Genomic DNA, 122,922 nt, shown 5'->3' on the forward strand with positions numbered 1-122,922 from the left:
CGGTGAGGAGAGGATGACAGTGGGTCACGAACACTGGTGCAGATTTTTACAACTGCAGCATGCAGGCTCTTCTTCATCACTGGAGAAAATGCAGATCTAATGGTGATGACTGAATAACTATGCTTTGTAGCTGAGAATTTGCTCTATTAAACAGTGTTATTGTATTCTTAGTATCAGAGCAGACTGGCTTATTCTGGTGGCTTGTAGCTGGGAGCTCTTGGGCCATCAGACAGGACAGCGGACTAGAACTCATGTCCATTGAGGCATCTGGACTTACTTGGTCTAGAAAAGAAGGCACCATGGGCAAGTACTAGTGGTCTGCCAGTACCTAAAAGGATTTTATTAAGAAGACAGAGACTAACACTTAGCAACACTGAATTGAATGTGGGAGCATGATTGATAAATGGCTTAAATAGAAACAAGAGATGGAGACTGGACTTGAGAAGAAGCCAGTTTTCTTCAGAGCCTCCAGAATAAGCCGAAGTCTGTTCTCCTAAGCTACAAGCTGTGTACTTCTCAAACCTTTTCAATCTCCCCAGGATCTTGAGGTTTGCTATTTCATGCTCTCTATAAGAAATACCGCCACAGAATTTCACACCCCAGCCTCGCTTGTAAAGAGCACCAGAACCTGATGTGCTTCACTTCTGCTTGGCCTATCCAGCACCTGTATCAACAAGTTGCCCCCATGTCTATCAGAATCCCCTGCAACTGCTCCCATCTTCCAGCACGCTGCCCTTTCAGGCAGACGTTGAGATAGAATTCCCCCCTAAGAAGCAGCTTTGTCTTCTGGAGACTTCCTTGAGGTGCCCGAATATGAATTCATCAACTTCCTCTCAACTGTTTCCCCTGCTTGCACTAATATTTCCCCCACTGTTCAACAGAGATTTTTGCTCTTACCTCTGAGAGCATTAATTCTGTTGCAGTCCAACGGACTCATACCACGTTCAATATTACCATAGACATTGCTTTTCACCAGCACATCTTCGGTGAACAGATGACGAATCAGGTAGCGAGCTGACAGCTCTGGCCGAGACTTCCCCTTTGCTACATAAAGGACTGAGACAGGCAGCTGCACATTGCGCCACGGACTTCCAAGGAGTTCTGGAAAGGGTGCAGGGAGAGAAGTATTTTACCTGCCCAATATTTACTGTCCTGTAAAGCGGCTGTGTCATACTAAAACTAGAACAGAAAAAAATTCTCCCCTGAAACTACTGTACCGGATTGGAAAGACCACAGCAAGACAGTAACATCACAGCTAATTCTGAAATATAACAGACTGTAGACAGATGTCCAAGCAGGCAAAAAATGTGCCAGTTTTACAGTAGTGTAGCAGCACTCGTGATACAATTTCAGCAGTGCTAGCGATGTAGTCTGCATTATTAATGACTGCTTTCTAAATTGTTTTCCTCTCGTGTGAAAAGAAGATGCTATTTCAATTACAGAAATAAATTTCCACTGTTACAATGGTGCTCAGATCCTCTAAGTGGAAACTGGAAACAGTGAATATTTTTGCAGCAATTTGAACTGACTTTGCTGCAAGCATTGATATCATACATAAAAATATTATTGGTATATATATATACACATGTAAAATGTAACTATATATATAAAGCAGGTATATATATTAAAAATTGTAGAGATATAATTCGGTAGTTTGTGGGGTCAAACTCACCTAACAAATCTTGGGTGCAGGTACAGATCTGCTAGAGCCCCACAACAAATCTAATCAAATAAATTATGTCCAAAGGCAATGAACCTCAGCTCATTTTTTCTTGAACTTCTCTACAGGTATCATACGCTACACATGGATATTCTTTTCCATCTGATGTGTATTATCCTTATTGTTTAAAAAAAAAAAGGATAAAGGTTTCCCTAAGACTTTTATCGTCCTAAATTTTGGTTTTACAGAATGTGTTTTTCTTCTGAAATTACAAAATCATTTTACATATATTCTGAGCTAGCTCACTATATGAGAGGAAACACAAACTTAGTACTTAATAAATTATCGCTTTCAGACAGCAGTCCCAGTTTCCTCAATCATTCCTCATAATAAGACTTACACTCCAGGTCCTTCATTAACTTCATAGCCCTTCTTTGGACATGCTTCAGGGTCTCCATGTCTTTCTTGTAGTGATAAGCCCAAAAACTACTGACAACCTCAAAAGTAAGCTAGGTGTTATTAGAGAGTCATAGAATAGCTTGTGTTGGAAGGACATTTAAGATCATGTAGTTCCAACCCCCCTGCATAGGCAGGGATGAGGTTACTCAAAACCCCATCTAGCCTGGCCTAGAATGTTTCCAGGGAGGTGGCATTCACAGTCTCACTGTGCAACCTCTTCCAATGTCTCACCAGTGTTTCTCCAATATTATACTATCTAAAATCATAATAAGTTTCCACAGGTAAAAGGCTCATAGGCAGTCACTGAAATACTGATTTTTACATCAATGGGAAATATATTTAGAACAACACTGTCTGTAAAGTTAAATTCCTAAGTGGGATTGAATCTGAACAAGAATGTCAAAGACAACAAGAAGAGCTTCTAGATGCGCACATGTGACAAAAGGAAGACTAGGGAAAATGTGAATCCACTGCCAAATGAGACAGAAGAACTTGTTACACGGGGAAGGGAAAAGATGGAAACACAATCTTTGATCAATCATGGCAACCAGGAGAAGTGCCAAATGACTGGAGGAAAATAAATATCACTCCTATCTTCAGGAGGGGCAGGAAGAAGGACCCAGGGAACTACAGGCCAACCAGCCACACATCAGACCCTGGGAAAGGTGATGGAGCAGCTAATCCTGGAAGCCATTTCCAGGCACACAAAGAACAAGAAAATAACCAGGACATATCACCATGTTTTCACCATGCTTGGGCAACTAGACAAAATTCTGCCATGAAATGACCAGCCTAATGGTTGAGGGGAGATTATTGGCTGCTTGGTCTTTAGTAAGGCCTTTGACACTGTTCCTCATAAGGTTGTCCTAAACAAGTTGCTGTTGGATGGGCAGATTGAAAATCAGCTAAACAATCAGGCCTAGAGGTAGTTATCTGTAGTTCAAAGTCTAATTGGAGACCAGTAAGTTTCAGTGTACTCCCGAACATTGATAGCAGGTCCATCCTGCTTAACATCCTCATTAACAGTGTGGATGATGGAGCAGAATGTATCTACAATAAGTTTGGAGGAATGGCTGATACACCAAAGGGTCATGCTGCCACCCAGAGGGACATGGAAAGACTGCAAAAATATGCTGACATTAACATCAAGTTCAACAGGGAGAAGCACAACATCCTGTAACGGGAGGAACAACTACAGGTACCAGTATAGTACAAGTTGAAAGCCACATAGCTGGAAAGCAGCTTTGTGGATAAACACTAAGAGGTCCAGGTGGACACCAAGTAGAAGCAAAAGCATGGCTGTTTTGTTGCAGAGAAGGTGAAGGGTATCTTGGGCTGCATTAGTAGGAGTGATACCAGCAGGCTGAGGCCACACCTGGAGTACTGGACCATGAAAATGGTTAAGGAACTGGAGCATTTCTCCAGTGAGGAGAGGTCAAGGGAGATAGCATTCTTCTGTCTGAAGAAGAGGCAGCTCAGGATGATTTTATCAGTGCATATAAATATTTGAAGGATGACTGCGAAGAGAGTTGAGACGGGCTTTTTTTCACTGGTGCCTAGAGTAAGGACAAGAGGAAATGGGTACAAACTGGAACACAAGAGGTTCATTTTGAAATCAGGAAATATTTATTTATTGGACAGATGGCAGAGCATTAGCACTAGGATGTCCAGAGGGGTTCTGCAGTCCCCATCCCCATAGTGTTCTAATGTTTTCCAGTCAGTTTTATCTGGGTGGTCCTACTTGAGCAGGGAGAATGGACCAGATGACCTCCAGAGGTCCCTTCCAACCTCAACCATTACGTGATTCTAGGAAGAGGATGAGTGTGGGAGCATACATAACTGGCATATTGATAAATCAACTCAGCCAGACCTTTCCGAACATGGCAATGAAATCAATTGTATCCATGTTTTTAATTATCACAGAATAAAATGTGGACCTTTGGTTAACACATTTTCCTTAGATGATAAAAATTTACGTTGCCTTACTTAAGCAACTAGGTGCAAACTTTTAATAAGTATGAGGTCTCTGAAAGTAATACTTCCTATTTTATTATGTTCACCCAGGATGCCAGAGGAGAATGTTGGTGATATGACAGTAGAAGTTAAACCTTCTCATCAATATTCCGTTACACTTTGCTGCCATGTGACACATAGCAGCAGAGGGGCATTCAGACAAAATGTGCTTTATCACAGTGTTTTTGTGCTCTTTGTAGCTGTTGTTGTTTCCACAAATGGAAATAAACGGTAGGCATTAATTATGGAGCAACCTATGCATTGCTGTAAAGTCCTAAATTCTGAGACAAAAAGCCAGGTAAACTTAAGCAAAGTCCATCATTAATTCTGCAGCAGAATGACACGTATTAAAGCTCACTCATCCGTGTTTCCAGGTGTCACAGTTAGATCTAAACAGTCTAGATCTAATCTATATCCGTGACAGGAAGGTAGCAGATCCATGGGCCCAAACCCAGGAAAAGGTTGGGGATGGGGAAAGACAGGCCTAGATGAAAGAAAAACAGTGACAATGATCAGAGGAAAAAAAATTTAGCTTACTAATGATAGTAGTGAAATATAACTCAATTGAGATTGAAGCCAATAAATCAAATAAATGAGAGAGAGAGAGAGAGAGTTTTCTGATACCAGGTCCTATGCTGACCTGCTGCTGTATTGACAGCCGGGGAGTAGAAAAGAGAGTGATCCCATGACCTCTCTGCTCTTTTATCTTTTCCCTCCCCCTGGAAGACAGAAAATAACAAAATGAAGTCTTCTGGGAGTGTCATGTCTTTTCCTGGGAGCTGTAGTTCATTCTTCTCTTCAGAAAACAGAGCTGCCACATTAACTCTTCAACTCCCACCGTGGCATGATGCTATGAATGTGAAATACTGATGCAAAAAATCATAAAATCATGACATTCTATTCCTTATTCCACATCACTACATCATGCTTAATATATACAAAGAAACAAACAACGTAAATATATATGTACACACATGAAATTACTGACTGCACTCCCACAACTTCAAATTCCCTTCTGGTACACATTGAACATCCTCATTTTTCTGCATTACCTACCAAGTGGACCAAGATCCTTGAGCAAAAACAGTTCCATGGAGACGTTTGCCCCAGTCCAAGGCTGGGAAAACCAAAACTGCTTTTCCCATTGTGTTCCTTACGTGTACTACAGGGACTTCATCTCCCTCTGCCGTATGTAGTGAGCTGGACTGGGGAGGACCATCTCGATTGATAGATGCATGAGTGTTAACCAACCAGCTGGCTTCTCCCAGATGTCTATTCCAATGCCTAAATGTTCCACAACCCCTTTTTTAACAGTCCACTGTATCACTCGATTTTACCAGAAGCTGGTGCATGACATGGAATATAAGAAACCCACTCAACACCATGATCTTTGGCCCAGGTGTTTACAAGAGAATTTTTGAGATGAGTCCCATTGTATGACTCAATTCTTTCCGGACTGCCATGTCAAAGTGGGACTTGTTTCTTGAGACCTAATATGGTGTTTTTTCAAGTGACCCAGTGGTTGCCTCCATCGTGGTAAGCACATATCACTTTGCCATGAACCTATGGTGCTAAGTGTAATCAACCTGCCCCATATTTTGCCATCACCCTTCCCCCCCAGAGAGTTCTCATCCTCTTAGCTTGGTTAACTGCAGCACAAGCTTCACAGTCATGAATAACTTGTGAAACAGTGTCCACAGTTGAGTTCACCCCTCGGTCTCTAGCCCACATATATGTTGCATCTCTTCCTTTAAGGCCCAAAGTCTCATGGCCCCACCGAGCTAGAAATAATTCACCCTTGTACTGCAAGTCCAAATCTTTTTGACTTACTTCAATTCTGGCAGCTTGATCTATCTGCTGGTTATTTCGCTGTTCCTCAGTAGCCCTACTCTTAGGCATATGAGCATCTACATGACGCACCTTTACAACCATATTCTTTATTTGAGCAGCAGTGTCTTCCCACAGTTCAGCAGCCCAAATAGGTTTACTTTGCCAGTTGTTTTGTTCCTACTGCTGTAATCACCTCTCCCATAGGCATTTGGTACCATCCATGATCCAGTATAAAGCATTGGCCACCTCTCCCATTCGGCAATATCTAAGGCCAGTTGGAAAACCTTTACTTCTGCAAATTGGCCTGATACACTTTTTCCTTCAATGCCTCTGCAACTTGTAGTGCTCCATACAACAGCTTTCCATCTTTGATGCTTCCCCATAGCATGACATGATCCATCAGTGAACAGGGTATAGTTCTTTGTGCTTTCTAGTAGTTCACTGTATGGTGGGGCCTCTTTAGCACATCATACCTCTTCTTCCAGTGATGCTTCAAACTTCTTACCATCAGGCATGTCCATAATTACCTCCAGGATTCATGGATGACAGAGGTTTCCCATCTGAGATCATTGTGTAATTAATGAAGTCCACTCTTTGGACTCCATGTATGCTCAATTCCAGAATCCAAGGGTTTGGCCTGGGGTTGGTCCTGAGATCCTTTGCCACATACTTCAGGTGGGACCTCTCTCTCCAGCTGCAGTGTGGTTGTTTTTGGTGGTTCTGTAGATGGCCCCTCACCTGGGTCTTCCTCCACACAGACTTTTATACCGATTTAAATAAACCTATGGGGAAAAAAAATCCAGACATTTATTTCTCTGTTTCTAACTGTGCACACAGATACTGCAGAAATGTCACTTTGCAAACTGAAAGAAGTGGTTTCATGTTTGAAAGGCATTGCATGAACTCCTTTTACATGAGGATCAATAGTGCCACCACCTGGACAATGCTGATGTTTCTTTTTTACTGGACAGATGCAGATCCCATCCATTATACACTATGGTTTTTGTGTCTCTTCTCCCCCAAACTTTATAACTTTATAGTAAGGAAGCCCACTATTTAACATTATACGCTCAAACTCTAAAATTTAAGAAATTAATTTCTGTATGTTGAAACAAACAAACCTGCCTCAAGATAAAAATATACCTAATTGGTCTTTGATCAGAACTGACCATGAGAATCAACCCCTACTCACCATGATGATCCAACTCTATTATCTTAAACTGCACAAATACATTTTTACTTCAAAATACGAGCATCTACGTGAAAAATCAGAAGTCGCTTTCCTGTGTAGACAAGTTTCTATACAAAGTACAGCATCCAGCACAAGGTTTTACCCTTGCTAGGAGATACAGCACAAATATCATAATCAAACAAACACAAAAAATGGAAGGACAAAAGTTGTTTCCAGTAACACTGAAGGGGCTGCTCTCTGGCTACACCTACCACATTCTGTCCCACTGGAGAAGGGGCAAGTTGCTTTCTTTTATTACACAAAGACACAAAATCCATTTTTTCAGGGATGTGGCCATTTCCTCTCTGTGTACTTGTAGAATGGTTCATTTGTGATTCCACTTGTTCAGCCAGGACCAATAAGCCTTCACTTCCTAGAAAAGAGGAGAAGAAGCAAAGAACATCAGTGGCTTTTTCCCTTTGAAACATGCATTCTATTATGAAATCATGCATAGTCACTTCAACAACAACAAACAAAAAAAACCTAACCATCACTTTCAACTGCTTGCTTATTTGAAATGTTTAATCCTCAGCTATTCCTTCCCCACACTTACAGGGTCTCCCCTCCCTATTTCTGCCACTGCCTCAGTCTTCATGGGTGGAGAAGGACTTGGGGGGTACTGGTGGACAAGAAGCTGGACATGAGCCAGCAGTGTGTGTCTGCAGCTCAGGAGGCCAACTCTTTTCTGGGCTGCATTAAAAAAGAGGTGGCCAGCAGGGGAGGGAGGTGATTTTGCCCCTCTGCTCAGCTCTTGTGAGGCCCCATCTGGAGTACTGCGTCCAGACCAGGGCCCCTAGCACAAGAAGGATGTGGAGTTCCTGGAGTGGGTCCAGTGGAGGGCACTAAGTTAATCAGAGGGCTGGAGCACCTCTCCTATGAGGAAAGGTTGAGGGAACTGGGCTTATTTAGCTTGAAGAATAGAAAGCTCTGGGGAGACCTCATTGCAGCCTTCCAGTACTTGAACAGAGCATATCAACAGGAAGGGGGACACCTGTTTATGAGGGTTGATAGGACAAGAGGGAATGGTTTTAAACTAAGACAGGGGAGGTTTAGGTTAGCTGTTAGGAGGAAGTTTTACACTCAGAGGGTGGCAACGCACTGGAACAGGTTGCCCAAGGAGGCTGTGGATGCCCCATCCCTGGAGGCATTCAGCACCAGGCTGGATGTGGCTCTGGGCAGCCTGGTCTGGTGGTTGGCGACCCTGCACATAGCAGGGGGTTGAAACTGGATGATCACTGTGGTCCTTTTTAACCCAGGCCATTCTGTGATTCTATGATTCTATAAAGCACAGTGTGTAACTGAATTCCTCAGTACTGAAAAACGGCATTTAATTCATCAGCACTTGCTGAATGTTGATGGATACCAACCTGTGGATGTGCGCACAGTCAGGCGGTGAGTGGTGCATTTCGGCTGTGGTGACAGCAGCAGTGGTCACCTCTGCAGGTGCAGATTGTTACGAGCACAGTATGCTGGCTCTTGCTCGTTGCTGGTGAAAATGCATGTGATGGTAGTGACTATGTTGAAAAATACTGTTTTGTAGCTGAAAATTTGCTCAATCAAATGGTGTTATTGTGGTTTTGTATCTGTTGTAGTTTCTATGGAAATAAATAGGAGGCATTACTTCTGGAGTGATCTCTATCATGCAGCTAATAGCTTTTCTGTGAGAAAACGTAAGACTTACATATGTATAAGAGAACTGTTTGTAGAGAACTATTTATTTCCTCATAAGCATTCTGAGAGAACCTGAAGGATTAGTCAACACTTCCTTTGTTTCTTTTTAATCTTAGTAGGATTTAAAAGCTTTTCTCTCTTTGACATTTTGTCAGTGGTGAGATATAAATCTCACAGTGACAGGAGAGTGACAGGTCAGGACCATCTCACGGGTCCTACACCCAGGAAAGATGGGCAAGGAAAGAAAGGAGGAAAAAAACCCAGCAGCAATGTTCCGAGAATGAAAAAAAAACACCTTACTTTACTAATTACAGTAGTGAAATACATGTTAATTGGGATTGAAGCTAATAGATCTATTAAATGAGAGTTTCAATACCAATTCTCCGATGCTGTGTTGACTGCCAAGGAGCCAAAAGGAGATCTCCCGTGACCTCCCTGCTCTTTCACCTTTTCCCTCCCTTCAGAAGACAGAAAATAACAGAAATGAAGTCTTCAGTAGTGCTGGGTCTTTTCCTGGCCCCTGGAAGCTACGGTTTATTTTCTTCTGAAAATGGAGCTGCCACATTAATGCTTCAACTCCCACCATGACATGATGCTATGAATGTGGAGTACCGACACAAAAACTATAAAACCATGACACACTGATAGCAAGGAAGAAGACAAGTATCTACAAGCTCCATCTTGAATCACATCAGTGCGGTACATCCAGTTTCTTATGCAACTGATTCTTCATCAGAACATCAGACTTCACTGCTGCTGCTTTTCAGTTGTCATGGTTTTACAATTTTTGCATCAGTGTTCCACATTCATAGCATCATGGAATTATTAATTAATTAGTTAATGCAGCAGCTCTATTTTCAGAAGAGAAGAATGAACTACAACTGCCAAAAGACATGACACTCCCAGAAGATTTTGTTTTATTATTTCTGTCTTCCAGGGGGAAGAAAAAAAAAGATAAAAAGGCTGTGAGGTTACGCGATCTCTGTTTGCTCTCTGGCTGTTATATCAGCATAAGGTATTAGAAACTCTGTCCCCCCTCTCATTTATTTGATTTATTAGCTTCAATTTCAATTAACTTGTATTTCGCTACTATAGTTAGTAAACTGAGGTGTTGTTTGTTTTTTTTTTGTCCCTCAGCTTATTGCTGCTGGTTATTTCCCTTTTCCCTTTCTCGCCCCTCGGGGTGTGGACTAGTGTGGTCCAGTTGCCCTCCTGTCACATGATTACATCTCATGTTGACATTTTTTGGTGCGATGCCCAGGAAACTGAACTGAAGTTTTTAACCAACTGCTAATGACAGAGAGATTAATTAGAGAGCCGTAGCACTTTGTTAGAGAGCTGTAACCTTCACAGAGGGATTAGAAAGATTTGTTGTAGTAGGTCTCGCTGGGCATTTCACCAACTCTGGACACTGCAGAGTTTTTGTTGTTGTTGGCACTGTGTCAACCAGCACAGAGGCAGAGATGGTATACTCCGTTTTTAGAAGGTGATCTAAGATTATCCATAAAATTGTCTATCAGACCATCTTCCTGAGAACTTACCTTTTTTTTTTTTTTTTTTTTTTCATCCAAGCAGCAATTATGTGCTACAGAGGTAAAGGTATATTCAAGCATTTATGGAGTATGCTTAGGTGGTACTTGAACGTTAATAATTCAATAGAACGTGTGATGCCTGAGCTGTCTGGGCCTTCTGCAAATTCATGGTATATCCAAAAATTGATGGTTGCCTTGATTGTGTTTCTTAGAATCACGGGCATTGGTATTAGTTCTTTTGTTCATAGAATCTGGAGAAAGTCTTCCCCATTCCTAGAGCCAGAAAGTGCCAAGTGGTACCAGGGACCCCTGGTGTCATGAAATTTCACTCTTGAACACCAGTGGAGCCTCGAGAATCTAAGCAAGTATTTAAGTCTGGGATGTTGTGGCTTTAGGTAGATCTTAGGAGGCATGAATTACTTGGGACTTGGTTTGTGCTTACCAAGCTTTATATAACACTAAGCTGAGATGCAAGCCAAAAGGGAAGTGTCTGAGTTGAGCTAAAGAGCACCAAAACTGCACAACCTGATCAAACGCAGGTGGCACCAGTATCTCTGTCAGCTCCCCTTGTGGAAGGACAGAAATGGAAATGAGTGTCATTGCAGTTAGAATGGAAAGTCGAAGAAGCAGTGGAGGACACAGAGGAACACCCAGGTGAGAGGCTCTCCACGAAACCACCAGTGTTGAGAAAGAGAACAGAAAAATCCAAAAGACAAGGAGGGGAGAGCGAGGAGGAGGTCACTGTTACCACTGTTCATCAACCTCTGACAATTACTGAAATACAAGCTTCAGGAAAGGAGTCTGCATGGTGCTTGCATGGGTGCTTTGTCACCTGGTTACTTCAGTGCTGGGACACTGGGGCCAATAGCCAGTTTCTAGATGGTAACAAAGCTCGCCAACTAGGAAGCATTGCTGAAGACTCAGCTGCTGACAGAGGCATTAGTAGATGTCTGGATGGAGTTAACCGCCCTCTGGGAACAAGTGTTATTAACTGTAAAGAAAGAGCATCCCTTCAAAGATGATCTGGAGTCTGAGATGAAAAAATGGACTACTATTGAAAAGATTATTCAGTATTTGGGGGAAATAGCTGTGTTGTAGATGTTATATGACCCCATGAACGTTCCTAACAATCCACATCAAGACTGGGATCCTGAAAGACTTAGGAGCATGTCAAGTATATGGTGGAAACTCACAAGAACAGCACCAGAAAAGTACACTGGTACACTAGCAGCAATGTTGGAAAGATATAAGGAAAAACAAAGACCCCTAGCATTTGATCATTACACCTCAGAACTTTGAACAAAGTTACCTCTGTCTCACTTACATTTCAGCCATCTCAAAAGTAACAGAAAGACTAGATAAAATGAATAAGGACTGTGAACTGAAAGAACTGTTTCAGCTAATTAATAGTGATGAACTGGTGGAGGTATCAGAATCACCTGATAAAGATCAGGATGATCAAAACCATCTACTGAAGGAGCTGACCAAACTGATTAAAGGTAATGAACCCTGCTCCCCACCTGTGTCATCATCATCTCAGCTATTAAAGGCAGACATCTTTCTGCTCAAGGTAAACCTGTTTGGGCAGCTGAACTGTGGAAAGACATTGCTGCCCAAATAAAAAATATGGTTATAAAGGTGCATCATATAGATGCTTATGTGTCCAAGAGTCGGGCTACTGAAGAACCACAAAATAACCAAGAGGTAGATAGAATGCCAAAATTGAGATGACTCAAATAGACTTAGACTGGCAACACAAGGGTAAACTACTTCTAGCTCAGTGGGCCCATGAGACCTCGGGCCATCAAGGAAGAGATGCAACATATACGTGGGCTAGAGATTTAGGGGTGGACTTAACTATGGATGCTATTGCACAGGTTAATCATGACTATGAAATTTGTGCCACAATTAAACAAGTCAAGAGGATGAAACCTCTCTGGGGGGAAGGGTAATAGCAAAAATATAAATATGAGGAAGCATGGCAGGTTGATTATATCACCTTGCAGTGATGATAAGCATTACGTATTTATCAAGGTGGAAGCAACAACTGGGTGCCTTGAAACATATTCTGTACTCCGTGCTACCACCCAAAACACTGTGTATTTGATCTCAAGAACAAGTGAGATGGTGACATGGCACTCCAGAAAGAATTGAGTCAGATTATTTCAAAAATTCTCTTGAAAATACTTGGGCCAAAGATCATGGCATCGAGTGCATGTATCACATCCCCTATCATGCAACAGCTTCTGGTAAAACTGAATGATGCAATGGGTTGTAAAAGCCATGTTGAAAACAATGGGTGGTGGAACATTTAAGCACTATAAGAAGCATTTGGCAGAAACCACCTGGTTGGCCAATACTTAAGGATTTATCAATGGAGATAGTCCTACCCAACCCAGCTCCTTACAAACAGTAGAGGGAGATATGGTCCCTGTAGTACGCGTAGTGCCACATTTATGCAGTGCTTGAAAACCTTCTTCTTGAAAAAAAGCCTCTATTCATACTTTTCTAAGGGACAAGTTGTGGCTGCTGAAGTGAACACCTTTAGGAGATTGTTTCCATAGATGCTCTGGGGGCCCCACAAGGCTTTACTGTTCCCTGTGAACTTACGTCTGCTCTGTCCCTGTTCCTGTCCCTGCCTTGTCCCACAGGCTTCCCTCACCCACTGGTCATACTCCCCAGCTGTGCCTGGCCCCATCTCCTGCATGGGCTTCAGACCCATTTCACAGCACTGTTGCTGCCGTTGGACTCCAGACCCAACTCCACACCTTGCCTCATACCTGCATTGACACCCAAGAGCAGAGGATGACCTGGTCCAGAGAGGCTATCAGTCTCTGCCATACCTATTGGAAAGATCTTTGTTTTCAAAACAAACAAAAAAGGACAGAAGATGAATTATTGGTGTTTCAGGTGAACAGATTACCCTCCTCCTCTGTTTTAGTCCTTAAAAAGGGAGCAATACAGAAACGGATGTGAATAAGGCCACTGTGTGTATAAGGCCTACTCTACTAAAAATGCACCAGTTTAAAGGAATTTCTTAACAATTTGATTCAAGTCTTTTTTTTTTTTTTTTTTGTGGCAATCTTTTTCAGATACCTGTAGTTACAGCTTTGTTGAAGTTAAGTCCAAAACGCCTTTCTTTGGTTTACTGAATCAGTTAAGGCAGTCTAAATTTTGTAGTCACCTCACCTCAGCCAGATCTCCTCAAAGCTCTGGTTCCCAAAAGCAGATCACAAGAATCTTGCCAGATGCAACTGCACCTGAACTGCAGGTCCACCACACAAGAAATACTCAGCACACAAATACTTAGGCAAGGAGCTACATGCTAGTTTTATTCATAAAATACTTTTCCTAAGTGCAAAATACTTTATTTTATAAAAGTTAGCAAAAAGTGATACATTTCTAACAGAACCAAGAAAACTATTTCTACTTTTATTCAATTATTCTTCTCAATATGGAAGCTAGAGGTATGCACCACACCTACAGATTTCAGTGCCAGTCAGGTCATTCAATAAATACATCACTCTACTGTTCCAATCTATGAGTGACAGTGAAAAGGTTTCATATAGTTAATGAAAAAATATAAGCATTTTTGGCTTTTTTTCCACCTCAGTTTTGGAACTATTAAGATCTATACACAAAATAAAGTTCTTTGCATTTGCAAATAACAATATATAGAACAGTAACAGATGAATGTCAGAAGTAACCCAGAAGAATAAATGTTCTTGTGTTACCATCCAACACCAGTACATTGTCTTTATTTGAAAAAATACATATATATCAACTTAGCCTATTTCTTAAATCCTACAGAAGATGTCAGCAAGGAGCTTGTTAGGGAAACTTAGTAATTTTCTATTTGATAAGGCCACTGCATATTCTAACTTACAATAAGAAAACTGATTATATGCTGTGTATAATAAACTGCCTTTTTGTTACGAATAGAAGTCAAAGCATGCACCAGTATCCTTGCCAACTTTTTCCTATAGTTATAAACAGAAAGAAACAAAAAAGCACAGCACCAAACCATGGAACCTTTGCCTCGAAGGGGATGGATTTAGTTAAATCTTTTTCTGTCATATATGCAGCCTTAAGCCAAAGTTGCTTCAACCTTTAGAAGTGAATCTGGTTCCTTGTGCCAGCTTTATGAGGAGCTATTTTCTATGAACAAGTTGAATGCTTGAGGCTAAGCTCAGAGATAATACAACTGGAAAGGCAAACACATGTACCAGTTAGCCAGTACTGGAAAGGAAAGCAACAGGAATTATATAGGATTTCTGAGACAAAGTTTTGGTAGCAGCGTGACTGCAGGTGTGACTTTTGTGAAAGGACAGGAGATGCCTCATGTCTGACATGGCCAGTTCCAATCATCTCCAAAAGGGAACCATCAGTGGCCAGTGCTAAGTCTGTGATAACATATTTAAGAAAGAGTGAGGAATCTTGTGTTGCTGCCATGAGAAAGGAGTTAGAAAATGTGAGAAGCAGCCCTGCAGACACCAATGTCAGTGCAGGAGGATGGCAGGTGCTCCAGGTGTGGAGCATAAGTTCCCTGTAATCCCTGGAGAGGCCCATGGTGGAGCAGCTGGATATGGACTGATGGAGGCTACAGCCTACGGGGGGCCCACTCTGGAGCAGTCCATGAAGGACAGCATACCTAAGCAAGGGACCCTAAGTTGAAGCAGGAGCAGAGAGTGACCATTAAGGAGAGGAAGAGACAAAGTGTTAGGGACTGATCAGAGCCCCCATTTCTCTGTGCCACTCAAGGAGAGGTGGGAGAATCAAGACTTAGGTTAAACCTACGAAAAGGGGATAAGAGGGAAGGAGAAATATGGTTTTGGTTTTGTCTTGATTTGTCACTATTCTACTCTTGTTTTTAATCAGCAATAAATAATGCATCTTCACCAATCAAGTCTCCTTGTCTACGATGGTTATTGTTGAATGATCTCCACATCTGTATCTTGACTATTCATTTTATTTTCTCTCCCAGTCCTGTTAAGTATGGGGAGTGAAACAGCAGCTTGGAGATTACCTGGCAGCCATCTTAGGTTAAACTACCACATATGAAATTTAATATATATGAAGCCATTTATTTCTATATGTTTTTTTCAGGTTCCCATATCCTAATAATTTTAAAAAAGAGATTTTATTTTTTCAGTCCACTAATAAATCTCAGCACTCTGTGGAAGAGCAAGCAATGGCAGGAATAATCATTGCACATCTTTCACTATTTAAGTTAACAACAACAGGACAAAAAGCCTTCAGAACAGCAGTGTAGCCAGACAGCAAAGCAAACTGTGTAGCCCTGTGGACCAGCAGCCACAGATCTGAATATTAAAAGCTATGACTGTGAGCTTGATAAAGTGTACCACAGACGTTGGTCATCTCTGACTGCATATGAACAGTATGCAGCACATGTCCTTACAGTGTTAACTAGAGGTCCAAGCACTAGAAGATAATGGAAATTATTCTTTCTTAAATCTGAACCAGGACCCAAATCCTCTAAATGTCTAGATGAAAGTTACAGTGAATTTGCAACTTCTGGACATCAGACTGATTAGACATATGCCACTGTGCAGCTGACTATGCCACCAAAGAAGTACTGTCATCAGTTTTCATCATGATGAAACATAAACCTTGGGCTGTTTGTTCTGGATATTTTTTTCTTGCTCCTGTAGCACTAAATCAGAATTAAGCTAATTAACCTCCTCACACACAGTGAAATAGTTTCATTGACTTTTAATCGTCCTTCATGGAGGTCCTTTTTTTCCTCTCTGCATTTCTACCTGCTTCTGCTACCTTGATCATAGGTATATTCTTAGAATGCCTCAGGTTGGAGGACACCTTAAAGGATTCCAGCTGTAGCCTTTTTGTGGTCATGTCTGAGACTGCGGATTGTACTGTTTATGGCAGCCACACACGCCTTCCAATCATATCCAGTTTCCTTCAGATCAAAGGATGGGTAATTCTCTTGAAGAAAGTCTAAAAATAAACATATCAGAGTAAATTATCAATTATTTATGCAAGTTACATCCTCGTGTTGGACGTAATCCAACCAAAACAAGAGCATCCAAAACAGAACAGCTTAGGTCCAGTATGAGCACTGAACAGCAGAATTAGAGAGCAAATATTTTTCCTCTCTGTTTGAGATACTTGACAGTGACAAAAAAGGTCTAAGCATTAAAACAAAATATGCAAAGAAAACAAGGAGCCATTTACATGGGCTTGATCCCTTAGAAATGTTGATGTTCTTTTGCTAAAGCAGAAAGTCTCAGCCTCCATTTCAGAATGCTTTTGGCAAGACTACACCCTCCTTCAGAGGATCTCTGACAATTAAAGAATTTACAGGAATCCTCTTGTTTCTGGTAGACAGTACCAGAGCTGACTTTGCTCCATTCTTTAGAAACATGGGGATGAAGGTAGATCATGAGGGTCTTTTCCAACCTAAAGTCACTAAACCAAAAGACAGTAATTTAACACAACAACTGTAGAGAAACAACAGTGACAGAAATGCAGCAAGAATTTCTTCCTTACCTATCTTGTTACAGTACAGTAAACAAATACTTGACTGAGGTAGCAAAGGAGTAAATAAGGTAAGACTGCAGCATCTTTCTGCTTTTCAACATGTAAAATGATTTAAGATCAGATTATTTATTTATTTATTTTTGATTTCTGATAAGAAATTTTCTTCTTCATGAACCATGCTGTGAGTCTATACTGAACTAGAGAAGAATGTCTTGCAGAACACAAAAAACACCTGCTACAACTCCAGCCAGAACACACCCACTCTGATTCTGGAATAGGATTTGCAAACACAATAAATAATGCTAATTTCCTGAAGACATCATGGATTCATATGAGCTGAAGAAATGGGAGAACTGTCTATATTGCTACAATGAAGTACACTGGCCGTTCCAAAAGTAATACCTCTATCAAACAGTCTTTGTATGCTATTTGTATCTGTACTAGTTTCTGTGGGAATAAATAGGAGGCATTGCTTTCAGAGAAACATATGTAATTTGTTAGGCTACGAGGGATCCTGGGAGGCTTCTACTTTAATTACTTTACCAAAGCAGGGTCAGCTCTGTGGTCAGATCAGGTTGCTCTGGATTTTGCACACTAAGGTGTGGAAAAGGGACAGAGAAGTCAACCTGCTCCACTGCTTGACTGCCCTCAGGAAGAACTCTGGCTTCTTCTCAAGTCCAGTCTCCATCTCTCATTTCTATTTAAGCCACTTATCAATCATGCTCCCACATTCAATTCAGTGTTGCTAAGTGTTAGTCTCTGTCTTCTTAATAAAATACTTCTAGGAACTGGCAGTCCACTAGTACATGCCTGTGGTGTCTTCTCTCTTAGACCAAATAAGTCCAGGTATCTCAATGGACATGAGTTCCAGTCCACCGTCCTGTCTGATGGCCCAAGAGCTCCCAGCTACAAGCCACCAGAAAAATGCAGATCTAATGGTGATGACTGAATAACTGTGCTTTGTAGCTGAGAATTTGCTCTATTAAACAGTGTTATTGTATTCTATGTATCAGAGCAGACTGGCTTATTCTGCTGGCTTGTAGCTGGGAGCTCTTGGGCCATCAGAGAGGACAGCGGACTAGAACTCATGTCCATTGAGGCATCTGGACTTACTTGGTCTAGAAAAGAAGGCACCATGGGCAAGTACTAGTGGTCTGCCAGTACCTAAAAGGATTTTATTAAGAAGACAGACTAACACTTAGCAACACTGAATTGAATGTGGGAGCATGATTGATAAATGGCTTAAATAGAAATGAGAGACGGAGACTGGACTTGAGAAGAAGCCAGAGTTCTTCAGAGCCTCCAGAATAAGCCAAAGTCTGTTCTCCTAAGCTACAAGCTGTGTACTTCTCAAACCTTTTCAATCTCCCCAGGATCTTGAGGTTTGCTATTTCATACTCTCCATAAGAAATACCGCCACAGAATTTCACACCCCAGCCTCGCTTGTAAAGAGCACCAGAACCTGATGTGCTTCACTTCTGCTTGGCCTATCCAGCACCTGTATCAACAAGTTGCCCCCATGTCTATCAGAATCCCCTACAACTGCTCCCATCTTCCAGCACGCTGCCCTTTCAGGCAGACGTTGAGATAGAATTCCCCCCTAAGAAGCAGCTTTGTCTTCTGGAGACTTCCTTGAGGTGCCCGAATATGAATTCATCAACTTCCTCTCAACTGTTTCCCCTGCTTGCACTAATATTTCCCCCACTGTTATTGAGATTTTTGCTCTTACCTCTGAGAGCATTAATTCTGTTGCAGTCCAACGGACTCATACCACGTTCAATATTACCATAGACATTGCTTTTCACCAGCACATCTTCGGTGAACAGATGACGAATCAGGTAGCGAGCTGACAGCTCTGGCCGAGACTTCCCCTTTGCTACATAAAGGACTGAGACAGGCAGCTGCACATTGCGCCACGGACTTCCAAGGAGTTCTGGAAAGGGTGCAGGGAGAGAAGTATTTTACCTGCCCAATATTTACTGTCCTGCAAAGCGGCTGTGTCATACTAAAACTAGAACAGAAAAAAATTCTCCCCTGAAACTACTGTACCGGATTGGAAAGACCACAGCAAGACAGTAACATCACAGCTAATTCTGAAATATAACAGACTGTAGACAGATGTCCAAGCAGGCAAAAAATGTGCCAGTTTTACAGTAGTGTAACAGCACTCGTGATACAATTTCAGCAGTGCTAGCGATGTAGTCTGCATTATTAATGACTGCTTTCTAAATTGTTTTCCTCTCGTGTGAAAAGAAGATGCTATTTCAATTACAGAAATAAATTTCTACTATTACAATGGTGCTCAGATCCTCTAAGTGGAAACTGGAAACAGTGAATATTTTTGCCATACTATATACAAACCAAGAGAACGCCTTAAAAGGGAGAGTTTTGTTGTACAATAAAGATACCTGCTCAACTATTTCACCTACAGTAGCATTTTCTGCTTTTTACTGACTACTAAAAAGATAACACACATAAATTCACAGGATGCAAATTCCTCCATTTACCCATAGGTTCCAGGGACTGCAGTTTCTTCACTGAAGGTGTATGGAAAGATTCTGGGAACTTATTCCATCCTGAATTTTGCAGACTGTCACTTGTAGAATTGGTCATCTTCTGAGAGTTTTGAGAACTCCCTTTACTGTCTTCACTGCAATTTAAATCTACACCAAGAGATGTATCTGGACTGTAAGCCAATTTATCTTTCTCATTAGCTATCTCCTGAAAGACATTAGATGAGGTTAACACATGTACAGCAAAAAGCCTACCAGTCTTCTAATCAGTGTTTTGCATTTAGAATAGATCAGATTCCACATATATACAGTATGTTAGTCCTGAACTTTGCCATCAAATGCACAAGTGAAACAGGAAAAAAAATATTCATAGATCTGCACAAAGCTTTTTAGAAGAAGAAGTGAATGGAGTTACGGGTGTTTTGGGAGTGATGTTTCAGTCAATATAAAGTTGAAATGTATGACTGGATATACTTCATGGCAAGCCAGTGAAAACAGCATTGTCAGTTACATGCTCAAGCTCACAATTAAAACTGATGCTACTCCTGGGCAATGTTTATAGTACTTTCCTTTTAGTACCCTATGTCCTACACATCTCTTGTTGACTGAAGTCTGGATATGGAGCAGGAAGGCCATGTGAGGAATATGCTTCCAGTACTCCCCATATGGAGCTACTGCTGCCATCAGCAGAGACATGCTGAACAGTGCAAAAGACAGAACCCAAGGAATTTCCATTTAGAGCACTCATCTGATGAGACAAATAATTAATTTTACAAGGAAACACATACTTAGTACTTAATAAATTATCACCTTCAGACAACTTACTTGGTTTATTTTTGTTTCAGAGTGCAAACAGCGGATCATAGCATTGATATGTGTGATACAAGTTTTCCAGTCTTTTCCATATTCACTCAAATCATAGTTCGGAAAGTTAGCTGCAAGAAATTCTGCATATAAAACATACAAAATTTGTTAAGATTCATGACAAAAAAACATGACAAGTATTTAAAAGTCTACTTGTTCAGAAAGAAGAGAAGGCTTAGGACTGCTTGATGTTTACTCTTCTCCATTTAGGAGCTTTGTATTTCTACCTTTTATTAAGAGAGATGGGAAGGGGAAGATCAATTTCGTAGTGCTGCTTAGCTTCAAAACAGAAGAGGAACATTGATATCTCTCTGATGTGTTTCAATAATGCTTTTACTATTAAGTAATTTGTGGTAGAAGTGGGAAAAAGATGCAATTTATTGTACAAACTTTTTTTAAAAAAAGACTGACTAATGCTGATGCTGCAACTACATAACATGGTCTATGCAACTTGCCAGATTTAAGTAGGAAACGAAGAAATGCATGGGTTCACACATATGTGCTATAGGAAATTGGGGAAATGGCTTGCCAACATTTAAAAAAAAATAAAATTAAAAGTCCTCCCACCTTCACGACTTCTCAAACAAACAAGAAAAGTGAAATTAAGAGCAGGAAAGGAATGTATGAGAATAATGAGGTAATTTTTGTCTTAAGTACACCATGACTACAAACAAATCAACCAACCAAACAAACCCACCCACAAAATCAATGTCACACAGGCAAAATAAGTAGCAACAAAAAATTTAAGAACACTTGGCATAACTCATGAATATGAAGTAAATGAACCTAGAAAAAAGCAGAACTGTTTTATCTGTACTGAAAAAAAAAAAATCAACATTGAGAATCACAAGGCAGGATTTCCATAAAACCAAAAGACACAGCAGAGTTCAGCACATTCACAACAGTATTCAGCAGTTGAGAAGTTGCTGGACAACAGTTACGACTATCCTAGAGAAAAGAACACATTCTTTTACTGTTAAGTAATTTGTAGTAGAAGTAGGAAAAAGTGAAAAACTCTAAGTACCAAGTAGAACATAAATCTGTGCATTTTGAAAGGTATCATACCTCTTATTGCAGTCATTTTATTAGGATCCAGTGAACACCACCCTTGTGTACTCATTCCTATCACGCTACACAGCAAAGCTTCCTTGGGGAACAAGACACGAACTAAGTAGCGTGCTGCATACTTTGGTTTAGTCTTTTGACGAGCTTTCATCAAATAGTTTCCAAGAACTTTCACATTTCTCACTGGGTCACCAACATATTCTTTTGTAAAACAAAACCAAAGAAATTATTTTTAAAAAGTAAATATATACGTATCACAGAACCACTAAGGTTGGAAAAAACCTCTGATCGGCTGGTCCAGCCATCCACCTCCCACCAATATTGTCCACTAAACCACATCCCTGAGTATACTTGTACCCATGTATCCTTTCCTCAAACACCTCCAGGGATGGTGACTCCACCACCTTCCTGAGCAGCAGGTTCCAATGCCTCACCACTGTTTCTGAGAAGAAATTCTTCCTAATACCTCACCTGAATCTCCTGTGATACAACTTGAGGCCATTTCCTCTCATCCCATCACTGTTTACTTGGGAGACACCTCACCACAATCCCCTTTCAGGCACTTGTAGAGAGCAATAAGGTCTCCCTTGAGCCTCCTATAAGCTCTCCCCTGAGCCTCCTCTATATATATATATGCACTTAAAAATATCTTTAAAAATATATTGCTTATAATAATGCAATAGTGTAAAGAACTCATCATTTTCTGTGGAATACATTGTTTTGAAAGAAATCAAACACTGAAGAAAAAAACAGATTTTCCACAAATAAAAAAACGTTCTCTAAGAAGAGAACTGGTTTTTCCTTCACACAAATCAGGTATGTTGCTTTCTTTGCAGGCATATGCCTCAACTGTACAGGCAGTCTCTTTTGTGTTGTCTGAAACATGCATAGTATGGATGTATTACTCATAATACACGCAGGTCAAAGATAGTTTACTTCAAGAATACTAAGAGAGAATAAAAGGACTTAATCTTATAAATAACACAAAGGCTTGTCTTAGTCTATGTAACAGCATATACACTGCACAGAGGTTTTTAATTGATCCCCAGCATATTAAACATTCCTAAGACACTCAAGAATTCTAAACCCTATTCTATTATAAAAGCGCTTGAAGAGCAGCTTGTTTTACTCCTTTACTTTTTCTTAAATAATGATAAACAGATTTCTTGAGGAAGCAATTTTTTAGCCCATGAGCCTGCATATTTATTACAAAGCAACTCACCAAAGCTTGGATGGATGGAGACTGATGAAGGTGGCACTTCTTTACTAATGTTTACATTCCCAGACGCACTTCTGTAGTTCACCACCACTGCTTCATCTCCCAAACCTGTTTCAGATGGCGCTGGCATCACTGATGATGCTGCTGAAGATGATGCAATATTGACAGTACTTTCAACAGTAGCTGAAAGATTTGGTTGTGGAAGAAGGTCAGGGATGCTGTCAGCTGCTGTAAACTCTGAATGCAAGGAACGTGTAGAAACGATGGTGGGGAGTGGAGGGCTCTGCCTAAGAACAGGCTGCTGTGATTCAAGTTCAACAGTGTGTTGAACGCTATTTGTTGTGGAATTCACCTGAACACAGCTATTTTGTAAAGCAGCCCTTATGACTGGGTTATGCCTTCCTCGGCCTGGTGAAGAGAGATGAAGACTTGAAGTCCTTTCCACAGATTTTTGTACTCTTATTTTTCCCTGGGGCAAATGACTGGAACTTCTGTATGCAACTGGTTTCTGTAAATTTGATTCAGAAAACAATAAAAAGGTTAAATTAGATACATCTGGTCTTTCACAGACCAAGAAGAATACAGTTTAATAATTATGCTATTGGCAATAGTCTGTCACTGAATCACAAAATGGATGAGGCTGGAAGGGACATCTGTGTCCATCTGGTCCAACGTGCTCAAACAGGGACAGCCAGAGCAGGTTGTCCAGGAACACGTCCAGACATCTTTTGAAGATCTCCAAGGAGGAGACCCTACAGCCTTTCTGGGCAGGCTGAGTCAGCATCCACACACAGTAGAGAATCCCTCTGGTATTTTGATTCGTGCTCATTGCCTCTTGTCCTGTCACTGTGCACCACTGAAAAGAGCTTGGCTCCATCACCTTTGCATCCTGCTTTCAGGAGTTTATACACATAGATGAGTGTCTTCTCTTGTCCAGGGTGAAGATCCCCAGCTCTCTCAGCCTCTCCTCATAGGAGAGGTGTCTGCTCCCTTCATCATTTTTATGGCACAGTGTTGGACTTTTCCTAGCATGTCCACATACGTGTTGTATTGGGGGAGCCCCAAACTGGTCACAGTAGTCCAGTACTCTTCACTAAAATAATTCATCTTTGTCATGAAACCAACACTCATCTCTCTTCTATTCTCATTTTTAAGTCAGACACTAAACATTTATCTTGTCAGTCATCTTCTGTCTCTTCATCATTTGTTTGTTAGCTGAAGGCATTCAATATCCAGACCCTGTTTACAGTGGTAGACTCCATAGTAAAGACAGAGATGGGTTGAACTTTCTGTTACCTGCAGTCCTTCCACTATGGAAAACATGCACCCTAAGACATTCATTCTATTTCAAAAATCAGTCAATCAGTAGGAGTTAAGAAATACAGATGTGTTGGGCTTTTTTTTACTGTTAGATCAGAGGTCTGAACATATTCTGCCCTTGCAACTTTTAAAAATCTATCACCTGAATAAAGACTTTGCTGAAAGTTTGTCCATTTCTCCAACTAATAAATCATAGTATCTTTACCACGAAACTCCTGAGTTATATCCTTAAGACATGGCAGATGTAACATTATACAGCTATAAAAAAATGAAAGCATTCATGATGGTTTTAAAGAGCAAATGCATGACAGCTTGTTGTGGCTGGAAACAACAGTTTATTCCATGAAACTCCCTGTTTGGATGACTGCACAGTACAAGCTTGGACAACAACACTTTCCCAAATAAAATGTAATACTTTATTAATTACAAACGTGCACAAGACCGGCTTCACTTTTATTCACCCTTGGTGCAAATAACCTTACAGATCTCTTGTCATTTTTGACACCAGCATCACTCTGTCACATTAAAAGCTTTGCAACAATGTTGACAAAAAAAGATTCCTAGAGAATTCTGATGTTCTTCAAAAATTACCTTTTTCTCCCTTCAAAGAGTATGTGTACTTAGTCATAAGTACTAATACTCTGTCTCTTAAGTTACCAGAGGATTAACCATGTAAGAACAAAGTGAATAATGCACCCAGTAGTGTGTCTTCTTAAAAATTTTGAAGAAAGGCATTTTATTACAAAAATATACTTCTGTATTATGTAGTGGAGATGACAACACACTGTTGAGACCAAAAGTCAATTAGCTAATACGACCAACCTGTCTGGATTCTGTGAGGCATAAGCTCTCCTCTAATTCCAGAAACCAACAAGGCAGTAACTATTTGGTAAAGCAGGAACATCAATATACACAAGTATAAGATAATCTAGAGAATTCCTTCCTGTTCTTTACAATACAACAGAATTTTAAAGTGCCTGTGGCGTTATCCTGAGTTTGAAGGACACTGGCAGTTCTGTGACCAGTGGTCAGTAACAACACAGAAGATTATTAATGACATAGAATAAGAAATCTAAGTCAAATTAATTGAAATGGAATCCACACCTACTAGTTTGCTACTGATTTTCTTCTTAGTGACAGAAGAGAATTTTTTTTTTTTATATAAGCATCAGAAGAAACGAGAGAATTAAAGGCAAATCTGAGTTTCTCAGTTCTGTAATACTCACAGGTTTGAGTAACAGTGGCCTAGCACAAGTATGCTGCATTTCTGAGACCTTTCGATGAAGCAGGTCAAGTTTTTTATCCAGTTTCTGAATGGATTCGTACATGGCCTGATAACAAAAGGAGAGGTGAAAACAGGATAGCTTCTCAAGAACCCAACTCACATCTGAAGAAATCAAGAGAGTTCCATTAAGGCAAAATTCTCTCCCTGTAATGGGGCAAGATTAGCAAACAATAAATACCCTCTGTAAGTAAATTAAAGAGCAATTTGAGCACAAAATGTAAATAGCAATGGTAAACATCATAGTAAAAAGAGTTTTCGGAGAAGCCCACTCCAGCTATGGTAACATGGTTGGCACTTACAGGTTGTTCTTCCTGCTTCTGTCATATGTTTTATTTTATCTAACATTCCATGGAATCAATACCTCACCACTCTTTCAGAGAAGAAACTGTTCCTCATGTCCAACCTGAACCCCCACAGGTGCAACCAGAGGCCATTCCCTCTTGTCCTAGCACTGTTACCTGGGAGAGGAGGCCAACTCCACCTCATCACAACCTCCTTTCAGGAGCTGTAGAGAATGACAAGGTCTGCCTTGAGCCTCCTCATCTCCAGACTGAAAAGTTCCTTTAGCCATTCCCCATAATAAGTCTCATGTTCCAGACCCTTCACCATCTTCACTGCCCTTCTTTGGACATGCTCCAGGGCTTCAATGTCTTTCTTGTAGTGAGAAGCCCAAAAAAAACTACAGACAATCTCAAAAGTAAGCTAGGTGTCATGACACACTATTTAAATTCATAATAAATTTGTAAGTACACAGTTCACAGGCGGTCACAGTTCACAGGCAGTCACAGAAATACTGATTCTTACATCAGTAATGGAAAATACACTTAGAACAATACTGTCTGTAAAGTTAAATTCCTAAATGGAATTAAATCTGGACAAGAATGTCAAAGACAACAAGAAGGGCTTGTAGAAGCACACATATGACAGAAGGAAGACTAGGGAAAATGTGAGTCCACTGCTAAATGAAACAGAAGAACTTGTTACATGGGGAGGGGAAAAGATGGAAGCACTGGATGCCTTCTTTGCCTCAGCCTTTAGTAAACCCCAGTTCCAGAGACCGGAAAAAGATGATGGAAATAAGACATCTTCTTGGTGGAAGAGGATCAGTTCAGGGAACACTTAAGCAAACTGGACATTTGTAAGTTCATAGACCCTGATGGGATGTACCTTTGAGTGCAAAGAAAGCTCATGGATGTCACTGCAAGATCACTCTTGAGAACGCTGACAATCATGGCAACAATAAGAAGTGCCCAATGACTGGAGGAAAGTAAACATCACTACACACACCAGTCCCTGGGAAGGTAAAGGAGTAGCTAATCCTGGAAAACATTTCCAGGCACACAAAGGACAAGAAGATAACCAGGACTAATCAGTCACCACTGTTTCACCATGCTTGGCCAAGTTCTGCAATGAAATGACCAGCCTGATGGGTGAGGGGAGATTACTGGCTGCCTGGTACTCAGTAAGGCTTCTGTTCCTCCTAAGTTCATCATAAACAAGCTCTTGCATGGGCATTGAGGCAGAGTGGAAATCAACTGAACAGTCAGATCTAGAGGTAGAGTGACCTGTGGTTCAAAGTCAAATTGGAGACCACAAAGGTCAACAGCAGATTCAGAGCGTTGTTAATTATGTATATACCTAAGGAAGTTTACTGGACATTGATACTTAGTTCCAAGTCATTCCTAATTATCCTCTCTAAAGCGTGGCCTGTCATGTGAATCTCTTTCACTCTATGGAGTACTTTGACTTGAGTCAGGGAAGTGCTCACCTGAACAAGGGATGGCCTTAATTTTCAGTACAGTGATATTTAAATTTATCAGCTACTGCTTCAGTAGTTAACATAAAAAAAACTTGCCAAAACAAAACTACCAAGATTCTGGGACATTACTGGCAAGCCTGGTACCTACAAAAGCTGGGCATGGGCAAAAGTCAGATCTTTCTCATTACTCTAAAGCTCCTCACAATAAATCATTTTGTATTAAAGCTTAAGATTTGAAAAACATTCATGCCAGTTGTATGAAGAGCTCAGAGTACAAAGAAACACACTGTTGTCTCATTGAAAATACCATAGTTAAGTGAAAGCTTAACAATCTCAGTGGACAGCTAGAAAGTCTGAAGTCTCAGGTTACCAAATAGGTTTCAAGTCTTCCTTAAATGTAAGGAAGCAGGGAAGGAAAAAGGGAATGAAAAGGGAAATTTGAAAGGAGAAAAGGAGAAAAGAAGAGAAGAGAACGAGAAAAGAGAAGATGAGCTTAAAAATTGTATTATTTATTATAAATAAATAAATATATATATATATAAAAATAGTACCTTTTTTTTTTTTAAACCAAGTCTTTATTTCAATAGCTGCTGTCTCTTCTCCATACCAGTTACAGAATCACAGTCACCAAATGTCAGGGATTGGAAGAAACCTCAAAAGCTCATGTAATCTAATCCCCCTGCTGGGAACACCTAGATTAGGTCACACACGAATGTGTCCAGGCAGGTTCTGAATGTCTCCAGAGAGGGAGACCCCACAACCTCTCTGGGCAGCCCGTTCCACTGTTCTGTTACCACCACCATGAAGTTTTTCTTCTAGCATTCATGTGGAACCTCTCATGTTCCAGCTTGTACCCATTGCCCTTATCCTGTCACTGGATGTCACTGAGAAAAGCCTGGCTCCATCCTCCTGACAGACATCACAGAATCACAGAATCACAGAATTGTAGGGGTTGGAAGGGACCTCCAGAGATCATCGAGTCCAACCCCCCTGCCAAAGCAGGTTCCCTACACCAGGTAGCACAGGTAGGCATCCAGGCAGGTCTTGAACGTCTCCAGAGAAGGAGACTCCACCACCTCCCTGGGCAGCCTGTTCCAGTGCTCCGTCACCCTCACTGTAAAGAAGTTCTTGCGCATGTTTGTGCGGAACTTCCTATGCTCCAGTTTCTGGCCGTTTCCCCTTGTCCTGTCTCCACTCACCACTGAAAAGAGTCTGGCCTTGCCATTCTGCCCCCCACACCTTAGATATTTATAGACCTGGATCAGGTCCCCTCTCAGTCTCCTTTTCTCAAGGCTGAACAGACCCAGTTCACTCAGCCTTTCCTCATAGGGGAGATGCTCCAGGCCCTTCACCATCTTCGTGGCCCTCTGCTGGACTCTTTCCAAGAGATCCCTGTCTTTTTTGTACTGGGGAGCCCAGAACTGGACGCAGTACTCCAGATGAGGTCTTACCAGGGCAGAGTAGAGGGGGAGGATCACCTCCTTTGACCTGCTGGCCACGCTCTTTTTAATGCACCCCAGTAAGCCATTGGCCTTTTTGGCCACAAGGGCACACTGCTGGCTCATGGCCAACCTGTCGTCCACCAGGACACCCAGGTCACTTTCCGCAGAGCTCCCCTCCAGCAGGTCATCCCCCAACCTGTACTGGTGCATGGAATTATTCCTCCCCAGATGCAAGACTCTACACTTGCTTTTGTTAAACCTCATCCGGTTTCTTTCTGCCCAGCTCTCCAGCCTATCCAGGTCTTGCTGAATGGCAGCACAGCCTTCAGGCGTGTCAGCCAATCCTCCCAACTTTGTATCATCGGCAAACTTGCTGAGGGTGGCCACTATCCCCTCATCAAGGTCATTGATGAAGATGTTGAACAAGACCGGACCTAGCACAGACCCCTGAGGAACACCGCTAGTTACAGGCCTCCAACCGGACTCTGCACCACCAACAACGACCCTCTGTGCTCTGCCAGTCAGCCAGTTCTCAACCCAACATCCTTTACATATTTATAAGCGTTCATTAGGTCACCTCTCAGTCTCCTCCAAGCCAAAGCTTCCTCAGACTTTCCTCGTAAGGGAGATGCTCTGGTCCCTTCATCATCTTTGTGGCTCTGTGCTGGACTCTCTCAAGCAGTTCCCTGTCCTTCTTGAACAGAGGGGCCCAGAACTGGACACAATACTCCAGATGCGGTCTCACCAGGGCAGAGTAGAGAAGCAGGATAACCTCTTTTGACCTCCTAACCATGCCCCTTCTAGTATGTCCCAGGGTGCCATTGGCCTTCTTGGCCACAAGGGCAGAGTGCTGGCTCATGGTCACCCTGCTGTCCCCCAGGACCCACAGGTCCCTTTCCCCTACGCTGCTCTCCAACAGGTCAGTCCCTAACCTATACTGGTATGTGGGGTCGTTCTTGCCCAGATACAAGTCCCTACGCTTGCCCTTGTTGTATTTCATTCAAGTTCTCCCCACCCAACTCTCCGCCTGTCCAGGTGTCGCTGGGTGGCAGCACAGCCTTCAGGCATGTCAGCCACTCCTCCCAGTTCTGTGGCATCAGCAAGCCTGCTCACAGTGCGCTTTACTGCCTCATCCAAGACACTGATGAGTATGTTGAATAGTACGGGTCCCAGTACTGACCCTTGAGGGACTCCACAAGATACAGGCCTCCAACTTGACTCACTCTGTTCCACTGACCACAACTCTCTGGCTTGTTTCCTTCAGCTGGTTCAAGTCCACGTCACTACTCAGTTGTCAAGACCACGCTTCCTCAGTTTAGCATTTAGTATTTATCATGAGTATTGTAGTGCCTTATTAGCTCACTCTGCGTGTATATCTGTGATAAATACAGGAGCACTTTGGTCTTACATGGTCTTTCGTGGACTCCTTATTTTACCGTAGAGTTTCTGAGTTCTGTTAGGCCTGGGCTTTGGCCTTGCAAGTAGCAACAAGCCTGGCTGAAGCTGCCCTGCTGGCGCCCAGCCACCTCCATCCTGGCTTCAGGATGCGTCTCTTAGCTCCACGTTCCATCTTGCCAGGCTCTCACTGAATGCACACTTTGCTTTGTTTTATTTTCTGCCCCTGCCGACAGGCACGGCTTAGGCAAAACACTTGAGTATTTTGTCTTGAAGTATTTACTTCCTCAGAAGCCTCCAGCCTGGCACCCAGTCAGATTCCCAAAATAAGCCAGTAAGGACTTAAGTAAACTGCTTGCAGGTGTTGCCCAGCTGCTTCATTGTGAAGAGCCCTTGAACTTTGCACAGGCCCTTCAAGCCAGAAAAGGATGGCCAGGACCTGCCCTGCTGCCTACTCATCCTGATGGGCTGCTCCTGCCCCCAGGCTGGGATGGGGCTGCCCAGCCCTCCTCCTCCAGCTGCCTGCTGCTGCCTTTTTTCCACTCACAGTTGGCACTCTGAGATCATCTTTAACACTGCTGTTTATGAGATACTTGGCCATCTCCCCCACCGCAGACAATGGAAGAGGAAAATGAAGCAATTGGCAGCAGCCAGCCAAATGGCTCCCTCCAGAAGTTGTCTGAAGCAGAGGAAGGGGGCCCACGGAGAGACCTGGGGAGTCCTGTCCCCATCCAGATCAAGGGGCCTGGCAAGAAGGCAGTTTCATCCCCTGACTGAGCAAAAGCCAGATAACCAGGTTAGAACCTGGTTATAGATAACCAGGTTATCTCCACCATGTGTAGATGATGGAGAGAGAGTTTAACACCAGGTTTCTGCTGTCTGTAATATGCATACATCTGGACACAGACCTATGCTCCACCAGCAATGTGCTGGTAGCCCTACTTACCCCCAGGCTTTGCTCCCACAAGCCAACCCTGTCCCCCACTACCACTAACAGCAGAGCAATTTAAATCCAGGCCACAGGCAGAGCTGTCAGCTGCTGCAGCTGGGCTGGAAATCTGCTCCTGCTGGTGTTCGCCATAGGGAATTAGGCCCAGGGAACAGCACTGGGAGGTCAGTCTCCAAATCCAGTGTTTAAAGGGAGCTTTTTTTACACTCATTTTCACACATGCCTATTTGTGTGCCTTCATGCCATTGCAGAGCTCACCTGGCTGCATTTCCACATGCAAATAATTGATATACGTGTTTTCTGTGCTTGTGTATGCACGTGCATACATACACACTGATGGGAGGAGAGGCGTTGCATTAAGCTGACTGCATCTATGTTTGAAGCAGATTTGATAATGACCCTAAATATGGACACAAGTGTTTCTTCTGCTGCTAACTGACCTAATGGATTTCATATTTGTAACTAGGCAGTGGTTAGTATTGTGAGTTTCTTTCTGTTTGCTGCAATAGAAAAACAGGAAATACTGGGATACTGGATATAAGGAAAAGATCTTTAACAGTGAGGGTGGGAAGGCACTGGAACAGGTTGCCCAGAGATGTGGTCCCTGGAGACTTTCAAGGTGAGGCTGGATCAGGCCCTGGGCAACCTGATGTAGCTGTGGTGCCCCTGTTCATTGAAGGGGACTTGGACTAGATGGCCTTTAAAGGTCTCTTCCAACTCTAAGGATTCTGTGATTCTATAACAAATACCATATTTGCACATGGAAACTGCCATGAAATAGTCCCCCAGGCAATTGCCAGTAGTGGGTTACTAATAGACTGGAGCAGTTGCACTCTAATTTATGATGGCACATTCTGGGGCAGTAATCCATAGTGACTATACACACAACTTGTGTGCATACACAACAAAGTGCTATATATGCATATTAATTTATTTTAATAGCAACAGTATTCTGGATCCTCAATCAAAAAGCATAGTGTTTGTTGTCAGAAATGAAAGCATGTATTTGCAGAAGGGGAGAAAAAGACCCAGAACAATAACTGAGACAACAGATTAGTGCTTTAGGGGAACACATCTGTCATCTCCAGGTATGCATCTTGCTGCTGTACAGACCTCTTCCTATTCAAAAGTGCATCCCTGCAGTGTGCGTTCATGCTCCACTTTATCTATTTGTCCGTTTGTGCCCTCCTCCCCTCTTTCCTCTTGCTGTTCCTTTTCCCCCTCACTTCCTTCCCCCTGTGATGCCACCCAGCCGCTCCGCTACACTTAGCACATGAGAAATCTGGGAGCGGATGCCTCAGCTCTTCAATGAGATCAACAGGCACAGTGGGGAAAATGGCCACTGAAAAATAATAAAAAATGGGCATTTTACAGCCCTTGAACTGGGACTATTCTGGAGCACTAAATGGTCTTAATAAGTAAATAAAATGCAAGCTATTTATTAGAGAAGTCAGAATGGCACCTTTGTATCTGTTTCTGTCTCATGAGGAAAAAGATATAATTAGGTAGATTTTTTTTTAATTAAAAACCCACTTAATTTGGAATCACTCCAGCCTGCTGAATAAGTGTGTATCTAAGTGAACTTATAAATACATTTTCTGTACCAGATAGAAAAAAACCTTGGAGGGAGCCTCCCTGGTTCATTGTATGGGCGCACATTGGGACAGCTTTAAAAACATTTTAGTGCAGTTGATGGACCATGACCTCTTAGTATCAGTCAAATGCAGATTTATTTTCTAGGAGATATGCTATTTGAAGTTTGTTTGAGCCAAGTTAGAGAAGTCTGCCATAGAATTTTTTCAGGATCAGTCCAAGGTACTCTCCAGCTCATGCCAAGCGACACAGGAAAATAACCACTATTGTATGCTCTGTGGCTTCATTGTCTAGTCTTAAGATGGAGGAAAAAGGCAAGGCATGCCAACTGCTTGCCAGTGTGATGGAAAAACTGAGTTTATACAGCTCAAGAGCAACTAAATAAGTATGCTGTAGTCACAAACTATGATGAGATGGACAAGGAGCTTGATGTCACTGACAGCTGCCCAAGTGTCAGCCTACAGGGGACTTAACAGGTCTTCTGCTACCTTTCCATGCAATCAGACCTCAGAAGGACACAATCATTCTAGGCACTTTCTATTATCCTCATTTCTCTCAGGAAAGCTGTCAGCAGCCAGTGTTGGTTGTTTTTGTTTTTTTTTTGTTGCTGTTTTTTTTTAATAGCACTCAAAGCACAGTAATTTGTTCATATTGTAGAGCATTTTATTAATGTTGCAGCAGTGGTAGCGATCCAGGTATTTGGAATGGTGCAATAGAAATACAAATTTGAAAGAGAGAAGGACATTGTGGAATCAGGAGATAAACTCTTGCCCAGTTACCAATGTACTAATTTTGGAGGGGAAAAATGTGCCTTCAGTTTAAGTCAAGGGACATTTCGGGGACAGAGAGGTGGAAATCACTTTCTAGTGAATTGTTTCATTTGCAAAGGGCACTATCACCTGGTCTTAAGTCCCCATTCCAGCTTGGTTTCCTGCTCCTGCATCTGCTTCATTACCCCTTTTCCTCATTGAAGAGATGGGTATTTTGTGCTCTGCTGAACTGGTAAAGGACAAGACACGACTCATCACGACTGAGCAGATTTTGCCTCTTCTTCTCATTGCTCAGCTTTGCTGTGAAGGAGTGTTATACCAAGAGCTGTTGACATTAAATCTGAACACTTTTTGCTGACCATTGCACAGTGCATGGGTGACTGAAGCAAACTCGTAACCACGGATTTCAAGAGTAAGCTTTAGGGAAACCCCTCCTTTGATCAAGAAAGGTGACTGCACATTCTGCATCCAATTCAAGCATGTTGAAGGAGATTTACCAAGATAGCACTGAGGAGCCACATTTTCAAGTGTATAGCACCTATGGATCAAATGAGATTTTTCTCCTAGATCTCAGCTCCCAGGGGTGCATCTGAGCAAATAACACAAATGCTTTCAGTAGCGCAGGCAATCCCTCTTTCGTGATTTAACCTTCCATTTTAACAACACATATTTATTGTCCAAAAAACACCAAAGAGGGAAGACTGCCTGAACAGCCTTGACTCATGGCTGGAAAAATGTGCAAAAGGCTTAGAAACTAACAAACAAGGGGGAAAAAGGAACCTCCCACCTCTGCTTTGAACAAGGTGGCAGCATCATGAACAAGACACCATCCAGGAAGAAGGAGCTCTCCAGGAGCTGTGCATGGACATCCTGGGATCACTGGACGTCTCTGTGAGAGGGATGTGTTTCACTAAATGTCAGGGATTGGAAGGGAACTTGAAAGATCATCCAGTCCAATCCCCCTGCCTTAGCAGGAACACCTAGATTAGGTCACACACGAATGTGTCCTGGTGGGTTCTGAATGTCTCCAGAGAGGGAGACCCCACAACCTCTCTGGGCAGCCCGTTCTGCTGTTCTGTTACATTCACCATAAAGAAGATTTTTCTCTATTATTAATGTATTCATTTTTGATCAGATGCGGTGGAGTCTCCTTAACATCTCTGACATGTGCCCCCAGTAGACAGCAGAGCTCTCTGGAGAGGATGTCGGGGCAGCAGATGGGGGCCTCAGTGCCTCCCGGCATGGAGTCCCCAGTCACTAAGACAACGCCGGGCAACGGTGCCCAGCAGCTGCTCCCTGGCAGGGGCTCTCCATCACCTGCTGAGGTGATTCCCTGCATCAGCATGGAACAGGAACCCCAGAGCCGATTGCATCACACAAGCGCACTGTGTTTGAGGGCCTGCAGGGTTGCCCTGGGGACCTGTCTGGCCCCCAGCCCGGGGCGTGTCATTCATTCTCTGTGAGGTGACACTGCAGTGTGGTGTCACAGTGGCTGCGTCATCCACCCTTGTGGAGCGGTGGGAGCGGTGGCTCAGTCCGCTTGTGGGACCCGCAGGAAGTGGAACCAGAGAGAGCTTTGTGTCTATCTGGAGGCATCCTGCTATCATGGAGAGGCTGAGAGCCCTTCGAGGTGAGTCCCTCCACCTCTCTGGACACCACGACGCTGCCCGAGCACACGTGTGCCTCCAGTGTCTGTTTAGGACGTGCCAGCAGCGCTGTCCTTGCTCTGCCGAGTGCAGCTGCTCACCGTGGTTTCCCCAGCACCCCAGCAAGGGGAAAGCTCCCTCCCCTGTCCCCGCCAACCACACGCAGCCTTGCGCTGTGGAGCTGGAGGAGCGTTCCTCCCACAGCTGGCCGGGTGCTCGGCCCTGGCTCCAAGCAACACCTGCAGCAGCTGCTCTGCTCTTTCCTTCCAGGTCTCTTTGCTTGTGTGGGCTGCGTGCCCAGGCGTACGCGTCGCAGGGAGAGAAGCAGGGTGTCAAGCCCTGTCCCTACCTGCGCCGCGACCTTACTGCTTCAGCGCCTGCAAGATCAGGAGGTGAGTTGGGGACATCCAACCAGCAACCCTTGCCCTCCTGGCCCAGGGCCACGGTGCCGTGGGTGCCAGGCCCGGCAGCACATCCACAGAGCGATGGGTGGCAGCGGGCAAAACGAGCGTGACTGATCCTTGTCCCCAGGGCGACCGAGCGCAGGCGTACTGTGAGCTGGAGAGCGCCCTGTGCCAAGACAGCAGCCGCCCGCCGTGCGGAGTGGTGAACCGGCTGCTGGCAGAGGTGTCCCGGGACCTGACGGCAGCCCAGGTGAGGGCTCACTCCCAAAGGCAAAGGGAACCAACCGCCTGCCCACGCTGGTGTTCTGCTGGTGGATGGTGGGGGCTTAGCTCTTCCAAGGGCCTCAGGCAGTCTCCTGGGCCGCGTGTCACCAGTGTCTCTCTTCCAGGGCGTGACCAGCAATGTCAAGACAGCTGCCAGCAATGTCCTGGTGGCTCTGGCTCGGACGCACTTCACCTTGGTGATGGCTGAGCTCCAGAGCCACCTGAAGGCCGCGGGGGACATGTCCAAGGAGTTTGTGCTCAACACCCTGAGCAAACTCTTCAGCACCTATGGTAGAGTACCCTCAACCTCCTGACATCTATAACAACCGGGAAAGGGGTCTCTGCCCTCTGAGTGTGATCTGCACTGAGCTGGGGGCTGCAGGGCTGCTGTCCACCTACCTTGCTGCCGGGGCTCTGACTGTGGCCCTCTCCTTCCTTTCTGCAGCTCCACAGTGCATCCCCTTTGTGTGGCTGATGCTGGCAGGCCTGCGCAGTGTGGTGGGCCAGGTGAAGAGTGGCCAGATCCTGCGCATCGCTTGTGCTGGTGAGTGCCGGCCCCAGAGCAGCCCTGCTGCAGACTCTCACAGACTCCGTTTTCTCACTCTCTTAAAAAAAATAATAATAATAATTTATTTTTTTAATTATTTTGTTTTTTCAGTTTTGAAACAGTGGCTGGATGGAGTCAAGACTTACTTGTCCTCAGGAATGCAATGCCCCTGGCCTGCCATGGAGAAAGAGCAGATCTGTGAAAACCTTCACGAGCTGCTCTTCTCTGTGGTGTGGAACTGGCAAGACTGCCAGGAGGAACAGGTGAGCACTGCTGCATTCCCAGCCCAGGATGGCAGCAGGGGCACCCATGTCGGCAGCTCTGTCTGTGCCCAGTGGGCTGAGAGCTGAGGGGTGATGAGAGGGAGTGGGCTGGCTCTGCAAAGGGCCCTGAAGTGGCTCTGTGCCAGGGAGCAGCTGCATGTCACAGCACTGTGGCAGGAAGAGCTGGGGATGAGGGTATGGGGAAAAGCTGCCTGCCCTCCAGAGCGAGCCCATCTCCTGCTGGGCGTGGGGGTGTGGGGAAGGGGAAGGGAAAGGGGAAGGGGAAAGCCCTCTGTGTAGGAAGGGCAGACCTTCAGTCTTTGATACCGGGCCTCTGCCATCCTCTCCAGGACAAACAGGCCGTCCTTGGGGCTGTGGCTGCCATGTTGGAGGTTCTCCTGCAAGAGGAGCGGCACCAAGAGCAGGTCTGGGAGCAGCTCCTCTGGCTCGTTCACCCGTGTCAGGAGATCCAAGACATTTGCAGGGTGGCCAAGGTGAGTTGTTGTGCAGGGCTCAGGGTAGACGTGGGGCCCGTGCAAATGCCACGAGGGGCCAGGGAGGAGGTGGGGAGCCCTTGGAGAAAGAAGGAATGGGTGTTCAAGGGAGCTCTGAGGCTTCCTGAGCTCTTCAGTCAGAGAAGGAACAACCCAGACAGGAGCCAGGAGGGAACCAAGAATCACTGGGGCTCATCTCTTGGGGATGGGAAGTTTCACCACCACTGTGGGGCTCTGAGTGCCTGAGGAGCTCTATGCTAACAACTGGGGGGACCACATCCAGTTGCATCTGATGGGGGAGAAGTGGGCTGCTGGGTGGGAAATGCCTGCAAATGATGCCCAAACACGGCTCGATTGAGAGCAGAGAGACTCCCTTGGTGCCGCTGGGAGGTGGGGGATAAACAAGAACGCCTGTGCAGGAGCTTCTCCCTGCAGAGAAACAATTGGGAAACAGTTTCTCCACTCCCAAGTGGCTAGATGTGGCTTCATCCCTTTCTTCCTCTCCTGCTCTCTTGCAGAGCCTCACTATCTTCCTGGAGGCCTTAGGGGGCATTGAGTCTGTAATCCCAGGGGACAAGTTTCTGGACGTCACCAGTGCCGTGTTTTACCAGGTAAGGGGAGCCTATCCTTGCGCCCACAGCAGTTTCCCTCTTGGCTAAGTCTCAGGAGGACTGCAAAGCTCTGACCCCTGAATAAGGCGGCTCAGCCTTAGCTCCTGCATGCTCAAGGCAGGTCCAGAGCCATGCATGTACTCTCGGGGATGCTGTGGGGAGGGCTGGGTTTTGTCTGCCTGCCCTCTTCCCGAGAGTGCCCAGGGAGACGAGAGCGGGCAGCACAGTGTCTTTTCCGTCCTCAGTGCTGATGTGATTGTATCAAATGGACCTTGTTCCCACAGCTCTATGACGACAGCAAGCAGCACAGCGAGGCTGGTCGTGCACAGCTGACCCACTGCATCATGCTGCAGGGTAAGGAGAGGAGCTTTGGCCATGCTTGGCGCTGCCCTGGCCAAAACCTCTCTCACAAACTTCAGGAATGGGCGTGAGGTTCTTGCTAACATAGCGTGGGATTTCCTCCCTGCAGCCCGGATCTGCCCAGAGGAAACCATCCTGTTTCTGCAGTCGCAGCTGGGCGATGACTGGGAGCCTGGATGCGTGGCAGCCCTGGGTCTGCTGGGTGCTCTGGCTCGCTCTGATGGTCAGTACCACGGGTTGATCAGTACCACGCCTTGGGACTGCCAGGGCTCCCTTCTGCCATCTGTGTTGTGGCTCCGCTCATGCTTCTGTGCATCTCTTGCAGAGCCCGTGATGACGGAGATGCTGCCCCAGGTCGTCGAGGCTGTGCAGCGTCTGTGCAGCGACCCCAGCATCCGGGTGAGCTGGTTGGGGAAAAGAAAGCGCTGTCGGGGTGGTGATGCTGCTGCCAGCACGGGCAGGGCTGGGGTGACTAGAGAGGTGCTGGGGCATTGGTCACACGGTCATGATGGCTCCTGTGGGGAGAGCAGGCAGAGTGGAGCAGGCAGGTCCCTGTGCTGTGCATGGAAAGCGCACAGCCTGGTGTTAAGGCCAGGCCCTCATCTCAGTAGCTAAAGCCTCTCCAGTGCTCTTGCTGTCTCTGCTCATGCCCAAAGGGCTGCCCCGATGAGCAGGTGGCTTCCCTTTGCCTTCTGACCAGGAAAATCACACCCATAATTGACCCCTTGCAGGTGAGGACGGCTATTCTGTATTTCATCAAGGATCTGCTCAGTTCGAACACCCGGAGCTGCTCAGCCTGGGATGTGGTGGGGCACATCTTCAGGGAGTTCAGCCGCGCCACAGGAAGAAGGGTAAGGGCAGTGGGCAGCATCTTCCTTTGGAAGACCCGTGCTGCTCAGAGGCTGCTATACAGAAGCACCGCTGAGGCCACACCTGAGCCTCCTGAGAGGCTCCTGAGAACTGAGCATAACCAGTGTTTCAACACCACTGTTGTGCAGGCAGCCGGAGACCTTTCTGCCCGGGAAGCCCAGGAAGAAGGAGCTCTCCAGGAGCTGTGCATGGACATCCTGGGATCACTGGACGTCTCTGTGAGAGGGATGTCCAAAGTAAGTCACGCTCTGCCCTGCTGCTGCTCCCTGCCTTTCCCTCACGTGTTCCTCGTCCCATTCCAGGACCCCAGGTCTCTCCTCCAATGTGCTCTGAAGCACACAGGACTCAGGGAAATTCACAGAGTCCTCTTCATCTCTGAGCAGAGGCAGGAATGCTGACCTGCTCAACTGCCTCGTTCCCTACAGCTCCTGTGGCCGCGGCTGCTGTTGTTTGTGGTGCCAGCGCAGTACACAGGCATGCTGATCCCAGTCTCCCGCTGTGTCTGTGCCCTGGCTGAGAGAGAGGAGCTGACAGGACGGCCGATAGAACATCTGGATCCCCATTTTGTCAGCTCCATGTTTCAAGGTAGGAGCAAAAACTCCCTCAGTGAGCTCTGCTGACCTGTGGTAGCACCCAGAAGGGACAGCGGAGGTGTGCGTGGCTGGGCACACAGTGTCTTGGAGTCTTACTCAGCACTTTTTTTCTCTTTGCAGGCCCACTGCTGACGCCCCAGACACTGCTGGCACGACTGCTGGTGAGTAGATGCTCCAGAGGCCGGTGCCACAAGCACCCAGGAGGAAGCAGCATGGCCATGGGCAAAGCTGTTGGCTGCTCCCTGCCTGCCAGAGCAGAGCCGAGCTGCTTCCATCCTGGGGGAAAGCCGTTGCTCTTGCTGCAGAAGTGACCCTGCTTTGTGTTGCTCTCACTCAGGTGGTGGCAGGCAGCCCTGTTGCAGGCAGCAAACTCCAAGCTGCTGCCTTACTGCTGATGAAAAACCTCCACAGCAGGTTCCACAGGGCTGTGGGGGCCATGTGGGCTACTGAGATCCCCCTGCTGCTGCAGTGTCTTGAAGGTAAAGCACTGGAGGGGAAGAAGAGGCAGAGGCAGGGAAGGGAAGGGGGGGAGTGAAAATGCAGCTCTGTAGCATGGCAGAGGGGAAGCACTGCCTGCAGGCCAGTTCTTGCTCTGCTGCTGTTCCCATTCCTGGGAGTCAGCACTGAGGCCCAGGGACCTATCCCACCAGAGATCTGCCCGTTCCAGGACGTGGATGGGCCCTTCATGTCCCCTCAGACAGCAGCCTTGGAGCACTTAGTTCCGTGTTCCTGTGGAGGCAGTGTTTGTGGGGAGGGACAGGTCATTGTGGAGGGGGTGCAGGTCCCAGCTTGGTAGTGTCAAGTGCCCAGGCCAAGCCAGGTTTGCAGCAGCTCTTCTTCTGTGCCTTGATCCTAAGTAAGGGTCTTTGTCTTCCTATTGCTGTGCAGGGAAAGATGAGAGCTTCCCGGACACTGCCGAGTTTGAGCGCCGTCTGCTAAAGGTACAGCATTGCCGGGAGGTGCGGTGCAGAGAAGTGCTTGCCTGCCCCAAGTAGCCCCGCTCCCACGTGAGCCACTGTGGGGCAGGAACAGCCTCTCAAGCGCTGCTGCGGAGCGGCCGCACGCCTTTGTGGCGCTGCCTCTTCTGCTCTGTCCCAAGCCCAGAGGGGTCTTAGGAGAAGAGGGTGGGTGGCTTTAATGGAGGGAACACTGGGGGAGCTGGGAGAGGGACTGTTCTTCCAGGCACCTCTCCCCAGAGGGCTGCAGCAACTTGGGAGCGAGGGAAGAGGCAAAGGGCAAGGGAACATTGTCTTCTCCTGTTCTCCAACAGTTCCTGAAGGCGTCGCTGGACACAATAGAGGAGAAGGCATGGATCGAGGCCCTGAGCTGTGAGCTGAGCCAGCGGCTGAGCAGCTCTGCCAGCAGCTCTGCAGAAAAGGTGAGTTCCCCCCGGCTCTACCCAGCGGTGCAGCTGCAGGTGTCCAGCTGGGGCTGGGGCTGCGGCTGGTGCTCTGCCCACGCGGGTGCAGATGCTGCTTCCCCAGTCTATGCCCCCCAGAGGGCCTTTCCCTGCAATCTGCCCGGGGATGGCTAAAGCTCGGCCCCGCAGCTGCTCTCAGCAACCGCCAGGGAGCTTGGCTCCTTCCCACCTGGCCCTCCACCAGCAGGTTAAGCTGCTGCCACATCTCAGCTTCTTCCCCTGCAGTCATTCCTGTACAAGGCTCTGGGCACGGTGCTGGGATCCTGTCAGGGAGTCCTCCACGTGCAGGAGAAGCTGCTACAGCACCTGGAGGAGGCAAATGCAGAGGAGCCACGTGAGGCCCAGGTGAGCTGTCCTCTCCTCCAGCTCCTGTGAGCATCCCTGCTCTGGCCCTGGGGCAGAGGCCTTCTCCTGGCCCTGCTCCGGGCCTTTCAACCTCTGCACTGCTGCCATTTTGCTCAGGAGCAGACCTGCAGATTCAGGCCTGTGCCAACGGCCCCTTGTTCTTTTGTGCAGGGAATCATCTCTCTTCTCAGCCATGCTGCTGAGAACAACTTCCACACAGTCCTGGCCACGCTCACCATGTTTGCGTCCAGGCTGTGCAAAGGCCGCAATGCCAGGATTTCCAGGCGCAAGAAGGTAAAGCGTTACGGGTTTCCATCTTGGCATTCTTCTGCCTTATTTTCCCTGCAGCTCCTGCCTTGGGAGTCCAGGTGCATCGCGGGGCACTGGGGGCCGTTAGCGAGTGTCTCAAGGCATTTCTTCCCACACAGATGGAGCTGGACAGCACGAGAGCTCATGCCACACGCAGCGCTCTCATGCTCGCCCACGGCAGCGTGGCACTGCGTGCCTCCAAGGAACAGCTGCTCGCCCACCTGGAGGGAGACATCGTGGGCAACGTCCTGATGCTCTACAGCTGCAGCTGCCGGGTGAGAGCTCAAAGCGTGCCAGGGTGTCAGAGCGCCCCTCTGCAGCCTCTCCACATGGGGGGATGCTGAGATGGGCCTTTCCTTTCCAAAGGTCCCTCGGGGAACTGTTTGTGCCCAGATAAAGATCCAAGCCCTTCCCTTAGCGTTGTCCCCACGTGTGTCCCTTGCAGCCCTTGTCCCTTCCCGCAGTTCAAAGAATGTTCTTCTCTCTTGCTCCTCAGGACTTGCAGAACAACCTCGCGCTGGTGCAGAGCATCACCGACTGCAGCTCTGCCTACCAAGCTGTGGGTGATTCTGCAAGCTTTAACCCCTCCTTGAAGAGCAAGCTGCTGGAGATCCTGATGGTGAGTGCCTGGAGACGGGGCTGTCTGCAGAGGAGTTCTGGGCTGCGCCACAAGGCTCGCTTCCCTGGAGGCATGCAGGTGTCCAGCAGTTACACGTCTCCAGCTGGTGGGGACCTTGGGTGCTGGCAGGCAGTGGCTGGGCAGCGGGCTGGGTGCACCAGCTGCTGCATCCTGCAGTGCTTCCACAGGAAAGTGATGGGGCTGGTGTGTGGCAGTTGTGCCTGTCTGGGGGCCGGGTGGAACAGCTCTTGTGTGCCCCTTGCCCACTTTGACACTGTCTCTCTGGGACTTGCAGGACCTGATGAAGAAGTATTACTCGGGCATGCCTGTCTCCCCAGTGCCTCTCAAGGTGGTTCTGGCCCTGGAGCAGTTGAGGTAAGGGCTGAGGTAGCAAGTCAGGATGGTGATCCCCATTTTGGGTAGCTCCTGAGGGCCTGGAGGGGCCAGGGGGGGAGGAACCACATCTACAGCAGGAGAGACGGCTGGTCTGTTGTGCCCAGCAAAGCTGAGGTTCTGGGCAGGGAGAAAGGCCCTGGTGCTCCTGTGCCCTGGCAGGGAAGAGAGGGAGAGCTGGGGTCTCCTTCCCTCCAGAGCAGGAGGTGGTTCACTGCTGCCGGGGAGGAGGTGGGCGCTGCTGGAACTGAAGGCAGTGCTCAGCAGCATGAGCTGGGTGGGGGTATTGGCTTTGTAGCTGTCAATTAGGAGAAACTCAGATGTTGTCTGAACCAGTCTGGAGAGGTAAATACCCTTTCTGATTTCTCTTCCTGTTTTCCTCCTCTCAGCAAGCTGAAGCCCTCTTCTGAAAGCAAGGACCTGCGTGAGATGTTGGTCCTGTGCTGCAAGAACATCGTGACACACCCTTCAGCAGAGATGATGCTGAAGATCAGGAAGTCACAGCAAGCAGCACAGTACCTGCAGGTAACCTGCCGTAACTTTCCCGGCCACCTCTCGGTCAGAACCCTACCTCAGCACACACAACCTCTGCTCTGGCAGCAGCCGTGATGCTACACGTCACTCCCCTCTTCTGCTTTCAGCTTCAGCAAACATCACTGAGAGCTCTGGGCCGGCTCATGGTGGTCCTGCTGGAGACAGAGCCCAGCGGTGGCTTCTTCCAGAACATAGTCCATGTGAGTATTCGTGGGGCAAGGGAGAAAGCATGGTGCCTGTCAATAGCGGGGGCAGAGATCTGGGGACTGAGAGGAGGATCAGAGGGGGAGAAATCTCCTGCTGACGTGCCAGCTCACTGCGAGCTGAAATGGGCAGAGAAATGGGCCCTGCAGGGGGAAAGCAGGAGCCAGCCCCTGGAGGCCACAGCCGAGGAAAAGCTCCTGGGTTAGGAGGCAGGCGTGTCTGCAGAGAGCGGGGCGGCAGTGCCGGTGGTCAGTGAGGCAGGAGGCCACATGGAGCAACAGGGCAGGCCTTAAGGGAAAGTGCTGGGAAAGGGGGGACAGGGAGAGGGGTGGCAGGAAGGGAAAGCAAAGACATCCTCAGTGAGACAGATGCTCTACTCCAGGTCCTGCAGAAATCCATGGTATCGAGCAACGTGTGGGAGCGCAAGAGGGCCCTGCAGACCTGCTCCCAGCTGCTGGCTGTTTGTGAAGAGCTTCAAGTGAGTAAAGAGCCCCACCGCGTGCTCCCTGCTCCCTCCCCAGTGCCCCAGAGCTTGAAGGCGAGCTCTGCCCAGCTGTGCATGCTGTGTCATGGCGTGGGGAAGGCACAGATGGGAGAAGCTGGAGAGAGCTGGGGCCGTCTACAGCTTTGTTCCTGCCTCTCACCCCTGCAGAGAAGAGATGCCTGTGAGCACTTTGGCTCCTTGGTGGGATTGCTGGCGCCTCTGACTTGTGACCCCATGCCCGCATCCCGCCAGCTGGCTGTCACCTGTCTGAGCTCCCTTCTGCGAATCCAAGGTGAGTGGAGCAGGCACGCTCCAGCCCTCTGCCCTCCTCTGTAGCACTACCAGAGCCCCACGGGCTGGGCCCTGTTTACAGGAGGGAGAGGCACCGTGCACAGCTCTCTTCTTGTCCCCACCCTGTCCTCTGTCTTTCCCCCGTGGAATGCAGTTTCATTTCCAGAAGCATGACTTCCCTTTTCTCCCTGTGCTCTTTCCAGCCAAAGCGACCAACACAGACATCGAGACGGGTGACATCAGGAGCCTGTGCGAGGGGCTGCATGCCTGCAGCATCGCCTCTCAGCTTCAGACCACATCCAAAATGGCCATGGTATGTGGACCCAAGAAGGGGTGGTGTGATCTCTGTGTGTAGGCTTCTGCACGACCCTGTGCTGCTCCCAGCCTCTGACACTGTTTCCAAAATGAGCTGTTACCCTGAGTGCTCTTTTCCCAGTGCAAGTAGCAGGAGGCTCTGAGCTACGTCTGGCCTTCAGGCACCCAGTGCAAGGAGCTGACTCCATGATGTGCGTTTGTGTGTGTGTGTGTGCACTTGCATGCATGTGACTGTGGCTGCTGGGAGGTAGGCTTTGCATGTAAGCAAACACCATGGGTGCAGAAGTTGAGAGAAGGCTCAACCGCCTTCCGTATAAACAGCAGGGTACAGACAGCTGCAGCAGAGCAGTGATGAGATCTCTCCCGCTTCTCATTTCTCTGCAGATCGTGTGCAGGAACTTCCCCTTAGAACGCACCGTTGACTTCATGACTGCCATCAAGGAGACGATCCGGAAAGCCAACGGAGTGCGTGTGCGTGCTGCTGGGAAGTGGATGACCACCTTCCTGCAGATGCACGGGAAGGACATCAGTTGGAACGTAAGAGACTTTCCTTCACGTGTCTTGGACTTTTGCTGGCTGTTGCACTATGACTTGTGCCGTTTGCCCCTTGTGCTCAGGGCATGGAGACCAGGGTAGCTGGCATGAAATTCAGGCTTAGGACTTGGCAGCATGTCAAGGGAGCAGGCACTGCTCATGCGCTGAATGTCCGTGGTTGGGCCCTGCAGAGTGCAGGATGCAGCAAGTCATTCTTTCTCCCCTTCTTCTCTCAGGTGCCTCCGATCCTCTACATCCTGCGCAGCATCACATCGTTTGCGCAGCAGAGCACGTTCCTGCCCTTCCTGTGCCAGGCGGTGGTCATCCTCACCCGCTGTCACACTGAGGCCGTGATGAGCAACTTCTCCCGGCCGCTTGGGCCAACGGACAGGTACTGGCACTCCCGCCTTTGCTGTTGCTGCAGAGGGATGTAGGGAGGAGGCAGCTTTTCTTTTTTGTGAATAGTCTCAAGTTGCGACTCTACTTTTTCTAGTGAGACATGGAGGAGAATAAGAGAATTTTGTCTTCAGCGATGGAGCCAATAGCAAAAAGAAGAAAGGATAAGAAAGGAAGGGAGGAGAGGAAAGGAGCAGGGAAGGAAAAAGGGAATGAAAAGGGAAATTTGAAAGGAGAAAAGGAGAAAAGAAGAGAAGAGAACGAGAAAAGAGAAGATGAGCTTAAAAATTGTATTATTTATTATAAATAAATAAATATATATATATATAAAAATAGTACCTTTTTTTTTTTTAAACCAAGTCTTTATTTCAATAGCTGCTGTCTCTTCTCCATACCAGTTACAGAATCACAGTCACCAAATGTCAGGGATTGGAAGAAACCTCAAAAGCTCATGTAATCTAATCCCCCTGCTGGGAACACCTAGATTAGGTCACACACGAATGTGTCCAGGCAGGTTCTGAATGTCTCCAGAGAGGGAGACCCCACAACCTCTCTGGGCAGCCCGTTCCACTGTTCTGTTACCACCACCATGAAGTTTTTCTTCTAGCATTCATGTGGAACCTCTCATGTTCCAGCTTGTACCCATTGCCCTTATCCTGTCACTGGATGTCACTGAGAAAAGCCTGGCTCCATCCTCCTGACAGACATCACAGAATCACAGAATCACAGAATTGTAGGGGTTGGAAGGGACCTCCAGAGATCATCGAGTCCAACCCCCCTGCCAAAGCAGGTTCCCTACAGCAGGTCGCACAGGTAGGCATCCAGGCAGGTCTTGAACGTCTCCAGAGAAGGAGACTCCACCACCTCCCTGGGCAGCCTGTTCCAGTGCTCCGTCACCCTCACTGTAAAGAAGTTCTTGCGCATGTTTGTGCGGAACTTCCTATGCTCCAGTTTCTGGCCGTTTCCCCTTGTCCTGTCTCCACTCACCACTGAAAAGAGTCTGGCCTTGCCATTCTGCCCCCCACACCTTAGATATTTATAGACCTGGATCAGGTCCCCTCTCAGTCTCCTTTTCTCAAGGCTGAACAGACCCAGTTCACTCAGCCTTTCCTCATAGGGGAGATGCTCCAGGCCCTTCACCATCTTCGTGGCCCTCTGCTGGACTCTTTCCAAGAGATCCCTGTCTTTTTTGTACTGGGGAGCCCAGAACTGGACGCAGTACTCCAGATGAGGTCTTACCAGGGCAGAGTAGAGGGGGAGGATCACCTCCTTTGACCTGCTGGCCACGCTCTTTTTAATGCACCCCAGTAAGCCATTGGCCTTTTTGGCCACAAGGGCACACTGCTGGCTCATGGCCAACCTGTCGTCCACCAGGACACCCAGGTCACTTTCCGCAGAGCTCCCCTCCAGCAGGTCATCCCCCAACCTGTACTGGTGCATGGAATTATTCCTCCCCAGATGCAAGACTCTACACTTGCTTTTGTTAAACCTCATCCGGTTTCTTTCTGCCCAGCTCTCCAGCCTATCCAGGTCTTGCTGAATGGCAGCACAGCCTTCAGGCGTGTCAGCCAATCCTCCCAACTTTGTATCATCGGCAAACTTGCTGAGGGTGGCCACTATCCCCTCATCAAGGTCATTGATGAAGATGTTGAACAAGACCGGACCTAGCACAGACCCCTGAGGAACACCGCTAGTTACAGGCCTCCAACCGGACTCTGCACCACCAACAACGACCCTCTGTGCTCTGCCAGTCAGCCAGTTCTCAACCCAACATCCTTTACATATTTATAAGCGTTCATTAGGTCACCTCTCAGTCTCCTCCAAGCCAAAGCTTCCTCAGACTTTCCTCGTAAGGGAGATGCTCTGGTCCCTTCATCATCTTTGTGGCTCTGTGCTGGACTCTCTCAAGCAGTTCCCTGTCCTTCTTGAACAGAGGGGCCCAGAACTGGACACAATACTCCAGATGCGGTCTCACCAGGGCAGAGTAGAGAAGCAGGATAACCTCTTTTGACCTCCTAACCATGCCCCTTCTAGTATGTCCCAGGGTGCCATTGGCCTTCTTGGCCACAAGGGCAGAGTGCTGGCTCATGGTCACCCTGCTGTCCCCCAGGACCCACAGGTCCCTTTCCCCTACGCTGCTCTCCAACAGGTCAGTCCCTAACCTATACTGGTATGTGGGGTCGTTCTTGCCCAGATACAAGTCCCTACGCTTGCCCTTGTTGTATTTCATTCAAGTTCTCCCCACCCAACTCTCCGCCTGTCCAGGTGTCGCTGGGTGGCAGCACAGCCTTCAGGCATGTCAGCCACTCCTCCCAGTTCTGTGGCATCAGCAAGCCTGCTCACAGTGCGCTTTACTGCCTCATCCAAGACACTGATGAGTATGTTGAATAGTACGGGTCCCAGTACTGACCCTTGAGGGACTCCACAAGATACAGGCCTCCAACTTGACTCACTCTGTTCCACTGACCACAACTCTCTGGCTTGTTTCCTTCAGCTGGTTCAAGTCCACGTCACTACTCAGTTGTCAAGACCACGCTTCCTCAGTTTAGCATTTAGTATTTATCATGAGTATTGTAGTGCCTTATTAGCTCACTCTGCGTGTATATCTGTGATAAATACAGGAGCACTTTGGTCTTACATGGTCTTTCGTGGACTCCTTATTTTACCGTAGAGTTTCTGAGTTCTGTTAGGCCTGGGCTTTGGCCTTGCAAGTAGCAACAAGCCTGGCTGAAGCTGCCCTGCTGGCGCCCAGCCACCTCCATCCTGGCTTCAGGATGCGTCTCTTAGCTCCACGTTCCATCTTGCCAGGCTCTCACTGAATGCACACTTTGCTTTGTTTTATTTTCTGCCCCTGCCGACAGGCACGGCTTAGGCAAAACACTTGAGTATTTTGTCTTGAAGTATTTACTTCCTCAGAAGCCTCCAGCCTGGCACCCAGTCAGATTCCCAAAATAAGCCAGTAAGGACTTAAGTAAACTGCTTGCAGGTGTTGCCCAGCTGCTTCATTGTGAAGAGCCCTTGAACTTTGCACAGGCCCTTCAAGCCAGAAAAGGATGGCCAGGACCTGCCCTGCTGCCTACTCATCCTGATGGGCTGCTCCTGCCCCCAGGCTGGGATGGGGCTGCCCAGCCCTCCTCCTCCAGCTGCCTGCTGCTGCCTTTTTTCCACTCACAGTTGGCACTCTGAGATCATCTTTAACACTGCTGTTTATGAGATACTTGGCCATCTCCCCCACCGCAGACAATGGAAGAGGAAAATGAAGCAATTGGCAGCAGCCAGCCAAATGGCTCCCTCCAGAAGTTGTCTGAAGCAGAGGAAGGGGGCCCACGGAGAGACCTGGGGAGTCCTGTCCCCATCCAGATCAAGGGGCCTGGCAAGAAGGCAGTTTCATCCCCTGACTGAGCAAAAGCCAGATAACCAGGTTAGAACCTGGTTATAGATAACCAGGTTATCTCCACCATGTGTAGATGATGGAGAGAGAGTTTAACACCAGGTTTCTGCTGTCTGTAATATGCATACATCTGGACACAGACCTATGCTCCACCAGCAATGTGCTGGTAGCCCTACTTACCCCCAGGCTTTGCTCCCACAAGCCAACCCTGTCCCCCACTACCACTAACAGCAGAGCAATTTAAATCCAGGCCACAGGCAGAGCTGTCAGCTGCTGCAGCTGGGCTGGAAATCTGCTCCTGCTGGTGTTCGCCATAGGGAATTAGGCCCAGGGAACAGCACTGGGAGGTCAGTCTCCAAATCCAGTGTTTAAAGGGAGCTTTTTTTACACTCATTTTCACACATGCCTATTTGTGTGCCTTCATGCCATTGCAGAGCTCACCTGGCTGCATTTCCACATGCAAATAATTGATATACGTGTTTTCTGTGCTTGTGTATGCACGTGCATACATACACACTGATGGGAGGAGAGGCGTTGCATTAAGCTGACTGCATCTATGTTTGAAGCAGATTTGATAATGACCCTAAATATGGACACAAGTGTTTCTTCTGCTGCTAACTGACCTAATGGATTTCATATTTGTAACTAGGCAGTGGTTAGTATTGTGAGTTTCTTTCTGTTTGCTGCAATAGAAAAACAGGAAATACTGGGATACTGGATATAAGGAAAAGATCTTTAACAGTGAGGGTGGGAAGGCACTGGAACAGGTTGCCCAGAGATGTGGTCCCTGGAGACTTTCAAGGTGAGGCTGGATCAGGCCCTGGGCAACCTGATGTAGCTGTGGTGCCCCTGTTCATTGAAGGGGACTTGGACTAGATGGCCTTTAAAGGTCTCTTCCAACTCTAAGGATTCTGTGATTCTATAACAAATACCATATTTGCACATGGAAACTGCCATGAAATAGTCCCCCAGGCAATTGCCAGTAGTGGGTTACTAATAGACTGGAGCAGTTGCACTCTAATTTATGATGGCACATTCTGGGGCAGTAATCCATAGTGACTATACACACAACTTGTGTGCATACACAACAAAGTGCTATATATGCATATTAATTTATTTTAATAGCAACAGTATTCTGGATCCTCAATCAAAAAGCATAGTGTTTGTTGTCAGAAATGAAAGCATGTATTTGCAGAAGGGGAGAAAAAGACCCAGAACAATAACTGAGACAACAGATTAGTGCTTTAGGGGAACACATCTGTCATCTCCAGGTATGCATCTTGCTGCTGTACAGACCTCTTCCTATTCAAAAGTGCATCCCTGCAGTGTGCGTTCATGCTCCACTTTATCTATTTGTCCGTTTGTGCCCTCCTCCCCTCTTTCCTCTTGCTGTTCCTTTTCCCCCTCACTTCCTTCCCCCTGTGATGCCACCCAGCCGCTCCGCTACACTTAGCACATGAGAAATCTGGGAGCGGATGCCTCAGCTCTTCAATGAGATCAACAGGCACAGTGGGGAAAATGGCCACTGAAAAATAATAAAAAATGGGCATTTTACAGCCCTTGAACTGGGACTATTCTGGAGCACTAAATGGTCTTAATAAGTAAATAAAATGCAAGCTATTTATTAGAGAAGTCAGAATGGCACCTTTGTATCTGTTTCTGTCTCATGAGGAAAAAGATATAATTAGGTAGATTTTTTTTTAATTAAAAACCCACTTAATTTGGAATCACTCCAGCCTGCTGAATAAGTGTGTATCTAAGTGAACTTATAAATACATTTTCTGTACCAGATAGAAAAAAACCTTGGAGGGAGCCTCCCTGGTTCATTGTATGGGCGCACATTGGGACAGCTTTAAAAACATTTTAGTGCAGTTGATGGACCATGACCTCTTAGTATCAGTCAAATGCAGATTTATTTTCTAGGAGATATGCTATTTGAAGTTTGTTTGAGCCAAGTTAGAGAAGTCTGCCATAGAATTTTTTCAGGATCAGTCCAAGGTACTCTCCAGCTCATGCCAAGCGACACAGGAAAATAACCACTATTGTATGCTCTGTGGCTTCATTGTCTAGTCTTAAGATGGAGGAAAAAGGCAAGGCATGCCAACTGCTTGCCAGTGTGATGGAAAAACTGAGTTTATACAGCTCAAGAGCAACTAAATAAGTATGCTGTAGTCACAAACTATGATGAGATGGACAAGGAGCTTGATGTCACTGACAGCTGCCCAAGTGTCAGCCTACAGGGGACTTAACAGGTCTTCTGCTACCTTTCCATGCAATCAGACCTCAGAAGGACACAATCATTCTAGGCACTTTCTATTATCCTCATTTCTCTCAGGAAAGCTGTCAGCAGCCAGTGTTGGTTGTTTTTGTTTTTTTTTTGTTGCTGTTTTTTTTTTAATAGCACTCAAAGCACAGTAATTTGTTCATATTGTAGAGCATTTTATTAATGTTGCAGCAGTGGTAGCGATCCAGGTATTTGGAATGGTGCAATAGAAATACAAATTTGAAAGAGAGAAGGACATTGTGGAATCAGGAGATAAACTCTTGCCCAGTTACCAATGTACTAATTTTGGAGGGGAAAAATGTGCCTTCAGTTTAAGTCAAGGGACATTTCGGGGACAGAGAGGTGGAAATCACTTTCTAGTGAATTGTTTCATTTGCAAAGGGCACTATCACCTGGTCTTAAGTCCCCATTCCAGCTTGGTTTCCTGCTCCTGCATCTGCTTCATTACCCCTTTTCCTCATTGAAGAGATGGGTATTTTGTGCTCTGCTGAACTGGTAAAGGACAAGACACGACTCATCACGACTGAGCAGATTTTGCCTCTTCTTCTCATTGCTCAGCTTTGCTGTGAAGGAGTGTTATACCAAGAGCTGTTGACATTAAATCTGAACACTTTTTGCTGACCATTGCACAGTGCATGGGTGACTGAAGCAAACTCGTAACCACGGATTTCAAGAGTAAGCTTTAGGGAAACCCCTCCTTTGATCAAGAAAGGTGACTGCACATTCTGCATCCAATTCAAGCATGTTGAAGGAGATTTACCAAGATAGCACTGAGGAGCCACATTTTCAAGTGTATAGCACCTATGGATCAAATGAGATTTTTCTCCTAGATCTCAGCTCCCAGGGGTGCATCTGAGCAAATAACACAAATGCTTTCAGTAGCGCAGGCAATCCCTCTTTCGTGATTTAACCTTCCATTTTAACAACACATATTTATTGTCCAAAAAACACCAAAGAGGGAAGACTGCCTGAACAGCCTTGACTCATGGCTGGAAAAATGTGCAAAAGGCTTAGAAACTAACAAACAAGGGGGAAAAAGGAACCTCCCACCTCTGCTTTGAACAAGGTGGCAGCATCATGAACAAGACACCATCCAGGAAGAAGGAGCTCTCCAGGAGCTGTGCATGGACATCCTGGGATCACTGGACGTCTCTGTGAGAGGGATGTGTTTCACTAAATGTCAGGGATTGGAAGGGAACTTGAAAGATCATCCAGTCCAATCCCCCTGCCTTAGCAGGAACACCTAGATTAGGTCACACACGAATGTGTCCTGGTGGGTTCTGAATGTCTCCAGAGAGGGAGACCCCACAACCTCTCTGGGCAGCCCGTTCTGCTGTTCTGTTACATTCACCATAAAGAAGATTTTTCTCTATTATTAATGTATTCATTTTTGATCAGATGCGGTGGAGTCTCCTTAACATCTCTGACATGTGCCCCCAGTAGACAGCAGAGCTCTCTGGAGAGGATGTCGGGGCAGCAGATGGGGGCCTCAGTGCCTCCCGGCATGGAGTCCCCAGTCACTAAGACAACGCCGGGCAACGGTGCCCAGCAGCTGCTCCCTGGCAGGGGCTCTCCATCACCTGCTGAGGTGATTCCCTGCATCAGCATGGAACAGGAACCCCAGAGCCGATTGCATCACACAAGCGCACTGTGTTTGAGGGCCTGCAGGGTTGCCCTGGGGACCTGTCTGGCCCCCAGCCCGGGGCGTGTCATTCATTCTCTGTGAGGTGACACTGCAGTGTGGTGTCACAGTGGCTGCGTCATCCACCCTTGTGGAGCGGTGGGAGCGGTGGCTCAGTCCGCTTGTGGGACCCGCAGGAAGTGGAACCAGAGAGAGCTTTGTGTCTATCTGGAGGCATCCTGCTATCATGGAGAGGCTGAGAGCCCTTCGAGGTGAGTCCCTCCACCTCTCTGGACACCACGACGCTGCCCGAGCACACGTGTGCCTCCAGTGTCTGTTTAGGACGTGCCAGCAGCGCTGTCCTTGCTCTGCCGAGTGCAGCTGCTCACCGTGGTTTCCCCAGCACCCCAGCAAGGGGAAAGCTCCCTCCCCTGTCCCCGCCAACCACACGCAGCCTTGCGCTGTGGAGCTGGAGGAGCGTTCCTCCCACAGCTGGCCGGGTGCTCGGCCCTGGCTCCAAGCAACACCTGCAGCAGCTGCTCTGCTCTTTCCTTCCAGGTCTCTTTGCTTGTGTGGGCTGCGTGCCCAGGCGTACGCGTCGCAGGGAGAGAAGCAGGGTGTCAAGCCCTGTCCCTACCTGCGCCGCGACCTTACTGCTTCAGCGCCTGCAAGATCAGGAGGTGAGTTGGGGACATCCAACCAGCAACCCTTGCCCTCCTGGCCCAGGGCCACGGTGCCGTGGGTGCCAGGCCCGGCAGCACATCCACAGAGCGATGGGTGGCAGCGGGCAAAACGAGCGTGACTGATCCTTGTCCCCAGGGCGACCGAGCGCAGGCGTACTGTGAGCTGGAGAGCGCCCTGTGCCAAGACAGCAGCCGCCCGCCGTGCGGAGTGGTGAACCGGCTGCTGGCAGAGGTGTCCCGGGACCTGACGGCAGCCCAGGTGAGGGCTCACTCCCAAAGGCAAAGGGAACCAACCGCCTGCCCACGCTGGTGTTCTGCTGGTGGATGGTGGGGGCTTAGCTCTTCCAAGGGCCTCAGGCAGTCTCCTGGGCCGCGTGTCACCAGTGTCTCTCTTCCAGGGCGTGACCAGCAATGTCAAGACAGCTGCCAGCAATGTCCTGGTGGCTCTGGCTCGGACGCACTTCACCTTGGTGATGGCTGAGCTCCAGAGCCACCTGAAGGCCGCGGGGGACATGTCCAAGGAGTTTGTGCTCAACACCCTGAGCAAACTCTTCAGCACCTATGGTAGAGTACCCTCAACCTCCTGACATCTATAACAACCGGGAAAGGGGTCTCTGCCCTCTGAGTGTGATCTGCACTGAGCTGGGGGCTGCAGGGCTGCTGTCCACCTACCTTGCTGCCGGGGCTCTGACTGTGGCCCTCTCCTTCCTCTTTGCAGCTCCACAGTGCATCCCCTTTGTGTGGCTGATGCTGGCAGGCCTGCGCAGTGTGGTGGGCCAGGTGAAGAGTGGCCAGATCCTGCGCATCGCTTGTGCTGGTGAGTGCCGGCCCCAGAGCAGCCCTGCTGCAGACTCTCACAGACTCCGTTTTCTCACTCTCTTAAAAAAAATAATAATAATAATTTATTTTTTTAATTATTTTGTTTTTTCAGTTTTGAAACAGTGGCTGGATGGAGTCAAGACTTACTTGTCCTCAGGAATGCAATGCCCCTGGCCTGCCATGGAGAAAGAGCAGATCTGTGAAAACCTTCACGAGCTGCTCTTCTCTGTGGTGTGGAACTGGCAAGACTGCCAGGAGGAACAGGTGAGCACTGCTGCATTCCCAGCCCAGGATGGCAGCAGGGGCACCCATGTCGGCAGCTCTGTCTGTGCCCAGTGGGCTGAGAGCTGAGGGGTGATGAGAGGGAGTGGGCTGGCTCTGCAAAGGGCCCTGAAGTGGCTCTGTGCCAGGGAGCAGCTGCATGTCACAGCACTGTGGCAGGAAGAGCTGGGGATGAGGGTATGGGGAAAAGCTGCCTGCCCTCCAGAGCGAGCCCATCTCCTGCTGGGCGTGGGGGTGTGGGGAAGGGGAAGGGAAAGGGGAAGGGGAAAGCCCTCTGTGTAGGAAGGGCAGACCTTCAGTCTTTGATACCGGGCCTCTGCCATCCTCTCCAGGACAAACAGGCCGTCCTTGGGGCTGTGGCTGCCATGTTGGAGGTTCTCCTGCAAGAGGAGCGGCACCAAGAGCAGGTCTGGGAGCAGCTCCTCTGGCTCGTTCACCCGTGTCAGGAGATCCAAGACATTTGCAGGGTGGCCAAGGTGAGTTGTTGTGCAGGGCTCAGGGTAGACGTGGGGCCCGTGCAAATGCCACGAGGGGCCAGGGAGGAGGTGGGGAGCCCTTGGAGAAAGAAGGAATGGGTGTTCAAGGGAGCTCTGAGGCTTCCTGAGCTCTTCAGTCAGAGAAGGAACAACCCAGACAGGAGCCAGGAGGGAACCAAGAATCACTGGGGCTCATCTCTTGGGGATGGGAAGTTTCACCACCACTGTGGGGCTCTGAGTGCCTGAGGAGCTCTATGCTAACAACTGGGGGGACCACATCCAGTTGCATCTGATGGGGGAGAAGTGGGCTGCTGGGTGGGAAATGCCTGCAAATGATGCCCAAACACGGCTCGATTGAGAGCAGAGAGACTCCCTTGGTGCCGCTGGGAGGTGGGGGATAAACAAGAACGCCTGTGCAGGAGCTTCTCCCTGCAGAGAAACAATTGGGAAACAGTTTCTCCACTCCCAAGTGGCTAGATGTGGCTTCATCCCTTTCTTCCTCTCCTGCTCTCTTGCAGAGCCTCACTATCTTCCTGGAGGCCTTAGGGGGCATTGAGTCTGTAATCCCAGGGGACAAGTTTCTGGACGTCACCAGTGCCGTGTTTTACCAGGTAAGGGGAGCCTATCCTTGCGCCCACAGCAGTTTCCCTCTTGGCTAAGTCTCAGGAGGACTGCAAAGCTCTGACCCCTGAATAAGGCGGCTCAGCCTTAGCTCCTGCATGCTCAAGGCAGGTCCAGAGCCATGCATGTACTCTCGGGGATGCTGTGGGGAGGGCTGGGTTTTGTCTGCCTGCCCTCTTCCCGAGAGTGCCCAGGGAGACGAGAGCGGGCAGCACAGTGTCTTTTCCGTCCTCAGTGCTGATGTGATTGTATCAAATGGACCTTGTTCCCACAGCTCTATGACGACAGCAAGCAGCACAGCGAGGCTGGTCGTGCACAGCTGACCCACTGCATCATGCTGCAGGGTAAGGAGAGGAGCTTTGGCCATGCTTGGCGCTGCCCTGGCCAAAACCTCTCTCACAAACTTCAGGAATGGGCGTGAGGTTCTTGCTAACATAGCGTGGGATTTCCTCCCTGCAGCCCGGATCTGCCCAGAGGAAACCATCCTGTTTCTGCAGTCGCAGCTGGGCGATGACTGGGAGCCTGGATGCGTGGCAGCCCTGGGTCTGCTGGGTGCTCTGGCTCGCTCTGATGGTCAGTACCACGGGTTGATCAGTACCACGCCTTGGGACTGCCAGGGCTCCCTTCTGCCATCTGTGTTGTGGCTCCGCTCATGCTTCTGTGCATCTCTTGCAGAGCCCGTGATGACGGAGATGCTGCCCCAGGTCGTCGAGGCTGTGCAGCGTCTGTGCAGCGACCCCAGCATCCGGGTGAGCTGGTTGGGGAAAAGAAAGCGCTGTCGGGGTGGTGATGCTGCTGCCAGCACGGGCAGGGCTGGGGTGACTAGAGAGGTGCTGGGGCATTGGTCACACGGTCATGATGGCTCCTGTGGGGAGAGCAGGCAGAGTGGAGCAGGCAGGTCCCTGTGCTGTGCATGGAAAGCGCACAGCCTGGTGTTAAGGCCAGGCCCTCATCTCAGTAGCTAAAGCCTCTCCAGTGCTCTTGCTGTCTCTGCTCATGCCCAAAGGGCTGCCCCGATGAGCAGGTGGCTTCCCTTTGCCTTCTGACCAGGAAAATCACACCCATAATTGACCCCTTGCAGGTGAGGACGGCTATTCTGTATTTCATCAAGGATCTGCTCAGTTCGAACACCCGGAGCTGCTCAGCCTGGGATGTGGTGGGGCACATCTTCAGGGAGTTCAGCCGCGCCACAGGAAGAAGGGTAAGGGCAGTGGGCAGCATCTTCCTTTGGAAGACCCGTGCTGCTCAGAGGCTGCTATACAGAAGCACCGCTGAGGCCACACCTGAGCCTCCTGAGAGGCTCCTGAGAACTGAGCATAACCAGTGTTTCAACACCACTGTTGTGCAGGCAGCCGGAGACCTTTCTGCCCGGGAAGCCCAGGAAGAAGGAGCTCTCCAGGAGCTGTGCATGGACATCCTGGGATCACTGGACGTCTCTGTGAGAGGGATGTCCAAAGTAAGTCACGCTCTGCCCTGCTGCTGCTCCCTGCCTTTCCCTCACGTGTTCCTCGTCCCATTCCAGGACCCCAGGTCTCTCCTCCAATGTGCTCTGAAGCACACAGGACTCAGGGAAATTCACAGAGTCCTCTTCATCTCTGAGCAGAGGCAGGAATGCTGACCTGCTCAACTGCCTCGTTCCCTACAGCTCCTGTGGCCGCGGCTGCTGTTGTTTGTGGTGCCAGCGCAGTACACAGGCATGCTGATCCCAGTCTCCCGCTGTGTCTGTGCCCTGGCTGAGAGAGAGGAGCTGACAGGACGGCCGATAGAACATCTGGATCCCCATTTTGTCAGCTCCATGTTTCAAGGTAGGAGCAAAAACTCCCTCAGTGAGCTCTGCTGACCTGTGGTAGCACCCAGAAGGGACAGCGGAGGTGTGCGTGGCTGGGCACACAGTGTCTTGGAGTCTTACTCAGCACTTTTTTTCTCTTTGCAGGCCCACTGCTGACGCCCCAGACACTGCTGGCACGACTGCTGGTGAGTAGATGCTCCAGAGGCCGGTGCCACAAGCACCCAGGAGGAAGCAGCATGGCCATGGGCAAAGCTGTTGGCTGCTCCTTGCCTGCCAGAGCAGAGCTGAGCTGCTTCCATCCTGGGGGAAAGCCGTTGCTCTTGCTGCAGAAGTGACCCTGCTTTGTGTTGCTCTCACTCAGGTGGTGGCAGGCAGCCCTGTTGCAGGCAGCAAACTCCAAGCTGCTGCCTTACTGCTGATGAAAAACCTCCACAGCAGGTTCCACAGGGCTGTGGGGGCCATGTGGGCTACTGAGATCCCCCTGCTGCTGCAGTGTCTTGAAGGTAAAGCACTGGAGGGGAAGAAGAGGCAGAGGCAGGGAAGGGAAGGGGGGGAGTGAAAATGCAGCTCTGTAGCATGGCAGAGGGGAAGCACTGCCTGCAGGCCAGTTCTTGCTCTGCTGCTGTTCCCATTCCTGGGAGTCAGCACTGAGGCCCAGGGACCTATCCCACCAGAGATCTGCCCGTTCCAGGACGTGGATGGGCCCTTCATGTCCCCTCAGACAGCAGCCTTGGAGCACTTAGTTCCGTGTTCCTGTGGAGGCAGTGTTTGTGGGGAGGGACAGGTCATTGTGGAGGGGGTGCAGGTCCCAGCTTGGTAGTGTCAAGTGCCCAGGCCAAGCCAGGTTTGCAGCAGCTCTTCTTCTGTGCCTTGATCCTAAGTAAGGGTCTTTGTCTTCCTATTGCTGTGCAGGGAAAGATGAGAGCTTCCCGGACACTGCCGAGTTTGAGCGCCGTCTGCTAAAGGTACAGCATTGCCGGGAGGCGCGGTGCAGAGAAGTGCTTGCCTGCCCCAAGTAGCCCCGCTCCCACGTGAGCCACTGTGGGGCAGGAACAGCCTCTCAAGCGCTGCTGCGGAGCGGCCGCACGCCTTTGTGGCGCTGCCTCTTCTGCTCTGTCCCAAGCCCAGAGGGGTCTTAGGAGAAGAGGGTGGGTGGCTTTAATGGAGGGAACACTGGGGGAGCTGGGAGAGGGACTGTTCTTCCAGGCACCTCTCCCCAGAGGGCTGCAGCAACTTGGGAGCGAGGGAAGAGGCAAAGGGCAAGGGAACATTGTCTTCTCCTGTTCTCCAACAGTTCCTGAAGGCGTCGCTGGACACAATAGAGGAGAAGGCATGGATCGAGGCCCTGAGCTGTGAGCTGAGCCAGCGGCTGAGCAGCTCTGCCAGCAGCTCTGCAGAAAAGGTGAGTTCCCCCCGGCTCTACCCAGCGGTGCAGCTGCAGGTGTCCAGCTGGGGCTGGGGCTGCGGCTGGTGCTCTGCCCACGCGGGTGCAGATGCTGCTTCCCCAGTCTATGCCCCCCAGAGGGCCTTTCCCTGCAATCTGCCCGGGGATGGCTAAAGCTCGGCCCCGCAGCTGCTCTCAGCAACCGCCAGGGAGCTTGGCTCCTTCCCACCTGGCCCTCCACCAGCAGGTTAAGCTGCTGCCACATCTCAGCTTCTTCCCCTGCAGTCATTCCTGTACAAGGCTCTGGGCACGGTGCTGGGATCCTGTCAGGGAGTCCTCCACGTGCAGGAGAAGCTGCTACAGCACCTGGAGGAGGCAAATGCAGAGGAGCCACGTGAGGCCCAGGTGAGCTGTCCTCTCCTCCAGCTCCTGTGAGCATCCCTGCTCTGGCCCTGGGGCAGAGGCCTTCTCCTGGCCCTGCTCCGGGCCTTTCAACCTCTGCACTGCTGCCATTTTGCTCAGGAGCAGACCTGCAGATTCAGGCCTGTGCCAACGGCCCCTTGTTCTTTTGTGCAGGGAATCATCTCTCTTCTCAGCCATGCTGCTGAGAACAACTTCCACACAGTCCTGGCCACGCTCACCATGTTTGCGTCCAGGCTGTGCAAAGGCCGCAATGCCAGGATTTCCAGGCGCAAGAAGGTAAAGCGTTACGGGTTTCCATCTTGGCATTCTTCTGCCTTATTTTCCCTGCAGCTCCTGCCTTGGGAGTCCAGGTGCATCGCGGGGCACTGGGGGCCGTTAGCGAGTGTCTCAAGGCATTTCTTCCCACACAGATGGAGCTGGACAGCACGAGAGCTCATGCCACACGCAGCGCTCTCATGCTTGCCCACGGCAGCGTGGCACTGCGTGCCTCCAAGGAACAGCTGCTCGCCCACCTGGAGGGAGACATCGTGGGCAACGTCCTGATGCTCTACAGCTGCAGCTGCCGGGTGAGAGCTCAAAGCGTGCCAGGGTGTCAGAGCGCCCCTCTGCAGCCTCTCCACATGGGGGGATGCTGAGATGGGCCTTTCCTTTCCAAAGGTCCCTCGGGGAACTGTTTGTGCCCAGATAAAGATCCAAGCCCTTCCCTTAGCGTTGTCCCCACGTGTGTCCCTTGCAGCCCTTGTCCCTTCCCGCAGTTCAAAGAATGTTCTTCTCTCTTGCTCCTCAGGACTTGCAGAACAACCTCGCGCTGGTGCAGAGCATCACCGACTGCAGCTCTGCCTACCAAGCTGTGGGTGATTCTGCAAGCTTTAACCCCTCCTTGAAGAGCAAGCTGCTGGAGATCCTGATGGTGAGTGCCTGGAGACGGGGCTGTCTGCAGAGGAGTTCTGGGCTGCGCCACAAGGCTCGCTTCCCTGGAGGCATGCAGGTGTCCAGCAGTTACACGTCTCCAGCTGGTGGGGACCTTGGGTGCTGGCAGGCAGTGGCTGGGCAGCGGGCTGGGTGCACCAGCTGCTGCATCCTGCAGTGCTTCCACAGGAAAGTGATGGGGCTGGTGTGTGGCAGTTGTGCCTGTCTGGGGGCCGGGTGGAACAGCTCTTGTGTGCCCCTTGCCCACTTTGACACTGTCTCTCTGGGACTTGCAGGACCTGATGAAGAAGTATTACTCGGGCATGCCTGTCTCCCCAGTGCCTCTCAAGGTGGTTCTGGCCCTGGAGCAGTTGAGGTAAGGGCTGAGGTAGCAAGTCAGGATGGTGATCCCCATTTTGGGTAGCTCCTGAGGGCCTGGAGGGGCCAGGGGGGGAGGAACCACATCTACAGCAGGAGAGACGGCTGGTCTGTTGTGCCCAGCAAAGCTGAGGTTCTGGGCAGGGAGAAAGGCCCTGGTGCTCCTGTGCCCTGGCAGGGAAGAGAGGGAGAGCTGGGGTCTCCTTCCCTCCAGAGCAGGAGGTGGTTCACTGCTGCCGGGGAGGAGGTGGGCGCTGCTGGAACTGAAGGCAGTGCTCAGCAGCATGAGCTGGGTGGGGGTATTGGCTTTGTAGCTGTCAATTAGGAGAAACTCAGATGTTGTCTGAACCAGTCTGGAGAGGTAAATACCCTTTCTGATTTCTCTTCCTGTTTTCCTCCTCTCAGCAAGCTGAAGCCCTCTTCTGAAAGCAAGGACCTGCGTGAGATGTTGGTCCTGTGCTGCAAGAACATCGTGACACACCCTTCAGCAGAGATGATGCTGAAGATCAGGAAGTCACAGCAAGCAGCACAGTACCTGCAGGTAACCTGCCGTAACTTTCCCGGCCACCTCTCGGTCAGAACCCTACCTCAGCACACACAACCTCTGCTCTGGCAGCAGCCGTGATGCTACACGTCACTCCCCTCTTCTGCTTTCAGCTTCAGCAAACATCACTGAGAGCTCTGGGCCGGCTCATGGTGGTCCTGCTGGAGACAGAGCCCAGCGGTGGCTTCTTCCAGAACATAGTCCATGTGAGTATTCGTGGGGCAAGGGAGAAAGCATGGTGCCTGTCAATAGCGGGGGCAGAGATCTGGGGACTGAGAGGAGGATCAGAGGGGGAGAAATCTCCTGCTGACGTGCCAGCTCACTGCGAGCTGAAATGGGCAGAGAAATGGGCCCTGCAGGGGGAAAGCAGGAGCCAGCCCCTGGAGGCCACAGCCGAGGAAAAGCTCCTGGGTTAGGAGGCAGGCGTGTCTGCAGAGAGCGGGGCGGCAGTGCCGGTGGTCAGTGAGGCAGGAGGCCACATGGAGCAACAGGGCAGGCCTTAAGGGAAAGTGCTGGGAAAGGGGGGACAGGGAGAGGGGTGGCAGGAAGGGAAAGCAAAGACATCCTCAGTGAGACAGATGCTCTACTCCAGGTCCTGCAGAAATCCATGGTATCGAGCAACGTGTGGGAGCGCAAGAGGGCCCTGCAGACCTGCTCCCAGCTGCTGGCTGTTTGTGAAGAGCTTCAAGTGAGTAAAGAGCCCCACCGCGTGCTCCCTGCTCCCTCCCCAGTGCCCCAGAGCTTGAAGGCGAGCTCTGCCCAGCTGTGCATGCTGTGTCATGGCGTGGGGAAGGCACAGATGGGAGAAGCTGGAGAGAGCTGGGGCCGTCTACAGCTTTGTTCCTGCCTCTCACCCCTGCAGAGAAGAGATGCCTGTGAGCACTTTGGCTCCTTGGTGGGATTGCTGGCGCCTCTGACTTGTGACCCCATGCCCGCATCCCGCCAGCTGGCTGTCACCTGTCTGAGCTCCCTTCTGCGAATCCAAGGTGAGTGGAGCAGGCACGCTCCAGCCCTCTGCCCTCCTCTGTAGCACTACCAGAGCCCCACGGGCTGGGCCCTGTTTACAGGAGGGAGAGGCACCGTGCACAGCTCTCTTCTTGTCCCCACCCTGTCCTCTGTCTTTCCCCCGTGGAATGCAGTTTCATTTCCAGAAGCATGACTTCCCTTTTCTCCCTGTGCTCTTTCCAGCCAAAGCGACCAACACAGACATCGAGACGGGTGACATCAGGAGCCTGTGCGAGGGGCTGCATGCCTGCAGCATCGCCTCTCAGCTTCAGACCACATCCAAAATGGCCATGGTATGTGGACCCAAGAAGGGGTGGTGTGATCTCTGTGTGTAGGCTTCTGCACGACCCTGTGCTGCTCCCAGCCTCTGACACTGTTTCCAAAATGAGCTGTTACCCTGAGTGCTCTTTTCCCAGTGCAAGTAGCAGGAGGCTCTGAGCTACGTCTGGCCTTCAGGCACCCAGTGCAAGGAGCTGACTCCATGATGTGCGTTTGTGTGTGTGTGTGTGCACTTGCATGCATGTGACTGTGGCTGCTGGGAGGTAGGCTTTGCATGTAAGCAAACACCATGGGTGCAGAAGTTGAGAGAAGGCTCAACCGCCTTCCGTATAAACAGCAGGGTACAGACAGCTGCAGCAGAGCAGTGATGAGATCTCTCCCGCTTCTCATTTCTCTGCAGATCGTGTGCAGGAACTTCCCCTTAGAACGCACCGTTGACTTCATGACTGCCATCAAGGAGACGATCCGGAAAGCCAACGGAGTGCGTGTGCGTGCTGCTGGGAAGTGGATGACCACCTTCCTGCAGATGCACGGGAAGGACATCAGTTGGAACGTAAGAGACTTTCCTTCACGTGTCTTGGACTTTTGCTGGCTGTTGCACTATGACTTGTGCCGTTTGCCCCTTGTGCTCAGGGCATGGAGACCAGGGTAGCTGGCATGAAATTCAGGCTTAGGACTTGGCAGCATGTCAAGGGAGCAGGCACTGCTCATGCGCTGAATGTCCGTGGTTGGGCCCTGCAGAGTGCAGGATGCAGCAAGTCATTCTTTCTCCCCTTCTTCTCTCAGGTGCCTCCGATCCTCTACATCCTGCGCAGCATCACATCGTTTGCGCAGCAGAGCACGTTCCTGCCCTTCCTGTGCCAGGCGGTGGTCATCCTCACCCGCTGTCACACTGAGGCCGTGATGAGCAACTTCTCCCGGCCGCTTGGGCCAACGGACAGGTACTGGCACTCCCGCCTTTGCTGTTGCTGCAGAGGGATGTAGGGAGGAGGCAGCTTTTCTTTTTTGTGAATAGTCTCAAGTTGCGACTCTACTTTTTCTAGTGAGACATGGAGGAGAATAAGAGAATTTTGTCTTCAGCGATGGAGCCAATAGCAAAAAGAAGAAAGGATAAGAAAGGAAGGGAGGAGAGGAAAGGAGCAGGGAAGGAAAAAGGGAATGAAAAGGGAAATTTGAAAGGAGAAAAGGAGAAAAGAAGAGAAGAGAACGAGAAAAGAGAAGATGAGCTTAAAAATTGTATTATTTATTATAAATAAATAAATATATATATATATAAAAATAGTACCTTTTTTTTTTTTAAACCAAGTCTTTATTTCAATAGCTGCTGTCTCTTCTCCATACCAGTTACAGAATCACAGTCACCAAATGTCAGGGATTGGAAGAAACCTCAAAAGCTCATGTAATCTAATCCCCCTGCTGGGAACACCTAGATTAGGTCACACACGAATGTGTCCAGGCAGGTTCTGAATGTCTCCAGAGAGGGAGACCCCACAACCTCTCTGGGCAGCCCGTTCCACTGTTCTGTTACCACCACCATGAAGTTTTTCTTCTAGCATTCATGTGGAACCTCTCATGTTCCAGCTTGTACCCATTGCCCTTATCCTGTCACTGGATGTCACTGAGAAAAGCCTGGCTCCATCCTCCTGACAGACATCACAGAATCACAGAATCACAGAATTGTAGGGGTTGGAAGGGACCTCCAGAGATCATCGAGTCCAACCCCCCTGCCAAAGCAGGTTCCCTACACCAGGTAGCACAGGTAGGCATCCAGGCAGGTCTTGAACGTCTCCAGAGAAGGAGACTCCACCACCTCCCTGGGCAGCCTGTTCCAGTGCTCCGTCACCCTCACTGTAAAGAAGTTCTTGCGCATGTTTGTGCGGAACTTCCTATGCTCCAGTTTCTGGCCGTTTCCCCTTGTCCTGTCTCCACTCACCACTGAAAAGAGTCTGGCCTTGCCATTCTGCCCCCCACACCTTAGATATTTATAGACCTGGATCAGGTCTCCTCTCAGTCTCCTTTTCTCAAGGCTGAACAGACCCAGTTCACTCAGCCTTTCCTCATAGGGGAGATGCTCCAGGCCCTTCACCATCTTCGTGGCCCTCTGCTGGACTCTTTCCAAGAGATCCCTGTCTTTTTTGTACTGGGGAGCCCAGAACTGGACGCAGTACTCCAGATGAGGTCTTACCAGGGCAGAGTAGAGGGGGAGGATCACCTCCTTTGACCTGCTGGCCACGCTCTTTTTAATGCACCCCAGTAAGCCATTGGCCTTTTTGGCCACAAGGGCACACTGCTGGCTCATGGCCAACCTGTCGTCCACCAGGACACCCAGGTCACTTTCCGCAGAGCTCCCCTCCAGCAGGTCATCCCCCAACCTGTACTGGTGCATGGAATTATTCCTCCCCAGATGCAAGACTCTACACTTGCTTTTGTTAAACCTCATCCGGTTTCTTTCTGCCCAGCTCTCCAGCCTATCCAGGTCTTGCTGAATGGCAGCACAGCCTTCAGGCGTGTCAGCCAATCCTCCCAACTTTGTATCATCGGCAAACTTGCTGAGGGTGGCCACTATCCCCTCATCAAGGTCATTGATGAAGATGTTGAACAAGACCGGACCTAGCACAGACCCCTGAGGAACACCGCTAGTTACAGGCCTCCAACCGGACTCTGCACCACCAACAACGACCCTCTGTGCTCTGCCAGTCAGCCAGTTCTCAACCCAACATCCTTTACATATTTATAAGCGTTCATTAGGTCACCTCTCAGTCTCCTCCAAGCCAAAGCTTCCTCAGACTTTCCTCGTAAGGGAGATGCTCTGGTCCCTTCATCATCTTTGTGGCTCTGTGCTGGACTCTCTCAAGCAGTTCCCTGTCCTTCTTGAACAGAGGGGCCCAGAACTGGACACAATACTCCAGATGCGGTCTCACCAGGGCAGAGTAGAGAAGCAGGATAACCTCTTTTGACCTCCTAACCATGCCCCTTCTAGTATGTCCCAGGGTGCCATTGGCCTTCTTGGCCACAAGGGCAGAGTGCTGGCTCATGGTCACCCTGCTGTCCCCCAGGACCCACAGGTCCCTTTCCCCTACGCTGCTCTCCAACAGGTCAGTCCCTAACCTATACTGGTATGTGGGGTCGTTCTTGCCCAGATACAAGTCCCTACGCTTGCCCTTGTTGTATTTCATTCAAGTTCTCCCCACCCAACTCTCCGCCTGTCCAGGTGTCGCTGGGTGGCAGCACAGCCTTCAGGCATGTCAGCCACTCCTCCCAGTTCTGTGGCATCAGCAAGCCTGCTCACAGTGCGCTTTACTGCCTCATCCAAGACACTGATGAGTATGTTGAATAGTACGGGTCCCAGTACTGACCCTTGAGGGACTCCACAAGATACAGGCCTCCAACTTGACTCACTCTGTTCCACTGACCACAACTCTCTGGCTTGTTTCCTTCAGCTGGTTCAAGTCCACGTCACTACTCAGTTGTCAAGACCACGCTTCCTCAGTTTAGCATTTAGTATTTATCATGAGTATTGTAGTGCCTTATTAGCTCACTCTGCGTGTATATCTGTGATAAATACAGGAGCACTTTGGTCTTACATGGTCTTTCGTGGACTCCTTATTTTACCGTAGAGTTTCTGAGTTCTGTTAGGCCTGGGCTTTGGCCTTGCAAGTAGCAACAAGCCTGGCTGAAGCTGCCCTGCTGGCGCCCAGCCACCTCCATCCTGGCTTCAGGATGCGTCTCTTAGCTCCACGTTCCATCTTGCCAGGCTCTCACTGAATGCACACTTTGCTTTGTTTTATTTTCTGCCCCTGCCGACAGGCACGGCTTAGGCAAAACACTTGAGTATTTTGTCTTGAAGTATTTACTTCCTCAGAAGCCTCCAGCCTGGCACCCAGTCAGATTCCCAAAATAAGCCAGTAAGGACTTAAGTAAACTGCTTGCAGGTGTTGCCCAGCTGCTTCATTGTGAAGAGCCCTTGAACTTTGCACAGGCCCTTCAAGCCAGAAAAGGATGGCCAGGACCTGCCCTGCTGCCTACTCATCCTGATGGGCTGCTCCTGCCCCCAGGCTGGGATGGGGCTGCCCAGCCCTCCTCCTCCAGCTGCCTGCTGCTGCCTTTTTTCCACTCACAGTTGGCACTCTGAGATCATCTTTAACACTGCTGTTTATGAGATACTTGGCCATCTCCCCCACCGCAGACAATGGAAGAGGAAAATGAAGCAATTGGCAGCAGCCAGCCAAATGGCTCCCTCCAGAAGTTGTCTGAAGCAGAGGAAGGGGGCCCACGGAGAGACCTGGGGAGTCCTGTCCCCATCCAGATCAAGGGGCCTGGCAAGAAGGCAGTTTCATCCCCTGACTGAGCAAAAGCCAGATAACCAGGTTAGAACCTGGTTATAGATAACCAGGTTATCTCCACCATGTGTAGATGATGGAGAGAGAGTTTAACACCAGGTTTCTGCTGTCTGTAATATGCATACATCTGGACACAGACCTATGCTCCACCAGCAATGTGCTGGTAGCCCTACTTACCCCCAGGCTTTGCTCCCACAAGCCAACCCTGTCCCCCACTACCACTAACAGCAGAGCAATTTAAATCCAGGCCACAGGCAGAGCTGTCAGCTGCTGCAGCTGGGCTGGAAATCTGCTCCTGCTGGTGTTCGCCATAGGGAATTAGGCCCAGGGAACAGCACTGGGAGGTCAGTCTCCAAATCCAGTGTTTAAAGGGAGCTTTTTTTACACTCATTTTCACACATGCCTATTTGTGTGCCTTCATGCCATTGCAGAGCTCACCTGGCTGCATTTCCACATGCAAATAATTGATATACGTGTTTTCTGTGCTTGTGTATGCACGTGCATACATACACACTGATGGGAGGAGAGGCGTTGCATTAAGCTGACTGCATCTATGTTTGAAGCAGATTTGATAATGACCCTAAATATGGACACAAGTGTTTCTTCTGCTGCTAACTGACCTAATGGATTTCATATTTGTAACTAGGCAGTGGTTAGTATTGTGAGTTTCTTTCTGTTTGCTGCAATAGAAAAACAGGAAATACTGGGATACTGGATATAAGGAAAAGATCTTTAACAGTGAGGGTGGGAAGGCACTGGAACAGGTTGCCCAGAGATGTGGTCCCTGGAGACTTTCAAGGTGAGGCTGGATCAGGCCCTGGGCAACCTGATGTAGCTGTGGTGCCCCTGTTCATTGAAGGGGACTTGGACTAGATGGCCTTTAAAGGTCTCTTCCAACTCTAAGGATTCTGTGATTCTATAACAAATACCATATTTGCACATGGAAACTGCCATGAAATAGTCCCCCAGGCAATTGCCAGTAGTGGGTTACTAATAGACTGGAGCAGTTGCACTCTAATTTATGATGGCACATTCTGGGGCAGTAATCCATAGTGACTATACACACAACTTGTGTGCATACACAACAAAGTGCTATATATGCATATTAATTTATTTTAATAGCAACAGTATTCTGGATCCTCAATCAAAAAGCATAGTGTTTGTTGTCAGAAATGAAAGCATGTATTTGCAGAAGGGGAGAAAAAGACCCAGAACAATAACTGAGACAACAGATTAGTGCTTTAGGGGAACACATCTGTCATCTCCAGGTATGCATCTTGCTGCTGTACAGACCTCTTCCTATTCAAAAGTGCATCCCTGCAGTGTGCGTTCATGCTCCACTTTATCTATTTGTCCGTTTGTGCCCTCCTCCCCTCTTTCCTCTTGCTGTTCCTTTTCCCCCTCACTTCCTTCCCCCTGTGATGCCACCCAGCCGCTCCGCTACACTTAGCACATGAGAAATCTGGGAGCGGATGCCTCAGCTCTTCAATGAGATCAACAGGCACAGTGGGGAAAATGGCCACTGAAAAATAATAAAAAATGGGCATTTTACAGCCCTTGAACTGGGACTATTCTGGAGCACTAAATGGTCTTAATAAGTAAATAAAATGCAAGCTATTTATTAGAGAAGTCAGAATGGCACCTTTGTATCTGTTTCTGTCTCATGAGGAAAAAGATATAATTAGGTAGATTTTTTTTTAATTAAAAACCCACTTAATTTGGAATCACTCCAGCCTGCTGAATAAGTGTGTATCTAAGTGAACTTATAAATACATTTTCTGTACCAGATAGAAAAAAACCTTGGAGGGAGCCTCCCTGGTTCATTGTATGGGCGCACATTGGGACAGCTTTAAAAACATTTTAGTGCAGTTGATGGACCATGACCTCTTAGTATCAGTCAAATGCAGATTTATTTTCTAGGAGATATGCTATTTGAAGTTTGTTTGAGCCAAGTTAGAGAAGTCTGCCATAGAATTTTTTCAGGATCAGTCCAAGGTACTCTCCAGCTCATGCCAAGCGACACAGGAAAATAACCACTATTGTATGCTCTGTGGCTTCATTGTCTAGTCTTAAGATGGAGGAAAAAGGCAAGGCATGCCAACTGCTTGCCAGTGTGATGGAAAAACTGAGTTTATACAGCTCAAGAGCAACTAAATAAGTATGCTGTAGTCACAAACTATGATGAGATGGACAAGGAACTTGATGTCACTGACAGCTGCCCAAGTGTCAGCCTACAGGGGACTTAACAGGTCTTCTGCTACCTTTCCATGCAATCAGACCTCAGAAGGACACAATCATTCTAGGCACTTTCTATTATCCTCATTTCTCTCAGGAAAGCTGTCAGCAGCCAGTGTTGGTTGTTTTTGTTTTTTTTTTGTTGCTGTTTTTTTTTAATAGCACTCAAAGCACAGTAATTTGTTCATATTGTAGAGCATTTTATTAATGTTGCAGCAGTGGTAGCGATCCAGGTATTTGGAATGGTGCAATAAAAATACAAATTTGAAAGAGAGAAGGACATTGTGGAATCAGGAGATAAACTCTTGCCCAGTTACCAATGTACTAATTTTGGAGGGGAAAAATGTGCCTTCAGTTTAAGTCAAGGGACATTTCGGGGACAGAGAGGTGGAAATCACTTTCTAGTGAATTGTTTCATTTGCAAAGGGCACTATCACCTGGTCTTAAGTCCCCATTCCAGCTTGGTTTCCTGCTCCTGCATCTGCTTCATTACCCCTTTTCCTCATTGAAGAGATGGGTATTTTGTGCTCTGCTGAACTGGTAAAGGACAAGACACGACTCATCACGACTGAGCAGATTTTGCCTCTTCTTCTCATTGCTCAGCTTTGCTGTGAAGGAGTGTTATACCAAGAGCTGTTGACATTAAATCTGAACACTTTTTGCTGACCATTGCACAGTGCATGGGTGACTGAAGCAAACTCGTAACCACGGATTTCAAGAGTAAGCTTTAGGGAAACCCCTCCTTTGATCAAGAAAGGTGACTGCACATTCTGCATCCAATTCAAGCATGTTGAAGGAGATTTACCAAGATAGCACTGAGGAGCCACATTTTCAAGTGTATAGCACCTATGGATCAAATGAGATTTTTCTCCTAGATCTCAGCTCCCAGGGGTGCATCTGAGCAAATAACACAAATGCTTTCAGTAGCGCAGGCAATCCCTCTTTCGTGATTTAACCTTCCATTTTAACAACACATATTTATTGTCCAAAAAACACCAAAGAGGGAAGACTGCCTGAACAGCCTTGACTCATGGCTGGAAAAATGTGCAAAAGGCTTAGAAACTAACAAACAAGGGGGAAAAAGGAACCTCCCACCTCTGCTTTGAACAAGGTGGCAGCATCATGAACAAGACACCATCCAGGAAGAAGGAGCTCTCCAGGAGCTGTGCATGGACATCCTGGGATCACTGGACGTCTCTGTGAGAGGGATGTGTTTCACTAAATGTCAGGGATTGGAAGGGAACTTGAAAGATCATCCAGTCCAATCCCCCTGCCTTAGCAGGAACACCTAGATTAGGTCACACACGAATGTGTCCTGGTGGGTTCTGAATGTCTCCAGAGAGGGAGACCCCACAACCTCTCTGGGCAGCCCGTTCTGCTGTTCTGTTACATTCACCATAAAGAAGATTTTTCTCTATTATTAATGTATTCATTTTTGATCAGATGCGGTGGAGTCTCCTTAACATCTCTGACACGTGCCCCCAGTAGACAGCAGAGCTCTCTGGAGAGGATGTCGGGGCAGCAGATGGGGGCCTCAGTGCCTCCCGGCATGGAGTCCCCAGTCACTAAGACAACGCCGGGCAACGGTGCCCAGCAGCTGCTCCCTGGCAGGGGCTCTCCATCACCTGCTGAGGTGATTCCCTGCATCAGCATGGAACAGGAACCCCAGAGCCGATTGCATCACACAAGCGCACTGTGTTTGAGGGCCTGCAGGGTTGCCCTGGGGACCTGTCTGGCCCCCAGCCCGGGGCGTGTCATTCATTCTCTGTGAGGTGACACTGCAGTGTGGTGTCACAGTGGCTGCGTCATCCACCCTTGTGGAGCGGTGGGAGCGGTGGCTCAGTCCGCTTGTGGGACCCGCAGGAAGTGGAACCAGAGAGAGCTTTGTGTCTATCTGGAGGCATCCTGCTATCATGGAGAGGCTGAGAGCCCTTCGAGGTGAGTCCCTCCACCTCTCTGGACACCACGACGCTGCCCGAGCACACGTGTGCCTCCAGTGTCTGTTTAGGACGTGCCAGCAGCGCTGTCCTTGCTCTGCCGAGTGCAGCTGCTCACCGTGGTTTCCCCAGCACCCCAGCAAGGGGAAAGCTCCCTCCCCTGTCCCCGCCAACCACACGCAGCCTTGCGCTGTGGAGCTGGAGGAGCGTTCCTCCCACAGCTGGCCGGGTGCTCGGCCCTGGCTCCAAGCAACACCTGCAGCAGCTGCTCTGCTCTTTCCTTCCAGGTCTCTTTGCTTGTGTGGGCTGCGTGCCCAGGCGTACGCGTCGCAGGGAGAGAAGCAGGGTGTCAAGCCCTGTCCCTACCTGCGCCGCGACCTTACTGCTTCAGCGCCTGCAAGATCAGGAGGTGAGTTGGGGACATCCAACCAGCAACCCTTGCCCTCCTGGCCCAGGGCCACGGTGCCGTGGGTGCCAGGCCCGGCAGCACATCCACAGAGCGATGGGTGGCAGCGGGCAAAACGAGCGTGACTGATCCTTGTCCCCAGGGCGACCGAGCGCAGGCGTACTGTGAGCTGGAGAGCGCCCTGTGCCAAGACAGCAGCCGCCCGCCGTGCGGAGTGGTGAACCGGCTGCTGGCAGAGGTGTCCCGGGACCTGACGGCAGCCCAGGTGAGGGCTCACTCCCAAAGGCAAAGGGAACCAACCGCCTGCCCACGCTGGTGTTCTGCTGGCGGATGGTGGGGGCTTAGCTCTTCCAAGGGCCTCAGGCAGTCTCCTGGGCCGCGTGTCACCAGTGTCTCTCTTCCAGGGCGTGACCAGCAATGTCAAGACAGCTGCCAGCAATGTCCTGGTGGCTCTGGCTCGGACGCACTTCACCTTGGTGATGGCTGAGCTCCAGAGCCACCTGAAGGCCGCGGGGGACATGTCCAAGGAGTTTGTGCTCAACACCCTGAGCAAACTCTTCAGCACCTATGGTAGAGTACCCTCAACCTCCTGACATCTATAACAACCGGGAAAGGGGTCTCTGCCCTCTGAGTGTGATCTGCACTGAGCTGGGGGCTGCAGGGCTGCTGTCCACCTACCTTGCTGCCGGGGCTCTGACTGTGGCCCTCTCCTTCCTCTTTGCAGCTCCACAGTGCATCCCCTTTGTGTGGCTGATGCTGGCAGGCCTGCGCAGTGTGGTGGGCCAGGTGAAGAGTGGCCAGATCCTGCGCATCGCTTGTGCTGGTGAGTGCCGGCCCCAGAGCAGCCCTGCTGCAGACTCTCACAGACTCCGTTTTCTCACTCTCTTAAAAAAAATAATAATAATAATTTATTTTTTTAATTATTTTGTTTTTTCAGTTTTGAAACAGTGGCTGGATGGAGTCAAGACTTACTTGTCCTCAGGAATGCAATGCCCCTGGCCTGCCATGGAGAAAGAGCAGATCTGTGAAAACCTTCACGAGCTGCTCTTCTCTGTGGTGTGGAACTGGCAAGACTGCCAGGAGGAACAGGTGAGCACTGCTGCATTCCCAGCCCAGGATGGCAGCAGGGGCACCCATGTCGGCAGCTCTGTCTGTGCCCAGTGGGCTGAGAGCTGAGGGGTGATGAGAGGGAGTGGGCTGGCTCTGCAAAGGGCCCTGAAGTGGCTCTGTGCCAGGGAGCAGCTGCATGTCACAGCACTGTGGCAGGAAGAGCTGGGGATGAGGGTATGGGGAAAAGCTGCCTGCCCTCCAGAGCGAGCCCATCTCCTGCTGGGCGTGGGGGTGTGGGGAAGGGGAAGGGAAAGGGGAAGGGGAAAGCCCTCTGTGTAGGAAGGGCAGACCTTCAGTCTTTGATACCGGGCCTCTGCCATCCTCTCCAGGACAAACAGGCCGTCCTTGGGGCTGTGGCTGCCATGTTGGAGGTTCTCCTGCAAGAGGAGCGGCACCAAGAGCAGGTCTGGGAGCAGCTCCTCTGGCTCGTTCACCCGTGTCAGGAGATCCAAGACATTTGCAGGGTGGCCAAGGTGAGTTGTTGTGCAGGGCTCAGGGTAGACGTGGGGCCCGTGCAAATGCCACGAGGGGCCAGGGAGGAGGTGGGGAGCCCTTGGAGAAAGAAGGAATGGGTGTTCAAGGGAGCTCTGAGGCTTCCTGAGCTCTTCAGTCAGAGAAGGAACAACCCAGACAGGAGCCAGGAGGGAACCAAGAATCACTGGGGCTCATCTCTTGGGGATGGGAAGTTTCACCACCACTGTGGGGCTCTGAGTGCCTGAGGAGCTCTATGCTAACAACTGGGGGGACCACATCCAGTTGCATCTGATGGGGGAGAAGTGGGCTGCTGGGTGGGAAATGCCTGCAAATGATGCCCAAACACGGCTCGATTGAGAGCAGAGAGACTCCCTTGGTGCCGCTGGGAGGTGGGGGATAAACAAGAACGCCTGTGCAGGAGCTTCTCCCTGCAGAGAAACAATTGGGAAACAGTTTCTCCACTCCCAAGTGGCTAGATGTGGCTTCATCCCTTTCTTCCTCTCCTGCTCTCTTGCAGAGCCTCACTATCTTCCTGGAGGCCTTAGGGGGCATTGAGTCTGTAATCCCAGGGGACAAGTTTCTGGACGTCACCAGTGCCGTGTTTTACCAGGTAAGGGGAGCCTATCCTTGCGCCCACAGCAGTTTCCCTCTTGGCTAAGTCTCAGGAGGACTGCAAAGCTCTGACCCCTGAATAAGGCGGCTCAGCCTTAGCTCCTGCATGCTCAAGGCAGGTCCAGAGCCATGCATGTACTCTCGGGGATGCTGTGGGGAGGGCTGGGTTTTGTCTGCCTGCCCTCTTCCCGAGAGTGCCCAGGGAGACGAGAGCGGGCAGCACAGTGTCTTTTCCGTCCTCAGTGCTGATGTGATTGTATCAAATGGACCTTGTTCCCACAGCTCTATGACGACAGCAAGCAGCACAGCGAGGCTGGTCGTGCACAGCTGACCCACTGCATCATGCTGCAGGGTAAGGAGAGGAGCTTTGGCCATGCTTGGCGCTGCCCTGGCCAAAACCTCTCTCACAAACTTCAGGAATGGGCGTGAGGTTCTTGCTAACATAGCGTGGGATTTCCTCCCTGCAGCCCGGATCTGCCCAGAGGAAACCATCCTGTTTCTGCAGTCGCAGCTGGGCGATGACTGGGAGCCTGGATGCGTGGCAGCCCTGGGTCTGCTGGGTGCTCTGGCTCGCTCTGATGGTCAGTACCACGGGTTGATCAGTACCACGCCTTGGGACTGCCAGGGCTCCCTTCTGCCATCTGTGTTGTGGCTCCGCTCATGCTTCTGTGCATCTCTTGCAGAGCCCGTGATGACGGAGATGCTGCCCCAGGTCGTCGAGGCTGTGCAGCGTCTGTGCAGCGACCCCAGCATCCGGGTGAGCTGGTTGGGGAAAAGAAAGCGCTGTCGGGGTGGTGATGCTGCTGCCAGCACGGGCAGGGCTGGGGTGACTAGAGAGGTGCTGGGGCATTGGTCACACGGTCATGATGGCTCCTGTGGGGAGAGCAGGCAGAGTGGAGCAGGCAGGTCCCTGTGCTGTGCATGGAAAGCGCACAGCCTGGTGTTAAGGCCAGGCCCTCATCTCAGTAGCTAAAGCCTCTCCAGTGCTCTTGCTGTCTCTGCTCATGCCCAAAGGGCTGCCCCGATGAGCAGGTGGCTTCCCTTTGCCTTCTGACCAGGAAAATCACACCCATAATTGACCCCTTGCAGGTGAGGACGGCTATTCTGTATTTCATCAAGGATCTGCTCAGTTCGAACACCCGGAGCTGCTCAGCCTGGGATGTGGTGGGGCACATCTTCAGGGAGTTCAGCCGCGCCACAGGAAGAAGGGTAAGGGCAGTGGGCAGCATCTTCCTTTGGAAGACCCGTGCTGCTCAGAGGCTGCTATACAGAAGCACCGCTGAGGCCACACCTGAGCCTCCTGAGAGGCTCCTGAGAACTGAGCATAACCAGTGTTTCAACACCACTGTTGTGCAGGCAGCCGGAGACCTTTCTGCCCGGGAAGCCCAGAAAGAAGGAGCTCTCCAGGAGCTGTGCATGGACATCCTGGGATCACTGGACGTCTCTGTGAGAGGGATGTCCAAAGTAAGTCACGCTCTGCCCTGCTGCTGCTCCCTGCCTTTCCCTCACGTGTTCCTCGTCCCATTCCAGGACCCCAGGTCTCTCCTCCAATGTGCTCTGAAGCACACAGGACTCAGGGAAATTCACAGAGTCCTCTTCATCTCTGAGCAGAGGCAGGAATGCTGACCTGCTCAACTGCCTCGTTCCCTACAGCTCCTGTGGCCGCGGCTGCTGTTGTTTGTGGTGCCAGCGCAGTACACAGGCATGCTGATCCCAGTCTCCCGCTGTGTCTGTGCCCTGGCTGAGAGAGAGGAGCTGACAGGACGGCCGATAGAACATCTGGATCCCCATTTTGTCAGCTCCATGTTTCAAGGTAGGAGCAAAAACTCCCTCAGTGAGCTCTGCTGACCTGTGGTAGCACCCAGAAGGGACAGCGGAGGTGTGCGTGGCTGGGCACACAGTGTCTTGGAGTCTTACTCAGCACTTTTTTTCTCTTTGCAGGCCCACTGCTGACGCCCCAGACACTGCTGGCACGACTGCTGGTGAGTAGATGCTCCAGAGGCCGGTGCCACAAGCACCCAGGAGGAAGCAGCATGGCCATGGGCAAAGCTGTTGGCTGCTCCTTGCCTGCCAGAGCAGAGCCGAGCTGCTTCCATCCTGGGGGAAAGCCGTTGCTCTTGCTGCAGAAGTGACCCTGCTTTGTGTTGCTCTCACTCAGGTGGTGGCAGGCAGCCCTGTTGCAGGCAGCAAACTCCAAGCTGCTGCCTTACTGCTGATGAAAAACCTCCACAGCAGGTTCCACAGGGCTGTGGGGGCCATGTGGGCTACTGAGATCCCCCTGCTGCTGCAGTGTCTTGAAGGTAAAGCACTGGAGGGGAAGAAGAGGCAGAGGCAGGGAAGGGAAGGGGGGGAGTGAAAATGCAGCTCTGTAGCATGGCAGAGGGGAAGCACTGCCTGCAGGCCAGTTCTTGCTCTGCTGCTGTTCCCATTCCTGGGAGTCAGCACTGAGGCCCAGGGACCTATCCCACCAGAGATCTGCCCGTTCCAGGACGTGGATGGGCCCTTCATGTCCCCTCAGACAGCAGCCTTGGAGCACTTAGTTCCGTGTTCCTGTGGAGGCAGTGTTTGTGGGGAGGGACAGGTCATTGTGGAGGGGGTGCAGGTCCCAGCTTGGTAGTGTCAAGTGCCCAGGCCAAGCCAGGTTTGCAGCAGCTCTTCTTCTGTGCCTTGATCCTAAGTAAGGGTCTTTGTCTTCCTATTGCTGTGCAGGGAAAGATGAGAGCTTCCCGGACACTGCCGAGTTTGAGCGCCGTCTGCTAAAGGTACAGCATTGCCGGGAGGCGCGGTGCAGAGAAGTGCTTGCCTGCCCCAAGTAGCCCCGCTCCCACGTGAGCCACTGTGGGGCAGGAACAGCCTCTCAAGCGCTGCTGCGGAGCGGCCGCACGCCTTTGTGGCGCTGCCTCTTCTGCTCTGTCCCAAGCCCAGAGGGGTCTTAGGAGAAGAGGGTGGGTGGCTTTAATGGAGGGAACACTGGGGGAGCTGGGAGAGGGACTGTTCTTCCAGGCACCTCTCCCCAGAGGGCTGCAGCAACTTGGGAGCGAGGGAAGAGGCAAAGGGCAAGGGAACATTGTCTTCTCCTGTTCTCCAACAGTTCCTGAAGGCGTCGCTGGACACAATAGAGGAGAAGGCATGGATCGAGGCCCTGAGCTGTGAGCTGAGCCAGCGGCTGAGCAGCTCTGCCAGCAGCTCTGCAGAAAAGGTGAGTTCCCCCCGGCTCTACCCAGCGGTGCAGCTGCAGGTGTCCAGCTGGGGCTGGGGCTGCGGCTGGTGCTCTGCCCACGCGGGTGCAGATGCTGCTTCCCCAGTCTATGCCCCCCAGAGGGCCTTTCCCTGCAATCTGCCCGGGGATGGCTAAAGCTCGGCCCCGCAGCTGCTCTCAGCAACCGCCAGGGAGCTTGGCTCCTTCCCACCTGGCCCTCCACCAGCAGGTTAAGCTGCTGCCACATCTCAGCTTCTTCCCCTGCAGTCATTCCTGTACAAGGCTCTGGGCACGGTGCTGGGATCCTGTCAGGGAGTCCTCCACGTGCAGGAGAAGCTGCTACAGCACCTGGAGGAGGCAAATGCAGAGGAGCCACGTGAGGCCCAGGTGAGCTGTCCTCTCCTCCAGCTCCTGTGAGCATCCCTGCTCTGGCCCTGGGGCAGAGGCCTTCTCCTGGCCCTGCTCCGGGCCTTTCAACCTCTGCACTGCTGCCATTTTGCTCAGGAGCAGACCTGCAGATTCAGGCCTGTGCCAACGGCCCCTTGTTCTTTTGTGCAGGGAATCATCTCTCTTCTCAGCCATGCTGCTGAGAACAACTTCCACACAGTCCTGGCCACGCTCACCATGTTTGCGTCCAGGCTGTGCAAAGGCCGCAATGCCAGGATTTCCAGGCGCAAGAAGGTAAAGCGTTACGGGTTTCCATCTTGGCATTCTTCTGCCTTATTTTCCCTGCAGCTCCTGCCTTGGGAGCCCAGGAGCATCGCGGGGCACTGGGGGCCGTTAGCGAGTGTCTCAAGGCATTTCTTCCCACACAGATGGAGCTGGACAGCACGAGAGCTCATGCCACACGCAGCGCTCTCATGCTCGCCCACGGCAGCGTGGCACTGCGTGCCTCCAAGGAACAGCTGCTCGCCCACCTGGAGGGAGACATCGTGGGCAACGTCCTGATGCTCTACAGCTGCAGCTGCCGGGTGAGAGCTCAAAGCGTGCCAGGGTGTCAGAGCGCCCCTCTGCAGCCTCTCCACATGGGGGGATGCTGAGATGGGCCTTTCCTTTCCAAAGGTCCCTCGGGGAACTGTTTGTGCCCAGATAAAGATCCAAGCCCTTCCCTTAGCGTTGTCCCCACGTGTGTCCCTTGCAGCCCTTGTCCCTTCCCGCAGTTCAAAGAATGTTCTTCTCTCTTGCTCCTCAGGACTTGCAGAACAACCTCGCGCTGGTGCAGAGCATCACCGACTGCAGCTCTGCCTACCAAGCTGTGGGTGATTCTGCAAGCTTTAACCCCTCCTTGAAGAGCAAGCTGCTGGAGATCCTGATGGTGAGTGCCTGGAGACGGGGCTGTCTGCAGAGGAGTTCTGGGCTGCGCCACAAGGCTCGCTTCCCTGGAGGCATGCAGGTGTCCAGCAGTTACACGTCTCCAGCTGGTGGGGACCTTGGGTGCTGGCAGGCAGTGGCTGGGCAGCGGGCTGGGTGCACCAGCTGCTGCATCCTGCAGTGCTTCCACAGGAAAGTGATGGGGCTGGTGTGTGGCAGTTGTGCCTGTCTGGGGGCCGGGTGGAACAGCTCTTGTGTGCCCCTTGCCCACTTTGACACTGTCTCTCTGGGACTTGCAGGACCTGATGAAGAAGTATTACTCGGGCATGCCTGTCTCCCCAGTGCCTCTCAAGGTGGTTCTGGCCCTGGAGCAGTTGAGGTAAGGGCTGAGGTAGCAAGTCAGGATGGTGATCCCCATTTTGGGTAGCTCCTGAGGGCCTGGAGGGGCCAGGGGGGGAGGAACCACATCTACAGCAGGAGAGACGGCTGGTCTGTTGTGCCCAGCAAAGCTGAGGTTCTGGGCAGGGAGAAAGGCCCTGGTGCTCCTGTGCCCTGGCAGGGAAGAGAGGGAGAGCTGGGGTCTCCTTCCCTCCAGAGCAGGAGGTGGTTCACTGCTGCCGGGGAGGAGGTGGGCGCTGCTGGAACTGAAGGCAGTGCTCAGCAGCATGAGCTGGGTGGGGGTATTGGCTTTGTAGCTGTCAATTAGGAGAAACTCAGATGTTGTCTGAACCAGTCTGGAGAGGTAAATACCCTTTCTGATTTCTCTTCCTGTTTTCCTCCTCTCAGCAAGCTGAAGCCCTCTTCTGAAAGCAAGGACCTGCGTGAGATGTTGGTCCTGTGCTGCAAGAACATCGTGACACACCCTTCAGCAGAGATGATGCTGAAGATCAGGAAGTCACAGCAAGCAGCACAGTACCTGCAGGTAACCTGCCGTAACTTTCCCGGCCACCTCTCGGTCAGAACCCTACCTCAGCACACACAACCTCTGCTCTGGCAGCAGCCGTGATGCTACACGTCACTCCCCTCTTCTGCTTTCAGCTTCAGCAAACATCACTGAGAGCTCTGGGCCGGCTCATGGTGGTCCTGCTGGAGACAGAGCCCAGCGGTGGCTTCTTCCAGAACATAGTCCATGTGAGTATTCGTGGGGCAAGGGAGAAAGCATGGTGCCTGTCAATAGCGGGGGCAGAGATCTGGGGACTGAGAGGAGGATCAGAGGGGGAGAAATCTCCTGCTGACGTGCCAGCTCACTGCGAGCTGAAATGGGCAGAGAAATGGGCCCTGCAGGGGGAAAGCAGGAGCCAGCCCCTGGAGGCCACAGCCGAGGAAAAGCTCCTGGGTTAGGAGGCAGGCGTGTCTGCAGAGAGCGGGGCGGCAGTGCCGGTGGTCAGTGAGGCAGGAGGCCACATGGAGCAACAGGGCAGGCCTTAAGGGAAAGTGCTGGGAAAGGGGGGACAGGGAGAGGGGTGGCAGGAAGGGAAAGCAAAGACATCCTCAGTGAGACAGATGCTCTACTCCAGGTCCTGCAGAAATCCATGGTATCGAGCAACGTGTGGGAGCGCAAGAGGGCCCTGCAGACCTGCTCCCAGCTGCTGGCTGTTTGTGAAGAGCTTCAAGTGAGTAAAGAGCCCCACCGCGTGCTCCCTGCTCCCTCCCCAGTGCCCCAGAGCTTGAAGGCGAGCTCTGCCCAGCTGTGCATGCTGTGTCATGGCGTGGGGAAGGCACAGATGGGAGAAGCTGGAGAGAGCTGGGGCCGTCTACAGCTTTGTTCCTGCCTCTCACCCCTGCAGAGAAGAGATGCCTGTGAGCACTTTGGCTCCTTGGTGGGATTGCTGGCGCCTCTGACTTGTGACCCCATGCCCGCATCCCGCCAGCTGGCTGTCACCTGTCTGAGCTCCCTTCTGCGAATCCAAGGTGAGTGGAGCAGGCACGCTCCAGCCCTCTGCCCTCCTCTGTAGCACTACCAGAGCCCCACGGGCTGGGCCCTGTTTACAGGAGGGAGAGGCACCGTGCACAGCTCTCTTCTTGTCCCCACCCTGTCCTCTGTCTTTCCCCCGTGGAATGCAGTTTCATTTCCAGAAGCATGACTTCCCTTTTCTCCCTGTGCTCTTTCCAGCCAAAGCGACCAACACAGACATCGAGACGGGTGACATCAGGAGCCTGTGCGAGGGGCTGCATGCCTGCAGCATCGCCTCTCAGCTTCAGACCACATCCAAAATGGCCATGGTATGTGGACCCAAGAAGGGGTGGTGTGATCTCTGTGTGTAGGCTTCTGCACGACCCTGTGCTGCTCCCAGCCTCTGACACTGTTTCCAAAATGAGCTGTTACCCTGAGTGCTCTTTTCCCGGTGCAAGTAGCAGGAGGCTCTGAGCTACGTCTGGCCTTCAGGCACCCAGTGCAAGGAGCTGACTCCATGATGTGCGTTTGTGTGTGTGTGTGTGCACTTGCATGCATGTGACTGTGGCTGCTGGGAGGTAGGCTTTGCATGTAAGCAAACACCATGGGTGCAGAAGTTGAGAGAAGGCTCAACCGCCTTCCGTATAAACAGCAGGGTACAGACAGCTGCAGCAGAGCAGTGATGAGATCTCTCCCGCTTCTCATTTCTCTGCAGATCGTGTGCAGGAACTTCCCCTTAGAACGCACCGTTGACTTCATGACTGCCATCAAGGAGACGATCCGGAAAGCCAACGGAGTGCGTGTGCGTGCTGCTGGGAAGTGGATGACCACCTTCCTGCAGATGCACGGGAAGGACATCAGTTGGAACGTAAGAGACTTTCCTTCACGTGTCTTGGACTTTTGCTGGCTGTTGCACTATGACTTGTGCCGTTTGCCCCTTGTGCTCAGGGCATGGAGACCAGGGTAGCTGGCATGAAATTCAGGCTTAGGACTTGGCAGCATGTCAAGGGAGCAGGCACTGCTCATGCGCTGAATGTCCGTGGTTGGGCCCTGCAGAGTGCAGGATGCAGCAAGTCATTCTTTCTCCCCTTCTTCTCTCAGGTGCCTCCGATCCTCTACATCCTGCGCAGCATCACATCGTTTGCGCAGCAGAGCACGTTCCTGCCCTTCCTGTGCCAGGCGGTGGTCATCCTCACCCGCTGTCACACTGAGGCCGTGATGAGCAACTTCTCCCGGCCGCTTGGGCCAACGGACAGGTACTGGCACTCCCGCCTTTGCTGTTGCTGCAGAGGGATGTAGGGAGGAGGCAGCTTTTCTTTTTTGTGAATAGTCTCAAGTTGCGACTCTACTTTTTCTAGTGAGACATGGAGGAGAATAAGAGAATTTTGTCTTCAGCGATGGAGCCAATAGCAAAAAGAAGAAAGGATAAGAAAGGAAGGGAGGAGAGGAAAGGAGCAGGGAAGGAAAAAGGGAATGAAAAGGGAAATTTGAAAGGAGAAAAGGAGAAAAGAAGAGAAGAGAACGAGAAAAGAGAAGATGAGCTTAAAAATTGTATTATTTATTATAAATAAATAAATATATATATATATAAAAATAGTACCTTTTTTTTTTTTAAACCAAGTCTTTATTTCAATAGCTGCTGTCTCTTCTCCATACCAGTTACAGAATCACAGTCACCAAATGTCAGGGATTGGAAGAAACCTCAAAAGCTCATGTAATCTAATCCCCCTGCTGGGAACACCTAGATTAGGTCACACACGAATGTGTCCAGGCAGGTTCTGAATGTCTCCAGAGAGGGAGACCCCACAACCTCTCTGGGCAGCCCGTTCCACTGTTCTGTTACCACCACCATGAAGTTTTTCTTCTAGCATTCATGTGGAACCTCTCATGTTCCAGCTTGTACCCATTGCCCTTATCCTGTCACTGGATGTCACTGAGAAAAGCCTGGCTCCATCCTCCTGACAGACATCACAGAATCACAGAATCACAGAATTGTAGGGGTTGGAAGGGACCTCCAGAGATCATCGAGTCCAACCCCCCTGCCAAAGCAGGTTCCCTACACCAGGTAGCACAGGTAGGCATCCAGGCAGGTCTTGAACGTCTCCAGAGAAGGAGACTCCACCACCTCCCTGGGCAGCCTGTTCCAGTGCTCCGTCACCCTCACTGTAAAGAAGTTCTTGCGCATGTTTGTGCGGAACTTCCTATGCTCCAGTTTCTGGCCGTTTCCCCTTGTCCTGTCTCCACTCACCACTGAAAAGAGTCTGGCCTTGCCATTCTGCCCCCCACACCTTAGATATTTATAGACCTGGATCAGGTCCCCTCTCAGTCTCCTTTTCTCAAGGCTGAACAGACCCAGTTCACTCAGCCTTTCCTCATAGGGGAGATGCTCCAGGCCCTTCACCATCTTCGTGGCCCTCTGCTGGACTCTTTCCAAGAGATCCCTGTCTTTTTTGTACTGGGGAGCCCAGAACTGGACGCAGTACTCCAGATGAGGTCTTACCAGGGCAGAGTAGAGGGGGAGGATCACCTCCTTTGACCTGCTGGCCACGCTCTTTTTAATGCACCCCAGTAAGCCATTGGCCTTTTTGGCCACAAGGGCACACTGCTGGCTCATGGCCAACCTGTCGTCCACCAGGACACCCAGGTCACTTTCCGCAGAGCTCCCCTCCAGCAGGTCATCCCCCAACCTGTACTGGTGCATGGAATTATTCCTCCCCAGATGCAAGACTCTACACTTGCTTTTGTTAAACCTCATCCGGTTTCTTTCTGCCCAGCTCTCCAGCCTATCCAGGTCTTGCTGAATGGCAGCACAGCCTTCAGGCGTGTCAGCCAATCCTCCCAACTTTGTATCATCGGCAAACTTGCTGAGGGTGGCCACTATCCCCTCATCAAGGTCATTGATGAAGATGTTGAACAAGACCGGACCTAGCACAGACCCCTGAGGAACACCGCTAGTTACAGGCCTCCAACCGGACTCTGCACCACCAACAACGACCCTCTGTGCTCTGCCAGTCAGCCAGTTCTCAACCCAACATCCTTTACATATTTATAAGCGTTCATTAGGTCACCTCTCAGTCTCCTCCAAGCCAAAGCTTCCTCAGACTTTCCTCGTAAGGGAGATGCTCTGGTCCCTTCATCATCTTTGTGGCTCTGTGCTGGACTCTCTCAAGCAGTTCCCTGTCCTTCTTGAACAGAGGGGCCCAGAACTGGACACAATACTCCAGATGCGGTCTCACCAGGGCAGAGTAGAGAAGCAGGATAACCTCTTTTGACCTCCTAACCATGCCCCTTCTAGTATGTCCCAGGGTGCCATTGGCCTTCTTGGCCACAAGGGCAGAGTGCTGGCTCATGGTCACCCTGCTGTCCCCCAGGACCCACAGGTCCCTTTCCCCTACGCTGCTCTCCAACAGGTCAGTCCCTAACCTATACTGGTATGTGGGGTCGTTCTTGCCCAGATACAAGTCCCTACGCTTGCCCTTGTTGTATTTCATTCAAGTTCTCCCCACCCAACTCTCCGCCTGTCCAGGTGTCGCTGGGTGGCAGCACAGCCTTCAGGCATGTCAGCCACTCCTCCCAGTTCTGTGGCATCAGCAAGCCTGCTCACAGTGCGCTTTACTGCCTCATCCAAGACACTGATGAGTATGTTGAATAGTACGGGTCCCAGTACTGACCCTTGAGGGACTCCACAAGATACAGGCCTCCAACTTGACTCACTCTGTTCCACTGACCACAACTCTCTGGCTTGTTTCCTTCAGCTGGTTCAAGTCCACGTCACTACTCAGTTGTCAAGACCACGCTTCCTCAGTTTAGCATTTAGTATTTATCATGAGTATTGTAGTGCCTTATTAGCTCACTCTGCGTGTATATCTGTGATAAATACAGGAGCACTTTGGTCTTACATGGTCTTTCGTGGACTCCTTATTTTACCGTAGAGTTTCTGAGTTCTGTTAGGCCTGGGCTTTGGCCTTGCAAGTAGCAACAAGCCTGGCTGAAGCTGCCCTGCTGGCGCCCAGCCACCTCCATCCTGGCTTCAGGATGCGTCTCTTAGCTCCACGTTCCATCTTGCCAGGCTCTCACTGAATGCACACTTTGCTTTGTTTTATTTTCTGCCCCTGCCGACAGGCACGGCTTAGGCAAAACACTTGAGTATTTTGTCTTGAAGTATTTACTTCCTCAGAAGCCTCCAGCCTGGCACCCAGTCAGATTCCCAAAATAAGCCAGTAAGGACTTAAGTAAACTGCTTGCAGGTGTTGCCCAGCTGCTTCATTGTGAAGAGCCCTTGAACTTTGCACAGGCCCTTCAAGCCAGAAAAGGATGGCCAGGACCTGCCCTGCTGCCTACTCATCCTGATGGGCTGCTCCTGCCCCCAGGCTGGGATGGGGCTGCCCAGCCCTCCTCCTCCAGCTGCCTGCTGCTGCCTTTTTTCCACTCACAGTTGGCACTCTGAGATCATCTTTAACACTGCTGTTTATGAGATACTTGGCCATCTCCCCCACCGCAGACAATGGAAGAGGAAAATGAAGCAATTGGCAGCAGCCAGCCAAATGGCTCCCTCCAGAAGTTGTCTGAAGCAGAGGAAGGGGGCCCACGGAGAGACCTGGGGAGTCCTGTCCCCATCCAGATCAAGGGGCCTGGCAAGAAGGCAGTTTCATCCCCTGACTGAGCAAAAGCCAGATAACCAGGTTAGAACCTGGTTATAGATAACCAGGTTATCTCCACCATGTGTAGATGATGGAGAGAGAGTTTAACACCAGGTTTCTGCTGTCTGTAATATGCATACATCTGGACACAGACCTATGCTCCACCAGCAATGTGCTGGTAGCCCTACTTACCCCCAGGCTTTGCTCCCACAAGCCAACCCTGTCCCCCACTACCACTAACAGCAGAGCAATTTAAATCCAGGCCACAGGCAGAGCTGTCAGCTGCTGCAGCTGGGCTGGAAATCTGCTCCTGCTGGTGTTCGCCATAGGGAATTAGGCCCAGGGAACAGCACTGGGAGGTCAGTCTCCAAATCCAGTGTTTAAAGGGAGCTTTTTTTACACTCATTTTCACACATGCCTATTTGTGTGCCTTCATGCCATTGCAGAGCTCACCTGGCTGCATTTCCACATGCAAATAATTGATATACGTGTTTTCTGTGCTTGTGTATGCACGTGCATACATACACACTGATGGGAGGAGAGGCGTTGCATTAAGCTGACTGCATCTATGTTTGAAGCAGATTTGATAATGACCCTAAATATGGACACAAGTGTTTCTTCTGCTGCTAACTGACCTAATGGATTTCATATTTGTAACTAGGCAGTGGTTAGTATTGTGAGTTTCTTTCTGTTTGCTGCAATAGAAAAACAGGAAATACTGGGATACTGGATATAAGGAAAAGATCTTTAACAGTGAGGGTGGGAAGGCACTGGAACAGGTTGCCCAGAGATGTGGTCCCTGGAGACTTTCAAGGTGAGGCTGGATCAGGCCCTGGGCAACCTGATGTAGCTGTGGTGCCCCTGTTCATTGAAGGGGACTTGGACTAGATGGCCTTTAAAGGTCTCTTCCAACTCTAAGGATTCTGTGATTCTATAACAAATACCATATTTGCACATGGAAACTGCCATGAAATAGTCCCCCAGGCAATTGCCAGTAGTGGGTTACTAATAGACTGGAGCAGTTGCACTCTAATTTATGATGGCACATTCTGGGGCAGTAATCCATAGTGACTATACACACAACTTGTGTGCATACACAACAAAGTGCTATATATGCATATTAATTTATTTTAATAGCAACAGTATTCTGGATCCTCAATCAAAAAGCATAGTGTTTGTTGTCAGAAATGAAAGCATGTATTTGCAGAAGGGGAGAAAAAGACCCAGAACAATAACTGAGACAACAGATTAGTGCTTTAGGGGAACACATCTGTCATCTCCAGGTATGCATCTTGCTGCTGTACAGACCTCTTCCTATTCAAAAGTGCATCCCTGCAGTGTGCGTTCATGCTCCACTTTATCTATTTGTCCGTTTGTGCCCTCCTCCCCTCTTTCCTCTTGCTGTTCCTTTTCCCCCTCACTTCCTTCCCCCTGTGATGCCACCCAGCCGCTCCGCTACACTTAGCACATGAGAAATCTGGGAGCGGATGCCTCAGCTCTTCAATGAGATCAACAGGCACAGTGGGGAAAATGGCCACTGAAAAATAATAAAAAATGGGCATTTTACAGCCCTTGAACTGGGACTATTCTGGAGCACTAAATGGTCTTAATAAGTAAATAAAATGCAAGCTATTTATTAGAGAAGTCAGAATGGCACCTTTGTATCTGTTTCTGTCTCATGAGGAAAAAGATATAATTAGGTAGATTTTTTTTTAATTAAAAACCCACTTAATTTGGAATCACTCCAGCCTGCTGAATAAGTGTGTATCTAAGTGAACTTATAAATACATTTTCTGTACCAGATAGAAAAAAACCTTGGAGGGAGCCTCCCTGGTTCATTGTATGGGCGCACATTGGGACAGCTTTAAAAACATTTTAGTGCAGTTGATGGACCATGACCTCTTAGTATCAGTCAAATGCAGATTTATTTTCTAGGAGATATGCTATTTGAAGTTTGTTTGAGCCAAGTTAGAGAAGTCTGCCATAGAATTTTTTCAGGATCAGTCCAAGGTACTCTCCAGCTCATGCCAAGCGACACAGGAAAATAACCACTATTGTATGCTCTGTGGCTTCATTGTCTAGTCTTAAGATGGAGGAAAAAGGCAAGGCATGCCAACTGCTTGCCAGTGTGATGGAAAAACTGAGTTTATACAGCTCAAGAGCAACTAAATAAGTATGCTGTAGTCACAAACTATGATGAGATGGACAAGGAACTTGATGTCACTGACAGCTGCCCAAGTGTCAGCCTACAGGGGACTTAACAGGTCTTCTGCTACCTTTCCATGCAATCAGACCTCAGAAGGACACAATCATTCTAGGCACTTTCTATTATCCTCATTTCTCTCAGGAAAGCTGTCAGCAGCCAGTGTTGGTTGTTTTTGTTTTTTTTTTGTTGCTGTTTTTTTTTAATAGCACTCAAAGCACAGTAATTTGTTCATATTGTAGAGCATTTTATTAATGTTGCAGCAGCGGTAGCGATCCAGGTATTTGGAATGGTGCAATAAAAATACAAATTTGAAAGAGAGAAGGACATTGTGGAATCAGGAGATAAACTCTTGCCCAGTTACCAATGTACTAATTTTGGAGGGGAAAAATGTGCCTTCAGTTTAAGTCAAGGGACATTTCGGGGACAGAGAGGTGGAAATCACTTTCTAGTGAATTGTTTCATTTGCAAAGGGCACTATCACCTGGTCTTAAGTCCCCATTCCAGCTTGGTTTCCTGCTCCTGCATCTGCTTCATTACCCCTTTTCCTCATTGAAGAGATGGGTATTTTGTGCTCTGCTGAACTGGTAAAGGACAAGACACGACTCATCACGACTGAGCAGATTTTGCCTCTTCTTCTCATTGCTCAGCTTTGCTGTGAAGGAGTGTTATACCAAGAGCTGTTGACATTAAATCTGAACACTTTTTGCTGACCATTGCACAGTGCATGGGTGACTGAAGCAAACTCGTAACCACGGATTTCAAGAGTAAGCTTTAGGGAAACCCCTCCTTTGATCAAGAAAGGTGACTGCACATTCTGCATCCAATTCAAGCATGTTGAAGGAGATTTACCAAGATAGCACTGAGGAGCCACATTTTCAAGTGTATAGCACCTATGGATCAAATGAGATTTTTCTCCTAGATCTCAGCTCCCAGGGGTGCATCTGAGCAAATAACACAAATGCTTTCAGTAGCGCAGGCAATCCCTCTTTCGTGATTTAACCTTCCATTTTAACAACACATATTTATTGTCCAAAAAACACCAAAGAGGGAAGACTGCCTGAACAGCCTTGACTCATGGCTGGAAAAATGTGCAAAAGGCTTAGAAACTAACAAACAAGGGGGAAAAAGGAACCTCCCACCTCTGCTTTGAACAAGGTGGCAGCATCATGAACAAGACACCATCCAGGAAGAAGGAGCTCTCCAGGAGCTGTGCATGGACATCCTGGGATCACTGGACGTCTCTGTGAGAGGGATGTGTTTCACTAAATGTCAGGGATTGGAAGGGAACTTGAAAGATCATCCAGTCCAATCCCCCTGCCTTAGCAGGAACACCTAGATTAGGTCACACACGAATGTGTCCTGGTGGGTTCTGAATGTCTCCAGAGAGGGAGACCCCACAACCTCTCTGGGCAGCCCGTTCTGCTGTTCTGTTACATTCACCATAAAGAAGATTTTTCTCTATTATTAATGTATTCATTTTTGATCAGATGCGGTGGAGTCTCCTTAACATCTCTGACACGTGCCCCCAGTAGACAGCAGAGCTCTCTGGAGAGGATGTCGGGGCAGCAGATGGGGGCCTCAGTGCCTCCCGGCATGGAGTCCCCAGTCACTAAGACAACGCCGGGCAACGGTGCCCAGCAGCTGCTCCCTGGCAGGGGCTCTCCATCACCTGCTGAGGTGATTCCCTGCATCAGCATGGAACAGGAACCCCAGAGCCGATTGCATCACACAAGCGCACTGTGTTTGAGGGCCTGCAGGGTTGCCCTGGGGACCTGTCTGGCCCCCAGCCCGGGGCGTGTCATTCATTCTCTGTGAGGTGACACTGCAGTGTGGTGTCACAGTGGCTGCGTCATCCACCCTTGTGGAGCGGTGGGAGCGGTGGCTCAGTCCGCTTGTGGGACCCGCAGGAAGTGGAACCAGAGAGAGCTTTGTGTCTATCTGGAGGCATCCTGCTATCATGGAGAGGCTGAGAGCCCTTCGAGGTGAGTCCCTCCACCTCTCTGGACACCACGACGCTGCCCGAGCACACGTGTGCCTCCAGTGTCTGTTTAGGACGTGCCAGCAGCGCTGTCCTTGCTCTGCCGAGTGCAGCTGCTCACCGTGGTTTCCCCAGCACCCCAGCAAGGGGAAAGCTCCCTCCCCTGTCCCCGCCAACCACACGCAGCCTTGCGCTGTGGAGCTGGAGGAGCGTTCCTCCCACAGCTGGCCGGGTGCTCGGCCCTGGCTCCAAGCAACACCTGCAGCAGCTGCTCTGCTCTTTCCTTCCAGGTCTCTTTGCTTGTGTGGGCTGCGTGCCCAGGCGTACGCGTCGCAGGGAGAGAAGCAGGGTGTCAAGCCCTGTCCCTACCTGCGCCGCGACCTTACTGCTTCAGCGCCTGCAAGATCAGGAGGTGAGTTGGGGACATCCAACCAGCAACCCTTGCCCTCCTGGCCCAGGGCCACGGTGCCGTGGGTGCCAGGCCCGGCAGCACATCCACAGAGCGATGGGTGGCAGCGGGCAAAACGAGCGTGACTGATCCTTGTCCCCAGGGCGACCGAGCGCAGGCGTACTGTGAGCTGGAGAGCGCCCTGTGCCAAGACAGCAGCCGCCCGCCGTGCGGAGTGGTGAACCGGCTGCTGGCAGAGGTGTCCCGGGACCTGACGGCAGCCCAGGTGAGGGCTCACTCCCAAAGGCAAAGGGAACCAACCGCCTGCCCACGCTGGTGTTCTGCTGGCGGATGGTGGGGGCTTAGCTCTTCCAAGGGCCTCAGGCAGTCTCCTGGGCCGCGTGTCACCAGTGTCTCTCTTCCAGGGCGTGACCAGCAATGTCAAGACAGCTGCCAGCAATGTCCTGGTGGCTCTGGCTCGGACGCACTTCACCTTGGTGATGGCTGAGCTCCAGAGCCACCTGAAGGCCGCGGGGGACATGTCCAAGGAGTTTGTGCTCAACACCCTGAGCAAACTCTTCAGCACCTATGGTAGAGTACCCTCAACCTCCTGACATCTATAACAACCGGGAAAGGGGTCTCTGCCCTCTGAGTGTGATCTGCACTGAGCTGGGGGCTGCAGGGCTGCTGTCCACCTACCTTGCTGCCGGGGCTCTGACTGTGGCCCTCTCCTTCCTCTTTGCAGCTCCACAGTGCATCCCCTTTGTGTGGCTGATGCTGGCAGGCCTGCGCAGTGTGGTGGGCCAGGTGAAGAGTGGCCAGATCCTGCGCATCGCTTGTGCTGGTGAGTGCCGGCCCCAGAGCAGCCCTGCTGCAGACTCTCACAGACTCCGTTTTCTCACTCTCTTAAAAAAAATAATAATAATAATTTATTTTTTTAATTATTTTGTTTTTTCAGTTTTGAAACAGTGGCTGGATGGAGTCAAGACTTACTTGTCCTCAGGAATGCAATGCCCCTGGCCTGCCATGGAGAAAGAGCAGATCTGTGAAAACCTTCACGAGCTGCTCTTCTCTGTGGTGTGGAACTGGCAAGACTGCCAGGAGGAACAGGTGAGCACTGCTGCATTCCCAGCCCAGGATGGCAGCAGGGGCACCCATGTCGGCAGCTCTGTCTGTGCCCAGTGGGCTGAGAGCTGAGGGGTGATGAGAGGGAGTGGGCTGGCTCTGCAAAGGGCCCTGAAGTGGCTCTGTGCCAGGGAGCAGCTGCATGTCACAGCACTGTGGCAGGAAGAGCTGGGGATGAGGGTATGGGGAAAAGCTGCCTGCCCTCCAGAGCGAGCCCATCTCCTGCTGGGCGTGGGGGTGTGGGGAAGGGGAAGGGAAAGGGGAAGGGGAAAGCCCTCTGTGTAGGAAGGGCAGACCTTCAGTCTTTGATACCGGGCCTCTGCCATCCTCTCCAGGACAAACAGGCCGTCCTTGGGGCTGTGGCTGCCATGTTGGAGGTTCTCCTGCAAGAGGAGCGGCACCAAGAGCAGGTCTGGGAGCAGCTCCTCTGGCTCGTTCACCCGTGTCAGGAGATCCAAGACATTTGCAGGGTGGCCAAGGTGAGTTGTTGTGCAGGGCTCAGGGTAGACGTGGGGCCCGTGCAAATGCCACGAGGGGCCAGGGAGGAGGTGGGGAGCCCTTGGAGAAAGAAGGAATGGGTGTTCAAGGGAGCTCTGAGGCTTCCTGAGCTCTTCAGTCAGAGAAGGAACAACCCAGACAGGAGCCAGGAGGGAACCAAGAATCACTGGGGCTCATCTCTTGGGGATGGGAAGTTTCACCACCACTGTGGGGCTCTGAGTGCCTGAGGAGCTCTATGCTAACAACTGGGGGGACCACATCCAGTTGCATCTGATGGGGGAGAAGTGGGCTGCTGGGTGGGAAATGCCTGCAAATGATGCCCAAACACGGCTCGATTGAGAGCAGAGAGACTCCCTTGGTGCCGCTGGGAGGTGGGGGATAAACAAGAACGCCTGTGCAGGAGCTTCTCCCTGCAGAGAAACAATTGGGAAACAGTTTCTCCACTCCCAAGTGGCTAGATGTGGCTTCATCCCTTTCTTCCTCTCCTGCTCTCTTGCAGAGCCTCACTATCTTCCTGGAGGCCTTAGGGGGCATTGAGTCTGTAATCCCAGGGGACAAGTTTCTGGACGTCACCAGTGCCGTGTTTTACCAGGTAAGGGGAGCCTATCCTTGCGCCCACAGCAGTTTCCCTCTTGGCTAAGTCTCAGGAGGACTGCAAAGCTCTGACCCCTGAATAAGGCGGCTCAGCCTTAGCTCCTGCATGCTCAAGGCAGGTCCAGAGCCATGCATGTACTCTCGGGGATGCTGTGGGGAGGGCTGGGTTTTGTCTGCCTGCCCTCTTCCCGAGAGTGCCCAGGGAGACGAGAGCGGGCAGCACAGTGTCTTTTCCGTCCTCAGTGCTGATGTGATTGTATCAAATGGACCTTGTTCCCACAGCTCTATGACGACAGCAAGCAGCACAGCGAGGCTGGTCGTGCACAGCTGACCCACTGCATCATGCTGCAGGGTAAGGAGAGGAGCTTTGGCCATGCTTGGCGCTGCCCTGGCCAAAACCTCTCTCACAAACTTCAGGAATGGGCGTGAGGTTCTTGCTAACATAGCGTGGGATTTCCTCCCTGCAGCCCGGATCTGCCCAGAGGAAACCATCCTGTTTCTGCAGTCGCAGCTGGGCGATGACTGGGAGCCTGGATGCGTGGCAGCCCTGGGTCTGCTGGGTGCTCTGGCTCGCTCTGATGGTCAGTACCACGGGTTGGTCAGTACCACGCCTTGGGACTGCCAGGGCTCCCTTCTGCCATCTGTGTTGTGGCTCCGCTCATGCTTCTGTGCATCTCTTGCAGAGCCCGTGATGACGGAGATGCTGCCCCAGGTCGTCGAGGCTGTGCAGCGTCTGTGCAGCGACCCCAGCATCCGGGTGAGCTGGTTGGGGAAAAGAAAGCGCTGTCGGGGTGGTGATGCTGCTGCCAGCACGGGCAGGGCTGGGGTGACTAGAGAGGTGCTGGGGCATTGGTCACACGGTCATGATGGCTCCTGTGGGGAGAGCAGGCAGAGTGGAGCAGGCAGGTCCCTGTGCTGTGCATGGAAAGCGCACAGCCTGGTGTTAAGGCCAGGCCCTCATCTCAGTAGCTAAAGCCTCTCCAGTGCTCTTGCTGTCTCTGCTCATGCCCAAAGGGCTGCCCCGATGAGCAGGTGGCTTCCCTTTGCCTTCTGACCAGGAAAATCACACCCATAATTGACCCCTTGCAGGTGAGGACGGCTATTCTGTATTTCATCAAGGATCTGCTCAGTTCGAACACCCGGAGCTGCTCAGCCTGGGATGTGGTGGGGCACATCTTCAGGGAGTTCAGCCGCGCCACAGGAAGAAGGGTAAGGGCAGTGGGCAGCATCTTCCTTTGGAAGACCCGTGCTGCTCAGAGGCTGCTATACAGAAGCACCGCTGAGGCCACACCTGAGCCTCCTGAGAGGCTCCTGAGAACTGAGCATAACCAGTGTTTCAACACCACTGTTGTGCAGGCAGCCGGAGACCTTTCTGCCCGGGAAGCCCAGGAAGAAGGAGCTCTCCAGGAGCTGTGCATGGACATCCTGGGATCACTGGACGTCTCTGTGAGAGGGATGTCCAAAGTAAGTCACGCTCTGCCCTGCTGCTGCTCCCTGCCTTTCCCTCACGTGTTCCTCGTCCCATTCCAGGACCCCAGGTCTCTCCTCCAATGTGCTCTGAAGCACACAGGACTCAGGGAAATTCACAGAGTCCTCTTCATCTCTGAGCAGAGGCAGGAATGCTGACCTGCTCAACTGCCTCGTTCCCTACAGCTCCTGTGGCCGCGGCTGCTGTTGTTTGTGGTGCCAGCGCAGTACACAGGCATGCTGATCCCAGTCTCCCGCTGTGTCTGTGCCCTGGCTGAGAGAGAGGAGCTGACAGGACGGCCGATAGAACATCTGGATCCCCATTTTGTCAGCTCCATGTTTCAAGGTAGGAGCAAAAACTCCCTCAGTGAGCTCTGCTGACCTGTGGTAGCACCCAGAAGGGACAGCGGAGGTGTGCGTGGCTGGGCACACAGTGTCTTGGAGTCTTACTCAGCACTTTTTTTCTCTTTGCAGGCCCACTGCTGACGCCCCAGACACTGCTGGCACGACTGCTGGTGAGTAGATGCTCCAGAGGCCGGTGCCACAAGCACCCAGGAGGAAGCAGCATGGCCATGGGCAAAGCTGTTGGCTGCTCCTTGCCTGCCAGAGCAGAGCCGAGCTGCTTCCATCCTGGGGGAAAGCCGTTGCTCTTGCTGCAGAAGTGACCCTGCTTTGTGTTGCTCTCACTCAGGTGGTGGCAGGCAGCCCTGTTGCAGGCAGCAAACTCCAAGCTGCTGCCTTACTGCTGATGAAAAACCTCCACAGCAGGTTCCACAGGGCTGTGGGGGCCATGTGGGCTACTGAGATCCCCCTGCTGCTGCAGTGTCTTGAAGGTAAAGCACTGGAGGGGAAGAAGAGGCAGAGGCAGGGAAGGGAAGGGGGGGAGTGAAAATGCAGCTCTGTAGCATGGCAGAGGGGAAGCACTGCCTGCAGGCCAGTTCTTGCTCTGCTGCTGTTCCCATTCCTGGGAGTCAGCACTGAGGCCCAGGGACCTATCCCACCAGAGATCTGCCCGTTCCAGGACGTGGATGGGCCCTTCATGTCCCCTCAGACAGCAGCCTTGGAGCACTTAGTTCCGTGTTCCTGTGGAGGCAGTGTTTGTGGGGAGGGACAGGTCATTGTGGAGGGGGTGCAGGTCCCAGCTTGGTAGTGTCAAGTGCCCAGGCCAAGCCAGGTTTGCAGCAGCTCTTCTTCTGTGCCTTGATCCTAAGTAAGGGTCTTTGTCTTCCTATTGCTGTGCAGGGAAAGATGAGAGCTTCCCGGACACTGCCGAGTTTGAGCGCCGTCTGCTAAAGGTACAGCATTGCCGGGAGGCGCGGTGCAGAGAAGTGCTTGCCTGCCCCAAGTAGCCCCGCTCCCACGTGAGCCACTGTGGGGCAGGAACAGCCTCTCAAGCGCTGCTGCGGAGCGGCCGCACGCCTTTGTGGCGCTGCCTCTTCTGCTCTGTCCCAAGCCCAGAGGGGTCTTAGGAGAAGAGGGTGGGTGGCTTTAATGGAGGGAACACTGGGGGAGCTGGGAGAGGGACTGTTCTTCCAGGCACCTCTCCCCAGAGGGCTGCAGCAACTTGGGAGCGAGGGAAGAGGCAAAGGGCAAGGGAACATTGTCTTCTCCTGTTCTCCAACAGTTCCTGAAGGCGTCGCTGGACACAATAGAGGAGAAGGCATGGATCGAGGCCCTGAGCTGTGAGCTGAGCCAGCGGCTGAGCAGCTCTGCCAGCAGCTCTGCAGAAAAGGTGAGTTCCCCCCGGCTCTACCCAGCGGTGCAGCTGCAGGTGTCCAGCTGGGGCTGGGGCTGCGGCTGGTGCTCTGCCCACGCGGGTGCAGATGCTGCTTCCCCAGTCTATGCCCCCCAGAGGGCCTTTCCCTGCAATCTGCCCGGGGATGGCTAAAGCTCGGCCCCGCAGCTGCTCTCAGCAACCGCCAGGGAGCTTGGCTCCTTCCCACCTGGCCCTCCACCAGCAGGTTAAGCTGCTGCCACATCTCAGCTTCTTCCCCTGCAGTCATTCCTGTACAAGGCTCTGGGCACGGTGCTGGGATCCTGTCAGGGAGTCCTCCACGTGCAGGAGAAGCTGCTACAGCACCTGGAGGAGGCAAATGCAGAGGAGCCACGTGAGGCCCAGGTGAGCTGTCCTCTCCTCCAGCTCCTGTGAGCATCCCTGCTCTGGCCCTGGGGCAGAGGCCTTCTCCTGGCCCTGCTCCGGGCCTTTCAACCTCTGCACTGCTGCCATTTTGCTCAGGAGCAGACCTGCAGATTCAGGCCTGTGCCAACGGCCCCTTGTTCTTTTGTGCAGGGAATCATCTCTCTTCTCAGCCATGCTGCTGAGAACAACTTCCACACAGTCCTGGCCACGCTCACCATGTTTGCGTCCAGGCTGTGCAAAGGCCGCAATGCCAGGATTTCCAGGCGCAAGAAGGTAAAGCGTTACGGGTTTCCATCTTGGCATTCTTCTGCCTTATTTTCCCTGCAGCTCCTGCCTTGGGAGCCCAGGAGCATCGCGGGGCACTGGGGGCCGTTAGCGAGTGTCTCAAGGCATTTCTTCCCACACAGATGGAGCTGGACAGCACGAGAGCTCATGCCACACGCAGCGCTCTCATGCTCGCCCACGGCAGCGTGGCACTGCGTGCCTCCAAGGAACAGCTGCTCGCCCACCTGGAGGGAGACATCGTGGGCAACGTCCTGATGCTCTACAGCTGCAGCTGCCGGGTGAGAGCTCAAAGCGTGCCAGGGTGTCAGAGCGCCCCTCTGCAGCCTCTCCACATGGGGGGATGCTGAGATGGGCCTTTCCTTTCCAAAGGTCCCTCGGGGAACTGTTTGTGCCCAGATAAAGATCCAAGCCCTTCCCTTAGCGTTGTCCCCACGTGTGTCCCTTGCAGCCCTTGTCCCTTCCCGCAGTTCAAAGAATGTTCTTCTCTCTTGCTCCTCAGGACTTGCAGAACAACCTCGCGCTGGTGCAGAGCATCACCGACTGCAGCTCTGCCTACCAAGCTGTGGGTGATTCTGCAAGCTTTAACCCCTCCTTGAAGAGCAAGCTGCTGGAGATCCTGATGGTGAGTGCCTGGAGACGGGGCTGTCTGCAGAGGAGTTCTGGGCTGCGCCACAAGGCTCGCTTCCCTGGAGGCATGCAGGTGTCCAGCAGTTACACGTCTCCAGCTGGTGGGGACCTTGGGTGCTGGCAGGCAGTGGCTGGGCAGCGGGCTGGGTGCACCAGCTGCTGCATCCTGCAGTGCTTCCACAGGAAAGTGATGGGGCTGGTGTGTGGCAGTTGTGCCTGTCTGGGGGCCGGGTGGAACAGCTCTTGTGTGCCCCTTGCCCACTTTGACACTGTCTCTCTGGGACTTGCAGGACCTGATGAAGAAGTATTACTCGGGCATGCCTGTCTCCCCAGTGCCTCTCAAGGTGGTTCTGGCCCTGGAGCAGTTGAGGTAAGGGCTGAGGTAGCAAGTCAGGATGGTGATCCCCATTTTGGGTAGCTCCTGAGGGCCTGGAGGGGCCAGGGGGGGAGGAACCACATCTACAGCAGGAGAGACGGCTGGTCTGTTGTGCCCAGCAAAGCTGAGGTTCTGGGCAGGGAGAAAGGCCCTGGTGCTCCTGTGCCCTGGCAGGGAAGAGAGGGAGAGCTGGGGTCTCCTTCCCTCCAGAGCAGGAGGTGGTTCACTGCTGCCGGGGAGGAGGTGGGCGCTGCTGGAACTGAAGGCAGTGCTCAGCAGCATGAGCTGGGTGGGGGTATTGGCTTTGTAGCTGTCAATTAGGAGAAACTCAGATGTTGTCTGAACCAGTCTGGAGAGGTAAATACCCTTTCTGATTTCTCTTCCTGTTTTCCTCCTCTCAGCAAGCTGAAGCCCTCTTCTGAAAGCAAGGACCTGCGTGAGATGTTGGTCCTGTGCTGCAAGAACATCGTGACACACCCTTCAGCAGAGATGATGCTGAAGATCAGGAAGTCACAGCAAGCAGCACAGTACCTGCAGGTAACCTGCCGTAACTTTCCCGGCCACCTCTCGGTCAGAACCCTACCTCAGCACACACAACCTCTGCTCTGGCAGCAGCCGTGATGCTACACGTCACTCCCCTCTTCTGCTTTCAGCTTCAGCAAACATCACTGAGAGCTCTGGGCCGGCTCATGGTGGTCCTGCTGGAGACAGAGCCCAGCGGTGGCTTCTTCCAGAACATAGTCCATGTGAGTATTCGTGGGGCAAGGGAGAAAGCATGGTGCCTGTCAATAGCGGGGGCAGAGATCTGGGGACTGAGAGGAGGATCAGAGGGGGAGAAATCTCCTGCTGACGTGCCAGCTCACTGCGAGCTGAAATGGGCAGAGAAATGGGCCCTGCAGGGGGAAAGCAGGAGCCAGCCCCTGGAGGCCACAGCCGACGAAAAGCTCCTGGGTTAGGAGGCAGGCGTGTCTGCAGAGAGCGGGGCGGCAGTGCCGGTGGTCAGTGAGGCAGGAGGCCACATGGAGCAACAGGGCAGGCCTTAAGGGAAAGCGCTGGGAAAGGAGGGACAGGGAGAGGGGTGGCAGCAAGGGAAAGAAAAGACGTCCTCAGTGAGACAGATGCTCTACCCCAGGTCCTGCAGAAATCTATGACATCAACCAACGTGTGGGAGCGCAAGAGGGCCCTGCAGACCTGCTCCCAGCTGCTGGCTGTTTGTGAAGAGCTTCAAGTGAGTAAAGAGCCCCACCGCGTGCTCCCTGCTCCCTCCCCAGTGCCCCAGAGCTTGAAGGCGAGCTCTGCCCAGCTGTGCATGCTGTGTCATGGCGTGGGGAAGGCACAGATGGGAGAAGCTGGAGAGAGCTGGGGCCGTCTACAGCTTTGTTCCTGCCTCTCACCCCTGCAGAGAAGAGATGCCTGTGAGCACTTTGGCTCCTTGGTGGGATTGCTGGCGCCTCTGACTTGTGACCCCATGCCCGCATCCCGCCAGCTGGCTGTCACCTGTCTGAGCTCCCTTCTGCGAATCCAAGGTGAGTGGAGCAGGCACGCTCCAGCCCTCTGCCCTCCTCTGTAGCACTACCAGAGCCCCACGGGCTGGGCCCTGTTTACAGGAGGGAGAGGCACCGTGCACAGCTCTCTTCTTGTCCCCACCCTGTCCTCTGTCTTTCCCCCGTGGAATGCAGTTTCATTTCCAGAAGCATGACTTCCCTTTTCTCCCTGTGCTCTTTCCAGCCAAAGCGACCAACACAGACATCGAGACGGGTGACATCAGGAGCCTGTGCGAGGGGCTGCATGCCTGCAGCATCGCCTCTCAGCTTCAGACCACATCCAAAATGGCCATGGTATGTGGACCCAAGAAGGGGTGGTGTGATCTCTGTGTGTAGGCTTCTGCACGACCCTGTGCTGCTCCCAGCCTCTGACACTGTTTCCAAAATGAGCTGTTACCCTGAGTGCTCTTTTCCCAGTGCAAGTAGCAGGAGGCTCTGAGCTACGTCTGGCCTTCAGGCACCCAGTGCAAGGAGCTGACTCCATGATGTGCGTTTGTGTGTGTGTGTGTGCACTTGCATGCATGTGACTGTGGCTGCTGGGAGGTAGGCTTTGCATGTAAGCAAACACCATGGGTGCAGAAGTTGAGAGAAGGCTCAACCGCCTTCCGTATAAACAGCAGGGTACAGACAGCTGCAGCAGAGCAGTGATGAGATCTCTCCCGCTTCTCATTTCTCTGCAGATCGTGTGCAGGAACTTCCCCTTAGAACGCACCGTTGACTTCATGACTGCCATCAAGGAGACGATCCGGAAAGCCAACGGAGTGCGTGTGCGTGCTGCTGGGAAGTGGATGACCACCTTCCTGCAGATGCACGGGAAGGACATCAGTTGGAACGTAAGAGACTTTCCTTCACGTGTCTTGGACTTTTGCTGGCTGTTGCACTATGACTTGTGCCGTTTGCCCCTTGTGCTCAGGGCATGGAGACCAGGGTAGCTGGCATGAAATTCAGGCTTAGGACTTGGCAGCATGTCAAGGGAGCAGGCACTGCTCATGCGCTGAATGTCCGTGGTTGGGCCCTGCAGAGTGCAGGATGCAGCAAGTCATTCTTTCTCCCCTTCTTCTCTCAGGTGCCTCCGATCCTCTACATCCTGCGCAGCATCACATCGTTTGCGCAGCAGAGCACGTTCCTGCCCTTCCTGTGCCAGGCGGTGGTCATCCTCACCCGCTGTCACACTGAGGCCGTGATGAGCAACTTCTCCCGGCCGCTTGGGCCAACGGACAGGTACTGGCACTCCCGCCTTTGCTGTTGCTGCAGAGGGATGTAGGGAGGAGGCAGCTTTTCTTTTTTGTGAATAGTCTCAAGTTGCGACTCTACTTTTTCTAGTGAGACATGGAGGAGAATAAGAGAATTTTGTCTTCAGCGATGGAGCCAATAGCAAAAAGAAGAAAGGATAAGAAAGGAAGGGAGGAGAGGAAAGGAGCAGGGAAGGAAAAAGGGAATGAAAAGGGAAATTTGAAAGGAGAAAAGGAGAAAAGAAGAGAAGAGAACGAGAAAAGAGAAGATGAGCTTAAAAATTGTATTATTTATTATAAATAAATAAATATATATATATATAAAAATAGTACCTTTTTTTTTTTTAAACCAAGTCTTTATTTCAATAGCTGCTGTCTCTTCTCCATACCAGTTACAGAATCACAGTCACCAAATGTCAGGGATTGGAAGAAACCTCAAAAGCTCATGTAATCTAATCCCCCTGCTGGGAACACCTAGATTAGGTCACACACGAATGTGTCCAGGCAGGTTCTGAATGTCTCCAGAGAGGGAGACCCCACAACCTCTCTGGGCAGCCCGTTCCACTGTTCTGTTACCACCACCATGAAGTTTTTCTTCTAGCATTCATGTGGAACCTCTCATGTTCCAGCTTGTACCCATTGCCCTTATCCTGTCACTGGATGTCACTGAGAAAAGCCTGGCTCCATCCTCCTGACAGACATCACAGAATCACAGAATCACAGAATTGTAGGGGTTGGAAGGGACCTCCAGAGATCATCGAGTCCAACCCCCCTGCCAAAGCAGGTTCCCTACACCAGGTAGCACAGGTAGGCATCCAGGCAGGTCTTGAACGTCTCCAGAGAAGGAGACTCCACCACCTCCCTGGGCAGCCTGTTCCAGTGCTCCGTCACCCTCACTGTAAAGAAGTTCTTGCGCATGTTTGTGCGGAACTTCCTATGCTCCAGTTTCTGGCCGTTTCCCCTTGTCCTGTCTCCACTCACCACTGAAAAGAGTCTGGCCTTGCCATTCTGCCCCCCACACCTTAGATATTTATAGACCTGGATCAGGTCTCCTCTCAGTCTCCTTTTCTCAAGGCTGAACAGACCCAGTTCACTCAGCCTTTCCTCATAGGGGAGATGCTCCAGGCCCTTCACCATCTTCGTGGCCCTCTGCTGGACTCTTTCCAAGAGATCCCTGTCTTTTTTGTACTGGGGAGCCCAGAACTGGACGCAGTACTCCAGATGAGGTCTTACCAGGGCAGAGTAGAGGGGGAGGATCACCTCCTTTGACCTGCTGGCCACGCTCTTTTTAATGCACCCCAGTAAGCCATTGGCCTTTTTGGCCACAAGGGCACACTGCTGGCTCATGGCCAACCTGTCGTCCACCAGGACACCCAGGTCACTTTCCGCAGAGCTCCCCTCCAGCAGGTCATCCCCCAACCTGTACTGGTGCATGGAATTATTCCTCCCCAGATGCAAGACTCTACACTTGCTTTTGTTAAACCTCATCCGGTTTCTTTCTGCCCAGCTCTCCAGCCTATCCAGGTCTTGCTGAATGGCAGCACAGCCTTCAGGCGTGTCAGCCAATCCTCCCAACTTTGTATCATCGGCAAACTTGCTGAGGGTGGCCACTATCCCCTCATCAAGGTCATTGATGAAGATGTTGAACAAGACCGGACCTAGCACAGACCCCTGAGGAACACCGCTAGTTACAGGCCTCCAACCGGACTCTGCACCACCAACAACGACCCTCTGTGCTCTGCCAGTCAGCCAGTTCTCAACCCAACATCCTTTACATATTTATAAGCGTTCATTAGGTCACCTCTCAGTCTCCTCCAAGCCAAAGCTTCCTCAGACTTTCCTCGTAAGGGAGATGCTCTGGTCCCTTCATCATCTTTGTGGCTCTGTGCTGGACTCTCTCAAGCAGTTCCCTGTCCTTCTTGAACAGAGGGGCCCAGAACTGGACACAATACTCCAGATGCGGTCTCACCAGGGCAGAGTAGAGAAGCAGGATAACCTCTTTTGACCTCCTAACCATGCCCCTTCTAGTATGTCCCAGGGTGCCATTGGCCTTCTTGGCCACAAGGGCAGAGTGCTGGCTCATGGTCACCCTGCTGTCCCCCAGGACCCACAGGTCCCTTTCCCCTACGCTGCTCTCCAACAGGTCAGTCCCTAACCTATACTGGTATGTGGGGTCGTTCTTGCCCAGATACAAGTCCCTACGCTTGCCCTTGTTGTATTTCATTCAAGTTCTCCCCACCCAACTCTCCGCCTGTCCAGGTGTCGCTGGGTGGCAGCACAGCCTTCAGGCATGTCAGCCACTCCTCCCAGTTCTGTGGCATCAGCAAGCCTGCTCACAGTGCGCTTTACTGCCTCATCCAAGACACTGATGAGTATGTTGAATAGTACGGGTCCCAGTACTGACCCTTGAGGGACTCCACAAGATACAGGCCTCCAACTTGACTCACTCTGTTCCACTGACCACAACTCTCTGGCTTGTTTCCTTCAGCTGGTTCAAGTCCACGTCACTACTCAGTTGTCAAGACCACGCTTCCTCAGTTTAGCATTTAGTATTTATCATGAGTATTGTAGTGCCTTATTAGCTCACTCTGCGTGTATATCTGTGATAAATACAGGAGCACTTTGGTCTTACATGGTCTTTCGTGGACTCCTTATTTTACCGTAGAGTTTCTGAGTTCTGTTAGGCCTGGGCTTTGGCCTTGCAAGTAGCAACAAGCCTGGCTGAAGCTGCCCTGCTGGCGCCCAGCCACCTCCATCCTGGCTTCAGGATGCGTCTCTTAGCTCCACGTTCCATCTTGCCAGGCTCTCACTGAATGCACACTTTGCTTTGTTTTATTTTCTGCCCCTGCCGACAGGCACGGCTTAGGCAAAACACTTGAGTATTTTGTCTTGAAGTATTTACTTCCTCAGAAGCCTCCAGCCTGGCACCCAGTCAGATTCCCAAAATAAGCCAGTAAGGACTTAAGTAAACTGCTTGCAGGTGTTGCCCAGCTGTTTCATTGTGAAGAGCCCTTGAACTTTGCACAGGCCCTTCAAGCCAGAAAAGGATGGCCAGGACCTGCCCTGCTGCCTACTCATCCTGATGGGCTGCTCCTGCCCCCAGGCTGGGATGGGGCTGCCCAGCCCTCCTCCTCCAGCTGCCTGCTGCTGCCTTTTTTCCACTCACAGTTGGCACTCTGAGATCATCTTTAACACTGCTGTTTATGAGATACTTGGCCATCTCCCCCACCGCAGACAATGGAAGAGGAAAATGAAGCAATTGGCAGCAGCCAGCCAAATGGCTCCCTCCAGAAGTTGTCTGAAGCAGAGGAAGGGGGCCCACGGAGAGACCTGGGGAGTCCTGTCCCCATCCAGATCAAGGGGCCTGGCAAGAAGGCAGTTTCATCCCCTGACTGAGCAAAAGCCAGATAACCAGGTTAGAACCTGGTTATAGATAACCAGGTTATCTCCACCATGTGTAGATGATGGAGAGAGAGTTTAACACCAGGTTTCTGCTGTCTGTAATATGCATACATCTGGACACAGACCTATGCTCCACCAGCAATGTGCTGGTAGCCCTACTTACCCCCAGGCTTTGCTCCCACAAGCCAACCCTGTCCCCCACTACCACTAACAGCAGAGCAATTTAAATCCAGGCCACAGGCAGAGCTGTCAGCTGCTGCAGCTGGGCTGGAAATCTGCTCCTGCTGGTGTTCGCCATAGGGAATTAGGCCCAGGGAACAGCACTGGGAGGTCAGTCTCCAAATCCAGTGTTTAAAGGGAGCTTTTTTTACACTCATTTTCACACATGCCTATTTGTGTGCCTTCATGCCATTGCAGAGCTCACCTGGCTGCATTTCCACATGCAAATAATTGATATACGTGTTTTCTGTGCTTGTGTATGCACGTGCATACATACACACTGATGGGAGGAGAGGCGTTGCATTAAGCTGACTGCATCTATGTTTGAAGCAGATTTGATAATGACCCTAAATATGGACACAAGTGTTTCTTCTGCTGCTAACTGACCTAATGGATTTCATATTTGTAACTAGGCAGTGGTTAGTATTGTGAGTTTCTTTCTGTTTGCTGCAATAGAAAAACAGGAAATACTGGGATACTGGATATAAGGAAAAGATCTTTAACAGTGAGGGTGGGAAGGCACTGGAACAGGTTGCCCAGAGATGTGGTCCCTGGAGACTTTCAAGGTGAGGCTGGATCAGGCCCTGGGCAACCTGATGTAGCTGTGGTGCCCCTGTTCATTGAAGGGGACTTGGACTAGATGGCCTTTAAAGGTCTCTTCCAACTCTAAGGATTCTGTGATTCTATAACAAATACCATATTTGCACATGGAAACTGCCATGAAATAGTCCCCCAGGCAATTGCCAGTAGTGGGTTACTAATAGACTGGAGCAGTTGCACTCTAATTTATGATGGCACATTCTGGGGCAGTAATCCATAGTGACTATACACACAACTTGTGTGCATACACAACAAAGTGCTATATATGCATATTAATTTATTTTAATAGCAACAGTATTCTGGATCCTCAATCAAAAAGCATAGTGTTTGTTGTCAGAAATGAAAGCATGTATTTGCAGAAGGGGAGAAAAAGACCCAGAACAATAACTGAGACAACAGATTAGTGCTTTAGGGGAACACATCTGTCATCTCCAGGTATGCATCTTGCTGCTGTACAGACCTCTTCCTATTCAAAAGTGCATCCCTGCAGTGTGCGTTCATGCTCCACTTTATCTATTTGTCCGTTTGTGCCCTCCTCCCCTCTTTCCTCTTGCTGTTCCTTTTCCCCCTCACTTCCTTCCCCCTGTGATGCCACCCAGCCGCTCCGCTACACTTAGCACATGAGAAATCTGGGAGCGGATGCCTCAGCTCTTCAATGAGATCAACAGGCACAGTGGGGAAAATGGCCACTGAAAAATAATAAAAAATGGGCATTTTACAGCCCTTGAACTGGGACTATTCTGGAGCACTAAATGGTCTTAATAAGTAAATAAAATGCAAGCTATTTATTAGAGAAGTCAGAATGGCACCTTTGTATCTGTTTCTGTCTCATGAGGAAAAAGATATAATTAGGTAGAATTTTTTTTAATTAAAAACCCACTTAATTTGGAATCACTCCAGCCTGCTGAATAAGTGTGTATCTAAGTGAACTTATAAATACATTTTCTGTACCAGATAGAAAAAAACCTTGGAGGGAGCCTCCCTGGTTCATTGTATGGGCGCGCATTGGGACAGCTTTAAAAACATTTTAGTGCAGTTGATGGACCATGACCTCTTAGTATCAGTCAAATGCAGATTTATTTTCTAGGAGATATGCTATTTGAAGTTTGTTTGAGCCAAGTTAGAGAAGTCTGCCATAGAATTTTTTCAGGATCAGTCCAAGGTACTCTCCAGCTCATGCCAAGCGACACAGGAAAATAACCACTATTGTATGCTCTGTGGCTTCATTGTCTAGTCTTAAGATGGAGGAAAAAGGCAAGGCATGCCAACTGCTTGCCAGTGTGATGGAAAAACTGAGTTTATACAGCTCAAGAGCAACTAAATAAGTATGCTGTAGTCACAAACTATGATGAGATGGACAAGGAACTTGATGTCACTGACAGCTGCCCAAGTGTCAGCCTACAGGGGACTTAACAGGTCTTCTGCTACCTTTCCATGCAATCAGACCTCAGAAGGACACAATCATTCTAGGCACTTTCTATTATCCTCATTTCTCTCAGGAAAGCTGTCAGCAGCCAGTGTTGGTTGTTTTTGTTTTTTTTTTGTTGCTGTTTTTTTTTAATAGCACTCAAAGCACAGTAATTTGTTCATATTGTAGAGCATTTTATTAATGTTGCAGCAGCGGTAGCGATCCAGGTATTTGGAATGGTGCAATAAAAATACAAATTTGAAAGAGAGAAGGACATTGTGGAATCAGGAGATAAACTCTTGCCCAGTTACCAATGTACTAATTTTGGAGGGGAAAAATGTGCCTTCAGTTTAAGTCAAGGGACATTTCGGGGACAGAGAGGTGGAAATCACTTTCTAGTGAATTGTTTCATTTGCAAAGGGCACTATCACCTGGTCTTAAGTCCCCATTCCAGCTTGGTTTCCTGCTCCTGCATCTGCTTCATTACCCCTTTTCCTCATTGAAGAGATGGGTATTTTGTGCTCTGCTGAACTGGTAAAGGACAAGACACGACTCATCACGACTGAGCAGATTTTGCCTCTTCTTCTCATTGCTCAGCTTTGCTGTGAAGGAGTGTTATACCAAGAGCTGTTGACATTAAATCTGAACACTTTTTGCTGACCATTGCACAGTGCATGGGTGACTGAAGCAAACTCGTAACCACGGATTTCAAGAGTAAGCTTTAGGGAAACCCCTCCTTTGATCAAGAAAGGTGACTGCACATTCTGCATCCAATTCAAGCATGTTGAAGGAGATTTACCAAGATAGCACTGAGGAGCCACATTTTCAAGTGTATAGCACCTATGGATCAAATGAGATTTTTCTCCTAGATCTCAGCTCCCAGGGGTGCATCTGAGCAAATAACACAAATGCTTTCAGTAGCGCAGGCAATCCCTCTTTCGTGATTTAACCTTCCATTTTAACAACACATATTTATTGTCCAAAAAACACCAAAGAGGGAAGACTGCCTGAACAGCCTTGACTCATGGCTGGAAAAATGTGCAAAAGGCTTAGAAACTAACAAACAAGGGGGAAAAAGGAACCTCCCACCTCTGCTTTGAACAAGGTGGCAGCATCATGAACAAGACACCATCCAGGAAGAAGGAGCTCTCCAGGAGCTGTGCATGGACATCCTGGGATCACTGGACGTCTCTGTGAGAGGGATGTGTTTCACTAAATGTCAGGGATTGGAAGGGAACTTGAAAGATCATCCAGTCCAATCCCCCTGCCTTAGCAGGAACACCTAGATTAGGTCACACACGAATGTGTCCTGGTGGGTTCTGAATGTCTCCAGAGAGGGAGACCCCACAACCTCTCTGGGCAGCCCGTTCTGCTGTTCTGTTACATTCACCATAAAGAAGATTTTTCTCTATTATTAATGTATTCATTTTTGATCAGATGCGGTGGAGTCTCCTTAACATCTCTGACACGTGCCCCCAGTAGACAGCAGAGCTCTCTGGAGAGGATGTCGGGGCAGCAGATGGGGGCCTCAGTGCCTCCCGGCATGGAGTCCCCAGTCACTAAGACAACGCCGGGCAACGGTGCCCAGCAGCTGCTCCCTGGCAGGGGCTCTCCATCACCTGCTGAGGTGATTCCCTGCATCAGCATGGAACAGGAACCCCAGAGCCGATTGCATCACACAAGCGCACTGTGTTTGAGGGCCTGCAGGGTTGCCCTGGGGACCTGTCTGGCCCCCAGCCCGGGGCGTGTCATTCATTCTCTGTGAGGTGACACTGCAGTGTGGTGTCACAGTGGCTGCGTCATCCACCCTTGTGGAGCGGTGGGAGCGGTGGCTCAGTCCGCTTGTGGGACCCGCAGGAAGTGGAACCAGAGAGAGCTTTGTGTCTATCTGGAGGCATCCTGCTATCATGGAGAGGCTGAGAGCCCTTCGAGGTGAGTCCCTCCACCTCTCTGGACACCACGACGCTGCCCGAGCACACGTGTGCCTCCAGTGTCTGTTTAGGACGTGCCAGCAGCGCTGTCCTTGCTCTGCCGAGTGCAGCTGCTCACCGTGGTTTCCCCAGCACCCCAGCAAGGGGAAAGCTCCCTCCCCTGTCCCCGCCAACCACACGCAGCCTTGCGCTGTGGAGCTGGAGGAGCGTTCCTCCCACAGCTGGCCGGGTGCTCGGCCCTGGCTCCAAGCAACACCTGCAGCAGCTGCTCTGCTCTTTCCTTCCAGGTCTCTTTGCTTGTGTGGGCTGCGTGCCCAGGCGTACGCGTCGCAGGGAGAGAAGCAGGGTGTCAAGCCCTGTCCCTACCTGCGCCGCGACCTTACTGCTTCAGCGCCTGCAAGATCAGGAGGTGAGTTGGGGACATCCAACCAGCAACCCTTGCCCTCCTGGCCCAGGGCCACGGTGCCGTGGGTGCCAGGCCCGGCAGCACATCCACAGAGCGATGGGTGGCAGCGGGCAAAACGAGCGTGACTGATCCTTGTCCCCAGGGCGACCGAGCGCAGGCGTACTGTGAGCTGGAGAGCGCCCTGTGCCAAGACAGCAGCCGCCCGCCGTGCGGAGTGGTGAACCGGCTGCTGGCAGAGGTGTCCCGGGACCTGACGGCAGCCCAGGTGAGGGCTCACTCCCAAAGGCAAAGGGAACCAACCGCCTGCCCACGCTGGTGTTCTGCTGGTGGATGGTGGGGGCTTAGCTCTTCCAAGGGCCTCAGGCAGTCTCCTGGGCCGCGTGTCACCAGTGTCTCTCTTCCAGGGCGTGACCAGCAATGTCAAGACAGCTGCCAGCAATGTCCTGGTGGCTCTGGCTCGGACGCACTTCACCTTGGTGATGGCTGAGCTCCAGAGCCACCTGAAGGCCGCGGGGGACATGTCCAAGGAGTTTGTGCTCAACACCCTGAGCAAACTCTTCAGCACCTATGGTAGAGTACCCTCAACCTCCTGACATCTATAACAACCGGGAAAGGGGTCTCTGCCCTCTGAGTGTGATCTGCACTGAGCTGGGGGCTGCAGGGCTGCTGTCCACCTACCTTGCTGCCGGGGCTCTGACTGTGGCCCTCTCCTTCCTCTTTGCAGCTCCACAGTGCATCCCCTTTGTGTGGCTGATGCTGGCAGGCCTGCGCAGTGTGGTGGGCCAGGTGAAGAGTGGCCAGATCCTGCGCATCGCTTGTGCTGGTGAGTGCCGGCCCCAGAGCAGCCCTGCTGCAGACTCTCACAGACTCCGTTTTCTCACTCTCTTAAAAAAAATAATAATAATAATTTATTTTTTTAATTATTTTGTTTTTTCAGTTTTGAAACAGTGGCTGGATGGAGTCAAGACTTACTTGTCCTCAGGAATGCAATGCCCCTGGCCTGCCATGGAGAAAGAGCAGATCTGTGAAAACCTTCACGAGCTGCTCTTCTCTGTGGTGTGGAACTGGCAAGACTGCCAGGAGGAACAGGTGAGCACTGCTGCATTCCCAGCCCAGGATGGCAGCAGGGGCACCCATGTCGGCAGCTCTGTCTGTGCCCAGTGGGCTGAGAGCTGAGGGGTGATGAGAGGGAGTGGGCTGGCTCTGCAAAGGGCCCTGAAGTGGCTCTGTGCCAGGGAGCAGCTGCATGTCACAGCACTGTGGCAGGAAGAGCTGGGGATGAGGGTATGGGGAAAAGCTGCCTGCCCTCCAGAGCGAGCCCATCTCCTGCTGGGCGTGGGGGTGTGGGGAAGGGGAAGGGAAAGGGGAAGGGGAAAGCCCTCTGTGTAGGAAGGGCAGACCTTCAGTCTTTGATACCGGGCCTCTGCCATCCTCTCCAGGACAAACAGGCCGTCCTTGGGGCTGTGGCTGCCATGTTGGAGGTTCTCCTGCAAGAGGAGCGGCACCAAGAGCAGGTCTGGGAGCAGCTCCTCTGGCTCGTTCACCCGTGTCAGGAGATCCAAGACATTTGCAGGGTGGCCAAGGTGAGTTGTTGTGCAGGGCTCAGGGTAGACGTGGGGCCCGTGCAAATGCCACGAGGGGCCAGGGAGGAGGTGGGGAGCCCTTGGAGAAAGAAGGAATGGGTGTTCAAGGGAGCTCTGAGGCTTCCTGAGCTCTTCAGTCAGAGAAGGAACAACCCAGACAGGAGCCAGGAGGGAACCAAGAATCACTGGGGCTCATCTCTTGGGGATGGGAAGTTTCACCACCACTGTGGGGCTCTGAGTGCCTGAGGAGCTCTATGCTAACAACTGGGGGGACCACATCCAGTTGCATCTGATGGGGGAGAAGTGGGCTGCTGGGTGGGAAATGCCTGCAAATGATGCCCAAACACGGCTCGATTGAGAGCAGAGAGACTCCCTTGGTGCTGCTGGGAGGTGGGGGATAAACAAGAACGCCTGTGCAGGAGCTTCTCCCTGCAGAGAAACAATTGGGAAACAGTTTCTCCACTCCCAAGTGGCTAGATGTGGCTTCATCCCTTTCTTCCTCTCCTGCTCTCTTGCAGAGCCTCACTATCTTCCTGGAGGCCTTAGGGGGCATTGAGTCTGTAATCCCAGGGGACAAGTTTCTGGACGTCACCAGTGCCGTGTTTTACCAGGTAAGGGGAGCCTATCCTTGCGCCCACAGCAGTTTCCCTCTTGGCTAAGTCTCAGGAGGACTGCAAAGCTCTGACCCCTGAATAAGGCGGCTCAGCCTTAGCTCCTGCATGCTCAAGGCAGGTCCAGAGCCATGCATGTACTCTCGGGGATGCTGTGGGGAGGGCTGGGTTTTGTCTGCCTGCCCTCTTCCCGAGAGTGCCCAGGGAGACGAGAGCGGGCAGCACAGTGTCTTTTCCGTCCTCAGTGCTGATGTGATTGTATCAAATGGACCTTGTTCCCACAGCTCTATGACGACAGCAAGCAGCACAGCGAGGCTGGTCGTGCACAGCTGACCCACTGCATCATGCTGCAGGGTAAGGAGAGGAGCTTTGGCCATGCTTGGCGCTGCCCTGGCCAAAACCTCTCTCACAAACTTCAGGAATGGGCGTGAGGTTCTTGCTAACATAGCGTGGGATTTCCTCCCTGCAGCCCGGATCTGCCCAGAGGAAACCATCCTGTTTCTGCAGTCGCAGCTGGGCGATGACTGGGAGCCTGGATGCGTGGCAGCCCTGGGTCTGCTGGGTGCTCTGGCTCGCTCTGATGGTCAGTACCACGGGTTGATCAGTACCACGCCTTGGGACTGCCAGGGCTCCCTTCTGCCATCTGTGTTGTGGCTCCGCTCATGCTTCTGTGCATCTCTTGCAGAGCCCGTGATGACGGAGATGCTGCCCCAGGTCGTCGAGGCTGTGCAGCGTCTGTGCAGCGACCCCAGCATCCGGGTGAGCTGGTTGGGGAAAAGAAAGCGCTGTCGGGGTGGTGATGCTGCTGCCAGCACGGGCAGGGCTGGGGTGACTAGAGAGGTGCTGGGGCATTGGTCACACGGTCATGATGGCTCCTGTGGGGAGAGCAGGCAGAGTGGAGCAGGCAGGTCCCTGTGCTGTGCATGGAAAGCGCACAGCCTGGTGTTAAGGCCAGGCCCTCATCTCAGTAGCTAAAGCCTCTCCAGTGCTCTTGCTGTCTCTGCTCATGCCCAAAGGGCTGCCCCGATGAGCAGGTGGCTTCCCTTTGCCTTCTGACCAGGAAAATCACACCCATAATTGACCCCTTGCAGGTGAGGACGGCTATTCTGTATTTCATCAAGGATCTGCTCAGTTCGAACACCCGGAGCTGCTCAGCCTGGGATGTGGTGGGGCACATCTTCAGGGAGTTCAGCCGCGCCACAGGAAGAAGGGTAAGGGCAGTGGGCAGCATCTTCCTTTGGAAGACCCGTGCTGCTCAGAGGCTGCTATACAGAAGCACCGCTGAGGCCACACCTGAGCCTCCTGAGAGGCTCCTGAGAACTGAGCATAACCAGTGTTTCAACACCACTGTTGTGCAGGCAGCCGGAGACCTTTCTGCCCGGGAAGCCCAGGAAGAAGGAGCTCTCCAGGAGCTGTGCATGGACATCCTGGGATCACTGGACGTCTCTGTGAGAGGGATGTCCAAAGTAAGTCACGCTCTGCCCTGCTGCTGCTCCCTGCCTTTCCCTCACGTGTTCCTCGTCCCATTCCAGGACCCCAGGTCTCTCCTCCAATGTGCTCTGAAGCACACAGGACTCAGGGAAATTCACAGAGTCCTCTTCATCTCTGAGCAGAGGCAGGAATGCTGACCTGCTCAACTGCCTCGTTCCCTACAGCTCCTGTGGCCGCGGCTGCTGTTGTTTGTGGTGCCAGCGCAGTACACAGGCATGCTGATCCCAGTCTCCCGCTGTGTCTGTGCCCTGGCTGAGAGAGAGGAGCTGACAGGACGGCCGATAGAACATCTGGATCCCCATTTTGTCAGCTCCATGTTTCAAGGTAGGAGCAAAAACTCCCTCAGTGAGCTCTGCTGACCTGTGGTAGCACCCAGAAGGGACAGCGGAGGTGTGCGTGGCTGGGCACACAGTGTCTTGGAGTCTTACTCAGCACTTTTTTTCTCTTTGCAGGCCCACTGCTGACGCCCCAGACACTGCTGGCACGACTGCTGGTGAGTAGATGCTCCAGAGGCCGGTGCCACAAGCACCCAGGAGGAAGCAGCATGGCCATGGGCAAAGCTGTTGGCTGCTCCTTGCCTGCCAGAGCAGAGCCGAGCTGCTTCCATCCTGGGGGAAAGCCGTTGCTCTTGCTGCAGAAGTGACCCTGCTTTGTGTTGCTCTCACTCAGGTGGTGGCAGGCAGCCCTGTTGCAGGCAGCAAACTCCAAGCTGCTGCCTTACTGCTGATGAAAAACCTCCACAGCAGGTTCCACAGGGCTGTGGGGGCCATGTGGGCTACTGAGATCCCCCTGCTGCTGCAGTGTCTTGAAGGTAAAGCACTGGAGGGGAAGAAGAGGCAGAGGCAGGGAAGGGAAGGGGGGGAGTGAAAATGCAGCTCTGTAGCATGGCAGAGGGGAAGCACTGCCTGCAGGCCAGTTCTTGCTCTGCTGCTGTTCCCATTCCTGGGAGTCAGCACTGAGGCCCAGGGACCTATCCCACCAGAGATCTGCCCGTTCCAGGACGTGGATGGGCCCTTCATGTCCCCTCAGACAGCAGCCTTGGAGCACTTAGTTCCGTGTTCCTGTGGAGGCAGTGTTTGTGGGGAGGGACAGGTCATTGTGGAGGGGGTGCAGGTCCCAGCTTGGTAGTGTCAAGTGCCCAGGCCAAGCCAGGTTTGCAGCAGCTCTTCTTCTGTGCCTTGATCCTAAGTAAGGGTCTTTGTCTTCCTATTGCTGTGCAGGGAAAGATGAGAGCTTCCCGGACACTGCCGAGTTTGAGCGCCGTCTGCTAAAGGTACAGCATTGCCGGGAGGCGCGGTGCAGAGAAGTGCTTGCCTGCCCCAAGTAGCCCCGCTCCCACGTGAGCCACTGTGGGGCAGGAACAGCCTCTCAAGCGCTGCTGCGGAGCGGCCGCACGCCTTTGTGGCGCTGCCTCTTCTGCTCTGTCCCAAGCCCAGAGGGGTCTTAGGAGAAGAGGGTGGGTGGCTTTAATGGAGGGAACACTGGGGGAGCTGGGAGAGGGACTGTTCTTCCAGGCACCTCTCCCCAGAGGGCTGCAGCAACTTGGGAGCGAGGGAAGAGGCAAAGGGCAAGGGAACATTGTCTTCTCCTGTTCTCCAACAGTTCCTGAAGGCGTCGCTGGACACAATAGAGGAGAAGGCATGGATCGAGGCCCTGAGCTGTGAGCTGAGCCAGCGGCTGAGCAGCTCTGCCAGCAGCTCTGCAGAAAAGGTGAGTTCCCCCCGGCTCTACCCAGCGGTGCAGCTGCAGGTGTCCAGCTGGGGCTGGGGCTGCGGCTGGTGCTCTGCCCACGCGGGTGCAGATGCTGCTTCCCCAGTCTATGCCCCCCAGAGGGCCTTTCCCTGCAATCTGCCCGGGGATGGCTAAAGCTCGGCCCCGCAGCTGCTCTCAGCAACCGCCAGGGAGCTTGGCTCCTTCCCACCTGGCCCTCCACCAGCAGGTTAAGCTGCTGCCACATCTCAGCTTCTTCCCCTGCAGTCATTCCTGTACAAGGCTCTGGGCACGGTGCTGGGATCCTGTCAGGGAGTCCTCCACGTGCAGGAGAAGCTGCTACAGCACCTGGAGGAGGCAAATGCAGAGGAGCCACGTGAGGCCCAGGTGAGCTGTCCTCTCCTCCAGCTCCTGTGAGCATCCCTGCTCTGGCCCTGGGGCAGAGGCCTTCTCCTGGCCCTGCTCCGGGCCTTTCAACCTCTGCACTGCTGCCATTTTGCTCAGGAGCAGACCTGCAGATTCAGGCCTGTGCCAACGGCCCCTTGTTCTTTTGTGCAGGGAATCATCTCTCTTCTCAGCCATGCTGCTGAGAACAACTTCCACACAGTCCTGGCCACGCTCACCATGTTTGCGTCCAGGCTGTGCAAAGGCCGCAATGCCAGGATTTCCAGGCGCAAGAAGGTAAAGCGTTACGGGTTTCCATCTTGGCATTCTTCTGCCTTATTTTCCCTGCAGCTCCTGCCTTGGGAGTCCAGGTGCATCGCGGGGCACTGGGGGCCGTTAGCGAGTGTCTCAAGGCATTTCTTCCCACACAGATGGAGCTGGACAGCACGAGAGCTCATGCCACACGCAGCGCTCTCATGCTCGCCCACGGCAGCGTGGCACTGCGTGCCTCCAAGGAACAGCTGCTCGCCCACCTGGAGGGAGACATCGTGGGCAACGTCCTGATGCTCTACAGCTGCAGCTGCCGGGTGAGAGCTCAAAGCGTGCCAGGGTGTCAGAGCGCCCCTCTGCAGCCTCTCCACATGGGGGGATGCTGAGATGGGCCTTTCCTTTCCAAAGGTCCCTCGGGGAACTGTTTGTGCCCAGATAAAGATCCAAGCCCTTCCCTTAGCGTTGTCCCCACGTGTGTCCCTTGCAGCCCTTGTCCCTTCCCGCAGTTCAAAGAATGTTCTTCTCTCTTGCTCCTCAGGACTTGCAGAACAACCTCGCGCTGGTGCAGAGCATCACCGACTGCAGCTCTGCCTACCAAGCTGTGGGTGATTCTGCAAGCTTTAACCCCTCCTTGAAGAGCAAGCTGCTGGAGATCCTGATGGTGAGTGCCTGGAGACGGGGCTGTCTGCAGAGGAGTTCTGGGCTGCGCCACAAGGCTCGCTTCCCTGGAGGCATGCAGGTGTCCAGCAGTTACACGTCTCCAGCTGGTGGGGACCTTGGGTGCTGGCAGGCAGTGGCTGGGCAGCGGGCTGGGTGCACCAGCTGCTGCATCCTGCAGTGCTTCCACAGGAAAGTGATGGGGCTGGTGTGTGGCAGTTGTGCCTGTCTGGGGGCCGGGTGGAACAGCTCTTGTGTGCCCCTTGCCCACTTTGACACTGTCTCTCTGGGACTTGCAGGACCTGATGAAGAAGTATTACTCGGGCATGCCTGTCTCCCCAGTGCCTCTCAAGGTGGTTCTGGCCCTGGAGCAGTTGAGGTAAGGGCTGAGGTAGCAAGTCAGGATGGTGATCCCCATTTTGGGTAGCTCCTGAGGGCCTGGAGGGGCCAGGGGGGGAGGAACCACATCTACAGCAGGAGAGACGGCTGGTCTGTTGTGCCCAGCAAAGCTGAGGTTCTGGGCAGGGAGAAAGGCCCTGGTGCTCCTGTGCCCTGGCAGGGAAGAGAGGGAGAGCTGGGGTCTCCTTCCCTCCAGAGCAGGAGGTGGTTCACTGCTGCCGGGGAGGAGGTGGGCGCTGCTGGAACTGAAGGCAGTGCTCAGCAGCATGAGCTGGGTGGGGGTATTGGCTTTGTAGCTGTCAATTAGGAGAAACTCAGATGTTGTCTGAACCAGTCTGGAGAGGTAAATACCCTTTCTGATTTCTCTTCCTGTTTTCCTCCTCTCAGCAAGCTGAAGCCCTCTTCTGAAAGCAAGGACCTGCGTGAGATGTTGGTCCTGTGCTGCAAGAACATCGTGACACACCCTTCAGCAGAGATGATGCTGAAGATCAGGAAGTCACAGCAAGCAGCACAGTACCTGCAGGTAACCTGCCGTAACTTTCCCGGCCACCTCTCGGTCAGAACCCTACCTCAGCACACACAACCTCTGCTCTGGCAGCAGCCGTGATGCTACACGTCACTCCCCTCTTCTGCTTTCAGCTTCAGCAAACATCACTGAGAGCTCTGGGCCGGCTCATGGTGGTCCTGCTGGAGACAGAGCCCAGCGGTGGCTTCTTCCAGAACATAGTCCATGTGAGTATTCGTGGGGCAAGGGAGAAAGCATGGTGCCTGTCAATAGCGGGGGCAGAGATCTGGGGACTGAGAGGAGGATCAGAGGGGGAGAAATCTCCTGCTGACGTGCCAGCTCACTGCGAGCTGAAATGGGCAGAGAAATGGGCCCTGCAGGGGGAAAGCAGGAGCCAGCCCCTGGAGGCCACAGCCGAGGAAAAGCTCCTGGGTTAGGAGGCAGGCGTGTCTGCAGAGAGCGGGGCGGCAGTGCCGGTGGTCAGTGAGGCAGGAGGCCACATGGAGCAACAGGGCAGGCCTTAAGGGAAAGTGCTGGGAAAGGGGGGACAGGGAGAGGGGTGGCAGGAAGGGAAAGCAAAGACATCCTCAGTGAGACAGATGCTCTACTCCAGGTCCTGCAGAAATCCATGGTATCGAGCAACGTGTGGGAGCGCAAGAGGGCCCTGCAGACCTGCTCCCAGCTGCTGGCTGTTTGTGAAGAGCTTCAAGTGAGTAAAGAGCCCCACCGCGTGCTCCCTGCTCCCTCCCCAGTGCCCCAGAGCTTGAAGGCGAGCTCTGCCCAGCTGTGCATGCTGTGTCATGGCGTGGGGAAGGCACAGATGGGAGAAGCTGGAGAGAGCTGGGGCCGTCTACAGCTTTGTTCCTGCCTCTCACCCCTGCAGAGAAGAGATGCCTGTGAGCACTTTGGCTCCTTGGTGGGATTGCTGGCGCCTCTGACTTGTGACCCCATGCCCGCATCCCGCCAGCTGGCTGTCACCTGTCTGAGCTCCCTTCTGCGAATCCAAGGTGAGTGGAGCAGGCACGCTCCAGCCCTCTGCCCTCCTCTGTAGCACTACCAGAGCCCCACGGGCTGGGCCCTGTTTACAGGAGGGAGAGGCACCGTGCACAGCTCTCTTCTTGTCCCCACCCTGTCCTCTGTCTTTCCCCCGTGGAATGCAGTTTCATTTCCAGAAGCATGACTTCCCTTTTCTCCCTGTGCTCTTTCCAGCCAAAGCGACCAACACAGACATCGAGACGGGTGACATCAGGAGCCTGTGCGAGGGGCTGCATGCCTGCAGCATCGCCTCTCAGCTTCAGACCACATCCAAAATGGCCATGGTATGTGGACCCAAGAAGGGGTGGTGTGATCTCTGTGTGTAGGCTTCTGCACGACCCTGTGCTGCTCCCAGCCTCTGACACTGTTTCCAAAATGAGCTGTTACCCTGAGTGCTCTTTTCCCAGTGCAAGTAGCAGGAGGCTCTGAGCTACGTCTGGCCTTCAGGCACCCAGTGCAAGGAGCTGACTCCATGATGTGCGTTTGTGTGTGTGTGTGTGCACTTGCATGCATGTGACTGTGGCTGCTGGGAGGTAGGCTTTGCATGTAAGCAAACACCATGGGTGCAGAAGTTGAGAGAAGGCTCAACCGCCTTCCGTATAAACAGCAGGGTACAGACAGCTGCAGCAGAGCAGTGATGAGATCTCTCCCGCTTCTCATTTCTCTGCAGATCGTGTGCAGGAACTTCCCCTTAGAACGCACCGTTGACTTCATGACTGCCATCAAGGAGACGATCCGGAAAGCCAACGGAGTGCGTGTGCGTGCTGCTGGGAAGTGGATGACCACCTTCCTGCAGATGCACGGGAAGGACATCAGTTGGAACGTAAGAGACTTTCCTTCACGTGTCTTGGACTTTTGCTGGCTGTTGCACTATGACTTGTGCCGCTTGCCCCTTGTGCTCAGGGCATGGAGACCAGGGTAGCTGGCATGAAATTCAGGCTTAGGACTTGGCAGCATGTCAAGGGAGCAGGCACTGCTCATGCGCTGAATGTCCGTGGTTGGGCCCTGCAGAGTGCAGGATGCAGCAAGTCATTCTTTCTCCCCTTCTTCTCTCAGGTGCCTCCGATCCTCTACATCCTGCGCAGCATCACATCGTTTGCGCAGCACAGCACGTTCCTGCCCTTCCTGTGCCAGGCGGTGGTCATCCTCACCCGCTGTCACACTGAGGCCGTGATGAGCAACTTCTCCCGGCCGCTTGGGCCAACGGACAGGTACTGGCACTCCCGCCTTTGCTGTTGCTGCAGAGGGATGTAGGGAGGAGGCAGCTTTTCTTTTTTGTGAATAGTCTCAAGTTGCGACTCTACTTTTTCTAGTGAGACATGGAGGAGAATAAGAGAATTTTGTCTTCAGCGATGGAGCCAATAGCAAAAAGAAGAAAGGATAAGAAAGGAAGGGAGGAGAGGAAAGGAGCAGGGAAGGAAAAAGGGAATGAAAAGGGAAATTTGAAAGGAGAAAAGGAGAAAAGAAGAGAAGAGAACGAGAAAAGAGAAGATGAGCTTAAAAATTGTATTATTTATTATAAATAAATAAATATATATATATATAAAAATAGTACCTTTTTTTTTTTTAAACCAAGTCTTTATTTCAATAGCTGCTGTCTCTTCTCCATACCAGTTACAGAATCACAGTCACCAAATGTCAGGGATTGGAAGAAACCTCAAAAGCTCATGTAATCTAATCCCCCTGCTGGGAACACCTAGATTAGGTCACACACGAATGTGTCCAGGCAGGTTCTGAATGTCTCCAGAGAGGGAGACCCCACAACCTCTCTGGGCAGCCCGTTCCACTGTTCTGTTACCACCACCATGAAGTTTTTCTTCTAGCATTCATGTGGAACCTCTCATGTTCCAGCTTGTACCCATTGCCCTTATCCTGTCACTGGATGTCACTGAGAAAAGCCTGGCTCCATCCTCCTGACAGACATCACAGAATCACAGAATCACAGAATTGTAGGGGTTGGAAGGGACCTCCAGAGATCATCGAGTCCAACCCCCCTGCCAAAGCAGGTTCCCTACACCAGGTAGCACAGGTAGGCATCCAGGCAGGTCTTGAACGTCTCCAGAGAAGGAGACTCCACCACCTCCCTGGGCAGCCTGTTCCAGTGCTCCGTCACCCTCACTGTAAAGAAGTTCTTGCGCATGTTTGTGCGGAACTTCCTATGCTCCAGTTTCTGGCCGTTTCCCCTTGTCCTGTCTCCACTCACCACTGAAAAGAGTCTGGCCTTGCCATTCTGCCCCCCACACCTTAGATATTTATAGACCTGGATCAGGTCCCCTCTCAGTCTCCTTTTCTCAAGGCTGAACAGACCCAGTTCACTCAGCCTTTCCTCATAGGGGAGATGCTCCAGGCCCTTCACCATCTTCGTGGCCCTCTGCTGGACTCTTTCCAAGAGATCCCTGTCTTTTTTGTACTGGGGAGCCCAGAACTGGACGCAGTACTCCAGATGAGGTCTTACCAGGGCAGAGTAGAGGGGGAGGATCACCTCCTTTGACCTGCTGGCCACGCTCTTTTTAATGCACCCCAGTAAGCCATTGGCCTTTTTGGCCACAAGGGCACACTGCTGGCTCATGGCCAACCTGTCGTCCACCAGGACACCCAGGTCACTTTCCGCAGAGCTCCCCTCCAGCAGGTCATCCCCCAACCTGTACTGGTGCATGGAATTATTCCTCCCCAGATGCAAGACTCTACACTTGCTTTTGTTAAACCTCATCCGGTTTCTTTCTGCCCAGCTCTCCAGCCTATCCAGGTCTTGCTGAATGGCAGCACAGCCTTCAGGCGTGTCAGCCAATCCTCCCAACTTTGTATCATCGGCAAACTTGCTGAGGGTGGCCACTATCCCCTCATCAAGGTCATTGATGAAGATGTTGAACAAGACCGGACCTAGCACAGACCCCTGAGGAACACCGCTAGTTACAGGCCTCCAACCGGACTCTGCACCACCAACAACGACCCTCTGTGCTCTGCCAGTCAGCCAGTTCTCAACCCAACATCCTTTACATATTTATAAGCGTTCATTAGGTCACCTCTCAGTCTCCTCCAAGCCAAAGCTTCCTCAGACTTTCCTCGTAAGGGAGATGCTCTGGTCCCTTCATCATCTTTGTGGCTCTGTGCTGGACTCTCTCAAGCAGTTCCCTGTCCTTCTTGAACAGAGGGGCCCAGAACTGGACACAATACTCCAGATGCGGTCTCACCAGGGCAGAGTAGAGAAGCAGGATAACCTCTTTTGACCTCCTAACCATGCCCCTTCTAGTATGTCCCAGGGTGCCATTGGCCTTCTTGGCCACAAGGGCAGAGTGCTGGCTCATGGTCACCCTGCTGTCCCCCAGGACCCACAGGTCCCTTTCCCCTACGCTGCTCTCCAACAGGTCAGTCCCTAACCTATACTGGTATGTGGGGTCGTTCTTGCCCAGATACAAGTCCCTACGCTTGCCCTTGTTGTATTTCATTCAAGTTCTCCCCACCCAACTCTCCGCCTGTCCAGGTGTCGCTGGGTGGCAGCACAGCCTTCAGGCATGTCAGCCACTCCTCCCAGTTCTGTGGCATCAGCAAGCCTGCTCACAGTGCGCTTTACTGCCTCATCCAAGACACTGATGAGTATGTTGAATAGTACGGGTCCCAGTACTGACCCTTGAGGGACTCCACAAGATACAGGCCTCCAACTTGACTCACTCTGTTCCACTGACCACAACTCTCTGGCTTGTTTCCTTCAGCTGGTTCAAGTCCACGTCACTACTCAGTTGTCAAGACCACGCTTCCTCAGTTTAGCATTTAGTATTTATCATGAGTATTGTAGTGCCTTATTAGCTCACTCTGCGTGTATATCTGTGATAAATACAGGAGCACTTTGGTCTTACATGGTCTTTCGTGGACTCCTTATTTTACCGTAGAGTTTCTGAGTTCTGTTAGGCCTGGGCTTTGGCCTTGCAAGTAGCAACAAGCCTGGCTGAAGCTGCCCTGCTGGCGCCCAGCCACCTCCATCCTGGCTTCAGGATGCGTCTCTTAGCTCCACGTTCCATCTTGCCAGGCTCTCACTGAATGCACACTTTGCTTTGTTTTATTTTCTGCCCCTGCCGACAGGCACGGCTTAGGCAAAACACTTGAGTATTTTGTCTTGAAGTATTTACTTCCTCAGAAGCCTCCAGCCTGGCACCCAGTCAGATTCCCAAAATAAGCCAGTAAGGACTTAAGTAAACTGCTTGCAGGTGTTGCCCAGCTGCTTCATTGTGAAGAGCCCTTGAACTTTGCACAGGCCCTTCAAGCCAGAAAAGGATGGCCAGGACCTGCCCTGCTGCCTACTCATCCTGATGGGCTGCTCCTGCCCCCAGGCTGGGATGGGGCTGCCCAGCCCTCCTCCTCCAGCTGCCTGCTGCTGCCTTTTTTCCACTCACAGTTGGCACTCTGAGATCATCTTTAACACTGCTGTTTATGAGATACTTGGCCATCTCCCCCACCGCAGACAATGGAAGAGGAAAATGAAGCAATTGGCAGCAGCCAGCCAAATGGCTCCCTCCAGAAGTTGTCTGAAGCAGAGGAAGGGGGCCCACGGAGAGACCTGGGGAGTCCTGTCCCCATCCAGATCAAGGGGCCTGGCAAGAAGGCAGTTTCATCCCCTGACTGAGCAAAAGCCAGATAACCAGGTTAGAACCTGGTTATAGATAACCAGGTTATCTCCACCATGTGTAGATGATGGAGAGAGAGTTTAACACCAGGTTTCTGCTGTCTGTAATATGCATACATCTGGACACAGACCTATGCTCCACCAGCAATGTGCTGGTAGCCCTACTTACCCCCAGGCTTTGCTCCCACAAGCCAACCCTGTCCCCCACTACCACTAACAGCAGAGCAATTTAAATCCAGGCCACAGGCAGAGCTGTCAGCTGCTGCAGCTGGGCTGGAAATCTGCTCCTGCTGGTGTTCGCCATAGGGAATTAGGCCCAGGGAACAGCACTGGGAGGTCAGTCTCCAAATCCAGTGTTTAAAGGGAGCTTTTTTTACACTCATTTTCACACATGCCTATTTGTGTGCCTTCATGCCATTGCAGAGCTCACCTGGCTGCATTTCCACATGCAAATAATTGATATACGTGTTTTCTGTGCTTGTGTATGCACGTGCATACATACACACTGATGGGAGGAGAGGCGTTGCATTAAGCTGACTGCATCTATGTTTGAAGCAGATTTGATAATGACCCTAAATATGGACACAAGTGTTTCTTCTGCTGCTAACTGACCTAATGGATTTCATATTTGTAACTAGGCAGTGGTTAGTATTGTGAGTTTCTTTCTGTTTGCTGCAATAGAAAAACAGGAAATACTGGGATACTGGATATAAGGAAAAGATCTTTAACAGTGAGGGTGGGAAGGCACTGGAACAGGTTGCCCAGAGATGTGGTCCCTGGAGACTTTCAAGGTGAGGCTGGATCAGGCCCTGGGCAACCTGATGTAGCTGTGGTGCCCCTGTTCATTGAAGGGGACTTGGACTAGATGGCCTTTAAAGGTCTCTTCCAACTCTAAGGATTCTGTGATTCTATAACAAATACCATATTTGCACATGGAAACTGCCATGAAATAGTCCCCCAGGCAATTGCCAGTAGTGGGTTACTAATAGACTGGAGCAGTTGCACTCTAATTTATGATGGCACATTCTGGGGCAGTAATCCATAGTGACTATACACACAACTTGTGTGCATACACAACAAAGTGCTATATATGCATATTAATTTATTTTAATAGCAACAGTATTCTGGATCCTCAATCAAAAAGCATAGTGTTTGTTGTCAGAAATGAAAGCATGTATTTGCAGAAGGGGAGAAAAAGACCCAGAACAATAACTGAGACAACAGATTAGTGCTTTAGGGGAACACATCTGTCATCTCCAGGTATGCATCTTGCTGCTGTACAGACCTCTTCCTATTCAAAAGTGCATCCCTGCAGTGTGCGTTCATGCTCCACTTTATCTATTTGTCCGTTTGTGCCCTCCTCCCCTCTTTCCTCTTGCTGTTCCTTTTCCCCCTCACTTCCTTCCCCCTGTGATGCCACCCAGCCGCTCCGCTACACTTAGCACATGAGAAATCTGGGAGCGGATGCCTCAGCTCTTCAATGAGATCAACAGGCACAGTGGGGAAAATGGCCACTGAAAAATAATAAAAAATGGGCATTTTACAGCCCTTGAACTGGGACTATTCTGGAGCACTAAATGGTCTTAATAAGTAAATAAAATGCAAGCTATTTATTAGAGAAGTCAGAATGGCACCTTTGTATCTGTTTCTGTCTCATGAGGAAAAAGATATAATTAGGTAGATTTTTTTTTAATTAAAAACCCACTTAATTTGGAATCACTCCAGCCTGCTGAATAAGTGTGTATCTAAGTGAACTTATAAATACATTTTCTGTACCAGATAGAGAAAAACCTTGGAGGGAGCCTCCCTGGTTCATTGTATGGGCGCACATTGGGACAGCTTTAAAAACATTTTAGTGCAGTTGATGGACCATGACCTCTTAGTATCAGTCAAATGCAGATTTATTTTCTAGGAGATATGCTATTTGAAGTTTGTTTGAGCCAAGTTAGAGAAGTCTGCCATAGAATTTTTTCAGGATCAGTCCAAGGTACTCTCCAGCTCATGCCAAGCGACACAGGAAAATAACCACTATTGTATGCTCTGTGGCTTCATTGTCTAGTCTTAAGATGGAGGAAAAAGGCAAGGCATGCCAACTGCTTGCCAGTGTGATGGAAAAACTGAGTTTATACAGCTCAAGAGCAACTAAATAAGTATGCTGTAGTCACAAACTATGATGAGATGGACAAGGAGCTTGATGTCACTGACAGCTGCCCAAGTGTCAGCCTACAGGGGACTTAACAGGTCTTCTGCTACCTTTCCATGCAATCAGACCTCAGAAGGACACAATCATTCTAGGCACTTTCTATTATCCTCATTTCTCTCAGGAAAGCTGTCAGCAGCCAGTGTTGGTTGTTTTTGTTTTTTTTTTGTTGCTGTTTTTTTTTAATAGCACTCAAAGCACAGTAATTTGTTCATATTGTAGAGCATTTTATTAATGTTGCAGCAGTGGTAGCGATCCAGGTATTTGGAATGGTGCAATAGAAATACAAATTTGAAAGAGAGAAGGACATTGTGGAATCAGGAGATAAACTCTTGCCCAGTTACCAATGTACTAATTTTGGAGGGGAAAAATGTGCCTTCAGTTTAAGTCAAGGGACATTTCGGGGACAGAGAGGTGGAAATCACTTTCTAGTGAATTGTTTCATTTGCAAAGGGCACTATCACCTGGTCTTAAGTCCCCATTCCAGCTTGGTTTCCTGCTCCTGCATCTGCTTCATTACCCCTTTTCCTCATTGAAGAGATGGGTATTTTGTGCTCTGCTGAACTGGTAAAGGACAAGACACGACTCATCACGACTGAGCAGATTTTGCCTCTTCTTCTCATTGCTCAGCTTTGCTGTGAAGGAGTGTTATACCAAGAGCTGTTGACATTAAATCTGAACACTTTTTGCTGACCATTGCACAGTGCATGGGTGACTGAAGCAAACTCGTAACCACGGATTTCAAGAGTAAGCTTTAGGGAAACCCCTCCTTTGATCAAGAAAGGTGACTGCACATTCTGCATCCAATTCAAGCATGTTGAAGGAGATTTACCAAGATAGCACTGAGGAGCCACATTTTCAAGTGTATAGCACCTATGGATCAAATGAGATTTTTCTCCTAGATCTCAGCTCCCAGGGGTGCATCTGAGCAAATAACACAAATGCTTTCAGTAGCGCAGGCAATCCCTCTTTCGTGATTTAACCTTCCATTTTAACAACACA

General features: G+C 50.8%; 6 protein-coding genes across 6 annotated transcripts; 5 read left to right on the forward strand and 1 right to left on the reverse strand.

The window, feature by feature from the left end:
* Positions 1–16,101: 16,101 nt before the first annotated feature.
* On the reverse strand, positions 16,102–30,378 carry LOC125697101 (BEN domain-containing protein 2-like). Its single transcript, XM_048953809.1, has 8 exons — positions 30,325–30,378; positions 25,123–25,227; positions 22,580–23,084; positions 21,358–21,558; positions 20,254–20,375; positions 19,423–19,636; positions 18,645–18,848; positions 16,102–16,372 (listed from the first exon to the last, which is right to left on the reverse strand). The coding sequence occupies exons 1-8, from the start codon at positions 30,376–30,378 to the stop codon at positions 16,236–16,238; spliced, it is 1,542 nt and encodes a 513-aa protein (XP_048809766.1). The 3' UTR covers positions 16,102–16,235.
* A 17-nt stretch (positions 30,379–30,395) lies between these two features.
* Positions 30,396–45,134, forward strand: LOC125697144 (maestro heat-like repeat-containing protein family member 2B). The gene is made up of 32 exons (XM_048953936.1): positions 30,396–30,525; positions 34,645–34,719; positions 35,006–35,127; positions 35,267–35,389; positions 35,529–35,694; positions 35,849–35,947; positions 36,062–36,213; positions 36,564–36,707; positions 37,226–37,318; positions 37,603–37,672; positions 37,788–37,901; positions 38,004–38,077; positions 38,410–38,529; positions 38,677–38,784; positions 38,974–39,133; positions 39,262–39,302; positions 39,479–39,620; positions 40,030–40,082; positions 40,412–40,519; positions 40,787–40,906; positions 41,078–41,200; positions 41,335–41,490; positions 41,712–41,834; positions 42,130–42,209; positions 42,617–42,752; positions 42,869–42,961; positions 43,348–43,443; positions 43,618–43,741; positions 43,944–44,053; positions 44,440–44,592; positions 44,826–44,980; positions 45,083–45,134. The coding sequence occupies exons 1-32, from the start codon at positions 30,396–30,398 to the stop codon at positions 45,132–45,134; spliced, it is 3,615 nt and encodes a 1,204-aa protein (XP_048809893.1).
* Positions 45,135–52,125: 6,991 nt separating this feature from the next.
* Positions 52,126–62,968, forward strand: LOC125697190 (maestro heat-like repeat-containing protein family member 2B). Its single transcript, XM_048954070.1, has 32 exons — positions 52,126–52,201; positions 52,479–52,553; positions 52,840–52,961; positions 53,101–53,223; positions 53,363–53,528; positions 53,683–53,781; positions 53,896–54,047; positions 54,398–54,541; positions 55,060–55,152; positions 55,437–55,506; positions 55,622–55,735; positions 55,838–55,911; positions 56,244–56,363; positions 56,511–56,618; positions 56,808–56,967; positions 57,096–57,136; positions 57,313–57,454; positions 57,864–57,916; positions 58,246–58,353; positions 58,621–58,740; positions 58,912–59,034; positions 59,169–59,324; positions 59,546–59,668; positions 59,964–60,043; positions 60,451–60,586; positions 60,703–60,795; positions 61,182–61,277; positions 61,452–61,575; positions 61,778–61,887; positions 62,274–62,426; positions 62,660–62,814; positions 62,917–62,968. Exons 1-32 carry the CDS (start codon positions 52,126–52,128, stop codon positions 62,966–62,968), a joined length of 3,561 nt encoding a protein of 1,186 aa, XP_048810027.1.
* Positions 62,969–69,958: 6,990 nt separating this feature from the next.
* Positions 69,959–80,801, forward strand: LOC125697242 (maestro heat-like repeat-containing protein family member 2B). Its single transcript, XM_048954201.1, has 32 exons — positions 69,959–70,034; positions 70,312–70,386; positions 70,673–70,794; positions 70,934–71,056; positions 71,196–71,361; positions 71,516–71,614; positions 71,729–71,880; positions 72,231–72,374; positions 72,893–72,985; positions 73,270–73,339; positions 73,455–73,568; positions 73,671–73,744; positions 74,077–74,196; positions 74,344–74,451; positions 74,641–74,800; positions 74,929–74,969; positions 75,146–75,287; positions 75,697–75,749; positions 76,079–76,186; positions 76,454–76,573; positions 76,745–76,867; positions 77,002–77,157; positions 77,379–77,501; positions 77,797–77,876; positions 78,284–78,419; positions 78,536–78,628; positions 79,015–79,110; positions 79,285–79,408; positions 79,611–79,720; positions 80,107–80,259; positions 80,493–80,647; positions 80,750–80,801. Exons 1-32 carry the CDS (start codon positions 69,959–69,961, stop codon positions 80,799–80,801), a joined length of 3,561 nt encoding a protein of 1,186 aa, XP_048810158.1.
* A 6,990-nt stretch (positions 80,802–87,791) lies between these two features.
* On the forward strand, positions 87,792–98,634 carry LOC125697294 (maestro heat-like repeat-containing protein family member 2B). Its single transcript, XM_048954318.1, has 32 exons — positions 87,792–87,867; positions 88,145–88,219; positions 88,506–88,627; positions 88,767–88,889; positions 89,029–89,194; positions 89,349–89,447; positions 89,562–89,713; positions 90,064–90,207; positions 90,726–90,818; positions 91,103–91,172; positions 91,288–91,401; positions 91,504–91,577; positions 91,910–92,029; positions 92,177–92,284; positions 92,474–92,633; positions 92,762–92,802; positions 92,979–93,120; positions 93,530–93,582; positions 93,912–94,019; positions 94,287–94,406; positions 94,578–94,700; positions 94,835–94,990; positions 95,212–95,334; positions 95,630–95,709; positions 96,117–96,252; positions 96,369–96,461; positions 96,848–96,943; positions 97,118–97,241; positions 97,444–97,553; positions 97,940–98,092; positions 98,326–98,480; positions 98,583–98,634. Exons 1-32 carry the CDS (start codon positions 87,792–87,794, stop codon positions 98,632–98,634), a joined length of 3,561 nt encoding a protein of 1,186 aa, XP_048810275.1.
* A 6,990-nt stretch (positions 98,635–105,624) lies between these two features.
* Positions 105,625–116,467, forward strand: LOC125697347 (maestro heat-like repeat-containing protein family member 2B). The gene is made up of 32 exons (XM_048954460.1): positions 105,625–105,700; positions 105,978–106,052; positions 106,339–106,460; positions 106,600–106,722; positions 106,862–107,027; positions 107,182–107,280; positions 107,395–107,546; positions 107,897–108,040; positions 108,559–108,651; positions 108,936–109,005; positions 109,121–109,234; positions 109,337–109,410; positions 109,743–109,862; positions 110,010–110,117; positions 110,307–110,466; positions 110,595–110,635; positions 110,812–110,953; positions 111,363–111,415; positions 111,745–111,852; positions 112,120–112,239; positions 112,411–112,533; positions 112,668–112,823; positions 113,045–113,167; positions 113,463–113,542; positions 113,950–114,085; positions 114,202–114,294; positions 114,681–114,776; positions 114,951–115,074; positions 115,277–115,386; positions 115,773–115,925; positions 116,159–116,313; positions 116,416–116,467. The coding sequence occupies exons 1-32, from the start codon at positions 105,625–105,627 to the stop codon at positions 116,465–116,467; spliced, it is 3,561 nt and encodes a 1,186-aa protein (XP_048810417.1).
* The last annotated feature ends 6,455 nt before the right edge of the window (positions 116,468–122,922 follow it).

The sequence above is a fragment of the Lagopus muta genome, chromosome 1 (assembly GCF_023343835.1).
Source record: "Lagopus muta isolate bLagMut1 chromosome 1, bLagMut1 primary, whole genome shotgun sequence".
In the NCBI taxonomy this organism is placed as follows: Eukaryota; Metazoa; Chordata; class Aves; order Galliformes; family Phasianidae; genus Lagopus; species Lagopus muta.

Bases quoted from the DNA above. Each gene is read 5' to 3' on its own strand.
- LOC125697101 (XM_048953809.1), bottom strand. From the start codon at position 30,378: ATGGCCAAGTATCTCATAAACAGCAGTGTTAAAGATGATCTCAGAGTG. The intron at 21,559-22,579 runs GTGAGTTGCTTT...GTTTTACAAAAG, and splicing joins CTCCATCCATCCAAGCTTTG to AATATGTTGGTGACCCAGTG. The intron at 18,849-19,422 runs GTAAATGGAGGA...CACCCTTTCCAG, and splicing joins GCAGTCCCTGGAACCTATGG to AACTCCTTGGAAGTCCGTGG.
- LOC125697144 (XM_048953936.1), top strand. From the start codon at position 30,396: ATGGAAGAGGAAAATGAAGCAATTGGCAGCAGCCAGCCAAATGGCTCC. The intron at 37,673-37,787 runs GTAAGGAGAGGA...TCCTCCCTGCAG, and splicing joins CCACTGCATCATGCTGCAGG to CCCGGATCTGCCCAGAGGAA. The intron at 40,907-41,077 runs GTGAGCTGTCCT...TCTTTTGTGCAG, and splicing joins AGGAGCCACGTGAGGCCCAG to GGAATCATCTCTCTTCTCAG.
- LOC125697190 (XM_048954070.1), top strand. From the start codon at position 52,126: ATGTCGGGGCAGCAGATGGGGGCCTCAGTGCCTCCCGGCATGGAGTCC. The intron at 54,048-54,397 runs GTGAGCACTGCT...CATCCTCTCCAG, and splicing joins AAGACTGCCAGGAGGAACAG to GACAAACAGGCCGTCCTTGG. The intron at 56,968-57,095 runs GTAGGAGCAAAA...TTCTCTTTGCAG, and splicing joins TGTCAGCTCCATGTTTCAAG to GCCCACTGCTGACGCCCCAG.
- LOC125697242 (XM_048954201.1), top strand. From the start codon at position 69,959: ATGTCGGGGCAGCAGATGGGGGCCTCAGTGCCTCCCGGCATGGAGTCC. The intron at 74,452-74,640 runs GTAAGTCACGCT...CGTTCCCTACAG, and splicing joins CTGTGAGAGGGATGTCCAAA to CTCCTGTGGCCGCGGCTGCT. The intron at 77,502-77,796 runs GTGAGTGCCTGG...TGGGACTTGCAG, and splicing joins AGCTGCTGGAGATCCTGATG to GACCTGATGAAGAAGTATTA.
- LOC125697294 (XM_048954318.1), top strand. From the start codon at position 87,792: ATGTCGGGGCAGCAGATGGGGGCCTCAGTGCCTCCCGGCATGGAGTCC. The intron at 92,634-92,761 runs GTAGGAGCAAAA...TTCTCTTTGCAG, and splicing joins TGTCAGCTCCATGTTTCAAG to GCCCACTGCTGACGCCCCAG. The intron at 94,991-95,211 runs GTGAGAGCTCAA...CTTGCTCCTCAG, and splicing joins TCTACAGCTGCAGCTGCCGG to GACTTGCAGAACAACCTCGC.
- LOC125697347 (XM_048954460.1), top strand. From the start codon at position 105,625: ATGTCGGGGCAGCAGATGGGGGCCTCAGTGCCTCCCGGCATGGAGTCC. The intron at 107,028-107,181 runs GTAGAGTACCCT...TCCTCTTTGCAG, and splicing joins CAAACTCTTCAGCACCTATG to CTCCACAGTGCATCCCCTTT. The intron at 114,086-114,201 runs GTAACCTGCCGT...TTCTGCTTTCAG, and splicing joins AAGCAGCACAGTACCTGCAG to CTTCAGCAAACATCACTGAG.